Source organism: Plecotus auritus (genome assembly GCF_963455305.1).
Source record: "Plecotus auritus genome assembly, chromosome: 8".
Lineage (NCBI taxonomy): Eukaryota > Metazoa > Chordata > Mammalia > Chiroptera > Vespertilionidae > Plecotus > Plecotus auritus.
Window position 1 is genome coordinate 97,419,915 of NC_137782.1, and position 136,102 is coordinate 97,556,016.

Consider the following 136,102-nt stretch of genomic DNA (forward strand, 5'->3'; position numbering starts at 1 on the left):
TGGGGCTGGATGGTCGCATCCAGGTTACTTGGCTGGTGCAGCTCTGTCCCAGGAGAGGTGCTGCCTTCCCAGGGGGTTGGGGAGGGTCAAGGTCAGGGTGTCACCAGGACCTCGGGCTTCTTACAGGGTGTGGCCTACTCCTGAGAAGGTCTCGGAGAAGCAGGGCTGGTCCCTCACGGGCATCACAGCACTTTGCCACTTGGGGCTGCTTGTCTGTGTTGCTTCTCTGGACATGTGCTCTCAGCAGGGAAGTGCCGTGCGAGACTGAGCCAGCACAGTCCTTCTCTGGAATGGAAAAGGCCCCAGGAGGGCCCCATGGTTGTCCTGGCCCCCGTCTCCCTCTCAGACTGTCCCCAAGGCTCATGCTGTTGTGCTTGAGGAAGGGTCAGCTGGCAGATGGGCCACAAATAATCTGATGCAACCCCGCCGCTCTGGAGATGGGCCAAGTGCAGCCTGATGGGCTTGGAGCTGTCCAGGAGACATGCTGAGGATGCAGAGGACAGGCCGCCTGCATGCTGGGTCCTTATTGGGTCACAAGATCAGGACATGGGACAGGATGAGAGAAACACTGCGGGAGGCTCCCCACAAGCCTGCCACCTCTGGGCAGTCTGGTGAGACCCTTCCTCTCAGGACACCAGCTCTGGGAAAAGTACTCCTAACGGAGGTGGTGGCTCACAAACCTCACGGGTCTCACATGTGCGTGAAGAACAATGAGATAAAGATGTGGTTAAAAATGCTAACAAGATCCAAAATTCAGAAGCACTGGCAGCCTCATCCTTAGAGGGGTGGGGTGGTGAAGAGCTGTGTCCTGCACGGGACAGCTGGACCCCAAGGAGCGTGGAATCAATAGTTCCTACTAGTTCTTGTTGCTCCTGTCCCAACATTTGGACTTATAAGCATCTTTCAAGGGATCTTGCTGTGTCCAGTGGTGCAAAGGTTGGGTCCCTGATGAGAGAGCGTGTAACCTCTGGTTGAGTCTCTCTGGGCACGTCCCCTGGTGGCTTCCCAGTGTGTGTAACCCCTCCGCCTCACTGTCTCCTCCGTCTTCAAGTGAGGAGGGTCCTGCAAAGTGAGTGTCTCTTGGGATGAGTTTACTCGACGGTCAGTCCCTCGCTGGATACATGGCTCCTTCCCCTGTTTGAGAACCAAACTGTCCTGGGTCAAAGGTTTAGGAAGGTGCTGCTTGATCCCTGCAGGGTGACAACACATAGATTGGGTCCTTCCTCCCTCTTGGTGCCTTGTACTGGGCTGGTCTCCACTGCTCCCCTGGTGCTGCAGCACGCCAGCATGCTGGTGACGGGCTCATTTTCTAACTCGTAGCAAACAGAACCAATTGCTCGTAGGGTTTTTGGAGGACTGGTACTGACCTGTGAAGACCCAAGTTAAACCCTGGCTGTGGATAACGGTCCTTTAAGAATGGTTGTTGCTGACATTTTTGCACTGAGCAGTTTTCACCATCTCAGCTCCTCTGGCCCCTTGAAAAGGGCTGCAGACGAGCCCTTGTGCTGGGTGCAGGTTGGGACTATGTGTTCTGTAGGGTGGGCCCAGCGAACGGACTGCTCCAGAAGACTGTTGGTCACAGGAGAAGGGCACCAGGGATGCTGTGGCATCCCTGGGAGGGCGCATGTAGTGGGTGGGGGTTTGGGTCTTTGAGTGTCGGGAGCTCTGGTTGAGTCTCTCCTCTCCAGGCATTGGAGCCTGTGAAGCAACTAAATGCCCAGAGTACTGTTACTTTGACTCGAGGGTCCCCACCGTCTGATCACTGTCCTAGGTGCCCAGCACCTGTGTGCTTCCTGGGAGGTTGAGCTGAGTGGGGACACTCATGCCAACAGCCAAGATGGCTCTGGGCAGAGGGACAGTCATAGGTGTGAGTGCTCTCAGAATGCTCAGGTTCACAGGTCTGGGCCGCTGCCACAAGCACCACATCTGATGATGGGGCCACAGAGCACCCAGCCCCGTGGAGCCCAGGCCTGGTGTCACGGTGCTAACTCCCCACAGGCCAACCCAGGCCACAGGAAAAGGAGGTGCAGGAAGGTGGGCGTGCCCCACCTTTCACAGCAGGTAAGTGGAGGAAGTAGCTTCAAGCCCTACAGACAATGAAACCATGTGTGCAGTTGACAAAGTCACACTGTCTTGTAACCACCACTGTGTCAACATATACACTGAGTGGCCAGATTATTATGATCTTTGAACGCATAATAATCTGCCCACTCAGCGTATATCCTATATAATAAAAGGCTAATATGCAAATTGTCCCCTCGACCAGGAGTTCAACCAGCAGGCAGGCCGGCCAACCGCCCATGTCCCTTCCCCCTGGCCAGGCTGGCCAGATCCCACCCATGCACGAATTCATGCACTGGGTCTCTAAGCCTATATAATAAAGCTGTAATATACAAATTGACCATCACTCCAACACACAAGATGGCCGCCCCCATGTGGACACAAGAGGGCCGGCAGGGGAGGGCAGGTGGGGGGGACCCAGGCCTGCAGGGGAAGGCAATTGGGGGTGACCAGGCCAGCAGGAGAGAGCAGTTAGGGGCAACCAGGTTGGCAGGGGAGGGCAGTTGGGAGCGACCAGGCCTGCAGGAGAGGGCAGTTGGGGGCGACCAGACTGGCAGGGGAAGGCAGTTGGGGGCGACTAGGCCTGCAGAGGAGGGCAGTTAGGGGCAACCGGGCCTGCAGGGGAGGGCAGTTAGGGGTAATCGGGCCAGCAGGGGAGGGAAGTTAGGGGCGACCAGGCTGGCAAGGGAGGAAAGTTAGGGGTGATCAGGCCAGCAGAGGATGGCAGTTGGGGGTGACCAAGCCTGCAGAGGAGGGCAGTTGGGGGTGACCAGGCCGGCAGGGGAGGGCAGTTAGGGGCTACCGGGCTGGCAAGGGAGGGTAGTTAGGAGCGACCAGGCTGGTAGGGGAGGGCAGTTAGCGATGACCAAGCCAGCAGGGGAGGGCAGCTAGGGGCAATCGGGCCAGCAGGGGAACAGTTAGTTATCGATCAGCTGGCAGGGGAGTGGTTAGTGGGTGATCAGGCTGACAGGCAGAAGCAGTTAGGGGCAATCAGGCAGGCAGGCAGGCGAGTGGTTGGGAGCCAGCAGTCCCGGATTGTGAGAGGGATGTCCCAGATTGGAGAGGGTGCAGGCTGGGCTGAGGGACACCCCCCTCCTGTGCACGAATTTTGTGCACTGGGCCTCTAGTCTCCACCAGTGGTCGGCAAACTCATTAGTCAACAGAGCCAAATATCAACAGTACAACCATTGAAATTTCTTTTGAGAGCCGAAAACCGACTTCTGCGCATGGGCCACGAAGTTTCAATCACACTGTACGTGTGGGCCCGCATGTGGTATTTTGTGGAAGAGCCACACTCAAGGGGCCAAAGAGCCACATGTGGCTTGCGAGCCATGGTTTGCCGACCACTGGTCTACACTAATAAAAGAGAAAGATGCAAATTGGCCATACCTTCGCTACGCCCACCAGCCAATCAGGAGCAAGTATGCAAATTAACCCAATAAAGATGGCAGCGGCCATGGAGCTGGAGAGAGCAGGAGGCTTGGGTTGCCCCCAGCGATGGAGGAAGTCAAGCTTCCCGCTGCCCTGGCCTGCCCTGGACTCTGCTCAAGGCTACAAAGTTTCAATTATAGAAGATAAATAAATCCCAGATACCTGCTTCCAGCTGAACCTGGCCTCTGCTCAAGGAGGCGCTGAAAAAAAAAAAAAAAGAAGGGGCTGGGATCCTGGGGGGGTGTGGCCAGCCTGCAAACAGCCATCAGCCCCTCACCCAGGCTGGCCACACTCCCAGGGGTAAGGGTCCCCACTGGGTGGCTTGACCAGCCTGCAAACAGCCATCAGCCCCTCACTCAGGCTGGCCAGGCACCCCAGTGGGGAACCCCACCCTGAAGGGGGTGTGCCAGCCTGAAAATGGCCCTCAGCCTCTCACCCAGGCTGGCCAGGCACCCTGGCAGGACCCCCAACCCTGAAGGGGCTGTGGCCAGCCTACAAACAGCCATTAGCCCCTCACCCAGGCTAGCCAGACACCCCAGCAGGACACCCACCCTGAAGGGAGTGTGGCCAGCCTGCAAACAGCCCTCAGCCCCTCACCGAGGCTGGCCACGTCCCCATGGAGTAAGAGTCCCCGCTGGGGGGGCATGGCCAGCCTGCAAACAGCCCTCAGCCCCTCACCCAGGCTGGCCACGCCCCCCCAGTGGGGACCCTCACCCCATGGGGGCATGGCCATCCTGCAAACTACCATAGGCCCCTTGCCCAGGCTGCCCCATGCCCCAAGGGAACCCCCACCCTGATCTGGGACACCCTTCAGGGCAAACCAGCCAGCTCCCACCCGTGCACCAGGCCTCTATCCTATCTAATAAAAGAGTAATATGCTACTTAGACTGGGAGACCTTCCAGGAGACCTTCCGGACATTCTTCTGGACAAAGCCATGGTGGCGGGGCCGAGGTAGAGGCGGTTAGAGGCCAAGAGGGGAGTGCAGTTGTGGGTGATCAGGCTGGTGGAGGGCGGGGTTGTTGGTGGTAAGCAGACCAGCAGGGGGGCCAGTTGGGGGTGAGCAGGCCATCAGTGGGGGTCAGTTGGAGGTGATCAGGACAGCGGGGCAGGGGCAGTTTGGAGTGAGCAGGCCAGCAGGGGGGCAGTTGGGGGCGAGCAGGCCAGTGGGGAGGGAAGGTAGGGATGAGCAGGCCAGCAGTGGGGGCAGTTGGGGGCGAGCACACTGGCACGGGGGGCAGTTGGGAGTGATCAGGCTGGCGGGGGAGGCATTTGGGGGCAAGCAGGCCGGCAGGCAGAGTGATTAGGGGTAATCAGGCAGGCAGGCAGGTGAGCACTTAGGAGCCAGCAGTCCCGGATTGAGAGAGGGATGTCCGACCGCCGGTTTAGGTCCGATCCCTGTGAACCGGCAGTAGGACATCCTTCAAGGGGTCCCAGATTGGAGAGGGTGCAGGCCGGGCTGAGGGACACCCCTCCCCGCCGTGCACTGGGCCACTTGTGTGTGTGTGTGTGTGTGTGTACACACACACACACACACACACACACACACACACACACACACACTCATACTGAGTGGCCAGGTTATTTTGCGTTCAGAGATCATAATAATCTGGCCACTCAGTGTATAGTCAAATGACAGGTGTTAAGACCATTCAAGGGGAAAGGTGTGGGGAACACACGGTGCTGGGAAAACAGGACATCCCCATGCAAAAGAATGTACCCTTACCTCACACCATATACAGAATGAGCTCAAAATGGATCGAGGCCCTAAATGTAAGAGCTAACCCTGTAAAAGTCTCAGAAGAAGACTAGGGCACAAACTTTATGACACCAGACTGGCAATGACTTGGCTATGTCACCAAAGGCCTGGATGATAAAAGAAAAAATGGACCATTTGGACTTCATGAAAAATTTAAAAATGTTGTGCATCAGATACTATCACTAGAGTATAAAGGCAATCTACAAAATAGGGTGAAATGTTTGCAAATCATACATCTAAATATAGAGAGAACTAAAACTCAACAACAACCCCCCCACACCTGATTCAAAAATGGGCAAAGGACTTGAATAGACAAATGTTCAATAAACCAATGAAAAGATGCTCAGCATCTCTAAACATCAGGGAAATGAAAATCAAAGCTACAATGCCATCTCACACCTATTAGGATGGCTACTGCCAGAAAAACATAACAAGTGTTGGTGAGGACGTGGCAAAACAGGTGCACTGTTGGCAGGAATGTAAAATGAGGCAGCCACTATGGAAAACAGTATGGTGGCCCCTCAAAAAATTAAAATGGAATTGCCATATAGTCCAGCAATATGACTTCTAGATAGACACCTAAAAGAGTTGAAAGCAGGGTCTTGGACCCAGTATATGGGAGAACATATTTGGCAATGATGCATCTGATAAAGGGTTACTATCCAGAATATATAAGGAACTCATACAACTTCACAGAAGGAAGACAAACAATCCAATTTAAAAATGGGCAAAGGACCTAAATAGACACTTCTCCAAAGAGTACATTCAGATGGCCAAGAGACATATGAAAGAATGCTCAAAGTCACTGATCATCAGAGAGATGCAAATTAAAACAACAATGAGGTGCCATCTCACACCTGTCAGAATGCCTACCATCAACAAATCAACAAACAACAAGTGCTGGCAAGGATGTGGAGAAAAGGGAACCCTAGCACACTGCTGGTGGGAATGAAGACTGATACGGCCATTATTGAAAACAGTATGGCGTTTCCTCAAAAAATTAAATATGGAACTGCCATCTGACCCAGTGACCCCACTTATAGGAATATACCCTAAGAAACCCGAAACACAAATCAGAAAGAATGTATGCACTCCTATGTTCATAGCAGCACAATTTACAATAGCTAAGATCTGGAAACAGCCCAAGTGCCCATCAGTAGATGAGTGAATAAAAAGCTGTGGTACATTTATACCATGGAATACTATGCAGCAGTAAAAAAAAAGGATCTCTTACCCTTTGAGACAGCATGGAGGGACCTGAGAGTATCATGCTGAGTGAAATAAGTCAGTCAGAGAAAGACAAGTATCACATGATGTCACTCATATGTGGAATCTAAGTAACAAAATAAACTGATGAACGGAGTGGATCCAGAGCCATGGAAGCAGGGAACAGAGTGCAGAATCTCAGAGGGAAGGTGGGGAGGGTGGGTGGGTGGGAAGTAATCAGCAAAGACCTTGTATGCAGATGCATGGCCCATGGATGCAAACAGTGGGGAGGTGAGGGTCTTGGGCAGGGGTGGGCTAGAGAGGGTTGATGGGGGAAAAGGGGGACATATGTAATACTTTCAACAATAAAGATTAAAAAGAAAAAAAGAAAGCAGGGTCTTGGAGAGATCTGCACACCCATGTCCCCAGCATTATTCACAGTAGCTGAAATGTGGATTCCATTGATGGATGGAAATGGATGAGCAAAGAGTTACTCAGCCATAGAAAGGAAACCCTGACACCTTTTACAACGTGGATTGGCCTGAGGACATTGCTCAGTGACATAAACAAGCCATTAAAGGATAAACACTGCATGTGAGTTTTATCTATCAACTAGAGGCCTGGTGCACAAAATTCATGCATGGGGGGAGGGTCCCCTCAGCCCAGCCTGCACCCTCTCCAATCTGGGACCCCTTGGGAGATGTCTGACTTCTGGTTTAGGCCCAATCCCCGACAGTCGGACATCCCTCTCACAATCCTGGACCGCTGGCTTCTAACCACACACCTGCCAGCCTGATCACCCCTAACTGCCCCCCCCTGCCATCCTGATCATCCCTAAACACCTCTGTCTGCCAGCCTGATCACCCCCAACTGCCCCCCACCCCCCGCCAGCCTGGTTGCCCCCAACTGCTCCCCCTGCTGGCCTGGTCGCTCCTCACTGCCCCTGCTGCTGGCCAGGACACCCCTAACTGCCCCCCTGCCGGCCTGGTCACTCCTTACTGCCCCCCTCGCCGGCCTTATCGCCCCTCACTGCCCCCCCCCGCTGGCTTTGTTGCCCCACGCAGCCTGCTGTTTGGTCATTTGGTCGTCCCTCACGAACCCCCCTGCCAGCCTGGTCACCCCATGCAGCCTGTTCAGTCTGGTTGTTTCAGTTGTGAGGGCCCCTGGCTTTTTATATATATGAATATTTATCATACTAGAAATTTAAATGAAATAAAAATATTAATTAAAAATAACAAGCCCATTACTTATGAACATAAATTATATTTTCAATGGAAAACAGCTATATTTTCTAAAACAATTTGTGACTAGCCCCATGGTAGTGGAACGGAAGTTGTGGTGCTGCAGGAGTCCCGTGAATGGGCATCTTAAAAACAACAGTGAGCCCTGGCGAGTTTGGCTCAGTGGATAGAGTGACAGCCTGGGGACTGAAGGGTCCCAGGTTCCATTCCCGGCAAGGGCAGTGCCTGAGTTGCGGGCTCCAACCCCAGTGGGGAGCGTGCAGGAGGCAGCCGATCAATGATTCCCTCTCCTCAATGATGTTTCTATCTCTCTCTCTCTCTCTCCCTTCATCTCTGAAATCAAATGAAAAAATAATTTAAAAACACACACACACAACAGTGAATGAAAACACCTTCACCTTTATGCTCTTCATAAAAAGGATAAGAACACATTTGATGTACACGCAGACAATATGTCACAGAGTGTGGAGGCCCCATGGCAGGACGGCCTCTCCTCTGGGGCGGGAGCGGTGGCTGGGTGGGAGCACAGGGCTCTGAGCGCTGGAACTGCCCGGGCTCCGAGGGGCACAGGTGCCAATGTGGGGCGGTGAAGGCAGTGGTAGGCGGCCTTCCACTCCTGGGAGGGTCTACCCGCCTTAACGGAGGACGGGTGCTTAATGTCCTTTCTGACCTGCACATCAGCCTCTGAAACTCGCGGCGCAGATGGGAAGGAGGGAGGCCCATTGTCAGTACCGTTACAGGGTGGGGTCTAGGGGCCCCTGGGAGAAAGGGGGAGACAACCTGTAAGCACTGTTATCGGGTGGGGCTGGGGCACCCCGGCCGGGACCACGCGCCCCTTGAGTTCCAGGTCCGACGGGCAATGCGGGAGTCCGGGGCTGTGGTTCAGTTATTCCCCGGAAGACCCGAAGCCAGTACCCGCGTCCTAAGATACCCGCTCCCCTGAGCCCTTGACGGTTTCCCCTCCGTCTCGGGAACTGGCGCCCCGAACCAATAGTGACCCTGAGAGACGCCGCCTCGCCCGGGGCCGTCCCGCAGTCTACCTCCCCCTTCCCGGCCTGCGCCCGCCTCGCCGTTCCCGGCGTTGCCGCCAGGGGCCGCCGCCGCGCCCCTATGACACAGCAACAATAGGGGCCACTCTGGCCCGCGCGCCGCCGGCCCGCGCTTCCGCCGGAAGGGAGCCGCCGGCGTAGGGGCGGGCAGGGGCGGCGTGATGGACCGCCGCCCTCGCCAATCGCTCGCGGGCCAGTGCTGGCCCGGCCTCGGAAAAGGTCCAATCGGCGGCGAGAGCGGCGGGTAGGCGGGGCGAGCGGAAGCTTCCGGCGGGGCCCGGCAGACTCCGAGGAGGAAGAGCGATCACGCACGGTACATCTCTCAGCTGAGTCTCCGCGTTGGCCAAGTTGAGTGGGGCGACCGGGGGCGGAGACGGCTACGCGGAAGGCTGGGGATCGGGCCTGCGCCTCCGGGAGACCCCCCAAGCTGGGCGCCGGGTCCGCGGAGGCCAGAGGGGCCGAGGGTTCGGGGTAGAGGGGCCCTGGGGCTGAGGGAGCCGGGGGCCTGGGAGCCGAGGTCTGTGAGCAGTCCGGCGCTCTCGGGGGTTGGGGGCCCGAGGGCCCCTGCGCGGGGCGAGGACTTCTGGGGTCGGGGACTGCGGCGTGGAGCACCGCCCTGGGGCACCGCCCTGCTGCGAGCCGCCCCGGCCCCTCCGCCCAGCGCGGAGCCGAGGGCGTCGGGCTGCCAGGTGTGCGGGGTAGGGCGGGCCGTGCACCCCCGCAGACTTTCTGTGTTTGAAGGGAGCACACCTGCAGCTTCGCGGGCCCGTGTCCGACAGATCAGGCGTTAGGCCAAAGTCTTGCGTCCCATCTGATGTTAGCGGTGTCCCCGTCCAAGTTTTTAAATTCTTCCCGGGGGGGGGGGGGGCGGTCCCAGACTAAGGAGCAAGTTTGCAAGTACAGAAAGTGGCCGCGGCAGGGAGGCCCTCCGCCTGCCGAGATTAATTTCTTTGAGAAACGTGAGACGCTGGGTGTTGGCTCCATCGCTCAGGTGCCCGCAGGCTCTGAGCCTGCCCGCCTCCCAGTTGGTTTAAGCGGGTTTTGGCAGCTTTCGGGTGCTCCCTGGCGCCCAGCGTAGCAGCAGCCTGGAGGTTTAGCGAGGGGCGCTTTCACTGGGTTCGTGCCAACGCAACGTTTGAGTGGTGACTGCTGGCTCCTCTTTCAGGATGGCGACTTCAGGCGCTCTGTTTCCAAGCCTGGTGCCAGGCTCCCGTGGGTCCTCCAACAAGTATTTGGTGGAGTTTCGTGCAGGAAAAATGTCATTAAAAGGAACAACTGTCACCCCAGACAAAAGAAAAGGGCTGGTGTACATTCAGCAGACGGATGACTCCCTCATTCACTTCTGCTGGAAAGACAGGACGTCTGGGAATGTGGAAGACGTGAGTCTCTGCCCTCTGGGTGGCCAGTGGCAGTGGCACAGTGTGGCGGGCCTTGGAGGTCGTGGGTGGGGTGTGTGGGGTTGTTGCGAGGCTGCTCTCAGAGCTGTTTTGATTTGCTTATCAGTCTTCCCAGTCCCACTGGTTACGTAGGTTTCTCCTTTCACTGTATATGCTTGCTTTATTTATTTATTATATTTTTATTGATTTCAGAGGAAGCGAGAGAGTATCATTGATTGATTGGCTGCCTCCTGCATGCCCTACACTGGGGATCAAGCCCTCAACCCAGGCATGTGCTCTGACCTGGAATCAAACTGTGACCTCCAGGTTCATAGGTCCATGCTCAACCACTGAGCCACGCCAGCTGGGCATCACTCTATATACTTTAAAGTTTGAAGATTAGGTACTAGAATGGGAGAAGCCATGTAAAAATCCTGATCTTTACTCCAGCCCACCAGACAGCTTCCTCCAGTGGTCATATTACTTAGTGTTCTTTGTCCTTCAGACTAAATCGTTCTGTGTTAGGTTCAAGAGCAGGTCAGAGTTGACTTTTTGACTCATCTAGGAATGTTCTCACGATGTTTCTATTAAAAAAATCCTTTAAGAGCCCGCGTTCCCTGTTCAGCACCAGGCCTGTGCCTGGCCTGCAAGCCTTTTCCTTCCTGGGTGCCTCTGACCCTGGCTTATCCGCCCTGCAGAGACCCTGCTGGTGAGGAGGATGGTCTTGGCCCTGTGCCCTCCTCCCCACCCCACATGCTGAGACACAGCGCCCAGCATGTGTTCCTGGGAGGCTCGAGGGCTTGATGATGTGTCACAGGACAATGACTCTTCCCTGCCGTGGCTCTCTGCAGGATTTGATCATCTTCCCTGATGACTGTGAGTTCAAGCGCGTGCCGCAGTGCCCCAGCGGGAGGGTCTATGTCCTCAAGTTCAAGGCAGGGTCCAAACGGCTCTTCTTCTGGATGCAGGTATGTAGGTTTTGTTTGGATTTTTTCTTTCCTCCTTGTCATAGAACTAGGTTAGAAACCTGCTCACCAGATGGTAGAATTGGCTTCCACAACCAGCTGGGGCTGACCAAACATGCTGCCGTGGAGCCTCCAGTCCCCCGTGTGGCCCTGAGTGCCTTTCAAGGTGTGGAATTCCTTGGCAGGCAGATAAGTGACTTCCAGGCTAGGCTCCATCTCAGGGCATTGATGGGCACTTGTCCTGTGGTTTGCTTGTCCCCTGTGCCCCTCAAGGGTCATGAGGACCCCAGGGCAGAAGCCAGGGTGACTGTGTATAGTCTCCAATGCAGTGTTCTCTCCGAGCTCTCTGAGCCCTGCCTCTCCCCCAGTGGAGTGCTCTGGAGTCTTGGGGTCAGCACACATGGGTGCCAGGCAGTCCTCCATCAAGTCAAGCTGCTGCCATGTCTTGGCTCCTTCCGCTCCAAGCAGTGCTGTGAACATCACCTTGTGCCGGTTACTGCGTGTGTGAGGATAATCTGTGTGCTAAATGGAGGAGTGGCTTGTGGGTACAGTGGGTACACGTGCGTGCAGTTTTGACAGGTGTCACCATGTTCCCCCCGAGTCTGGACTTGGAGAGCTGGCAGGAAAGGGTTTCTTTTTGGGGGGCCCAGCTGCTCACCTGTGCTGTAGTAGTGGTGCAGTGGCTGGGCCAGGAAGAGCATGCCTGGGCGCACAGCCCGGCTCCAGTCCAGCTTCATCTGCAGGCTCAGATGGGGCTGAGGTTTGCAGCTGCTGGGGCAGAGCTTGTTTCTCCAGTTTTGCCAAGAAATCTTGTTAGAGGTTCGCTCCACATTAGCTAGTTTACTAGTTTTGCTCATTTGACGTCTCTCCTGTGTGCCTGTGGAGTCCCTGTATCCCCACACAAACGCATGCTCAGTGACTATAGACAGATCAGTCTTGGGGGCTTTGTCTTGCAGTTCTGGGCACTGACAGGGTGGCATGCCCGATGACCCCCACCACACTCAGGAAGGGGCTCATTGTGGTGCCCTGTTCACCCCAAGGGGCCTGGGCCGGGCGTGGTGTGGGCAGTGCCGTGGTAGAGGTCATTTCATTGAGTGCATGAGTTGAAGGGCCTGGGGCTGTCTATGGTCAAAGGAAGCCTCCGGCCTGCAGGACAGGACCTGCTCTGGCACGTCTCGTGCTCTTTAATGCTTTTGTCTATAACAGGCACGTCAGTCGTGTGGGACTGCTGGGTCTTCTCCCTGGTGCCATGGGAACGTGGACAGGTGACTTCATCTGTCTGAACCGAGGTTCCCTCATCTGGAAGTCTGGTCTGTGGTGGGCGGGCTGCTCAGCTGCGGCTGTTGTCCTGTCCTCCCACAGGAGCCTAAGACGGACCAGGACGAGGAGCATTGCCGAAAAGTCAATGAGTACCTGAACAACCCGCCGATGCCTGGAGCACTGGGGGCGAGCGGGAGTGGAGGCCATGAGCTGTCTGCACTGGGCGGTAATGCTGCCCTCCCCTTGGGTGTGCTCAGAGGTCCCAGGAGGTGTCAGATGGCCCTTGATGAAGCAGACCATTTATGGTTTTTTAAAACTGATTTGAGAGAGAGAGGAAGGGGAGAGAAGCATCGCTTGCTGTTGCGCTTATTTGTGAGCTCATGGTGGATTTTCATATGTGCCCTGACCAGGGATCACATTCGCCATCTTGGCCTCGTGGGGTGGTGCTCTAACCACTGAGGTCCCTGGCCGTGGCCCAGGCCAGTTGTTTTAAGTGCAAGTGAGGAGTCCAAGCTGAAGCCCTTCTCAGGTGCCCACTCCCATCCTCACAGGCGAGAACAGTGTCAGAGACCCACCCACCAACTCACTTCATGCAACACGCATGGAGGGGCAGTCCTGGAGGCTGTTTGGTTTAGCTCCTTTTTGCCTGGAGGCGCCAGCAGTATGAACTCTTCCGAGAGCACCTTCCCAAGGCACTTCAGGGTGGGTGCAAGTGGGCCCTGAACCTGAGCACCTTCTGTCTTCTAGGCGAGGGTGGCCTGCAGAGCCTGCTGGGGAACATGAGCCACAGTCAGCTCATGCAGCTCATCGGACCCGCCGGTCTCGGAGGACTGGGTAACACCCTGTGGACCCCGGAGCCTTTGTTTTAATTCGGACAATTTTCAGCTGTGGTTGCTTTTGTGTTTGAGTCTGTTTCCTTTAAGCTCCTAATTGGCTGAGTGGTGTCTATGTGTTCCCTACGCTGCCTTCCCTGGAGGAGGGCCTGTGAGCCTTCTGGTTTGAGCAGGAGCCGAGTGGGCCAGGCCTTCCAGGGCCCCCAGTGAGGGCCCCGCTGTGTGGCTCAGGGGAGCCCAGCCGGCTGAGGAGGGGCCTGCTGCCACCTGTGGGGTTTGGGTGGGTGTGGCTCACAGCTGCACTTGCTTCTCTACTGGATTTGTGCTGCTGTTACCTTGACCCCAAATGTAATGAATGGAACAGAGGCATTGACTTAGGAATTGGCTTCCAGAACACTGATCTGAGCAGGCACCACCGCTCACAGGGGTCCATACCTCCCCCTGCTCGTCCCTTGGCTTTCATGCGGGGCATCTCTGCTGCTTTGGTGGGCGAAGCGGGTGCTCCAGGTAAGTGACATCTGAGTGTGTGTCTCCTTGCTCCTCATAGGTGGGCTGGGGGCCCTGACTGGGCCAGGCCTGGCCAGCTTACTGGGGAGTGGAGGGCCTCCGGCGAGCAGCTCCTCATCCAGGTGAGCCTTGCCCCTGCCCCTGCTGCTCCCTTGAGTGCCACCAGGAGTGAGTGCCCTTCTTCAAGAAGACTGGGCACAAGACGATGCTTTCAGGGGTCACTTCTATAGTTTGTTACTGGAGAAGTTTCTCTGAACGTGTAGAGCACCCGAAACCATGAGGAAGTGCAGTGTTCTCTCCTGAGTGTGAAACCGGCTCTTGGCTTGCTTCTGAAAATGCCATTAGCCACTGATGATCATTCTTCTCTTAATGGAAGTGTAAGAGGGAGAGAATGCCATCTGAGTGGCTTTTGGAAAAAAAAAAAAAAGATTGGGCAGAGGAGCTGCAGGACAAAATGGGCTTCTGGGAGGGTCCTTTCATAGCTCAGGTTCTTCCCGGTGCAGGGCCTTTGGGGCAGGACCAACGTGGTGAGGGTACCTATGTGGGCGCCTGGCGGCTCCACCTGCCCTGCTCTTCCCAGCTCCCGGAGCCAGTCAGCAGCGGTGACCCCGTCCTCTACCGCCTCTTCTGCCCGCGCCACCCCAGCCCCTTCTGCTCCAGCAGCTGCCTCGGTGACCAGCCCGAGCCCCACGCCCAATCCAGGTAATGGAACCAGCACGGCAGCCAGCCCAACCCAGCCCATCCAGCTGAGCGACCTCCAGAACATTCTAGCCACTATGAACGTGCCGGCCGGGCCAGGAGGCAGCCAGCAAGGTAACACACTCCTCAGTTCCAGGGGGTGAAGGTGCCCGCTGCCCCCTGCCCCCTGGCTTTTCAAGGCACGGCCAAGTGTGTCCCTGGGCCGAGCTGCCGTCCTACACATGCGCTGCCGTTGCTCCCTCATCTTCTCTCGCCACACCACACCCAGCAGAGCACAGCCTAGTTTGTCATAGCCCTCCAAATGGGCGCCTGGGCCGGCCTCAAGCTCTAATGGCCGTGTGCTTGCGTCCTAGTTGACCTGGCCAGTGTCTTGACGCCTGAGATCATGGCACCTATCCTCGCCAACGCGGACGTCCAGGAGCGCCTGCTACCCTACCTGCCCTCTGGGGAGTCGCTGCCACAGACCGCAGAGGAGATCCAGAACACACTGACCTCCCCTCAGTTCCAGCAGGTAATGCCGCGGCCCAGCTGCTTGTCTTTAGCTTGGCGCCCCATCACCAAGAGTCCCTGGCCTGCTGCTGGGGCACCCTCGGTGCCTCTGGCCCTGCCCCGGCTTGCTCAGAGACGGCTGGCTCTTCCTTGCAGGCCCTGGGCATGTTCAGTGCGGCCTTGGCCTCAGGGCAGCTGGGCCCCCTCATGTGCCAGTTTGGCCTGCCTGCAGAGGCCGTGGAGGCCGCCAACAAGGGTGGTAAGTATTGCTCCTCCGCTTGCTGCTATGGCAGGACTTGGCGTCCCGTGGTTAAAGGCACAAGCCTCCCTGTTTGCACAACACAGGGCTGGCTGTCCCTAAGGCCCAGGAAGTTGGCCTCAGGCTTTTCCATGCATTGTAGATGTGGAAGCTTTTGCCAAAGCGATGCAAAACAGTGCCAGATCGGAGCAGAAGGAGGGCGATGGGAAGGACAAGAAGGACGAAGAGGAGGACATGAGCTTAGATTAAGTTATTTCCTGTCTTTTATGGGCGGGGCTCTTGGCTGTGTGGACGAGCAGTGTGTTTGTGGGCCGTCGCACACCCTCACACCTCTGTTCTAACTTGCTAATAAAAGTTTTTTCTTTTACCTGCCAACTCTGGTGTTTCTGTGCCCCATCCCCTTGTGGACAAGCTGTCCCTTGGTCTGCAGTGTTTTGGGTATTGTGACTTTGAGGTGAAAGACCTGGGGAGGTGACCCATGAGCGCCCCCACGGCCAGGCTCTCTACGCACCTGTCCTGTGTTTTCCTCTTTCTATGTTTAAAAGTAAGCACTCATAAGGACATGTGCTGGGGGGGTGGGAATGACGCGGGAGAGGTCAAGGGTGGGGGGGAAGGAGACATATGTAATACTTTAAACAATAAAGAATAAGAAAACGTGTTTAAAAAAAAAGTTGACACTCAGTTACATAAGCTCCTTTTTAATTTTCGTTTCAAGAGAAGGGACCAGTGATTTACAGACTTCTCAAACTAGTAAAAATTGGTGGAAGGGAAATCTCACAATTATAAAAGGTATAAAAACCCATTTTATTGTATTTTAAACTTTCATTTAAAGTCAGACATAAACCATTTCCTGTAGACTCGAGTCTAGGGAAGTTCATACAAACTTCATCTATGAGACTGGTGGAGGGTGGCATTGTCAGTGAGCTGTTTGAGCAGCAGGTGCCCTCCTGCATGGCTAGGGTCCCAAGGGGCAGCTGTGCTATGTGGCTGGGCAGCCACTGGCCCCTACTGCGCCCTGGACACGCGCAGAGCGAGGCAAGGTGACAAAGGCCCAGTTCACCATCAGATTCCTCATGCAGCCTTGGTAGAATGGAGGCCAAGGGTGTGTTGGGGTGGGGTGCCCAGCCTGTGTGTCTGAGGATCCTGGGGTGCAGAGGAAGAGGAAGGGAGACAGGTTGGAGCAGAGACTGGCTTCCAGGCTGGTGTCCCACCACAGAGAGCAGCTGACCCCAGTGCCTGGTCCCTGAGGGGCAGCTCCCCCACCTAGGTTGAGATCACACTCACCGGGCAGGCCCCCCAAGTGCAGAGGCACTGGGGTGCTGTCGGAGGGCCACAGCATGGGACCCAGGGTCTGGTTGCTCCGGGAGTCCACCTCCAGCCGGAGGGCGGTCCTGCTTTTGGTCACTGTGGGACACAGGCTCCTTATGGCTGGCCTGGGAGGCCCTCTCACCAGCCGCAGATCGTAAGGGCCCACCCAGTGTTGGGCTTCTGCAGCTTCATCCTCCCGAGTCCCTCCCAGGCTCTCTGCTCTGCAGAAGCAGGGCTGCGGGGTGTCAAGAGTCTCTGGTCGTGGGACAGGGGGCCCAGCTCACCTGCCAGTTGGTGCCACTGCCCATCACACAGCTCCTTGGAGAGTGTCACCAACGTGGAGAACTTGCCTGCACCATCGTCTGCCCACAGCAGGACCTGGGTGGGGGCTGGACATCAGGAGGGCCCTGCCAACCCCAATTCTGCCCTTTGGCCACGACCCCCTCACCCCCGACTTACCTGCTTCTCCAGCACCTGCAGTTCTAGATAGGGGGGCACCTGGAACTGGCCCAGGTGGAAGATGAGGCCTGTGGCTGTCTGGGGCCGCACCTCCAGCTTCAGGCTCACGTCAGGAAGGGTGGTTCCCAGGGTGTCTGCGGGGAGGGACTGTGAGGGGAAGAGGGCCTGGCCCCAGGCCCCTTGCTTCCTGGCATGGCTCCCCTAACCCCACAGCCCAGGGCACATGCAGGGAGTGGGGGGACAGCAGACAGACCTAGAGTGATGGCTCCCCTACTGCCGGCAAAGAACAGACCCATCTCCAGGGGTTCTGACGAGCAGGGTGTGACCCCCACCATTTGGTTGGGGGTACTCAGAGGCTGCCCGTCCACCATCAGTCTCCTCACACAACCGCTGAACCAGAAACTGCTGATAAACATCTGTGGGGGCACAGGTGGGTGGACGTGGGGTCAGGTTCAGGGGGTGCTGAGGAGGGTGGGCTGGGCTGGGGATCAGGTAGGGGATGCTGGGGAGAGGCAGTTCTCACTGGGAGCTTGGGGCCATGGACAGGAAGACCGCCCACAAAGAGAGTGTAGGGCTGTGGGCCTTCTGCCCCCTGATACTGCTGGCCAGGCTCCTGGTTAGGCTGCTCCTGGCTCTGAGTCCAGACCCCATCCATCTGCAGCTGGATCCGAGTCCTCTCCCAGCGCACAGACACCTGAGGGTGGGAAGAGGCACATCAGGCGGGAGCCCCCAGGGCCCCGCCCATAGCCCTTCTCTTCAGTCCCTTACCTTGTGCCACTGGTCAGCTTTTGAACGCTGGTGACTCAGGACGCGGAGCTCAGGCCCTGGGCCTTGTGTCTGAGCCACAAAGTATCTGTGGCTCAGGAAGAGTGCCAGGGAGGGGCTGCCCGCCGCCAGGGGCACAGCGAGGAGCAGGAGTCCTCTTCGGGTGCGAGGGCGGACCACCATGGAGAATTGGGACCTGGAAGCCAGCAGCCAGGTGGGTGTCAGCCTGGGCAGCCCTCACCCCCGCCCCCACCTGGCCTGGTCTTACCAGTTCTTAAAGGGTGCCAGGATGGCTGTGAACTCCAGATAACTGGACAGGGGACCCCCAAACTGGTAGGTGCCATGGATGGTCCCAAGGGGCCGAGGAAGCATGCAGGCAGAGTACTGGGTGGGCTGCCGGGTGTGCCGGGAGACCTGTGGGGTCAGATGGGGATGCAGGGGTGCTTAAGGGCCATCTTTTGCCCACCCCCAGCTCCACCTGTCTCCTGCCCTTTACCCTCACCCCGCTGACCGTGTCTCTCCCCCAACGCCTGTGGTGCCCACCTTCTGAGCCACTGTGGCCTGTAGTCCTCGAGGTGCCTGCACTGGTGTCTGGGTGCCAGGGGCTGCTGGGGCACATCCTGAGCTTACGTTGATACCACCCACATTCTGCTGCAGGTCAAGCACACGCTGGGGCCCCGTGAGCCTGTGAGGACAGTGAGGGCAGTCAGCAGCTGGAGGCACCTGAGCAGGTGGGTTCAGCACAGCCCCCCTGACACCCGCTCAGCTCACCGCTGCACAAACACGTTGGTGATGCAGCCGCTGAAGTTACGGATGGTGTTGGATGCCCCCAAGCCTCCCAGGAGGAGCCGACGGGGCCCCTCAGGCTGTGGCTGTGGCTGTGGCCTGGGGGGCGGCCCCTGGTGGGGCTTCATCTGCTGAAGCTGGTCGTCCACGTAGAGCCAGACCCTGTGAGGAGAGCAGTGTTTCCCCACCCTGTCCACACACCTGCAGCAGGTTGCACCCAAGACCCCGGCTCTGCTGCCGCCCCACCCTGTTGCTGGCTCACCCTGTGGTGTTGCTATAGAAAGCGACGTAATGGGGGGAACCATCAGCAAACCCCCCTGGCGTCTTCACCTCGGTCGTCACAAACCGGAGTGTCACGTGGCCCTGCTGCAGGGACACCTCACATGGCCCAACCTGGGGACAGTGGTCAGGTCAGTGGACCAAGCCAGGGGTCCAGACTTACTCCCTCCAGCCACACGGGCCCCCACACTATGCTGCAGTTAGTTTCAGGGAGGGCTGGGCAGAGGTGAGACTCAGGGAGGGAGGGCTGGATAGTCAGGCTTGGGGAGCAGCAGGCGATCAGACCAAGGCTGGGTGGACACACCGGGGACGCTCTGTGGTACAGCAGACCGCTGTCCTGAGTGCTGCGGAAGCCGAAGCCGGAGTAGATGCTGCTGGTGAAGGGGGCAACATCTGGGAGCTCCAGGGGCAGGAAGCCATGGCCGTGGAACGTCATGGCCCGTCCCACCTACAGGGAGTGGACTGTGAGGACCCCAGCAAGCCTGCTGGAGGGGGCTGCTGACTGGAGCGGGTGGGGGGCTCACCAGCAAGTCTGCGGTGCAGCCGGCACTGATGCCCGTGGTGTTCAGCCGCTTGAGATCCACATACTTGCCCAGAGCTTTGATGCCCTTGATGCAGCCACGCACGGAGCCTCCGGACGGGAAGAGCTGGCGCAGGCTGCCGGGCAAGCAAGTATTGGGGCACTGGCATTAAGGACGGAGGGGGCACTAGGTGTGACTGAGACAGCGTGGGGCCCCTGCCTGCCCTGCATGTGCTCACCTTGGTGGCAGCTGGTCCGGAGGCACGCCCCCCAAGTAGTAGGCATTGGCCAGCTCCAGTACATTCTCCTGCTCCACACTGAACACAGTGGCCCTCTCCACGCGCACCAGCACGCGCTTGCGGCTGCCCCCCAACAGGAACACCTGGATCTGATAGCAGGTAGAGGGATCCTCAGCACCTGCCGTTTCCTGCTGCCAGCCCAACCCCACCTCGCCCTGCCGATTCTTCCAGCTTTAGCCTTACCGCCTTGCTGGCCACAGTCAGGGGCGGAGGGGGCTGCATTGGTTTGGCCTCCTGCAGGCCCTCACCAAAGTCATAGAGCAGCACGAGGCGGCCTTCCAGCACAGCCAGGCACAGGAACTGACCCTGTGGGGCGGGTGGGTCAGCATGGCGCGGGTCCAGCATGGGGGAGGGAGGGGCTGGGCTTGCGTGGTGGGGCGCAGCCAGGGGGCGGGGCGGCGGCGGCAGGCTTGCCTGGTGCTGCAGGTAGAAGATGATCCCCCTGTAGGACACCAGCCGCAGCTCCTGTTCGAAGCGCTTGGTGTTGCTGATCTGACTCTCCACTCTGATGCGGGCAAAGCCAGAGCCCTCCAGGTAGGAGCCGTCTGTGAGCCATGGGTCTCCAGTTGACTTGGTGCTGCAGGTCAGAGGTCACGGGGTCAGTGGAGGGTGGGCTGAGGGAGGGTGAGGGGCGGGCCCAGGCCGCACATACCGTGCACAAGGCTTATCCACGGCTGTGTTGAGCTGGAAGGTCTTCTCGAAGTTGTAGAGACTGACCACCGCCTCGTTGAGTGTGCCCATCTCAATGCAGCCCCGATAGCGGGGGAAGCGGAGGGGCTCCGGGGGCTGTGGGCACAGCACCTGGTCAGGGCGCCTCCCCACCCAAGACAGGCCCCAGAGGAGAAGCTCAGACTGGGGCAGACCCACTGAAGCCAGAAACCCAGCAGGACTTGCTGGAACCAAGAGCGCAGAGGGGATGGCCGAGTGCCAGGTCCTGCTAGGCTCACCGTGAAGTTGCTGGGGTAGCCCCCCACATAGAAGACAAAGTCGTCAGGCTGCAGGCTAAGTAGCCCCTCGGCCCCAGGGGCCACCGTGTCGCCCTTGGTCTCGTGGCTCGTCTGTTTCTCCACAGTGACAGACATGTGGCCAAACTGTAGGGTCCTGAGGGCAGAGCAAAGAGGTTGGAGCAGACATGCAGCCTGCCAGGGGGTCGGGGAGCGTGGGGCAGGCCTCTTACCTGTCAAGGCTGATGGCTGCAAATTCCTCCCCAATGTTCTCATCGATGCTGAGGGTCGTGGGGCCCGCGCCCCCCAGGCGGTAGACCCAGTGCACCTTCTGGTTACGCAGAGCTACGCCCAGGTAGTCGCCAGTGGCCTGTGGTGATGGGAGACTCAGTGGGACAGGGACCCAGTATAACCCACCCAACTCCAACCTGATGCCCATCTCTACCCAGCCTGCCAAGCTGGCCCAGTACCTGGCGGCTGCCCATATAGAGCACAAACTGATCCTCAGAGACCTGGTCGGATGTTGGCTCTGGGCTCTGGAGGTAGAACTTGAGGGCAGTGTAGGCAGCGAGGTCAGTGAGGTCCCGAGGGGCACGCAGCTGCACCCCTGAGCGCCCGTTGAACTTCATGGACACCTTGACCTGTGGGCAGGGTGCATGGCCCATCAGCATCCACCACCCAGTCTCCCAGATGCCCCCTTCTTCTGGCACTTATGCCCACCTTGCTGGCAGCTCCTCGGGCCTGGGCAATGAGCTCCCGCACACGGCCGATGCTGGCGGACAGGGCCAGGCTGGCATTGTGCCCCCCCCGGCTCTCCAGCAGGTTTAGCTTGGCCAGCAGCTGTGGCAGTGTCTTCTCCAGGGTGGACACTGCAGGGGGGAAGGGAAGGGGATGTGGCCTGAGAGCCCTGCTTCCCCCCGGCCCACCTGCTCTCACAGGTGCTGCGTGCAGGGTGGCCCACCTGAGCGGCCGGCGTCCAGCACCACCTGCCCCAGGTCCTGGCTCTGCAGACCCCCGTACTGGCCCTGCCACTGCTCCAGGTTTCTCTGCATGTCTCGGAGCCGGGACTGCACTTGGGTGGCCGTGTCTTGTGCTTTGGTGGCCACAGCCTTGGCGTGAGCAATCTTCTTGCTTGTCTCGTCTGTGGCGGGCAGTGGGCAGGCTTCAGTGGGGTCAAGAGAAGACCACCCTGGCCTCCCCTCCCATCAGGGACATCACCAAGTCCCCTCCACTAGGACTAGCAACAGGGGCGCTGAGGCATGGAAACCCACCCTACCTCCCCCACCAGGTGGCTTCTCCCGTGCCAGCCTCTTGGGTCAGAGCAGGGCCACCCTGATGCCTCTGCTCAGCCCTGTCTCCCTATAGCCACCACTGCCACCCCCGGGCCATGCTCATCTCCCGTGGCCCTGCGAGAACCCCTGCACCCTCATGGCCACGCTTGCGATGATGCTCTGCTCTGGGCAGCCACAGGGCTTCCTCCAAAGCCGGTCAGACATGGCTCCTCTGCTGCAAGCCGTCTGGGCTCTGCCACCCCAAGCCTCCACCTGGCTCTCCCGCCACACCAGTCCCCTTGCACCCCCATCCACCTCTGTGCCTGCCTACAGACTGTACCTTCCCCGCTGCCCCAGCATCCTGACACACACACCCACCCGCCCCCATTTCTCTCTAAAGCACTTCCCGTCCCTTCCCAGTTTTCACTTGCTACTTGGGTCTATTTTGTTTGGTGTTTGTCTCCCAACCAGAGGCGGGTCTCCAGGTCCAGGGTCACCCCCTTCGGGGTCCTCTTCAGCTGTCCTGGTCACCATGGTGCATGGCACAGGTGTGATGTGCCCCACCCCAGAGCCCCATTGGGCAGTGCTGGCTGGAGTGGCTGGGCAGGTGTCTGTTCACCTCTGGGGATAGCAGTGAGGGCAAGGGCAGGAAGGAGGTTCAGCCTACCTGTGTCCATAGCCAGCATGGCCTGCACCTCCTGGACCCGGGCTGCCAGCTGCTCCTTCTTGGCCCGGCTGTCACGAAGCTGGGTCCCAGTGCCCTGGAGGGTGGCCCTCACTGCGGGGGAGGCAGCCATAGCACCAAGGAGCCCCTGCCCCCCCCCATGTATGTGTGCAGCCCACTGTGGCCCTCCTGACCATGGAGACCTAAGGCTGGTGTGCCCACTGATAGATGGAGACATCCTGACAGCAGGGCTCTGCCTCAAGGGGAAGGGTGAGAGCACCCCGAGTCTCAGGGCTGCCTCCCAGTCCCACAGCAAATATGTAATCCTCCCCCATTTTGTAGATGAAAGCACAGAGGCTCAGAAAGGCCAAGCCATTGCCACACAATTCTAGCAAAAGGGGGACCCTTCCCACTCCCCGCCTGCCCTTTCTCATTCAAAAGTCTGCCATGCACACAGCCTCCAGCCAGGGCAGCAGGAGGAACCATATACCGTGCAGAAGCTGGTCCCATGCCCTCTGCCCTCCACAGCCCCAGGGTGGACACACCAAGCCAGGGGGGAGCAGGGTCCCCACCAGGGGCACCTGCCACTGTAACAATGCACAAACCCACACACGTGCCCAGAAGCTGAGGGTCCCTGCAGAGCCTAGCACTCACCGCGGCCCAGCCTCTGCTGCTCCCTGAGAACAGCCTGCTCCAGGGCACTGCTGTTGGCCTGAAGCTCCCGGGCTCGGGGCGCCAGGCCCTGCTGTACCGCCATCTGCAGACATGGGGACAGGACACACTTCACACCATGCAGTGGGAGCAGCGGGGCAGGGGCAGGGGCAGGGGCAAGGCCTCACCGCCCACGTGTGGCCTGCCTGCTGCAGTGCCTGGCCGGCTGCACCCTCGGCGGCCTGCACAGCCCGCAGGATGCTGCTGTAGGCGTTGGCGGCCTCGATGGCCCGCTGGATGAACCGGTCCTGGTTGACACCATGGATGATGCTGTGGAGGGAGGGGCGAGGGTTCAAGGGGGTGTAGTAGGGCCCAGATATCCTTAGGCCAGCACATGGGCCCCCACCATCAGCTGCTAGGCCAGCCTGCCTGAGGGGCCTGGCCTCCTGTGAGGACAGGGACTTCTCCCTCTAGGACCCGCCGGACCAACTGTGCCCCCTTGAGGCCTTGATTCTCCTGGCAGGGACCTGTGTCCTTAGGGCACCCCTCGTTGGGCCCCGCACCTGGAGAGGTTGTGTGCCAGCTGGTCCAGCTGCCACGCGTGGGCCTCAGCAGCCTCCACCAGGTCCACCTTGCCACTTGCAGGGGAGAAGGCGCGTATCTTCTCCAGCAATGGTGTCCAGGCACCGTCGAGGCTGGCAGCCAGGTGCTCATACTCCTGGGGGCAGAGGGGCTTGGTGGGACCCTTGTCCCCACCCCCTACTCGCTACCCTGATCTGAGACCCCAGGGGTCACACTCTGCATGCAAACTCGTCCAACCCCGCCTGGGGTACAGCCTGGGAGGGGCAGTGCTCACCTCCTTGGCCCGGTCCATGCCGTGCAGAAGCTCAGAGACCCGGACCAGGGTATCGCTGGCAGCCTGCAGAGTGTCCCTCAGAGTGGCATTGTCACGGGACAGCTCCTGCTTCCAGTGCTGGAGGGGAGGAGGAGTGAACAGGAGGTAACAGAAACACAGAGGCATGATGGGGTGAGGGGGTGGGTAATGGGTGAGGGGAGAAGGGGGTGAAGGAGGGTGATTGGGAGAGGTGGGGCTTCAGGGTAGGGAGGGTAAAAGGAGGAAGGGGAGAGGAAGGGACGGGGAGAAAAAGGGGTGAAAAGGAGGGAGGTTCTGTACCAAGGCCTCCTCCAGGCGCTCCTGGTTGCGGCTGTTGAGTTCCTTGGCCTCCTGTGTGGTGCCCACTGCCCGGTTCAGGGCTTCTCGCAGATCCATGAGGCCAGCCTCATGCTGGGCAAGCTGGTCACGCGTGCGGGCAGCCAGCGCCTGGTTCCCCTCCCAGTGGCTGGTCAGCTGCTCCTGCACACGGGCCAGCACTGGCAGAGACCCAATATGGGGATGATCACTTGGGCAGTGACCACTCCATACTAACCTCTTGGCTGAGTCCTCGCCCCTCCCCACCTCTGCCCTGCGGGCTGACCACTTACGTCTCTGGGCCTCATCCAGCTCGGCCTCAGCCACTGCCCGCGGGGCCCCCAGGTCACGGGCCCGCATTTCCCCAAGCAGTCGGTCCACCTTGGCCAGTGTCTGTCGCAGCTGCTCCCCGGATGGGGCCGAGGCATTGCCCGGTGACAGGTGGTCTGTCATGAGTTCTGAGGGTTTGAGGAGGAGCCATCAAGCCCGGGGCAGACCTCGGCCCACTGGCTTCCAGGCCGAGGCCCTGCCCCAGCATCACCAGCGCATCCCAGGAAGCTCCCTGCCAGCCTGGCCCTCTGGCCCACACCCCTTACTCCACAGCCCCACAGCCGTGTCCCTCTGCTCAGCCACTCCCTGGGCACTCCCCGCTCTGGCCCAGTGCTCAGCTGGGTCTGCACTTCTCCTGGACGCTTGGGCTGGGCCAGGGCCCTCCAATCTCTTGGTGGCGCATTTCCGTTTGTAGTGACGGTGCTCACCATCGAGTTTCCCGAGAGGTAGGGTGCCTGGGAGGGATGCTTGGGCCCTTCTGCAGTGTCCACCCGCCCTCTTGCTCTGGCCACACCCACCACTGCCCCCACCTTCCGACTGCCCTGCTGTTCCCTGGGTGAGCACCATCTCCCCATTGAAGCATATGAACCCTGCCGGCTCCTCAAGGTTGAGCCGCCTGGAGGCAGCCCCTGCTCTGAGCCTTGAGCATCATTCAGCTCACCCGCTGCCCCGCCCACCTGGGCCAGCCCCTACCGCTCAGGGTTCGGTCCAGGTCCAGGATGGCCTTCAGCAGTGTCTGTGCCCGGCCCAGTGTGGCCTCCGTGCTGTCCAGCAGCTGTCCAGCCCTGACTCGGGCCCCTGTGGCCTGTGGACACAGTACCCCATCAGCCCACAGCCTCTGCTGGCTGGAGGGTGTGGGGAAAGGCCAGGGGCCTGGGGAGTGGCCTTGGTCCTGAGCTGAGGGTTGGGAGTGACAATGGAGGGTTTGGGGCTCACGGAGAGGGCCTATGAGAGGGGTCTACTGAGGAGAGGGCCTCGGGGCTCGGGTCCTGCCTGGCTGTCCATCCGCTGGGTGTCCTGCCCAAGACTCTTGCTCTGTCTCTCCAGTGCCTCCAGCTGTTGTGTGGTCTCATGGCGGGGGCCTGCGGGGCTCCGGAGCTGGCTCTGGGGGGAAGGGATAGTGAGGGCCTGCCACCTGGGATGGGGAGGCCAGGAGCCACAGCTCAGTACCTGCAGGTCCGCGATGGAGGCATTCAGCCTGTGCAGCTGGGCCCAGGCCAGGGAGCTGGTGTTGATGCCTCGCAGCTGCTCCCGGATGGCGGGGAGGAGGGTGCCGGCCCGCTCCAGGTCATCCAGGAGCAGGACCACACAGTGGTCACACACTGTGGGCAGGCGGGCAGGTCAGTGCAGGGTGTGGGGTGGCCATGGGCAGGGAGGTCTCGGGGTCCACATGGTGGGGATGGGTCAGCCAGGGGCCATGGAGTTGGCATGGGAGCACTGAGCTGGGCTAAGGGGACAATGCTGGTGAGGGCCAGAGGTCTCATTGGGAGGGGGTCCGTGGGTCAATGTAAGACAGGTGTGGGGTTCCTCGGAGAACTGAGAGGGAAATTTGGGGCCACAGGACTCCTCTGCAAGTTGAAGTTAGTGCTGGGGTCACCAGGGCAGTGCCAAGCTGGGGTGAGATGGGTGTGGTCAGATGGGTGGAGGTGAGTATGGGGACGCACCTTCGCAGTGCACGCCGCCGCTCCCAGGACCGCCAGGCACCAGCACCTGGTGCTGGTGGCTACAGGTGTCACAGCGCTCCCCGCTGAGCCCAGGGGGACACGTGCAGCGGCCCGTGTGCACGTCACAGTGGCCCTCCTGGCACTGGCAACCTGGGGCGGGGGCAGGGTAGGATAGGGTGTGTGGCTGGCAGAGGGCCCTGGGTACTCGCCACCCTGAGGTGCCCCACCCCATGGTGCCCTGCCCGTTGCACTCACGCCTGCAGCCCTGCTCGGGGAGCCCCCAGTGGCCGGGGGCACACTCTCGGCACTGGAGCCCCCCAGCACCTGGCATGCAGTGACACTGTCCACTCTGGGGGTGGCACTCAGAGCCCTTGGAGGCTGGTCCACAGGCGCACGGGTGGCAACCGCTGCAGCCCTCGAAGCCGAAGTGTCCTTCCTGCAGGCACAGGTGTGGTCACAGCTCTGCCAGCCCTCAAGACCCGGCTTCCTCCACTCCTTCAACCATAAGTTTCTACCCTGGCAGCCCCAGGCCCCCCTCCAGTCCCGAGGCCCCACCCCTCCAGTCCAGAGGCCCCGCCCCTCCAGTCCTGAGGCCCCACCCTTGTACAACAAGGCTCGCCCCTCCCAGGCAGCCCTACCTGACAGTGGTCACAGCGAGATCCTGTCACACCTGCCTTGCACAGGCAGTACCCACTCTGGGGGTCACAGGCCTCTGTCCCACACGGGGAGCAGTCGCACCCTGCAGAAGGTGGGCTGTGAGGTAGCCCTCCCCTCCCCGAGCTTCCTCCTTCCCCCACCAGGCTTAGTGTTAGTGAGCTCCTGCTGCCTCCATCTCCTCTTGCCCCCATGGGAACCCCGGGCCCTCACTTTGTACCACCTCCTCCACCCCTGCTCCAGGCCATTCCACACAGCCAGGTCCTCCAGCTCCCATCACACAGCTGCCCTTTACATCCCACTCTGCCCTCCCACCGCAGTCCAGGCTCAGCCAGGCCTGGCAGGAGCCTCATGGGATGCCTCAGCAGAGGCTGGCCCCAAAGCTGCCCTGGGTCTTATGGGGGAGGACTGGTTGGGTCTGCCCTCTTCCTGCTGGGCCCAGCATGGGACATAGCCTGCTCCCAGGGGATATCCAGCATCCCCCCCCCACCTGCAACACCCCTCCCCTGAGGCCTACGGGTGCAGTTGCCGGGCAGCAGGGCGTTGCCATAGAAGCCAGGGGCGCAGGTCTCGCAGTGGGGCCCCGTGGTGTGGCGCAGGCAGCTGTGGCAGGCGCCCGTCAGGGGGTCACAGTCCTTGAAGATCATGTTGGGGTCCCCATTGCCACTGCAGTTGCAGGGTTGGCATGAGCTGCCCAGCACCAGTGGGTTCCCGAAGAAGCCAGGGGCGCACCTGGGATGAGGGCGGGGTCAGCAGCGGTGTGGCTGTGCTTGAGGCTCGTCCCCCGCCCCCCCCCCCCTGCCCCAGCTTGCCCTCCAGCTGCTCCTGCCAGGCTCACCGCTCACAGGAGGCTCCTATGTAGCCGGGTTTGCAGAGGCACTGGGTGCGGCCACCTGGAAAGACGCAGCCCACCGCGAAGCTACAAAAATGGAGGCGGTTGTCACACACCTGCACACCTGCGCGAGCACCTGTGTATCCAGACTGGGCCAGCCTCCGGGAGTCAGGGGCCCTGCCTCATGGACCCACCACAGCTGCCCGGACCTCCCGGAAGTCAGTGCTGACTCGCCAGCTTACTTGTTGGAAGGCACTGAAACCGGGCAGGGGCAGCTGACGCAGGGGGCTGCGGGGTCCTCTGTCCCAGTGCGCACGAAGCCAGCCTGGCAGCGCTCACAGTGGTCGCCCTCAGTGTTGTGCTGGCAGTCCTGGGGCGTAGGAACAGGTCAGCGCTGACAGTGGAGGCCCCAGTTCCCACCCCAACCCTGCTGGGGGCCCTGCCCAGGGTGCCTCCTCAGACCTGTGTGTCCGTAAGTACTGACCCACAGGTCCCTCGTGGCTCCCTCCACCGAGTCCCACTCACCGTGCAGGTGCCCGAGCCTGGGATGCAGAGGTCTGAGTGGCCGTGGCACTGACAGGGGATGCAGCGACCCAAAAAGAGACCTTTGATGTCCCGGTAGTAGCCAGGGGCACATTCCTGGGGGGAGCATTGGTGGTCAGGGAAGGAGGCAGGGTAGGGCCGCACTCACAGGTCAGATTCAGACCAGCGGTGGACAGGGTAGTGGATGGTCAAGGGCTGATGGTAGATTAGCAGACAGATGAGCAAGCGGCTGGCTCAGCCTGTGGTGGGAAGGTTGGCGTGCTTGGAGGGTGACACCCAGCGGGTGGAGAGAAGGGTGGGTGACACCAATGGGGATGGGAGGCAAGAGTGGACACTGGTGGGGAGGGCCAGATATGCATGGGTGGGGCAGACTGACGGTGCCTGCCCTCTCCCCACCTCACCTGGCATGAGTCCCCAAGGTAATTGGCAGGGCACATGCACAACTCCACATTGCTGGCAAGAGGCCCCCTGCCCATCTTGCTGGCCACCTCCAGTGCCACCCTGCGCAGGGAGACGGCCCTGGAGAACTTGGAGAAGAGGGCGCGGATCTGCAGCTGCTGCAGGCCGGCCAGCACCATCATGAGCTCCTCGCGGGACACGGCGCTGTGGGTCTCCGTGTGCCGAAAGTTACCCTGCAGGGCCACCACAGGTCCTCAGTGGGGCAGACCAGGAGCCCAGAACAGACCCTTCCATGGGGTGGGGCTCTCAGGTCATGTGGGGCAGGAGGGGGTTACACTCGAAGCTGGAACAACCCATCCTGGGGGGAAGCAGTGCCTGGATCCCTACCTCGCCATGCACAAAAGCCAGCTCTGAGTATGTTAGATTTTAAACATACAAAGATAGTTTAAGCTTTTAGGAGAAAACTTATGTGTGTACTTTCTGATCTCAGAGAGACAAATACTTTTTAAGGAAGACACAATACTAACTGCAAATGAGAAATTCATAAATTTGAGCACATAAAATGTAAGAACTGTTCTTCAGAAGACATCTTAGAGAAAGACAGGCGAGCCGGCAACTGTGCGGCAAAAGCCATGTCTCCAAAGTCAGGAATGACACAGAACTCCTCTAAAAAGATAAAGACAACAGGCGGAGAGGGAAATGGGGCAAAGACACACACAGGCAGGGACCAGCAGGGGCCACAGGGCCCAGCTGGGAGCAGGGAGTGGAAGCCAGCATGGGCTGTGAGCGTTGCCCACGGGCAACCACAAAAGCGAGCGTGGGGTGAGCCCTGTCCTGCTCCTGGACCATTTTCTAACGTGAGTGGGCACAGCAGTCCTGGCCCCTTTTGGCCTTTTCTGGGCCATGCTGGGTTCTAGCCAGCCCCACTCACCTCCACTAGCTGCAGCTGCCCCTGGTGCACGTGCCCGGGCTCCGGGTACCCTGGCTCCAGGAACATGATGCTCATTTGGTTGCCCTGGGGAGGCGGGCAAGTGCGTGGTCAGGGCTGCCCACTGTCTTGGCTTGGCTGTGCCCACCTGCCCACCCGCCACACCACCCTGGCAGCCACCTGCAGCAGCACGTCTGGCCGGCTCTCTGTGGGGAGGAACACATCTCCCCGCTGGCTCTCCGAGTGGAGCTCATAGCGGAGGGTCCCCCCGTAGGATGACACCTGGAGATGGGACAGAGGAATGTGACCTGGCCAGACTGTCTCCATAGGCCCAGCGTCTCCGCAAAGGTCTTGAGCAACACTGGGCTGGGCCTGTGGGCTCACGGAGCCCCCACGCCTCCCAGGACATGGCACCCTCCTGAGGCCCAATGTGCCCACTCACCCGGTCCCCCAGATAGGAGGGCGGTGCCTGCCAGTACAGCTCGGGGACGGTCTCGGGGAGGTGCTGCAGGTCCGCGTGGAGCAGCCCTGCCTCCGCCCGCAGCTCGTGGGGCACCACTTGCCGGTCACTGCTCAGCAGCATCCAGCCCTCCATGTCCATGAACTGTGGGCACATGGGCAGGACACTCCGTGAGCACCCCCACGTTATAGGGCTCACCCCACACTGCAGAACCCGCCGGTGGGGGAGCAGTGTGTGCCCTCCCGGAAGCGGGGAGCCTCTTGCGGCCCTGCCCACGCACCTCCTGGCGGGTGTGGATGGAGCTTCCGCAGCGCTCCGTGGCACCGAAGCAGAAGCAGCGGGTGCAACCTTTGGGGTTGGCAGCGTCCAGGGAGAAGGTTCCCAGGCGGCACTGGTCACATCTGGGGCCCTGAACGTTCTCCTGGGGCAGGAGGCCAGGGCAAGGCAGTTGGCCAGCTATGTGCTGGCCCTCAACTGCCTTGGCTCACCGTCAACCCCTTGACAATGGGCCACTCTCCCAAAAGGTTCCAGGGAGCCCTCCCAGCCCCCCGAGGCTGCCCTGAATGGATGAGGCAGGACGAGGGGTGGGCAGGGCGCAGGCCCTGGCCCCCTTGGCCTCCTGTCCCTCACCTTGCAGTGACACTGGCCCGTGAGGGGGTCACACACGCTCGGCGCAGAGCCGGCCTGGTGGCAGTCACAGGGGTGGCAGCTGGGGTAGTCATAGAAGCCAGGAGCACAGGTATCGCAGCGGCGCCCAGCCACATTGGGTCTGCACCTGTCAAAGGAGTGCAGAGGCGGACTGGGCCTCCCCTCTATCAGGACCCTCACGCTGTAGCGAGAGAAGGCAGGCAGTCCCCTGCCCCCCAGAACTGAAGGAGAGGGCACTGCGACCAAGGAGGGAGTGTGGGCTCAGGACCTCTGGACCCAGAAATGCTACCCTGAGCCCCAGGACCACCTTGCAGTTACGGGGCCCCTGCCTGGCTCACTTGCACTGGCCGCTGTCCTTGTCGCAGGTGGGGTCCGCCAGCTCCTGCACTCCGGGCCTCGAGCAGTTGCATTCCTCACAGCCAACCAGCGGGTGGCAGCCGAAGGTCCGGGGCTGGCAGGTGACACAGCTGGGCGGGACGGTGCGCGGTGGGCAGAGGCAGTGGCCTGTGAGCTCGTCACACAGGCGCCCCTCACAGTCGCAGGCTGCGGGGAGCGTGCACAGCTGGTGGCCCCTCTGCCCCTCACAGAGGCCCCAGACTGCAGCCCTCCCCACCTCCTGGCCCTGCTCCACACAGCTCTGGGCCCTGGCCTCAGGCAGCTGCTCTGATGTGGGGTCAGCCACCTGGAATCGCCATCCTAGAACCTTCTGGACAACCCTGCAAAGCCTGGGTTGGATGCTGCCTGAGGTCCCACAAGACAGGAGGTGGCTGGACTGGTCTGCCAGGCTCTAGAACGTTCTCCTGACCAATGTCCACATTTCCTGGTGGGAAGCTCCTCTGAGTTTAGGCACCACCCCCTCACTGGCGAACCCGTGGACTGAAGTACTCACGTCTGCAGTTGGGGAAGCCCCAGTAGCCAGTGGCACAGCGGGAGCAGTCTCGGCCAATGACGTGAGGACGGCAGGAACACTGACCCCCATAGGGCTCACATGTGGGGCTGGTGGCACCTACTTCATGGCAGCCACAAGGCCGAGCCCCATTGTTATAGAAGAGGGAGAGAGAGGTGGCCGCATCTCGGCAGAACTGGGATGAGCTGGTGGGGCTGGGGTGAGGGGCAGGTGGTGAGGCCATCTCCCTGCCAGGAAACCCTGCCCTGCCCCCCCCCCCCCCGCCCCCGCCCTGAGCCCAGCCCACCTGATGTGGTAGCCGTGGGTGGCACACTGGCTGATGAAGTCATAGGACTTGTCCAGGGGCTCCTCCTGGAGGTAGCTGGAGCTGTAGGCGTCCTCGGGGACCACCAGCACGTACTCCTAGGGCACCGGGGTCTGGTCACCTCCCGTGGGCCCAGCAGAGGGCCCGGGTCAGGGGAGTGTGCCAGATCCTGCCCGGTGGAGCTCATCTCCGGGGGCCTCCGCACTGGCCGAGGCCTGGCCAGGCAGCTAAGACAGCGGGGGCATCACACCCAGCCCTGGGCCCCCACCCTGGCTGAATGACTGCGGGTGGTGTGACAAGTGTGAGGCTGGGTGTGAGGAGCGAGGTGTGCGCAGATTCAGGACGTCTACATCAGGGACACCAGCCTTGGACTCACCACCCAGAGCCAGCGGCCCTCGGGCACACGCACGGTCACGGTGAGCTCGTTGTCGGTCACGTCCAAAATGGCCTGGCCCTCACATACCACCAGGCTGCGGCAGCCATAGCCATGTGGGCAGAAGGTGGCATTGGCATGCCCTGCAGAGGCAAGAAAAGGCAGGTCATACCCCAACACTCACAGAATCTCAGGCCCCAGGCCTCCTCTGGGCAGGGCCGTCCTGCAGTCACCAGGGAGGAGTGACTAGGCCTTCACACTACTCAGACCAGCCATGGCCCCTGGGCTTGGCTGAGTGGGAACAAAATAGGCAAACACGTAGAACACGTGTCATCAACAAGTGTCCCATAGCAAACCCTCGATGGCCTGTGGGTGACGGGTGACCCCTAACTCCTAAAACAGACGTGAGGAACAGAGTCAGGAGGGGTTGGGAGGTGGGGCTGCTGGCACTGGACACTGGGTGGGCCCGAGGGCAACTCGTTTGAGAACTGATGACAGGAGGGGTGTGTGGACCTGTCACTCACAGCCAGGTGACAGGCATCGTGCCATGGGCCACGGGAGCCACACGCCATCTGTGCACATCGTGTGATGACCACACGGACTGTGTGGATGAGGGCGCCTGGTCGGGAGTCTGCCCTGCCCCGCCCCACCACCGCTCACCCTGCCAGATGCGCTCACCTTGCCAGATGCGGCCCCCGTTCACGAGGACCTCCACGGCGAAGGTGGGGTGGGCAGGCTGGTAGCCGTGCAGCAGGAAGGCATAGCGGCCCAGGGCGGGCACATGGGTGGTGAAGACCACCGTCCCCTGCAGGGACAGGCTCCATGAGTGGGCAGGTGTGTGGACACTGGGGTTCCCCTGCACATCCCACCTCACCCACACCCGTCCTCACCTGGGGGTGTCGCAGCAAGGTGGGTTCGGCATCAGGGTCCACGGCGGTGGGGGGCCGTGGCTGGGGTCCAGACGGGGGTGCACCTGGCGTGAGCTCCTGTGAGCGCGTCAGTGGGAGGCCGGGCGGCAAGGGCAGCACCAGGCAGTCCTTGAGGATGGTGGGCTGGGGCGGCTTCGGGAAGCGGGAGGGCAGGCAGGAGGCACTGGGAGGGGCATGGGGCTGAGTGCTGGCCTGGCCAGTGTGCCCACAGGCCGCTCAGCCCCTCCCGCCCTTAAGCCCCTCCCACTCCATACCTGCTGGGGCTGAAGGCCCCATGGCTGCTAATGCAGCGGACCCGGGGCTCCACAAACTCCAAACTGAACATCTCCATGGGCACCAGGTTGATACTGTGCTGTGGGCAGAGGGCCAGGCGTGGACATGGGCACGCAGGTGGAGTCTGTCCACACTGGTGTCCAACCTGAGTCCTGCTCTTTTTAAATATATTTTATTGATTTTTTACAGAGAGGAAGAGAGAGGGATAGAGAGTTAGAAACATCGATGAGAGAGAAACATCGATCAGCTTCCTCCTGCACACCCCCTACTGGGGATGTGCCCACAACCAAGGTACATGCCCTTGACCAGAACCGAACCTGGGGCCCTTCAGTCCGCAGGCCGACGCTCTATCCACTGAGCCAAACCGGTCAGGGCCCGAGTCCTGCTCTTGACACCAAGTTCCTGCCTGCTCCGCTAGCTCCTCCTCTGGCTGCACAACCTCAGCCCTTGAGTGCAGTTTCTGGGGCCTGTGGCACCTCCCAGTTGTCCCCAAGGGTGGTCCTCTCCACCAGCCACCCCATTGCCATCTGCAGGTTGACCGCCTGCCTCCTCCCAACTCCCGGGATGGGTTCATGGCGGGCATTTCTGCCTGTGCTGCCCACTGCGATTGGAAGTGCAAGACAAATGTGACCGAGCAGACGCATCGCAGCAGTGGCAGGAACGCTGCATGACCACGGCAACGCACACATCAGTCGCTCACACGGGTCAGCAGAAGGGCGCCCTGTGATTTGTTACAGAAAGTCCCTGAACAGAGGAAGGGTGCTGCCCGTTTTGGGGGTGGCTGCCCTGGGTGCTCTCCCGTGTGCATGGAAAGTTGGACACACCCTAGTCCACGACCACCAGCTGGGAAACAATGGGGTCCCAGCGGACAGCCCAGGAGCCGCCGCAGTTGTCCCCATCGTTAGCAGCACGGGAATACACTGCTCCACGCAGTGGGACCAGCAACCCTGCCCCAGCCACAGGGCTGCCCTCTCCATGGCCAGGCTCTCGCTGGTACTGGATGCTTTTATAAAAACGGTGCATCTATCACTCTGAAAACTTCCTAAAGGCCTAGGGAAGTGGCTGCAACAGACCGTATGATACTTCGCAGAGGGCAAACGTCATCGTTTCTGGTCTTGTGTTGAATAAACCCTGATGCTTGGTTCTGGGCTCCAAATAGTGATGAGATTGCAGTGTTCTTTGATTACGGCCTAATCACAGCGACTTGATCAGCCCTGTGAGGCTGAGGCAGAAGAAATTGCCACCCTGCTGCTGAATGCTAAGCTTCAGGACCCCGTCACAGACTCTTCCCAACCCCAGGGCAGGGCCCTGTTCACACGGGGATCTGCTTTGGTAAATTATACCAAAAAATGGACTTTTATGAAGATCACCATTTCTTTCCTACTCCAATGCATCATACTTCCTTATGTGGTCATGGTGTTACTAGTAAATGAATGGACATGTTATGCCCACAGGAAAAACCCTGCAGGTGAGAGGGTTCTAGAAGAACAGAGACAGGCACGAGCTATCGATGGCACTGGTGATGGGGATCTGGGCTCGTTACCTTCTCTACTTTTTTTGATGTTGTTAATCCTCACCTGAGGGTAATTTTTCCATTGATTTTTAGAGAGAGTGGAATGGAGGGAGGGAGGAGGAAGAGAGAGGGAAAGAGGAAAAGTGAGAGGGAGGAACATGGATGTGAGAGAGACACATTGATTGGTTGCTTCCTGCACGTGCCCAACCGGGGCTAGGGGTTGAACCTGCAACCCAAGTACATGCCCTTGACCAGCAATCAAACCTGAGGCCCTTTGGTGTGCAAGATGACGCTCTAACCACTGCGCACACTGGCCAGGGCTCTTCTCTCTACCCTTTATGTGGGTTTAAGCTCTTCTGAAAGACCTGCCGCCAAGGGGGTCCTGGGCCATGCAGGTGAGGTGTCAGGGCCTTACCAGGAAGAAATGCGCCTGCTGGGCCGTGAGCCGGACGCTGGCCTCTGTGTCCAGGTGGAAGGCCACCAGGTGGTGCTGCTTGTCCAGAGCGGTGCCCCGGCAGAGGGTGCTGGGGGTGGAGCAGGGGCAGTCAGCAGGTGAGCAGCCCTGGGGCCCAAATCCCCCCACCTCCGCCCTGAGTACCTGTACAGGCAGGGGAGCAGAGTGAGCGCCCCCTGCTGCGGGAGATGCTGTGGAGTGTGCACGACCGCGCCCACCTCCTGGTGGGCCTCCTCATTGGCGTACTCCACCACCAGGGCATAGCGGCCTGGCCTCGGTACCGCCACCTGCAGCTGGACGTCCACCTGAGGGGGCAGGGCAATCAGAGGCCTGCCCAGCCCCCACCTGGAGAATAGGACCCCACATGCTTCCTGGGACACATCCTTCTACGCCTGCTGCCTGGGGCCCTCCCCCAAGAACACTGCAGTCACTTGGCTCTCTGCCCTCTGTTCACTCTGGCCTCCCCGGCCCCCTGGCCTCATCTCTGCTGAGCACAGAGCTCAGAGGTCTAGCCTGAGCCTTGAGACTGAACAAACCAACTGCCACGCCCTCACAATGAGCAAAAGGGCTGGGGCTCAATACAGATGAGGCCCTGAGGGTGTCCTGCACCCGTGTCCTCTCACTGCAACATGGACCCCGTCTCCCAGGCCAAGGGTACCCTTCCTCGCAGGTCTTGGCCCCGCCTGCCACACCCTGGGGTCCCAGGGACACGCACGTCATTGCCCTGGCAGACGACCAGCATTGGGTGCGAGGGGCTGAGCTGCTTCCGGGGGCAGGGCCGGGGGAGGCTGTTGTCACGCAGACACAAGGCCTCGAGCCCAGGAGCCGAGGGGAAGCCATCCAGGGGCAGGTGGGTGTAGAGTAGGCAGCTGTGTGGGGGACACAGTCTTCGGTCAGCATGGGGCCAGAGTCCTGAGTGCAGTGATGGTCAGGCCCCCACCCCTTGCCAGGCCAGCCCTCACTTCTCCCCAGAACGCTGGGCGTCTGGCCAGAACGTGCAGGCCTCGGTCACCCACAGCTGCAGCAGGGCCGCTTCGTAGTAGGCGCTGGGCAGCAGCACCACGTAGTCCTGCAGGTGGGAGGGGGGAGTCAGTGCTGCGGCCCACCCACTCAGCCCCCGCTGCCCTTCTCAGACCCGCCTCACCAGGAGCACCCCTTCAGCCTCCACGAGCAGAGCCCAGGTGCCAGGGTTCAACACGAAGGGCTCCCCAAAGCCTCTCTGGGGCACGGTGACGAAGGTGGGCTCAGTGCTGGGCGGGAAGGCCACAAGCTGGCTCTGCTCCGTGCCTGGGGTGGGGACGGGCAGGAAGAATGGACACAACCCACGACAGACCACCCCAGGCCACATGCCCCAGGGCCAGCAGGGCAGGCAGCTTTCCCTCCTGTGCATGGGCCCGTTGGGGCTGGGGCTGCGGGGGTGGAGGTGTGAGTGGATGCAGGGGTTTGGGATAAGGTGGGGAGGGGAGAGGGCGTGGGAGTGGCCCCCGATGCACTCACAGTTGGCACAGGTGGCAAACTTGCCCTCCTCCTGCACAGAGACCCGGCCGCTCACACTCAAGGGCCCACGGTTGACATATCGGAATACGAGCCAGAAGAGGTCAGGGGAGGTCACGTTCAGCCTGGCCACAATCCTGGGCTGGGGGGACATGGTAAATCGGGGTCACCCTTTCCTGGCCATTCACAGCTGGGTCCTGTGGCCTCAGAGGCCTGCCCACCCCACTGGACACTTTAAGCTGCACCCTGGGAAAGGGCAGCCCACACCCACCTGGATGGGTGCCATTTGCGCGTAGCCCCTCCAACTAAAGTTCTCAAACTCAAGGGGGTTGAAGCCAAAGCGCACAGCGTGGCCCTCGGGCGTGGCTGCCTCCTCCAGCTCCAGGCGCAGGTGGTGCAGGTCAGGGAGGTAGTGGTCCGGCGCTGGCCTGGCCACAACACGGGTGTCAGAGCAGCCTGCAGGCTGTTTGGGTGGGGCAGGCTCTGGTCGGTACAGCCCCCCAGGGTCCCCAGGGACAAACCCAGAGGACCAGCTACCTCCCATAGGCTTCTTCCCCCCAACCAATTGGAATGGGGTACCCACTCGCTGCAGGTGGGGCCATGCGTGTTGGGGCGGCACCGGCAGGCACCCGTTCTTGGTTCACAGCCCTGGCCCAGCGCACCGCCAACATCACACCGGCAGCCTGTACAGGAGGGAGGGGGTGAGGTCAGTGCTGCCTGGCCCTCACCTGCCTTAGTGCTCCTCCCACAGCCTGGCTCAGGAGATAGGCCCTGGGGCTCCATCCACCTTGTCAGGAGAAACAGGGGCTGAGAAGCCAACCGGGACTCGGCACAAGGGAGGTTCTGAGTCCAGGCCCAGGAGTAAGGGGGCTAGGAATGATTGGTGATGTCTGTTGGGGGTGCAGGATTGGAGGGAAGGGGCCTGAGGGCAGAGCCCTCTCCCATGCCCAGCTTGGACCTGGCCAGGCATCAGGAACAGCTCAGTGAGTCCCAGTCCAACATCAGGGCCTCCCCATGCCCAGACCCCACCTGGCTCTTGACTCATCTGTCTCCCCAGGCCTCAGCCCTCCCAGACGTGGTCTGAGGGCCCAATAGGAGGGCACTCACTGTGGCAGCCGAAGTAGCCGGCCTGGCCCAGCCCAAAGAAGCCGTCCTTGCACACTGCGCAGGTCTGGCCGCACACATGGGGCTTGCAGAAGCACTGGCCATTGCCCTGCGGGGCAAGGGCGAAGGTGGGACTAGGCAGGGAAGGGTGTCCCAACGTACCTGCCTCTAGATCCCCCAGCACCTTGGCCCTCAGACTCACCAGCTGGCACTCGGCAGCTCCACCCAGTGTGCCCCTGGGGTCGCAGCTGCAGCCTGGGGGAGGGAAAGAGCAGGCCTGACAGTGGGGGAGGGAGCAGGAGGGCCTGGACTCTGTGAGGCCAACCTTCACCTCCCTGTCCCTCCAGGGTTCTTCCCCAACCCCAGCATCCACTCTGGGCAGACTCACGGGTGCAGCCCTCAGGGTTGCTGGAACTCAGCCCCCAGAACCCAGGTTTACAGCGATCACAGCTTGGCCCCTCCACATGTGCCCGGCATGTACATAGGGCCTGTGCCTGGGAGAGGTTGAGACTGAGGGTCAGAGTGGGCCCCTCCCCTCCTATCTACAAAATTTCAGCCCTGAAGCCCTGGCCCTGCACCATCTCTGGCATCCCCCAGAGTGGGGACGGAGGACCCGCCAGGGGAACAAATGAGCCATGAGATTTCCCAAGTGACCAATTCGCAAGGGAAGCATTGGCCTCAGCCCCATCAAGGGCTGACTGGGCTCACCTCAGGAAGGACACGATCGGCTGGGGCCAGGCCAGCAGGGTGGCAGGAGCCAGCTGTGGAGACACCCGCACGGTCAGTCCTTAGTCACTGACTCTAATGGCAAAGAATTCCCCAGGCCTGGCCAGGCCCCACAGCTCCCACATGTGTAAACAGGCATGAAGATGTGCACTTCCATGTTCTGGGCCCCACACCACAAGGGCATGTGCCCTTTCCCCGCCCCAGCACATGAACACACATGTGAACACACATGTGAACACACATGTGAACACATATGCACACATGCACAGCATATGGACACAACCACAACACATGAACACACATCCAGGAACAAACACACGGAGATGTGCATGGACACTAATGAGGATCATGGATACACACCCACAGCATATGAACCTCACATGGACGCATGCGAGAATAACCACATGGACACATGCATGGGCACAGAGCACACAGACAGTGGCAGGAATGCCCAGCACATGATGTGTGCAGTGTGTGAGCCTGACTCGCACATGGCACCAGCCTCACCTTCACAGTAGGGGAAGTTGTAGGTGCCGGGCACACACGTGTCACACCGCAGCCCTGTCACTTGGGGCCGGCAGCTGCACTGCCCGCTGCGGGGGTCACAGGCTGCATCCAGGGAGCCGTGGGCAGAGCAGTAGCAGGCTGGGGAAGGACGGAGGGTGTGGGCTTGGGCATGCAGTGGGATGCGCATCCCTCCCAGCCTCCTGCAAGGACACTCACGGGCACAGGCGGGGAAGCCGTGGAAACCAGGGCTGCACTCCCGGCAAGTGGTGCCTGCGTAGCCAGGGCGGCAGCGACACACCCCGCCTACACTGCAGAGCTGATCCAGGGCCCCCTGGGGGTCGCAGTCGCAAGCTGCAAGAGACACAGGGGCAGGCCATGGGCACCGGCAGTGGCCCTCCTATACCCCACCTCCAGGCTTCTGCCCAGCCCCGGCCCTCTGCTCACCTCGGCAGTCAGGGTAGCCATGGTGGCTGGGGCGACAGCGGTCACAGTGAGGGCCACTGAACTTGGGCCGGCACAGGCAGTGGCCAGCCTCGTCGCAGCCCTCGGGCAGGGTCCCCGTGGTGCTGCAGCCACACACTGCGGGGCGGAGAGGGGCACAGGGTGCTGAGCAGGGCAGACAAGACCCCAGGCCCACCATGCCCACTGGGGAGGCCTTGCTCACACTGGCAGAGGGGGAAGTGGAAGTAGCCAGGGGCACAGCGGTCACACGTGGCCCCCTGGAAGCCTTCCCGGCACATGCACTGGCCCGAGTCACGGTCACAGTCACCGTCCACCACTCCGGGGCTGGAACACTGGCACGCTGCAGGAGGGGTGGCCACACTTGGTCCAGGGTCTATGTGGGGATGGGGTGGGGACGGGAATGGGGCTGGACTCACGGTGGCAGTCCTGGCCGAAGAACCCTGGGGCACAGAACTCGCAGTAGATGCCCTGGAAGTTGGGTTTGCATAGGCAGCGTCCCAACTGCGGGTCCTTCTGGCAGGCATTGTCATGCGTCCCACCAGCATTGCAGTCGCAGCCTGGGTAGGGGCAGGAGGGAAGCCTCAGAATGCCCTGCCGACCAGCTCTCTCCGCAGGAAACCTCCCTTCTCCACAAACCCATATCCGTACATTCTTTTATTTTTTTATCTTTATTGATTTCAGAGAGGAAGAGAGAGACAGAAACATCAATGATGAGAGTGAATCGACTGGCTGCCTCCTGCACGTTGGACTGAGCCCGCAACCCTGACCGGAATTGAACCTGGGACCCTTCGGTCCGCAGACCAACGCTCCATCCACTGAGCCAAACCAACCAGGGCATATCCATACATTCTTACGCTGCACACATATAAACGAAAAGACAAAGGCAGGTGGGCACTGGGCTTACGGGAGATCACTTCGTAAGATGTATAAACAACTAACTACTATGTTGGACATCCAACACTAACATAATATTGTATGAAAATTGTAATTGAAAAAAATATATTTTTAAATTTTAAATCACACAAATAAATGACAATAAAAATCCCCAAAAGGGGAAGTTGACATTCCAGGGAAAACAGTGGTGAGTGATGAAATGAGGGCGACTACACATACGTGGACTCGTAGTCATTTGTGATGTAGATACCAAGTCAACCATGGGCGTTCACACAACCACAAAAAATTTAAACTCAGAATCATAACACGGCAAGAGAAAATTCTAGTCGTTTTTGTTGTTATTAATCCTCACCAGAGGATATTTTTTCCATTGATTTTTAGAGAGTGGAAGGGAGAGAGAGAGAAACACTGCTGTAGACACATAGATTGGTTGCCTCCTGATTGGAGCTGGGGATCAAACCTGCAACCCAGGTATGTGCCCTTGGCCAGGAATCAAACCCGTGACCCTTTGGTGTAGGCTGATCACTGAGCAACACTGGGGGCAGGAAGAAAGGAGAAAAAAATGTGTTCAAGTCTTAACTTGTGCATAAAAAGAGGGCCATAACTACAATTTAGATTTTGTTACTGAGAGAGAAAAACAGCTCGATATTTGTCCAAACTATAAGGGTGACCATGGGCCAGAATTTATAAACCCTCAGAGAAGAAAATACAAACCAACCAACCAAAACCAAAACATGTTTGGTTGCTCAACCAGCAAAAGGCAAGAGAGGGAAAATTAAGCCAAAAGGGAGAAATGCCACCATCCCTGTACCAGGCCAACTCCCAACTGAGACAAAACCCAAAGGCCTCAGTTTGACTCTAAAAGGACAATTCGGTCATGTCCTCCTGAAAGGACGCACCTCGAACTACTCAACAGGAAACAAAGCTGATGATGCAGAGCATTCAGTGCAGGTATAGAGAAGGTGAGCGTGGAGATAGGGACGCAAATCCAAGGCCACGAGCATTAATGGGGACAAAAGGAATGTGTGCTGAGAAAATGGACTTGTGTCCCCCCACCACAAGAGAGGCAGCAAACCCAAGCCTCTAAGAGCAGAATAAACATGGTCTTAAGGTGCAGAAAGCTAAATAAACTACCAACATTTCGAGAGTTTGGCAAAACCAGACTCCTATAGAGACAGACTGAATAGGCTGTTCCCAGAATGTGGCAAAAACCACGCTCAGACAGAGTGGATTTAATAGCATAATTAACACGCCTGCTGGAACAGGTGCACACACAGAGATCTGTATCCAACAGAGAACACATGCTCCTGCCACGTGTTCATGGAACAACCCAAAAGGGTGGAAAACAAAATACCAAATTCAAAACACAAAAAGCAGAAATCGTCCGGCTGCTGAATCTGACTATGATGTAGCAAAACGAGAACTGAACTGACAAAGAAAGGGCAGCGCCTGGCCAGTGTGGCTCAGTGACTGAGTGTCGATCTATAAACCAGGAGGTCGTGGTTTGGTTGGTTGGGGCACATGACGGGGTTGCAGGCTTGATCCCCAGTGTGGGGGTGTGCAGGAGGCAGCTGATCGATGATTCTCTTTCATCATTGATGTTTCTATCTCCCTCTCCCTTTCCCTTCCTCTCTGAAATCAATAAAGAGATTTTTTTTTTTAAAAGAGCAGAAAGAAAATCAAACCACCAAGAGTGACAAACATGCTTCTAAAAAACTCTGGTCAAAAGCAAATAAAAACAAATGACCGACTATGTAGAAAAAAGCAATAGTGAGAACACAACAATCAACTTTATGCGATACACCTAGCCAAAGTTATACTCTGAGGCAAACTGATAGCTTTTGCCCAGGTTTATCAACCTCAGTACCACTGACATTCTGTGCTGGACAACTATCATAGGGGTGGGGCCGTACTGTGCACTGTATGTTGTTTTTTGTAAAGATGTACTCTTCTTATTTTCTTTTAAATATCAGAGAGGAAGGGAGAAGGAGAGAGCGCTAGAAACATTAATGATGAGAGAGAATCATTGATTGGCTGCCTCCTGCACACCCCACTCTGGGGATCGAACCTGCAACCGAGGCATGTGCCCTGATCAGGAATCAAACCGTGAACTCCTGGTTCATAGGTTGACGCTCAACCACTGAACCACACTGGCTGGTATGATATGTTGTACACCCTAGCCTCCCTCCACCCACTGGATGCCAACAGCACCCCCAGTTACAACAACCAAAAAGACATTTTAGATGTTTTCCTATGGATCAAAATCACCCCTGCATAAGAACTGCTGCTTTAAACCTTTGAATTGACAACTAAGAAAAATTGAAAAGAAATAATTCAAGAAGCTATCAAAAACAATAATAAACCACAAGAAAGGATAGAGAAGGCATTAAAGACTTTAGTTCCAAAATTTCTATATAAGGAAACAAAATCTCTGCCCCACATGAGTCAGAGAAACCCAAGCAATCTTGTCCTATAACCTTGGGCTATCCTTAGAAAACACCAATAAATTCAGTGCATTTCTGTTAGGTCAAATGAAGGAAGAGACAAAAAGAAAGAATAAAAATAGACAATCAAAAGTCACAGGTTCGATTCTCAGTCAAGGGTACATACCTGTGAACCCCTTTCCAAGTATTTTACAAGGTGACTTACAAACCAAAGCAAGATGGCACAAACTAACAAGAAACCTTTGAACCAGTCTCACTAATGAAAGCATCTATGTTCAATGGCGAGACCATGTTAATAAAATTCATTATATAATCCACAGATTAAAAGTGCAATACAGCTTGGGTGGGAACCTACTGAATTGAAGATATTTGCAAACGATACATTTGATAAGGGGCTAATATCCAAAATATATTGAAAACTCATAGCCCTGGCCGTTTTGGCTCAGTGGATAGAGCATCGGCCTGAGGACTGAAGGGTCCCAGGTTTGATTCCGGTCAAGGGCACATGCTCGGGTTGTGGACTCGATCCCAGTAGGGGGCGTGCAGGAGGCAGCCAATCGATGATTCTCTCTCATCATTGATGTTTCAATCCCTCCCTCTCCCTTTCTCTCTGAAATCAATAAAAATATGTATTTAAAAAAAAAACCCAAAACTCATACAATCCTATCTAATAAAAGAGTAATATACAAATTGACCATCACTCCAACACACAAGATGCCGCCCCCATGTGGACACAAGATGGCTGCCACAAGATGGCCAGCAGGGGAGGGCAGTTGGGAGGGACCAGGCCTGAAGGAAGGGCAGTTGTGGGTAATCAGGCCAGCAGGGGAGGGCAGTTGGTGGCAATCAAGCCTGCTGGGGAGGGAAGTTAGGGGTGATCAGACCAGCAGAGGAGGGAAGTTGGGGGCAACCGTGCCTGCAGGGGAGAGCAGTTGGGGGGGGTCCAGGCCTGCAGGGGAGGGCAGTTGGGGGGGGGTCCAGGCCTGCAGGGGAGGGCAGTTAGGGGTGACCAGGCCTGCAGGGGAGGGCTGTTAGGGGTGACCAGGCCTGCAGGGGAGGGCAGTTAGGGGCAAACAGGCTGGCAGGGGAGCAGTTAGGCATCAATCAGGCTGGCAGGGGAGTGGTTAGGGGGTGATCAGGCTGGCAGGCAGAAGCGGTTAGGGGCAATCAGGAAGGCAGGCAGGCGAGCAGTTGGGAGCCAGCAGTCCTGGATTGTGAGAGGGTTGTCCGACTGCCCGTTTATGCCCAATCCTACCGGGATCAGGCCTAAACAGGCAGTCAGACATCCCTCGAGGGGTCCCAGATTGGAGAGGGTGCAGGCTGGGCTGAGGGACATCCATCCCCCCGCCCCTGTGCATGAATTTCGTGCACCGGGCATCTAGTTCAATATAAAAATAAAAAACCCAAACAGCCCTGGCCAGGTGGCTCGGTTGATTGGAGCATCATCCTGTACACCAAAAGGCTGTAGGTTCAATCCTGGGTGGGGCACGTACAGGACGTACAGGAGGCAACTGATCAATGTTTCTCTCTCACATTGATATTTCTCCCTCCCCCCTCTAACAAAAATTATATATATATATATATATATATATATATGAAAAATATCCTCAGATGAAGATTTAAAAACACACACCCAAATAATCCAATGGGCAAAGGACCTAAATAGACACTACTCCAAAGAGGACATACAGAAGGCCAAGAGACATATGAAAACATGCTCAACATCACTAATCATCTGAGAGATGCACATCAAAACCATAATGAGGTATCACCTCACACCGGCCAGAATGGCTACCGTCAACAAATCAACAAACAACCAGTGCCTGCGAGGACATGGAGGAAAGGGAACCCTGGGCACTGCTGGAGGGAATGCAGACTGGCGCAGCCACTGTGGAGGACAGTGTGGAGGTTCCTCAGAATATTAAAAATGGAACTCCCATTTGACCCAGTGATCCCACGTCGGGTTATTTATCCAAAGAAAATGAAAACACTAACTGGAAAAGCTGCCTGTGCCCCAGCGATCCTGCAGCCTTACTCACAACAGCCGCAGCTACAAAAGGAAGGTGCCAGCAGATTAGACTGTGGCGTGCGTCAACTGAAAGATGGGTCCCAATTCCAGAGATGCTCACGAGGAGAAGGGTCGCCCGTGGGCGAGGACCAGGCTGTCGGTAACAAACCTTGCTGTGTCCCAAAGCAGTGACTTGATTTAATGCGTGTGCCAACGCCTGGCGCCTGACGCTGGCAGATGTTTCACCCGGAGAACAAGCTGGCGCCCAGCCCGAGTGCCCCCGGCTGCCTGCTGAGCCGGGCAGAACCCTCTTTGGGAACCCTTCCTACAGAAGAACTGAGGAGTTATGGGAAGCTTGAGCTGCAAGGATGTTTATCGGAACATTATTTAAAAAAAGACAACTGGAAAGAGCCTAAATCCCAGCACCTGGGAGTTGGTTGAATAAATGCTACATTGTTCTGTGTGACCCAGGACGAGGAGTGACATGCTTGCAGGGTGGCGGTGGGTGGGAAATGCAATTCTGAAACAGTCGGCAGAGCACACATTGTGTGTGTGGATGCCAGTGTGCATGTCCACAGAGGTTCTGGCGGCGCGAAGCGGGGTGGGGGTGTTGGCGGGGCTGCAACGCGGGAGTGTCTCCTTTGACAGTAAGCTTACTTAAGATTTTTGACCATTTTCTAGCATGAATATGTATTGTTCGCAAAAAATGAAAAGAACCCAAACGAATGTGACTAAAGTGAATATCCCACCTCTCTGCGGGGCCTCCATCGGGCCCTCCTGCCCCCTGCTCCAGGGGAACCCAGGCAGAGCAGGACCTCAGGGACACTTACTCACGATCTGTCCAGCCTGCTGCACCTGTGCCACGGAGGAGTTGCGGGAAGAGGACACGGCTGGGGAGGAAACACGCATGTCAGCCAGGCTGGCTCAGCACATGGAAGGGAGGAGGCAGGACCAGAGGGTTCCCCCAGGGCCCGACCCCCTGGCCAGCACCCTCACGGTAGCAGTGTGGGAAGCCCGTGAGGCCCGCAGCACACGCCTCGCACCGCTCCCCCGTGAAGTTGGGCCGGCAGTAGCAGCGGCCGGTCAGGTCCTCACACGTCCCGTCTGTGAAATTTGACTCGCAGTTGCAACCTGGGTGGGGGCCGCGAGTCGTGAGACCCAAGCCCAGGACTCTCAGGCCCAGGACGGGCAGTCTCCTCAATCTGGACAGTGGGAGGAGAGCTGTGGCCAGCCTCCTGGAGCGGTGGGAGGGACCCGGGGAGGCAGGGGGCCAGGGACCCTGGGATACCGGTCTGGGCAGACCCTGCTCCCAGCCACCCGTCCCCAGGACACCCCAGCCAGGTTGACCCCACTCACGACGGCAGGTGTGGGGCGAGTCCAGGGGCTGGTCGGGGTCACGATAAAAGCCAGGCAGGCAGTGTTCACAGTTGATGCCGGTGGTGTGATGCTGGGGGTGGCGCGGGGGGGGAGGGGGTGGAGGGCCACTGAGTCCAGGGTGTCCCATCCAGCAGCACCTTGGCCCCACCCACCCCGCAAGTGCCGCTGTCTCCTTGGAGCCCCGCCCACCTGGCAGGCGATGCACACACCCCCTCCTAGGTAGACGCTGTCCTGGTTCTGGCTGGCATTGTTCCTGTCCACCTCAGGGTCGTAGTAGCAGTCGTCCGCGTGGCCATGGCAGTTGCAGGCTGGAGGGAAGGGCAGACACCCAGATGTCTGCAGGCCCCCAGGACCCCACCTGGGGGGACCCCCAGGCTACATCCCACAAACCAGACAACCTCAGATGTGGCCAAACACACACATGTGCATATGCACTGTCAGTGTGCAAGCTTAGCTGTGAACTGAACGTGCATGTGAGTGTGGTGTGTCTGCACGAGCACCTGTGTCCATGTGTGTACTGTACACAAGCGTGAACATGTATGTGCTCATGCATGTATCATGTGTGGGCATGTGTGCGTGAGAGTGTATCCATGGGCACTGTGTGTGCATGTGTGCAGGAGTGAGCACTGCCAGTGTGTAAGTGTGCATGAGACCTGTGCATGTATGAGCTTGTGCAAAAGCATGTGTGCACGTGGGGGCACTCACACTGACACTCGTTGGCACTCTCAGGTGTGGCCGGCTTCCACTGCTGCTGATTGAAGCCAGGGCAGCAGCGCTCACAGGAGCCCCCACACGTGTTGTGCTGGCAGGCGCACTTCAGCCTGTGGGACACATAGCACAGCAGGCTCAGACCCCGCAGAAGAAGAGGGCAGGAGGAAGCCGAGGCACAGGGGCTGTGCGGGTGGGTGAGCTATGCGCAGAATATTAAGTGGTCACCCTGGAGCACTGGGCCCTGGAGCTATACCATCCCCACCAGGCCAGGACCTGAAGCTCAGGTCTTGCTCAGCAGGCAGCCCTGAGCTCAGTCAGGAGCACATGAGTCCAGGGCACTCCCCAGAGGCAGGTGGCCAAGCACTGCTCCCTCTTCCAGCCGGGGGTGGACACCCGTGGGAGGGCTGGAACCCTGTCTGCTGTCCTAGAGAGCCGCTCCTGTTGGCTCAGTGGCAGGGGACAGCTGGCCGCAGCTGGGAACTGAGGTTTTGGCCACCTCCTGCACAGACACTCATGCCAGAGCCCCACCCGGCCCAGGCCATCTGTCCACCAAGATGGGGCCAGAGTGGGCCCCATCTGAGCTGTGTGTTTCTGGGTCCTGGGCCAGTTCTGTGCACGACCCAGAGCTCCAATCCCACCACCCTAGCCCTGTCCCCATGAGGGTCCGCAGGGCCTTGGGAGTCAGCACTGCTGTCCCTCGGAGTCCAGGGACGCCTGGAGGGCCTGCGTGGGAGAGGAGGGCAGGACAACCTGCGGCAGGTAGGCAACCACAGGCTGCAGCTGCTGTCAGACTTTCCAATGATCGACATGGGCAGGGCACCCCGAAGCTAGGGAATTCACGTAGCTGTGCCAGGTTGGTGATACCCAGCATGTTTGGCAAAAGCCCTCACAAAGCCACTCTGGAGGCTTCTTCCCGATCCAGGGCAGCAGGAGTAGCAGAGGAGCAGGCCGCCACCGCACAGACACAGGGCCTGACCCAGGGACCTCACGGAGCCATTGGCAGACACCGTGAAACAAGGACGCTTAAAGACTGTGATCTAAGGAAGCTAAATTCATGAAAGATAGGTGGAAAAATTAAAGTAAAAAGAAAAGAAAAATAGGTGGATGTGACAAAAGAACCAGTCAGAATTCCTATAAACAAAAAACAAAATCACTACATTTAGGACTTAATGGGTGGGCTGCGCAGCAGGTCAGACGCAGCCGAGGAGACTGAGCAGAAGCAGCATCCGGAAGGCAGCTTGGAGACAGGTGGGGGAGCCAGACGTCCCGAGACGGAAGGAAACCAGGACCCGAATTCCAGAAGGAGAAAGGGGCAGGTGAGGAGCCCAGCAGGCAGAGTGACAGCCAAGAATGGCCTTGGTTAATGAAGAGTCTTATTCTCAGATTCAAAAGGCCCGAGTCCTGTCCTGGCCCCGTGGCTCGATTGGTGGGAACATCATCCTGTGCACCAAAGGGTGGCAGATTTGATTCCTGGTCAAGGCACATGCCAGGTTGTAGGTTTGATCCCCGGTTGGGGCATGTGCAGGAGGCAGCCGATCGATGTTTCTCTCTCTCTCCCTTCCTCGCTCTAAAAAAAAAAAAAAAAAAAAATCAATAAAAACTACTACAACACATTTAAAAAAAAAAAAAAGCATGAGTCCCGAGGCAGAGAAAACATGTCCACCCCTTAACACCACAGAGTGGACCAGCAGAGCACCAAGAAGATCACAGAAACTTCTGGAAGATGCCCAGGCAACAGTGCGCAGGATGGGGGACTCTCCCAAGCATCCAGAGATGCCAAGAGACCAAGTGTTGAGAGACATGACCTTCAGCCAGAATTTTATAGTCAGCTCAAGTCTCACCCACGAGTGAGGGCAAAACAGCCATTGAGGCAACGACAAACAGAACTGGGAAAGACTCACCAGCCGCCACAGACCGACTGTGTCCCCCACAACTCACATGTGAAACCGACTCCCAGTGACGGCTTGGGGGTCTATGGGGGTGATTAGGTCATGGGGTGGAGCCTTCATTAAAGGGACTAGTGTCCTTATAAAAGCACCCTGGAGAGTCCCCTGTCCCTTCTGCCCACCATGTGCAGATGTAGTGAGAGGACACCGCTGGGACCCAGGAAGTGGCCCCCAGCAGCCCCCAAAACTGTGAGAAGTGAAGCATGATCTGTGGTGTTTCGTAATAGCAGCCAGACACTGACAGCAACCACCACGACCTTCCCACCTAGGGAGGGGGAGTGGAGACACTGGGGTGTGCTGGGTGCCGGTGCCTGGGCCTGGGGACGCTGTGCAGCCCTGTGCCCTGCTGGGCGCTGAGCTCGTCCATGCCCACGTGCCATGTGGGTGAGTCAGGGCGGGTGCTGGTGCCGCTCAGTGGGCAAGGGCAGACCTGCCTCTCTCCCGAGAACAATTTGGCTGCCTGGCGTGCTCCCCGCCCAGCCCGCACAAGTCCCTACTTAGCACTAAGTTTCTCAGAGCCATTGCTGTGCCTGAGCATGGCTGGCAGGCAGGAACCTGAGCCCAGGGCGGCACGGAGTGTGGACAGCAGGTGGGTCCCAAGGGCCTGCCTGTGCCCTCCCTCTTTCAGACCCATTGGTGGCAAAGGACTGGTTTGGGGTTCGCCTCTATGCTGTCTGGGCTTCACCTGTCTCCCTATAAACTGGAGTATAGACAAAGCAATAAAACCCCAGCAGAAGGCACAGAGAAGACCCCAAATACAAGAGCATGTGTGTGGGCTGCATGATTTTGAGGCAAGGAAGGTACAGGGCACACACCTACTGGCTGCTTGTTAAAGACGCAGATGCCTGGGCCCTGCCTTACTGGCTGACTCAGGTCCAGGGCTGCTGCCTGCACTGTGCGCGCGCCTGTGAGGGCTCGGTGCCCTCAGCTCCCCATCCAGTGCCTTGGGCACTGCCTGTGGTGGGAGGTGAAGGTGAGGGTGAGGGGCGGCAGGGAGTGTATTTGTGGGGTAGGCAGAAGACAGGAAATGTGCAGCCGCAGGCTGACGCCTCCCTTGGTGACTCCTGTCCGTCAGGTCCTAGGCTCAGGGTCTGGACAAGAACTTCACCTTCACTGGCAGCAAGGCCCAGGGCACTGCCCCTCCGCCTCGCTGTGCACATGGGAAAGACGCCACAGTGTGGCGGCCAGTGCACCTCATAGGGGCCAGGGACATGGCGGGCAGTGGAACCAGGCCTCCTCCCCCAGGTTGGCAGGGGATGAAGGGGATGGGCAGGGAGCCAAAGATCTCACCTGAAGGGGTCTGCGGGGTCTGTGGGGTCACACACATCCGCGTGGCCGTGGCAGACGCAGCGCCCGCCAATGCTGATGTCCTTGATGCTGTAATAATACTGCACACTTGGCTGTGAGTGTCGTGGCCCCCACACCAGCCCGGCCCATCCACCAGGACCCCCCCATATGGCTCAGACCTGCCCATGTGACCCAGGCCCCCCCACGTGACCTGGACCCCCTATGTGGCCCGCCTGGTTGGCGTGCTCACCCGGCGGGTGACGGTGGGGTCCCGCAGTGCCTTGCCCATGAGGTGGCCCAGCAGTGTGTTCGTGCGCAGGAAGCGCAGGCGGATGTTGGTGGCTTTGGTGAAGTCACGCAGCAATGGCGAGTAGGAGAAGTTCATGGCCCCCGGACGCCCGTTCACCAGGGACACTACAACCTGCAGACAGGATGGAGTCAGGCCAGCACCTGACTGCCACCACCACACCGCGGGGCCCCGCTGCAGCCACCTGGCCCACCTCGCCATTCTCCAGGGGCACGATCCGGGAGTACTCTGTGCTGCAGATGACATCATCATCCTGTGTGATGCGCTCCAGCCTCGGCACCCCGAATCGCTCCAGGCAGTCCCTCCTGGAGGCTGCGGAATTGGGAGGGAGGTGAGGGTACAGGGCCAGGAAAGTGGCCTCGCTCTGTGTGCCTGAACTTCCCAGCGCTTTGTGGCCTGGTCTCACGTCAGGGAAGGGAGCCACTCAGCCCCACCTGCCTTTGGGGTGTGCCCCCAACAGTCTTGACCCACACAGAAGCTGGGTGTGACAGAGCAGGGCAAGAACAGCCGCCCGGGACATGCCTGCCAGCCCCGGGCTCCAGGAGACTCACAGGCGAAGAACTGCCAAGGCTGGTAGGTGTGGCCGAAGTCCACAGAGCGCTCCAGCACCCAGAGGTCCGGTCGCGGGGAGTTGGCAAACTTGACGAGCACGTAGGCCACGTGGAACACCTGCGGGGGGAGGGGGTGATGCCCGAGGCACTCCTCTCGCCTGGGGGGCTGGTGGGGAGGGATGGTGTGGGCTCCCTTCTCCCACAGTGGACATCTGTGCGTTTTCCTATGAGGGCCAGACACACCCAGGGGAGAGGGCCAGCCACTCAGAGGAGCCCCTGGGCTCGATGACCACCTGTGGCCGCTGAGGCCTACACCGGGGACACTGCCATTCCTAAGGTCTCCCCACCTGGATCTGGGGGTACGGTGGCTCAGGGCCCAGACCTGCCTGCCTCCCCATCCCTGCCCCGGGAGCCCAACAGCCACACTGGTCCTAGGGCTCTGAGGCTAAGACTTGGGGGGCAGCCTATCCACAGACCCTACCAAGGGGCTGGGCACGGAGAAGACAGGAGCTCACCCTCCCCTCGACCCGTCACACAGCTCCAACGGGCAGTGGCCAGGCACGCTGCCTGCCCCTTCAAGCCTGGCCTCATCGCGCAGCTAGCAGGTGACACCCCCTCTGGAGACAGGGCGCCTGTCCTAGTCTTGCCTGGTCACATCCCATCACTCTCAGAACCAACCTGAACCCGCCCCTTCACTCTCTGACAGCCCCCAGGCACTGAAACCCCATCCCCCCCAGGCAGGGGCAGACTCAGCTGGACCCAGCGCCTCTGTTGTGACAGGTCCCAGGGGGGAAGACTGGAACATGGGGAGCTGGTTCTCACTGCCAAAGACACCCCTCATCCAGTTCCCCAGAATGACGCACAGGGTGGAGGCCCACATCACATCGGCACCTGGAACCCTCGACCCCAGTCCCCAGCCCCCAGGAAAGGTCCCTGGCACCCCTGGGAGCATCAAGGGCTCAAAAGCACCTGCTCAGCCTGAGGCTTCAATGGCGAGGCGGGGCCACCCAGACCCCGAGGTGGGTGCGTGAGCAGGCTCCACCCTCACACCTCTGTCCCCACAGCCCCCTGGGAGCGCCCACCCCAGGCTCGGTCTCCCACAGGGAAGGACGGTGGTTCCCAGGCAGCTCTGAGGACAAGCGAGCCCCTCTCCTCGGCCCCAATGCTAAGGGAACATCAAAACCGATAGACATTGTACATGCTGAACTTGGTGGTGTGTGGGTTCCAAGGGCTCCATACAGGGTAGTGGGGGGACACAAGTACCCCCAGTCTGCGCTCAGGAGTGGGAGGCCCAGAAATAGGGCTTGGACACGCTGGTCAACATGCCACATGTGATGAGTGCCTCCCCCCGCACCCCACACCAGGGCTGCTCACAGGGGCACCGCCTGTGGGCTCTGAGCTGTCCACAGACCCCTAGGGTGATGTCATGCTCCCTCCGAGGGCCCTGCCCAGCCCAGAGGAGCAGGTCCCCTTTGGGCGTCCACTGGTCTGGATCCACCCGGAACCAGTTGAGGCAGAGCAGGGGTCCCCTCCAGGGCTGCCCAAGGCTGCCATGGTGACCCATGGAGGGACGGTGACCCCTCAAGGCCCAGCACTTAGGAGGCACAGGCTGCTAAGAATGCCAGCGGGGGCAGGGTCCCAGGCCCGGAGCCACGCCTGTGCTGAGGCGGCCCTCCCGGAAGGCCTGGTCTCAGGGACGGCCCCCCGTCAAGACAGGGGCCTTTCTGGGCAGGGGAGGGGGGAGCCTATTCACCCATGTTCAGGCTCTGAGGTCATCTTCCCTCCCCACTGGGTGGGGGAGGATGCACCCCAGCAGACAGACCCTGCACCCAGCCAGCACCTTGGCCAACCCTCAGGCATTCCAGGGAGCCCCAGGGGACCTGGATGTGTGTGAGTCACCCAAGGCCCCCCAGGAGATTGAAGGCTCCCACCCAGCCATGGGGCCCACCCCCGCCTTTCCCTGAGTGAGGCCACCAGGCTGCAGCCGTCACTGGCCAGCTCTGCCCCTCCCCGTTGGTGGCAGCTGCATTTTTCCCAGCTGAGGGCACTTGCACAAATATTGATTTGAAGACACTGATGGGGCAGGACCGGGCGTCATGGGAACGCCCCCCCACACTTGTCATGCTGGGCCATGCTTAGAGAAAGACCCCGCCCCTGCCGGCTGTCCACCTGGTCATCTGTCTGTCACACAGGGGCCCTGGCCCAGGCTGGAGGGGAGGAAAGGCATGAGTCCAGTGCTCTCTCTCCACCTGTCCCCAGCCTGGTGCCGCTCCCAAGCCCACACTGGGCATGACCCCGGAGAGCCCCGGCCGCCTCGTCGACCGCCTCGTCCACCGCCCTGCCTCCCCCGCCCCCCGCCCACAGGCTCTGCTGCCAGCGCAGGCTGACCTTTCCCGCTGCAGAGTTCTTTGCAGAAGGAAAGAACGTCTTTTAAGCAAAAGCCAAACAAAAGCCTCCTGAGTTATTTTTAACAATCTGGCTATTTTGGGGCAGGCACGTTTCCAGGACAGCAGCCGGACGGACTCTCGGTCACTACACCCTGGCCCCCATTCCCGGCCTGACCACAGAGGGCCCCCCAGGAGGGCATCTGCCCCCACTCCACCCGTGACCAATGCCTGACGGGGGCCAGGTCAGAGCAGGAGGCCCAGGGTGGGCTCCAGGCGCTAATGGCCATGTGGCCCTGGGTAGCCACATCCCCTCCTGGGCACAGGAGCAGTGGAAAGAAACACAGGGTCAGGAGTCTGGTGTGATGGCTGCCAGAGGCCTGCACAGACGATGCCACCTGTCCCTGAGGCAGACAAGCAAAAGCAGTAGCCACCTGCCCGGGATGCCGCACCTGATGCCACCCTCCGCTCTGGAGGGCAGAGGCCCCGGTGTGGGAGGGGGATGCTAGCTGGGGGCCAGGCTGAGATTTGGACACTAGAGAGGAATGAAACCCTGGAGGGTGCAGAGGGTGACCAGCAGCCTCCTGGGCTCAGGCACCTATGTCACCAAGGGCAGGGTGGTGGCTGGAACCCCCGATTGCAAGGTGGTCAGGCTAGCACACCCCATCTCTGCTTTGGCCCATCTCAGAGCTAGGGAGAGCCAGGCCAGGAGGAGCGGGCCCAGCCCCCACCCACCAGGAAGGCTGTGTGAATCACTGGGCAGTCCTGACTCAGCCCTGGCCCTGCCGGAAGCAGGGCTGATTCCTGGGGCTAGGCCAGGGTCCCAGGCTGTGGCCGGGTGGAGGCAGGAAGCCCCTCCTAGACTGAGCGTCCGGGCTAGCTCCCAGGCCATTCCCCTCAGAGTGAACAGTGGGGCACCCAGACCTCCTGGATTCCCTGCCCAGGTGCTGGGCCAGCCTTCTGTGCCCCTACCCTGTCTGCTGAAAGCACCTGGCCTAGCCCCTCAGGTCTGCCCTCTCCCCAGTGTGCCCACCCTCTCCGCAGAGACCCCTCTGGAAACCTTGATAAAGATTAACGCTACAGCAGGGACTGGCCCGGCCTGCAGGGGCCAGGGCAGGGCAGGTGAGTCCATGCAGGCCCCCACCTGGGTAAAGAACAGCCGTCCACACTAGGGTCAGGGAGGACCAGCTCCAGGAGAGACGGGAATGGAAAAGTAAAACATGGAAATGCAGAGGGGACAGGCAGAGACCCAGGGCCCGACTCTGCGGCACAGGTGCCCAACAGATGAAACAGGTGCGCAGAGCAGGTGGGGAATTTCAGGGAATGGTGGGGTGGAAGGGCCCTTGGTGGGTGTTCAGGAGCTCACCAGCTAGAGTGCATCAATTCCCAGTGTGGGCCAGAACCTCAGTGTGCTCCCTGCTCCCATCCCTCCTCCCTGCAGGAGCCCAGGCCAGGCCAGGTGGTCAGCCCAGCCACAGGAAGTGTTTATCCCAAGAGGACCTCAAACACAAACAGTTTAGTCTCTGGTGAGCAGTGCTGCTGGAGGTCAGCGTTGTGGGGTTTGTTTGAAAACAGATGGGCCCTAGCCGGATAGAGCATTGGCCTGGGGACCAAAGGGTCCCAGATTCAATTCTGGTCAGGGGCATGTACCTTGATTGCAGGCTACTCCCAGGCCCTGGCCCTGGCCCTGGCCCTGGCCCTGGTCGGGGCTCTTGCAGGAGGCAACCGATCGGTGTGTTTGTCTCACATCGATGTTTCTCTCTGTCTTTCCCTCTCTTCCACTCTCTCTAAAAATCAGTGGGAAAATATCCTCAGGTGAGGATTAACAATAAAACCAACCAGCCCTAACCGGTTTGGCTCAGTGGATAGAGCATCGGCCTGCGGACTCAAGGGTCCCAGGTTCGATTCTGGTCAAGGGCATGTACCTTCGTTGCGGGCACATCCCCAGTAGGGGGTGTGCAGGAGGCAGCTGATCAATGTTTCTCTCTCATCGATGTTTCTAACTCTCTATCCCTCTCCCTTCCTCTCTGTAAAAAAATCAATAAAATGTATTTTAAAAAAACAAATAATAAAACCAAACAAACAAAAAAACAGAGATGGGAGCCCAGCTGGTGTGGCTCAGCAGTTGAGTGTTGACCGAGGAATCAAGAGGTCCCTGGTTCAATTCTGGGTCAGAGCACATGCCTAGGTTGTAGGCTCAATCAACAGTGGGGCTGTGCAGGAGGCAGCCGATCAGTGATGTTTCTCTCATTGCTGTTTCTATCTCTCTATCCCTCTCCCTTCCTCTCTCTCTCTAAAATTCAATAATAATTAAAAAACACACACACACACAAAAAAAAAACAGATGGAAAACAGGAGCCTTTGGGGAGGTCCAGTGTGAGGTGGCAGGGGACATCTGTGTGCACCCAAGTGAGCAGAGGTGAGCAGCCCAGGCTGGCTGTGTGTGGTTGCTGAGGGGGGTGCTGCAGAGGCAGGAAGCACCAGGCCAGGGATGAAGGGCTGTGTCAGCAAAAGGCCAAGCAGAGGCAGGGTTTCATCGATTCTCACAAGAAGAGATGCCTGTGCTGGAACAGGAGGTGCCTCTGCTGGCCATCCAGGACCTCCTCATGGCCCTCCCCAGGGAGCCCAGCTCAAGGGGCTGTGTCCAGTCTAGGCCCCACACCTGTCCTGGCTGCTGGGCTCAGTAATCAGAGCCTGGCCAGCCTCGGCCGAACTTCCTGCCACGAATAACCCTGGAATAACCCTGCTGGCCCTTCTGGGAAGCCAGGCCAGCGGGCATGTGGGGACCAGGCGGCCCGCACAGGGAGCCCTGAGCCAGCCAGCCTGTGGGCGTGGCGCCTGGAAATGGGGTCCAGCCAAAGGAGCTGTGTGCAGGGGCCCTTGCTCAGGTACAAAGGCCCTAAAGCAGGTGCCCAGGTGCCCTTACCTCCGCCATGTACAGAGGAGGAAACTGAGGCACGGAGACCAGATGAGGTCTTGGTCTCTCCACACGGGTGCTCAGTATCCCCAGGTGCCCAGGGCAGCCTCACCGGAGCTCTGCTCCTCAGCAAACCCATCTGATGTCCTGTCCCCTAGGGAGGGCATAGACCCCTCACCTGGCATTTTTAGTCCCCAACCCACGCTTCTGGCCTCACAGCCAACCACCCCGCCTAGTCTTCAAGGCTGGTGCCATCCCCTCTGTACCTTCACCCTGCTGGACCCCTCCACCTGGCCCTTCAGCATAGGGCTCCAGCATTCCTCACCTGGATCTGGGGAATGTGGCTGCAGCCACAGGTAAGGGCCACCAGGGAGATGTCTGGACAGGGAGGAGGACACTCCATGGGCCTCAACTCACCTGCCCAGGTGACTGGGCAGAGGGCTTGAGACCCCATGGCAGAATCCCTGGTAGGGGCAGAGCACTTGGGTCAGGACCTGCCTCGCCGTGTGGCCTGAGCCCAGGAGGTCAGAAACAGCACCCGCCCTGCACTGGGTTCAGGGAAGGGAGAGCCCAAGGCAACAGGAAGTCCCATAGGAGAGACAGGAGACAAGCAGGAACCTATGGCCCCTGGGAGGACCCTAAGTAGGTCACACCACTGTGCTGGAACACAACACCTCTGGCACCAGCCTCGGAGCCTTCCTGGCCCCACCTGGAGGCTGGCACTGATGGCTGTCTCAGACCTGAGGGTCCCTGGCAGAGATCCATGCAGGGAGTAGGGCAGCCTTGGGCAAACTACGGCCTGCGGGCTGGATCCGGCTGTTCTATCCGGTTCTCTTGCTCTCCCCTCCGCTCCTTTACTTTGAATTTATATTAGTTCACACAAACACTCCATCCATGCTTTTGTTCCGGCCCTCCGGTCCAGTTTAAGAACCCATTGTGGCCCTCGAGTCAAAAAGTTTGCCCACCCCTGGAGTAGGGCAAGGTCCCGAGGCCTGCGACCCTCCATACCCTCCCAGCCAGAACCTGGCTCCTGGAACCTGTTGCTCCATCGGCAATGGGAAAGAAGAGGGCCCACATCCCGCACCATGGGAAAGGTCAGAACGGGATGCAACATAGACATTGAAGGAGGGAAGGCTCGCTGCCCCCGCCAGCTCCAGGCGACCCACCAGGCAGAGGAGGAGCTGTGATACAGCCACGGCCCTTTCTCAGTCTCCCAGAGGCAGGAAGGCCTCCTGATGCCCAGCGCTGGCCACCCCACCCCCTTTCCAGGGCATCCGCTTCAGATCCCAGAACAAAGGCAGCTGGCAGCCTGCCACCGGGAGTGCCCAGCCCCGCTGCCCACTCAGCCCCACTCCCTGAAGGAAGCCCCAGCCTCACCCGGACCCTTGCCTCCAAGGATTACCCAAAGTAGGAGAACCCCATTTGGGGGTTGGGACCCCTGGACTTGGTTAGCTTAGCCAGGCCCCTCCCGCCCAGCCTGTCTCTCATCTGCGCCAGGGAATGTGCTTGGGGGGTTCTGCCCTGGGGACCTCCTCAATCTGATGGTGGGCACCAGGTGCTCCCGACACCAGATCTGGGTAGACTTGGAGGCACAGAGCCCAGGGTCACTGTGAGGGCCCAGAAGGGCCCGCCTGCACCTCCAGATGCCTCCCCAGTGCTTCGGCCCCAGAGCCCTCACTTCCCGCCCTACGTGGGCTCCTCTGCCCCAGACTGGGTGCTGAGGGCAGAACCTAGTCTCCGTCCCCAACCCCAGCAAGTGGCATCACAAAGAGCCCGTCACTGCTTGTGGCTCAGGGAGGAGGGCAATGAGCCCCGTTTCCCGTTCCCCCCAGAATCCCACCTCTCGCCCATGGAGGGAGCCTGGGTCCATCGTCCCACCCAACTCCAAAGCACACTGGTGAGCAGTCCCTGGCCCCTGCCCATCCCGACCAAGGCTGGCAGCCCTCGGCCAGACCGAGACAGGGCTTTGGTGGGCTCATGGGCAGGCAGGGACTGGGGTGTGGGGGGAAGATGGCTAGGTAGATGAAGAGAGGAAGGAGAGGGAGAGAAGGAACCATGGCAGGTAGACGGGTGGGTCCACCTCCCCAAATAGACCGAGAAATGGCCCCTTTCTCCTTCGGGTCATTTTATAGTTAGGGAAACTGAGGCTTGGAGAGGCAGGAGGTGCACACGGTGACCCTATCCCTGGCCCAGGACCAGTCTACAGAGCAGATGAGGTGCCTGCCACCACACCTCTGGCCAGGTTCACAGCAGCTCAGGCGGCACAGAGCCAAGAGGGCAGGGACCCCGCGAGCTCCTCCTCAGCCCCACACGGCACCTCGGCTGCAGGCACTGTGCCCACCTGCTCTGAGGCCACTCTGGGGTTGCCATGGAGACTGGGCCATTGCACCCCCAGCTAGGGCCCTCGCCCCTCCCCCAGCCTGGCCAGGCCTGTCCCACAGGGAGGGGAAGAGGAGCAGGAGGAGCATCGAGAACCTACCAGCTCAGTACAAGTTCCCTCTGACTGACCTGCAGTACCAGAGAAGGGGACCCAGGTCACACAGGGTTCAGAGGTCCCTCCCAGGCTCCCAGGGACAGGAGAGCACAGACGTGCTGGAAACCCCGTGAACGCCCCAGCCAGCCCTGGGCCAGGCACCAGCACCAGCCCTGGGGCCTGATGAGGGGCAGCTTCTCCCTAGTTCCCACCCAACCTCTCCCCGCTCCCAGGACATCACAGCCAATCCAGAGCCCCCCAAATTTCAGGCCACCTGTTAGAACTGAAACCCTCTCCCCTCACTGCCTATCCAACCACTGAGCCAGGCCTGTAGACCTCCAGGGAGGTGCCCAACACTGTACCCCGAACCTGCCCGTGGGGTCTGCCCTTCCAGTGAGCTCAGGTGAGACACTTCGCCACCTTCCTCAGACCCTCAGGGTCTTATGCAGCAGCAGGAGGCTTGGCAACAGGCAGGCACACTGGGTCATGTGGCCTGGATTCTAGCTTCTAGACCTGACTCCTTCCCTGCCTGCCAGGGTGCCGTCTGGCAAGATCAACCTTGTCACCCCAACTCCAGGCAGGCCTGTCCTCATCTACTCGCCCCCACCCCATCCCAGGAGGCGACGGGATTGCTAGCCCACTTCACAGGCCAGAATGTTAAGGCCAGTCATCTGGGCAAAGTCACACAGTACCAGGACACACCCTGGACCTGAGTCTGACCCAGCAGGGCCCACCAAGGGGGACTCTCGTCTCTGGAAAATGCCGGGCCCCACCCTCCTGACTGCACAGGGCCCAGAGCAGGCACACCTGACCTCGGGCGCCTTTGCAGCACAGGTATCCCAGGAATGTCCACTTCCACCAGCCTCCTCCACATTCCTGGGGCCCCTCCCACACTAGCAAGCCAGAGCCTGGCTCCCTGCAAAATTCCTCAGAATACACACCAGGGCTCAGCATTTGCCGCCTCCATGCTGGACCCTTAGCACACCCACCCTAACCCCCCATGGATGCCTTTTCACCACAGGGATGTGGAAAGATGAGGTGCCTGCGGTTACACCTGTGTCTGTGCTGGGCCTGCCCCAGTAGATCTGGCCAAACTCCTGGCTGGCCCGAGGGTACACTCAGGTAGGGACCCTGGGGTCAGAAATGCAGAGGTGGGGGCTGTGACAGACAAAGAAGGAAACCTACCTGGCCCAGGTCCAGGGTGACGTTGACTTCATTGTACTCCAGGCCGCGGGACAGTGGTGGGCTCTGCCACCAGCGCTCCGTGCCGTCGACGGCATTGCTCACGGGGTGTGCCTTGTTGCTGTTGGCGGCTGTGCAGATGTCACAGTACTGGCCCTGGGGGGACGGAGCAGTCAGATGGTGGAAAAGGGCTGGGACTGCTTGTCCCCTCCACTCACTCTTCCACCCATCACATCATACATCCCAACCTGGGGACCCTCCTTCACCATTCACTCATTTCCTGTGTCTACTGCATTCTTGACTCAGGAGACATAGCTCATGTGAGAAGTGGTCACATCCATTATGGAGAGACCAAGAGTGGGGAAGGAGAGGGACACCCTGTTCATTTATTTATTTATTTGTTTGTTTGTTTATTTAAATATCTTTATTGATTTCAGAGAGGAAGGGAGAGTAAGAGAGAGTTAGAAATATCAATGATGAAAGAGAATCATTGATTGGCTGTCTCCTGCACACCCACACTGGGGATCAAGCCTGCAACCAGGCATGTGCCCTGACCGGGAATCGACATGACCTCCTGGTTCATAAATCGATGCTCAAGCACTGAGCCACGCGTGCTTGATTTTGTTAGAGAGGATGGGAGAGAGAGAGAGAGAGAGAAAGGTATCAGTCAGTTGCCTCCCATATACACCCTGACAGGAAACCACACCAGCAACCTTTTGGTGCATGGGATAACGCTCAAACAACTGAGCCACACTGGTCAGGGCAGTGACACCCACTTTAGATGGGAAAATCAAGGTAGGCTTCTCTGAGGAGGTGGTATACACTATAAGGAGCTATGTACTCCGGGCAGAGGAACTGCCCGCAAAAAGACCCTGGGGCAGGAAGAACCACTGAGTAAAGAGGGAGAAGGCGAATGTCGCTAGAGCTGGAGGGAAGGAGCCAGTCAAGGGGCAACTCACTTGCTCCCTACAAACAGAAAGCTGGAGTCACCTGGAGGCCATGGGTCCAGGGGGCCAGGAACATTAAGACAGCCAGACCCCCTCCCTGCCTCCCAATGGCGTGTCTCCCACATACCCCTGCCGGGCTTTCACCGAGAGCCATCTGGATTTAGGGTCTCCAGAGAGACAGAACCAAGCCATTCCAGTGGTCTGTGCGGACAGGGCCCAGAGTGGAGGCATGTGGGCAGCCAGCAGGCAAGGCCTGGACCTCCTGGCTCTGCTGCTTCTGAGCGCTGGGACCTGGCCAAGTCATGATAGCTGCTAAGCCTCAATGTCCCCATCTGAAGAGTGGGGGTAATGCTGGCACCTGCCTCAGCTGTTCCAGGATTAATGATCCCACCCCATGCCTGGCAGCTGCTTCCATCACAGTCCAGACACCTGCCAGAGGCCTGTCCCCTGGGGGGACAGAGGGCTCCCAGCATCCTGGCCTGCCGTCCCTATCATGGAGGAGCAGGTGCCCAGAACCTGGAGTGGGGTGGGGTGGGGGCAGGGCTGGGCCCTGGCCACTGGCCCAGTGGAGCCCAACCCTCCCTCTCCCTCTCCCTGCCCCAGAGGAAACCAGACCTGCCATCCCTCTGCACACACAAAGGCAGCCCTCTGGGACCTGGCAGTGATTGAGGCCAGAGTCTGGGAAAGGCAGACACTACCCCTCTCAGCCTCCCAGGGGGCCAGGCCTCATTGGAGGAGTTGGAGGTGGGCATGTGGGATGCCCCACCCCCACTCCCAAGCCCCACATGTGCACTGCACCCGCCTCCCCTGGATGGGTCTGCCCTGGCTCCTTCCAGGCACCTGGGAGGGCGAGACCAACGGGCAGCAGAGTGGGCTCCTGGGTCCTGGTGCTGGTGCTTTAAGTACCCCCATCTCAGACCTTGCTCCTGCCTGGGGCCTTTGCACTCTGACCGCCTGTCCTCCATCTCAGCACTCCTTAAGAGTTCCCCACCCGATCTAGTAGACCACCCAGGATGCTGACCTCCCCCCGCCCACCCCCTACTCCCCCAGACATCACCTTGCTTTTTTTATTCTCCCTCCAGGCCTGGAACTGTCTGGCTATTAGTGATTTTGTGTTTACTGCCTCTCCTGGGGCTGCAAGCTGGGGGTGCGGGACACCCATCTTATTTTTAACTGTGTTCCTGAGCTCACCACCAGAGCTGCCACACCTTGGGGATAGAACCATGGAGGACACCAGAGAAGCGGCGTGAGCCAGGTGGACCGTACTGCCGGGCTCGAACGGTGAACCTAGGCTGGAACCTGGAGCTCTGGCTTCTGGGCCTCTGGGAGCTCTTGGGCGAACAGAGGAGGGGTTCAAGGTTGTCGCCAGAAATGCCGTGCACATGGGTACAGGCTGTCAGGGACCTGGCTGGCGGGGAGGTTTCACGGAGGAGGTGGGCAAGGCATGTGGCTGGGGTGGCGGCATTCCAGAGAAGGCTGCCTGTGGTCAAGACCCTCCCAGCCCGTGAGCCCGTGTGGCTGGGTGAGGGAGGCTCCGGCCAGGCCCCTACAGACAATCGGGAGGCAACCCTAGTAGTTCTCACTGTGCCTGGCCGGCTCGCAGTGGGCAGGGGACGCAGTTCCCTCCACACCTTGGCTGCAGAGGGTCCTGCTGGGAGCAGAGTGCGGAAACAGGGAATGGCGATAAGAACTTCCCCTCCCAGTGAGTCACCATACCAGTAGCCTAGCCCCCGACTTGCCTACTTGCCTACGGGGCCTAGGGCCAGTCCTGAATTCCTCCCATGCCCACCTGATGCTGAAAGGGCTGCCTGCACAGGACCACCTCGCCAGCAGGGCTCCAGGTGGGACACCCTGCCTTGGCCCCGCCAGCTTCTGTCCTGTCTCCTCCAGGGGGTCCCCTGGGAGCTGCAAGCCTGCAGCCTTGGGCCCCATGTCCTCCGTGACCTTCCCCATGTGGTACAAGACCGGGCTCTCTGGATGGAGAGAAGGTGGGCTTTATCTCCCTGGCACCTCTCCAACCCAATCAGAGACCAGGGCACTGAGCAGACCCACTGCCCCCAGAGGAGAGGGTGGAGGTGCTGGGCAGTCCAGGGACTTGTCTAAGGTCCCATGGCTGTTCAGCTCATGTCCGTCTGGCCGCCAGTCTTCCTACCGTGCCTCACCCCAGCAGCCTCGGAGCAGGTTCTAACCCGAGTGCCACAGGCTTTTGGGGCAAGCTTTGGCCTCTCTTGCTAGACCGTGGACTAGGCAAGCAGGCTGACACTTCTCATTCAGGGCCAGCTCTGTCCCCTAACACCAGGGCTGCCACTGGTTGCCAAGTATTCACTTTGTGACAAATGGCTTCCCAGTCTCCAAATCGAGGTAAATGGGGCCCTCATACTGTGCCCATTTTACAGACAAGGAGACTAAGGTTCTGGGAGGAAAACCACACAACTATGGAGAGGCAGAGGAGAGGGGCTTTGAGCTCTGCTCCAGGCTGCTCCTTTCCGCACTATGAGGGGGTAGGGCCCCTCCCTGCAGGGATCCATGCAGCTGGCCCTCCTCAAGGGTCTGCCATCTGGGGCCAGGCAGCATGGGTGGGGAGGAGTGGTCTGGGGTTCAGAGGAAGCCAGGAGCTTCCACTACTTGAGTGGCAGAATCTCAGCTGAGCAGTGAGGAGGCGGTGGGGGCTGGCCAGCCCCCCTGGGGCAGCTTTGGAAACCCCCTACAAGCTCCTTCCCGGGATCCAGCCCCTTTGGCGTCAACCAGATGTGCCAGGGCCCACAGTGGTCTTGGTTTTCACTGCTCACCCCAGCCAGGTCAGAGCTGTGAGGCTTCCACAGGTGTCTGCACCTTTTCAGGCCTGTTTCCTCATTGGAAATGTGAGCGTGAGACCTCCTATCTCTGCTGTGCAGGGCTTAAAGGAGAGCATGCAGATAATGGGGGCATCTGAGGGAGGCAACACTCTGCCAAGAATGGCTCTGCCACACTAGGGTCCCCCCAGCTCCTCCCTGCACTGAGGGCCCAGGGCGGGCAGAAGGGGAGGGCAGGAAGGCAGAAGGCGGGCAGTGAAGTCTCCTTCATCACCCACCCCAGCTACTCAACCATCCAACTACCTTCCTCCCCTCCCCCAGCCTCTCCCATCAGGGAGGTGGTGGCCTGGACCTCATCTGGAGGAGACACTCAGTTTACATCAGCCCTGGGGACCCCAAACTCTCCTTAAGGTTCCACAGGAATGGAAAGATGGGCCTAGCATAGGGTGTCAGGGACCCCCTAGAGCAGACCCTACCTGCTCCCCCAAGGCAACCCCAGGAGCCTCACAGGACCCCAGCCCTCAACCTCCCCTGGGGGCCTTGGCAGCCCTGCTTCCCTGGGGGAGAGGGTGTTACCATGTGGGGGCACCTAACCCATTCCCCACCTATAGGCTCCTGGCTTGGGAGGGCACACCCTGCCCAGGGTCTTCAACGGAGGACTTCACCACCTGTGGGGCAGAGATGCCGCCCTGGCTGAGCTCCCTGTGCCCATCCCCAGTCAGAAATCCAGCTGTTTGCCACCCTCCTCCACCCCCAGGTCCCCACCAAGCCCCCAGACACCCCAGTAGGGATGGCTTTTCCCTTTGCAGCTAGCAGGGAGAACCTCCGGGCTCTGGCCCCTCCCGCCCCGTCCCAGTCCCATCCGGACGCCAGCAGCAAGTTCCAGCTAGTCCTGGGGTAAGGCGGAACGGGTCCGCCCCTCCGCACAGGCTGCGCCTGCTGCTGCCAAGTCCCACCTCGCCCGCATCCCCGGACTCCGGGCCGCCAAGGTCTGGGCACCAGCCCGCCCCCTTCGCCCCGCAGTCCGCGCCCGGACGCTACGTCCCGCCTTCCCGGGGGACGGGGACGATGGGAACACGCAGTTCTCTGGCAAGCCTAAATGGCCGAGTTGGGGTCCCTTCTGTTCTCTGAAATGTGGAACCGGAGAGTCGGGGCGGGACGCGGGGGCTTCCGTCCGTGCCTGGGCTCTCCCTGGCCCGGGGCGCTCCCCGCCAAGTCAGCCTGGAGTTGCAGAGTCCGAACCCGGTCGCACCCCGCCCGCGGCGACCCTGCCCGGCCCGCGCTCACCTGGATGGTCTGGTTGGGGTCCCCGCCGGCCACGGGGCCCCCCACCAGCTTGCAGTAGAGGTCCTCGGTGGGGCGCGGGGAGCCGCGCGCCGGGGCCTCCTCGCCGCAGGTGGCCGAGGCGGTGATGCGGGCTCCCTCGGCCAGATTGAAGTAGGGTGGGTGCAGGCTGAGGTCGCCGTCTGCCCGCGCCGCGCCCAGCAGGGCCAGCCCGACCAGCAGCAGCGGCGGTGGCGCAGGGCGCGACCTCCCCATCTCGTAGGTCCGGGCCGAGCTCGTTCGGGGACTGCGCGCCGCGGAAGCCCCGTGGGGTATGAGCGCGGGGCCAGCCGGCTCGCTCCGCCCGGGGACGTCAGGCCCCGCCCCAGCCCGCCCGGGCGCCGGAGCCCCGCGCCCCGGGGACAGGGAGGGGGAGGGGCGGCCGGCGGCCTTAACCCTTCCGAACCCGGCCGGTCGGCCTCCGGAAGGGGCACCTGCTGGCCCCGGGCCAGGCCGTGGGAACACAGAGCGGCCCAGGCCCCCCAGGGCGTGACTTGGGTCCCAGGCGACATCCCCGCGCCCAGCGGCGCCCCCGGTCCCGACGCGCCCGCCCGGCTTGTCCCAGCCTAGAAACTCCACTCTTTGTTTCCATAACTTCGGGCACCTCTCGGTGGCCGAGCGCCCCCGGCGGCTCGGGCTCAGGCAGGGCGGCGGGAGTCCGCACGATCTGGTATCGCCGCATCTGTCTTTCAACGACTCAGCGCGTCCCCACCCGCACCCCCAGAACCACGCAGCGTCCCCAGCGACGGCCGCACGGTATCCTAGATGTTTGGCTACACTCCCCCCAGGAGCCTCCCCCTCTCCCCAAGGCCGATTTTCGGCCTTATTTTCCTCATATCATCCCATGTCTTCTTCATCCTGCAGGTGTGCGAGAAGGTGCAATCTGCTCCATGTGTGTGGCCCTGTTCCGGGCCCTGGAGGGAATCCCATTGCAGACCCCATGCTTCCCTGGGGTGCCAGGTCAGGTTCATACATCCCCCCCACCCCCCCCGCCGCCCCTGCGATTTGGGAAAAGTATATAAAACAGGGAAATGGATCAGGAGGGACTGGACCTGGCGCCCACACAAACAGTGAAGGAAGCGTGTTCAGGGCCTGGTGGGTGCCAGGAAGCCTGGAGCACATGCATTGAGCACCTGCTGTGCGGGTGAGGGGCCTATGAACCTGCCCTTGTGCCAGGCGGTGCCTGTGCTTGGGGGCAATGTGGACCCAAACTTTGTGGACCAGGCTGAACCCTCTTGCTCAGGGCCCCTGTACAGGGAGGGCACTGGAGGACGCCCAGGAAATGGGACAAAACCTAGAGGCCAAGCTGGGATTTTGTCCCAGCTGTTTCTGCGTTGGGGAGGCTCCTGACCAAATCAGCCTCAAGGGAAACCTGAGGGGGCGGGGATGGGCCACAGCTGCGGGCTGACAGCTTCCCCCATTCTCTGAGCCAGGCCAGCGGGTGTCTGTCCCACGTGAGACCTTCTGGACAGTCCTGGGGGCCAGGTGAGTTCGTGGGGCCGCATCCTGCTCGCCCTGGTGGGGTTCTGTCCCCCTCCCCACAGCTGCTCCCGGAAGCTTGCACCACCTTTGGCATCTTCCTGGCTGCCCACTCCCTCCCCCCCCTCCCCCCCGCCCCCAGGCCCCTGCAAATCCTGAATCTGTAGGGGCTGGGCAGCCCCTTCTCTCTCTTAGGAGTTGAGAAACAGGCAGTGGGAATGACCCTCCCTCCCCTCTCCCTCTCCAACTTCTTAATTCTGTAACTTCACTTTTAGTTCTTCCACCGGGGGTGGGGCAAGGAGAAGAGGCAGTTAGTTCCCTTTGCAGAAGGTCAGGGTGGGGGAGGGCCGGCTCAGAGGGTGGGCAGGAGACCTGGAGGAATCTGGCATCACCGGACAGGCCTGCTCAGGGGGTAATTTATGATCCCTTGCAAAGCTGCCTCCAGGCGTAGTGGTCCTGGATGGGGGATTTGACCTGCCTCACCCTCCCTCCCTCCCCGAACCTCCCCCATCACAAACACCACAGCAGTACACTCCTGCCCCCAACACCCCCATGATAGCTGGGGACCCTGGCAGTCTGGGGCTAGAGGCTGGGAAACCTTCCCCTGATCTAGGTAAGCTTCCCAATATCCCTGGAGGGACCAGAGGGCAGAGGTGGTGGGTGGGCTCCCTCTGAACCCCCTAGGGGCCAGGTCTCCAACCACTGCCCAAGAGCAGGAGGGGCAGGCGGCTGCCTGAGAATGTGCTGAGTCAGGAGGGTTCATCACAGCTTCCAGGGAGCAACTGATGGCTGGTGGGAGGTGGGGCAGCGAGAATGTGGTGCCCACTCTCTGCCCCCACTGTGTGCCTATGTGCCCAGCCAGGGAGGGGACAGCATGGAGAATGGGGGCATTGAGGGGAGGTGAGCTGGGCAGGGGAGGGGAGGCCCATTTCTGCCGACTATCACCCCTGCTGCCCAAGTCATCCCCAAGGGGCCCAGCGAGTGTGTCTCCTGCCTCCCTCAGACTCCCAGGCCACAGTCACCTTTCCTATTTAAAAACTGGAAAACTGAGGCCAAAAGGTCCAGGGGTGAGTCAAAAGCACAGTCAGCCACTCACTGCCTTCCCCAGATTCCTGGGCACTCCTCCCAAATCAGGTAGCCCAGTGTGTTCTGTCCTGAATGTCCAGCAGAGGCACACCCAGTCCTGGGGCGGGGGTGCCCCAATTCCTGTCTTCCTCCCCCTACCCACTGCAATAGCATCTCCAGGAGCCCTGCTGCCCATCTGCAGGGCAGGTGTGGGACCTGCAGGCCAAGCCCAGCATCTGGCTCAGCCAGAGGCTCTCCTGGAAGTAGCTGCATGGGGCGCCCACTTGCTCCGCACACAGCATCCTTGTGCTCACAATGACTAACAGGTGGCTGTGCTGGGCCTCCAGGCCCCAGGCCCCAGCTGTCCCTGGGCCCTGCACCCTTGAGAGGAGCGCACTTCGAAGCAGGGCCATGCAGTGTGGCATGAGGAGGGAGCTGAGGCTTCCTGGCCTGTGTTTGTCTCCGAGGAAGGGGGCGAGGGAGCTAGTGCTGTGGTTTGAAGTAGTGTGGCCGCCCCTTCCTGGTGCCCTTCCAGGGAAGCCAGCAGGCAAGCGCGTCTATGCGCATGGAACAGGAAGCAGGTGCTCCCAGGCTGATTGGGTGGCTGGCAACTGGAAGTCCTAGGCGTGGAGGACCACATTAGCGGGGCCCCTGAGGACTCACAGCTGGAAGCAGCCTCATCAGGAGGTTGTACACCAAGCATGTCAGACTCAAAGGCTAAGGTGGGCCAAATAAACAAGGTTTAAGTTTATGTGGCCACAAAAAAACAAAAGCTTCAATTTTCTTTTCTTTTTAAAAAAAAATATATTTTATTGATTTTTTACAGAGAGGAAGGGAGAGGGATAGAGAGTTAGAAACATCAATGAGAGAGAAACATCGATCAGCTGCCTCCTGCACATCCCCTACTGGGGACGTGCCCACAACCAAGGTACATGCCCTTGACCGGAATCGAACCTGGGACCCTTCAGTCTGCAGGCTGACGTAAAAGCTTCAATTTTCATAGAAACGTAGGTATATTTCGATAGAGACATGCTGAATACAAAAGGCTAAAATAAATGAGTCATCTATATATATAAAACCCTAATATGCAAATAGACAGAATGGCAGAACAATCGAACAACCAAACAGCCAGTCGCTATGACATGCGCTGACCACCAGGGCTCGCGCGCAGAACATGGCAGGCGTTGGCAGCAGGCGGCAGAGCACGGAACATGGCGGGCATTGGCCGCAGCAGAATGGTGGAGCAGGTGAGTGGGGGCACCAGACCAAGGCAGGGTGCCGGTCGCTGTCATTGGGGCGAGCCTCTGGTGGTTACTGAAATTTTTGCTCCCGCACACTGCGGTCCCGCCCAGCACTTGTACCTGTTGCTGGCACTGGCCCCGCTCGCACCCGTTGTCAGTGCCGGAGCTGCTGCTCGCACCTGCTGCCAGTGCCCAACGTTGGTCCCAATTGCTTGGCACCGTCAGTGGGTGCAAGCAAAGGCTGCTGGCCCTGATCGCCCCTCAGGGCTTCTCCACCTCCCCCTGCTCCTGAAGGGCGATGAGGGCCGGCAGCTGCCTCTCACACAGGCTGCCGGTGGCAATGGCCCCGCTTGCACCCCCTGCTGGTGCTTGAGCCACAGCTCATACCAGCTGCCAGCGCCCTGCACAGTCCCAATCACTTGGTGCCGTCAGTGGGTATGAGTGGGGGGCTGCTGGCCCCAATCATCCCTGAGGCTTTCTCCACCTCCCCCTGCTTCTGAGGGGCGATTGGGGCAGCAGCTGCCACTCACACCCGCTGCTACACCAGCCCCTATCACTCTGCACTGTCAGAGGGTGCAAGTGGGGCCGGTGCTGTCAGTGCTTGGGAGCGGTGGTGGGAGCGGGGCTGCCAGCAGACAGGAGACCAGGCCATGGTGGGAGGGGCAGGGCGGGGGTATGTAGCATGGGCGGAGACCTGCCCCTGTGCCCACTGGAGCCTCATGGCCCACAGTTCCTTTCAAGGTGCACGAATTCATGCACTGGGCCCTTAATCGTTAACATAAAATAATAGAACAGCCATAACCGGTTTGGCTCAGTGGATAGCGCATCAGTCTGCGGACTCAAGAGTCCCAGGTTAGATTCTGGTCAAGGGCATGTACCTTGGTTGTGGGCACATCCCCGGTAGAGGGCGTGCGGGAGGCGGCTGATTGATGTTTCTCTCTCATCGATGTTTCTAACTCTATCCCTCTCCCTTCCTCTCTGTAAAAAATCAATAAAATATATATTAAAAAAATAATAATAGAACAGGGACTCTTTCCCCCTCCCCACGTGGGAGTCTGTACTTGTTATTCAATAAATTTCCACCTTTGCTATAAAAAATAATAGAACATTTTAATAAAAATTAATATTTTTTCTTGAATGTTAGCTTATCAGACACTGAATAACTGCACAAATTAATAAGTGTAACACAAATAAACCTATTTTTCTTGTTCTCTGAAAGTAAAATATTTCCTGTTACGCACACCAAACAAGTCAGTCCAAGACTAATGATGTGGCAATCGGCTGCTAAAATATTCACTGTTAGTATCAGTGGAGAGAAATGGTGTGCCTGCGCGTAAGGGAAATGAATGCAACATGATTATAGTAATCAGTCATTAGTGAACACTGTAGTTCGTTATTAATAATTATGTATAACAGGATATTGTAAAAATTATGTTACAAAATTTTTATTAAAACGTTTCTTACATACCGTTATATTGGCTGGGCCGCAAAAATACTTGTGGGCCGCATGCAGCCTGCGGGCCACAAGTCTGACCCAGAAGGATGGGAGCACTCCCGCCTCTGTTGGCCGCTGCTGAGCTGGAGCCTCCCACGGCCCTCGGCTGGGACTCGAGGCTGGGACCAGTGGGCAGAGGACAGGCCTTGAGAAATGGGGGCCTAGACCTGAGGACCAGCAGGAGGCCCAGAGCAGCAGCTGGACCCCTCCCCAGGCCAGGTACCCCTACCCTTGTGGTCTGCCACCCATCTCCCTACCCGAGGGCTGCTGCCTCAGATGAAGGGGGTCAAGGGAGATTCCTGCGTTCTTAGTGTGAGGACAGTTGGGGACAGGCCCCTGGTTGCTCTGGGAGGAGTCCCGCCTTCCCCTCCCTGCTGCTGTCTGGACTAGGCCACCTTTGGGCTATACTCAGCTTCCAGGGCACGAGGTCCTGGGAAACCTTAGAGGCCACCAGGTCACCAAGGAACAGACAGTTTTGACTCATACACTGCCCGGCCACAGCCCCTCCTCTGGGAGCCTTGTGACCTCTGTGTCCCTGATCTTCAGGCATCCTGGTTGGGGGGAGGGGCACAGACAGGCTTAGGTGTGCTCCGGTGCCAGAGGCCTGAGCTGGCCATCCCTGTCCCAGGTCCTGGACTCTCCGCACAGGTTCCCCAAAGCTGCCTTCCCCGACTTGGCTCACCTTCCCAACAGGCATCCTGCCGGGCAGGCCGGACCCTATAAGAAGCACGAGCTCCTGGGATGCTCAGGAACATGGGGCTGTGACTCTTGATGGGGTGATCAGGAGTCCAGAGGCCGGGTTCCAGCTTGGATGCCCCCCTCCCATGGCTCAGTGTCTCCCTCCCAGGGCTGAGTGTTGGAGAGCCCCCTCCCCCAGCTGACACTGGGACCCTGGATCTGTGAAGACTGGAGGAATCAGAAGTCGCCATTGTCAGGCTGTCCCTAGTGGACTGGAACCCTTTTGATAACAGCTCCAGGGGCTGAGTGCCTGCTGGGCTGGCCGCGTGCCTCCCCCCAGGCAACTGGGCTCCTGTTTGGCTTCAGATGAAAGCCAGGCCTCTGGCTGCCGCCCAGCTCTGCCCCCGCTTCTGGTCAGCCCTTGCCTGAGGATCCTTCAGTCCTGGGCCTGGTTACCTCGACCCTGAACACAATGGAGCCCCTGCCCCCCCACCCCTTGACGTAAGAAATGTCCAAACCTGTAGAGAATTTTTATGAGATTTATTTGAGCCAAACGTGACATTGCCAGGAGGCAAGATCTCAAATGCTTCCCAGAAACGACAGTTTTCCAGCTTCTTTTATGCATTTGAATTAAGGAAGAAACGTAAGGAACTTGAGTGGAGGCGGGAGAAGTCCTGCGTGTGGGAGTACAGGATAGTTCAGAGCATGTGCTGTGTGTTAGGAGGGTCAAAGGCACATTTCAAAGGTGTGTGAACCCAGATGCACAGAGACAATGGACAGGGCTGGCTTCAGGCAAAGAGATGCTTTTTATGCCTTGGGCATGAGGACCCAACCCGCCACACCTGCCCATTTAGGGATTTATGATCAGCTCACCTTGTAACTTCCTTTCTGTAGACCCCCTTTTTTGGTCCACACCCCTTTGTCTGGCCACCTCCCTCTCTCCCTGCCCCCGTTCTGGGCCCTCCAGGCATCTCCCCAGAGAGCCCATCTCAAGTCCTCCTCTGCAAGTGCAAAGGGCTGGTCCAGCAACAGGCCCCTCTTAGGACCCAGCCCCATGCACCTCCCTGGAGGGGGGCGCATCAGGGCACCTCCCAGCACCTTACTGGGTTGTGAAGTTGGGAGTCCAGGCTTCCTGATTCCAGATCCCCCATATGTCGCTGTGTGTCCACACCAGTACCTCACCCCATCCTTGCCACCTTCCTGATCCATACCCCAGCCCTGGAGGGAACAGGCATGGGTGGGGACTCTCCAAAGTCCCAGCCCCAGGCCTGGCCTGCCCACCCTCCTCCCTCACAGGACCTGAAGGTCCCTTCCCACGCCTGGTCCTTGGGGGCCTGGCCAAGCTCTGGTTCCCGTGGGGGGCAGGGCGAGGGCTCTGCAGCCTTCCCACGAGGTGCCCACAGACGGCCTTATATGGCCAGGAGGGCTCCTAGCCCAGCAAGAATCTGATCTCAGGAAGGGCAGGGATAGGACGGGATGGGCTGTGGGTGAGCGATGCCTGGATTGCCGCAATCGGCCCCCAACCCCAGCCTCCGGTCCTCAGTGCCTTCAAGGGGCCAGATTAGCTCTGACCCCTTGCCAACTTTGGATCTGCAGCTCCCCAGACCTGACCCTGCTGGGGCTGCCATGGTCATAGCTGCAATTTGAGGTCAGCCTGCCCCTCCTGGCACCACACAAACCACACAAATGCCCAGCAGGTGTGGCTTCCTGCCCACCACTGGCCTGGGTTCAGCAGCGGCTGGGCAGTGCCTTGACCAGCCAGGCCACTTGTTCTCAGCAAGTTGCCTCCCGCCTGGGCCTGCCTGGCCTTGGCTGCTTCCTCAGAGCAGCATCAGACAGCTGGCCCAGGGCTCTGCTGGGACTCAGCTCCCCACAGCACACTGCCCGGCCCCCCTCCCCCTCCCAAAACCTCCTCCTTCCCTCCATCTCTTCACTGCTCTGTCTCTGCCTCACCCTCTCTTATCTCTCATTCTCTCCCTGTCTCTCTGTCTCTGTCTGTGTCTCTCTGTCTCTCCCCGAAGCTGCCCTAGATTAGCCAAGCTCAGCCACTCCCACCCCCAAGTCTGGCCTCTGAGTACCTGTGTCTCCTGGGCATTTGGAGAAGGGAATTGTTTCTGATGAGGGGCAGCGGCCTGGTCACAGAGCCACTTCCTGCCAGGCTTGCCGACCCGCCCTCTTGGGGAGCTCTGGCTGCAGGGCCCCAGCTCCTGGGTACGTGCCCAGAAGAGGCATGAATGAGTGTCTAAAACTTGTATGTGACTGTTCATGGCAGCGCTGCTTCTAACCATGGCCGCAGGAGTGGGGAGGCCGGCTCCTGGAGGAGGCTGCCAGGGACCAGGCGACTGGTGCACCTCGGTCACTGCCTCTCCCAGGTGTCAAGAGGGAGGCTCAGCCAGGCCGAGTCCCACCTCAGACAGGATTGTGCATGCTGAGTGGGAGCTGTGGGGGCCAGGCTGAGATGGGAGCAGGTGCCCAACAAGCCTTCAGGTGGAGATGGTGGAAGCACTTATCCCAGGGTGCCCGTGGACCACCCACACAGCCCGGTGCATCGTGCTTCCTGTGACCAACAGGGAGGCATGGGCCTGAGTTTAGGGCCACGGTGAACCCAAGACAACCAAACCTAAACAGGGAACTGACTCAGTCTGCTAGGGGTCTGTGTGGTCGGCAGAGGTGGCTACCACGGCCCCTCCAGCCCTTGGGGAATGCCTGCTGGGCCCAGTCGCTGTGTGGGCCAGCCTGCTGGTTCCTCCCTGGAGGCCTGACAGTGAATCCACCCATCCCCCAAGAGGCCTGACTGGGGTTCCTAAGGGGTCCCCAGTGAGTCAAGTACAGTCCCAACCACTCCCATCTACTGTCACCCCAATTTCATAAAAGGAGGGCCCAGGACACCGGAAAGAGAGGGTGTGGGGGGAGGCATAGAGGTCCATCTGGGCCGGGCTGGCCTGGGAGCCCCCATCCTGCCTGCCCACCTGGAAGCCTCCAGCTCAACTGGGCTGGCAGGAGGAGAGGGGTGGGCCAGGTGGCCTCCCTCCAGGATCCCCCCCCTCCTGCCCTTGAGACGGCGAGGGGTGGGGGTGGTGGTCGCGGGGACTCAGCTCCAGGCCTCTGTTTGCCTCAAGTTTCAACATTTACAAAACATTGGCCTGGGCTCTTCTGGAGACACTCCCGGGGGAGTATAAACATGTGGGCTCAGAGGCTTGTTATCGTAAAAAACCATTGAAACCTGGAAAGAATTTTTGTGAGTTTATTTGAGCCAAACTGTCGACATATGCCGGGAAGCAGAACCTCAATGGATAGAGATAATGCTCCTGAGAATGGTGGGTTACATCTGTATTTATACATTGCCATCAAAGGAAGGGACGTAGGTGGGTTACATGAAATCCATTGGGGATAGACTAGAGAGGTGGGAGAAAGCAAAGCTGGGAAAACCCCTGGGATTGGATAAAAAGTGAAATGATGGACACATACTTAGGTGGGTGCAGGAACAATTAACATGATAATGAAGGAATTTGTGTTCTCTGTCCTGGCGCCCACCACATTTGGTTGTGCCCCAAGGGGTCCAGAAAAAGGGAGGTTACAATTTACCCAGACATTTCAAGGATATGTTATCATAGATGCAAAAAGACACATAGGCTCCGTTAAGGTAAAGGTTGACCTTGTCAGTGAAGATACTGGCCTAGGAGGTGATTACCCACCATAACTGCGTTTAGTTAAAGTTTAATTTCAGACCATCCTTTGTGGTGACTTTAGGTCTCTGAGTTTGCAAGACCGCCATGCAGGCCTCCCCTGAACTTGTCAGGTCAGCATGTGGCCCTTTTTGTCCACAGGTTCCTCCAGGCCCCTCCTGGACACCAGTTGGGGGGCTCTGGGGTCTAAAGCTGAGAGTTCCCAGCTCCCTGGGCTTGGGCTTGCCATGTGATGTTGCCTCCCTGGGCCCCAAGCAAATGAGCTATTTTCCTGCCTCGCCTCCACCATCTGACTTTGGCCCTTTGGCCACATGCCACCTTGTGCCAAACAGCCAGGAGCTCTGCTGATGACCATACAGGCCTTATCTGCAAGGTGCTCAGCTCTCATCCCAGGAGCTCTGTGGTGGCTGGGCCTGCACCCACACGCTCTCTAGCAGAGGCTGACCCTGAGTGTCCTCAGCCAAGCCTGAGGCCCCTGTTCCAGGAACTGCAGGAGCTGACACAGACTGCCTTCCCGTCCCTTCTCTGCCAGGAATGTACGAGCCCCCCACCGCCTGCCCACCCAGGGAGGAAAGCAGCAGAGGCTGCTGGGAGCTGGGCCCTGAGGGAGAGGGCCAGCACTAGACCCCACCGGCCCCCTGCCCTCACCCCAGTGTGTCTGGCACCCCCAGTCTTCCTCTCAGGGCTGGTCACTGCATGACAATGTCTCCTCCTCAGAGAGGCCTTCAGCTGGGTCATGGCCCTTCAAAGCCCCAGGCCAGGCACCGTGGGCATTCTGGGCTGAGGCCTCCCTGCTGGCTGTCCTGGGCCCTGTAGGGTACTGAGCAGCATTCCTGGCTTCCACCCCTTAGTGGCCAGTAGCACCATCCCCTCCCCCAGGTGACAGCTGGGCACTGCCATGTGTCCTGGGGGAACCGCCGCGTGAGACCCGCTGCCCTAGACCCTCCTGAGATGAGCTGTGTATTGTCCTCTTCCCTAGACCGTGAGCACCCTGGGGACAGGACAGCCTCTGGCCACACACAGCCTCCTGCCCACAGCCACCTGCACGACCACAGCAGGTGGAGGGGTGATGACTGCCTGGCTGGGCCCTCCTGACACCCAGGGCCTCAGAGTCCCCACACTTGCAGAGCTGGTGGGGAGGGGAGAAGCTGCCTGGAGCCAGAGGAGCTGGGCGGGGTGGGGCCAGCCAGACAAGCCCGGCCAGATCCACTCACCTGGGGCAGGAATTTGGGTGCAAACCTTTGCCTCTGGGCGTGTTCCAGCAGCTACTGACACCTGGCTGGCTTGGAGTTTGGATGGGGCCCAGAGAACAGGCCCTGTCACTGCCCAGGGGCCTGAGGAGTAGGGCCACCTTCCCCTCTAGTCCCCACTTGGATGGATCACCAGGGATGGGAGGGGAGATGGGACCTCTAACCACTGCTCCTGAGGCACCTGAAGTCCCCTCACTCCCCTCCTCACAGCTCAGCCCTGGGCAGCGGGATCCTCTCCTGCATCTTACCCTTCGCCCCCTGGAGCCCGAGGCTAGGTTCAATCCCTCCCTGTACCCTAGCACTGTGACTTTGAGGAACCACTTCCTCTCCCTCAGCCTCAGTTTCTGCTCTGTAACATGGGTTCATTAGCTACCTCCTCACGGGTTTGCCATGGTCCTTCTTGATGGGGCATCAACCAGGTGCCAGGCCAGTGGTCAGGACCTCCCCAGGGCGTCGGTGGCCCCAGCATACTGCCGTGTGGCCACTGGGCACACCCGTTCCTGTGAGCCCTGCTTCTTCAGGCTCTAACATGTGGTGCCAGGGCTGCTTGCTGACTGGCAACGCTGCGTATTCCTCCAAGGGCAGGAAGAACCAGTCCTGAGATGTATCCCAGGTCACCTCCCAGACAGGCCGGCAGACCAACTGGCAGACCGACTGGCAGACGGACTGGCAGACCGGAGCAGCCTCAAAGGGCTGGGTGTGAGTCTCTCCCCTGTGTACACCTGTCCCCAGGCACAGACAGGATGCAGCCTTTCAGAGCCACCTCCCCTGACAAGGCCCCTAGCTGCCCCTTTCCTGCTCAACCCTCAGCTGCACCCATGGGGGTGGGGAGAACAGCTTCAGCCTCCTGATGGGGAAACTGAGGCTCAGGGCCCTTTCTGCCCAGGGTCAGAGGTTAGCCTGGAGCCAGGACATGGGCTCAGTCTGTGGTGTCAGCTAGTGGCGCCTGACTGTCCTGGCCTTGGGGTGGAGGCGGGCCTTGCTGCTGGTGTCTGCAGCCTGTCCCTTAGACCTGCAACTCCACTGGGTTTGGCTGGAATGTCTTGGCCTCTGGCCAGCAAGGCCAACCCTTGGTGTATCTGCTGGGACAAGCCGGCTGGACACACTGTGTGCTTCTGGGATGGAAGTGCCTCCTGTCCTGTCACTAGGCTCAGTCCTCTGGCCAGTGACCATGGAGAAGTCAGAAGATGGGGTGTCTTGGGTGTTTCCCACCTCACAGTGTCTCTCTGCTAGGGGTGACCCAGGCAGGGATCTCTTTTGGCTGGCCTTCCAGGTGGACTCCGTGCACAGGCCAGGCCCTGGGCACCCAGTCCCAAGCACCTTCATCTGTAACCTGGGAAGGGTCCATGGGCGTCTCCTGGGAGCTGAGTGGGAAAGGGGACTGGCCCATCCAGACCCTGACCCAATGCCAGCGAAGTCAGTAGTGGGCCCCACCTGCCTGGTGGACACGGATATGAAAATCCAGGGGGTGGGACACCTGAGGTTTGTACTCTTTATCACGTGTGGGTCATAGCTCAATGAAAAAATCTAACAAGTACAATAAACGAGGTAGTAAAATAGAGCAGAACAAGATGCTGGTCCAGCTCTTTCCCTGGCTCCCTGGGGCTCTGACAGCCAGTGAATAAGGCTGCTGATGGCCCCGGCTCCCCTCAGGGCTGACCCACTTGTGTCCTTGAGCCTCACCCACACAGTGATGCCTGCATCCCTCACACCAGAGGATAATCCCAAATAACCCCTGGGAGGCAATGGTCCAGGACCTGCTGGAGGGCGGCTGGCTGAAGCCTGTGCACTCCCACCCTCCACAGTGAGCTCTGGGTGAGACTCTGTCAAGAGGAGAGCAGGCCAGGAGCCACTTCCTCTTCCTCAGCCTCAGCTCCTGTTGAGGTTTGCGTGGATGGAAGTCTGTCCCTAGGCTCTGACCCACCAATCACCCTGGGCCCCCGCCCAGGCCTGGAAGGAAGTTTTCTCACTTGGAGCTGTTCCCTTGCACACACAATGCACTTTAGGCTGGCCTGGCCCTGCCTGGCCCAGAGACAGCTGATCTGGGAGCAGGAGGGAGCCTCCCCTATAAGTATGCACAGGCACCTCCTACCTGTCTGTGAGGTGAGCCCAAAGATGGTGCTGAGAAAGTGCAGGGGGCCACACACTCCAACCAGATCTTACTGGCCACTGTCACCTGCCTAGGCAGTCTGAATGGGGACCTGTATGAGATTGGGGTAGTTACAGTGCAGCTCCTTTAGTCAACAGCCCAGGATTCAAATATACCCATGTGACCTGGGGCCACAGCATAATAGCAATACTGACTGTGATGGTGTGATGATGGTGATGCTGATGGTGATGTTGATGATGATAATGGTGGTGGTGATGATGGTGATGATGATGGGATCATGGTGATGATGGTGTGATGTTGATGATGGTGGTGATAATGGTGATGCTGATGGTGATGGTGGTGATGATGGTGGTGATGGTGGTGATGATGGTGATGTTGATGATGGTAGTGATAATGGTGATGCTGATGGTGATGATGGTGGTGATGATGGTGATGTTGATGATGGTGGTGATGCTGTTGATGCTGATGGTGATGATAATGATAGTGATGATGCTGATGGTGATGATGATGAGAATGATGATGCTCATGGTGATGATGATGAGAGCGATGATGCTCATGGTGATGCTGATGATAGTGATGATGATGCTGCTGATGGTGATGATGGCAATGATGATGGTGGTTGTTAGAAATAAGGTGATCCCCCCAAATCAGGGGTCCTGTCAAAACACAAAGGATACTTGGGAGCCAGACAGCAAGGCAATACCTTTACTCCTGCAGGAGTTGCACATGCACAGGGTCTGGCAACAGCACATTAAGCAGGCAGTCCACTTGGGCTTTTATTTCTGATGCATGTGATCTGTTTCTCACTCTTGATTGGAAGAGCTTAGGCTCCCAGTCTTGCGCGATTGTCTAATTTAAAGGCAAGGGTTGACCTTGGCCATTTCAAATGGTGGCTCACAGGGGAGCTGCAAGTCACGTGAACCAAAATGGCGGCTGCTAAGTCATGCAGGCCAAAATGGTGGTTGCCTAAACTCCCTTCTTTGACAGAAAAGATGATGGTGGTGGTGCTTGTGATGAAGGTGGTGGTGATGATGGTGAAGGTGATAGTGATGGTGGTGATGATGGTGATGAAGGTGGTGGTGATGTTGGTGAAGGCGATAACGATGGTGGTGGTGGTGATGGTATGAAGGTGGTGGTGAGTGCTACCACACTGAGGACCTACTGAGTGCCACACCAATTCTGAGCCCTGCCTGTGTTAACTCATTGAATGCAGATGGCCCAGCCCTGTGGGATGGCTCTATTACCATTGTCCCAACTTCACAGCTGGAAAGAGGAGGCAGTCAAATAATTTGTCCAAGGTCACACAGCCAAAAGGCAGAGGGAGCGTGGGAACTTCACCTATAATCCAATGTGATATTGGCAGTCAAGGTTATGCAAAGCGCTTTGGGGGTGGAGGGTGGGCAGGAAGAGATGTATGTTCTGGAGTGGATGAAGGGGCATTCAGGGACCACGAGTGGGACTACCCGGCTGAACAGCTGCTACTCTGAGCCTCTGGGGCTGCCCTGGGATCTGCAAAAAGGGCTCAGCTCAACAGTGTCTTCCAGTGCCAGGTCCTCCTGCCCACCATGCCCTTTGTATAGCCTGGCCTCTGGTCCTTTCTCAACCTACCAGCAAGGGGCTAGGGACCTAGAGCCGGAGGGAGGTGGCTCAGCCCCCTTCAGCTAACAGGGAAATAGGCAGGAAGCAGGTCTGTGTGCAGGGCCAGGTGTGCTCTTGGATGGGTGGTAGTGGCTGCTGGGGACAGTGTGGGCAGGATGTGGGGACTTTATCCCCTAGCTACCAATATCTGGCAGTCTGTCACTCATCCATCCCCTACAGTTGCCAGGAGGCCCTGCTGCTGAGACCCTCCCCTGCTCCCTTCAAGGGACCACTTGTTCCCGTTTGTGGGATCTGGACTTTGGACAACAGGGTTTCTCAAAGAGGGGCTCCTCTAGACTTCACGACCCAAGGGTGGGGAGCAGTTTCCCTTCAAAGAACTTGGCCTTGGGACCCTGCTACAGGGAGAGAATATCATGATGCCTGTGTGTGTGTCCTATAGTTTTAATTTTTTTTTAATGTGGTAAAATATCTCTCTATATAAGACCCTAATATGCAAATAGACCGAATGGTGGAACAACCGGTCACTATGACATGCGCTGACCACCAGGGGGCACGTGTGGAACATGGTGGGCGTCAGCAGCAGGCGGCAGAGCGCAGAACATGGTGGGCATCAGCCGCGGCGGGATGGTGAAGCAGGTGAGCGGGGACGCCAGATCAAGGCAGGATGCTGGTTGCTGTCATCAGGGTGAGCCTCTGGTGGTTACTGAAAGTTCCTTACTCCCCTGCCACGGTCCTGCCAGGAGCTTGCACCTGCTGCTGGCGCTGGCCCCACTCACACCCGCTGCCAGCACCCAGCGCCGATCACTCAGCGCCGTCAGAGGGTGTGAGTGGTGACTGCCGGCCCGAGTCACCCCTGAGGGCTTCTCCACCTCCCCCTGCTCCTGAGGGGCTACTATCGGGGCAGCAGCTGCCACTCGCACCCGCTGACAGCGCCAGCCCCAATTGTTTTGAGCTATCAGGGCGTGAGAGCAGCAGTGGGGGCGCGTGGGGCTGCTGGCAGACAGGGGACTGGGGACATTGTGGGAGGGGCCGGGCGGGGGCGTGGAGGATGGGCCAAGACACAGTGCTGTGCTCACCGCAGCCTCATGGCCCACAGTTCCTTTCAAGGTGCACAAATTCGTGCACTGGGCCCCTAGTATATAATAAAATTTACCATTTTAACCATGTGTAAGTGCACAGTTCAATGGTGTTAAATACACCAATAATGTACTACCACCACCATCATCTCCAGAACTTTTTCATCCTGTAAAACTGAAACTCTCCCCATTAAACACTCACTCTCCCTCCCTAGACACTGGCAATCAACCTTCTACTCTCTGATTTTGATGACTCTAAGCACCTCGTATCATTGGAATCATGCAGCATTTGTCTTTTTTGTGACTGACTTATTTCATTCAGCATGTCAAGGTCAATCCATATGCATGTGTCAAAATTTTCTTCCTTTTTTATGCTGAATAATATTCAATTTTATGTACTTATCACATTTTGTTTATCCATTCAACTGTTGATGGGCACTTGGTTGGCTTCCATGTTTTAGCTACTGTGAATAATGCTTCTGTGAACATGGGTGTGCAAATCTGTTCATGTCCTTGCTTTCAATTCTTTTAGGTGCATACTCAAGACGCAGAACAGCCAGATTATATGGTAATTGTCTTTTTTAAGGAACCTCCATGTTGTTTTTTAGCTGCACCATTTTATTCCAACCAATGCACCAGGGTTCTGATTTCTCCACATCCTCACCAACACTTCCTGTGTGTTTTTTAAAAAAATATATTTTTATTGATTTCAGGGAGGAAGAGGGAGATAGAAACATCAATGATGAGAATCATTGATTAGCCTGGAACCCAGGCATATGCCCTGACCAGGAATCGAATTGTGGCCTCCTGGTTCATAGAGCCATGCCAGCTGGGCTACTTCCGGTTTATTTTGTTAATCACACTTGAGGATATATGTTCCACTGATTTTCAGTGTGTGGAAGGAAAGGAGGGATGGAGGGAGGAAGGGGAGAGAAACATCAATGTGAGAAAGATGCATCAATTGAGTGCCTCCCGCATGCACCCTGACCGGGCCAGGATTGAACCTGCAACTGAGGTACATGCCTTTGACCAGGAATCGAACCTGTGACCCTCTGTACCGGGCTGATGCTCTGACCACTGAGCAACACCAGCCAGGGCTTATATTATTTATAGTATCCATTCTTTTTTTAAAAATAGATTTTGATTTCAGAGAGGAAGGCAGAGGGAGATAGAAACATCCATGATGAGAGAGAATCATGGATCGGCTGCCTCCTGCAAGTCCCCACTGGGGATAGAGCCCACAACCCGGGCATATGCCCTTGACTGGAATCAAACCTGGGAACCTTTCAGTTTGTAGGCCGATGCTCTTTCTACTGAGCCAAACGACTATAGTATCCATTCTAACAAGTGTGAGGTGGTATCTCATAGCTGTGACTTGATTAGTGGTATTGAGCATCTTTAAGTGTACTCATTGGTCAATTTATCTCTCGTGAAATGCCTATTCAAGCCCTTTGCCCATTTTTGAATCAAGTTGTTGTTGTTTTTTGTTTAGTTTTAGGACTTCTCTATATATTCTGCATACTAATCCCTTATCAGATGTGTGATTTTCCAATATTTTATCTCATTCTGTGGGTTGCCTTTCTACTCTGTTGATAGTTTTGATGCACAAATTAAAAAAATTTCATCAAGTCCGACTTTTTCTTGTTGCTACTTGGGCCTTTGGTGACCTACCTAATAAGTCATTGCCAAGTCCAGTGTCATGAAGTTTGTGCCTTAGTTTTCTTGTAAGAGATTAAGGTCTTACATTTAGGTCCTTGATCCATTTTGAGTTCACTTTATATATGGTGTGAGGTAAGGGTCAGTTTCCTCCTGCATGTGGATATCCAGTTTTCCCAACACCATGTGTTGACACCCTTGTCAAAAATTATTTGACCGTATATGTGAGGGCTTTCTGGGCTCTCTATTCTGCTGAATACTAAAGGGAGACCTTCTGCAGACCTCTCTGCCACTCTGGTACTCAAGCTGCCTGTCTCCTGCCTTCCAGCTACAGAGAATCCCTCTATCACTAGGCCCAGCGGGGCTCACCCACGCACAGTCACAGGCAGTCAGGCCAGATGTGCAAATCCCCAACCACACACATAAATCATGTGTACGCACATTAAGTCTGTGCACATGCCCAGGTGCATAGCACCCACCTCTCAGGGCCTACATGAGACCTGCTTAGAAGACACCGGGCTCAGTGACCTCACTCCTGTTGCCCAGTGGAAGCAACAGCAGAAACACTGGTTTCCAGGTGTAAGGGGACTTACAGCCCCACATGCTAAATCCCCCCCGAGCCAGAAAGCTGGCAGTCACTCAAACAGGGCACTGTGAGGCCAGGCTGACCAGGATCATTTACACATTACCCCATAGGCGCAAGCAGCCCAGGGTGAGAGAGCCCTAAACGGCCACTAGAGACCCGGGTGGAGCGGTGATATGGGGGCTGACCTGGCGGATGAGGGGTATTTTCTGGCTCAGCCTAAGGCAGCCCGTGTGTGTGTGGGGGGGGGGGGGGTGGGGGGGGGAGGAGGGCCTCTCAAGCCCGTCCTAAGGGGTCTTGTTTCACCCAAGCCCATGTTTTAGCTGGCTGCCCTACACACGTGTCACAGGTGCTCGAGCTGTGCAGTTTTGGATTTTTCTATTTTCTCTATTAGTAGGTCTTGGCACCAGGACTCTGGAGGACCGGAGCACGGGTGGTGGGAGGGGGGAGGCGGTCCGGGGAACGGTCGGATGGTGCAGCGCAAGGGCTGTGGGTTTCACCTGGTTCTGCCACCAGGCGTGGCCCAGCGCCTGCCGCTCGGGCCTCATTCTCCGAGGAGTTGGCCTCTAGGTCCCGGGACGGCGTCCCGCCCGCGGAGAACCCCGGCCCAAGCCGCGCTGCTCCGTCCCCGTTCACCGTCTGTCTCGTCACTCATGACACCTCAGGAGTATTCTCACTCGGCTGTTTCCGCGGGGTCCGTTCCCAGGACGGGGTCTGCGTTCTGGCAGCCGATGGACGCCCCCGGGCCGCCCGTTAGCACCGCGCGCCGCCTCGCCGACGCAGGGGTCTCCTGCCCGCCAGGGGTGGCGACACCTCGGCCCGCCGGCATCTCATGGCCCCGCCAGCCCCGGCCACCCACTCGCCGCCCGAGGCACCAGGATCCGCCCCCGCCCACCGGAAACGGAAGTGCGCCCGCGGGGGGCCCCGGCCAGGCTCTGCGCGGACTCGCGGGCGCGCCGGGACCCGGAAGCACTCGCCGAGGCCCCGCCCTGTCCCGCCCATCGTGCTGCCGGGGTACGTAGCGCGCCCTTTCTGCCGACGCGCTCGTGGTGGTGGCAGCAGGTAGGCCGCGTGGCCTAGTGCCGGCTCTGCGGGATTCCGGGCGGGGTCGGCGTGAGGTCATGGCGCGGAGGTTGGGGGCCGGGTGCGCGGGGTTTGAGGTGAGGCCACGGCGCGGGGAGTGGGGTGAGACCACGGCGCGGGGTCCGGGCGCACCGACCCAGCTTATTCTCACGGCGCCGCGCGGGGTCTCGTAGGCGCAATCTCAACATGCAGAACGACGCCGGCGAGTTCGTGGACCTGTACGTGCCGCGGAAATGGTGAGTGCCACAGCATTTAATTTTACTTTAGAGCACAAATACAAACACTTGTGACTTCCTACCCTTCCCATTCACTGCGCTCTCCTCACAGCTCCGCCAGCAACCGCATCATCGGCGCCAAGGACCACGCGTCCATCCAGATGAACGTGGCCGAGGTGAGCCTGGGGCGCTAGGGCTTGGACGAGGTCCATCCCAGACTAGGGCGAGGTCTGAGCTGGCCCCGGGGTTGATGATCCCCAGACCCCAAGTTTAGAGTTAAAGGAGCTCGAGTGCCCGTCTGATGATCTTCATTCTCCATCAACAGGTTGACAAGGTGACAGGCAGGTTCAACGGCCAGTTTAAAACCTATGCTATCTGCGGGGCTATCCGCAGGATGGTGAGTGTCCTGGACGTGGTTCATCTGTGGGCTTTTGGGGGATAATGGAGAATGGTGTCTTATACTATTTCTCAGGTCTGACTGAGTCTATTTGTTGCAGAACAGGTTTGAGCCTATGGGACTCCATTGCACTGGTTGCCTGCCTGTCCCTGGGGGTGGTGGGGTGAAGGGTGGAAAGGATGCTCAAAGGCCCAAAGCAGGATCACCCTTTTACCTTGGAACTTCCCAGTTATCACAATCTATGTCCAAGGCCTTTTTCTGTCCAGTGAGGTCTGAGTGGCGAGACAGGGAGAGAGGCACCGCTAGGGCTGGGTGGTCCCTGGTGGACCTCCTGCCAGCAGGGAACATAGTTGATAGTTCCAATGTGCTTTTTCTCAGGGTGAGTCAGATGACTCCATTCTCCGACTGGCCAAGGCCGATGGCATCGTCTCAAAGTAAGCTGTCTCAAAGTCGAGTTTGGGGACAGGCTGGGACTTTTCCGGAGACGAGGCTTTAATGTTGTTCTTCCTTTTGTTTAGGAACTTCTGACTGAAGAGCATCACAGATGTGAAATTTGTCATAAATAAATAGTGGAAACATCCTCCATGTTGGTTCATTCTGTGCTGGGCTCTGGGGGGGTCATCCTGCTGTGAATGGGCGAGGAGGGGTCAGCTCACTGAAAGGAGGCAACTTATACGCTACAAAACCAAACTTTAAAGCACAAATACAAACACATGTGACACAACTTGGCATTGAGGTCAGATAGTTGCTTAATGCACATTTAAAATCCACAACTGCTACTGGGTTCTGAGGGAGTGGCACGGCCCTGGACACCCTCAGAGGTTGGGGCTTGTTCTAGAGGATGGGGATTCAGTCTGAGGTTTGGCTTAAATACTGGCTTTTCTGCAGGGATTCTTGAGTACCACACAGTGGCAGCTCCAGCATTACTAAAAAGGACACACAGCTGGGAAGGTTACAGATGAGCTTGGCAAATGACTCTTACTACATAAATGTGCAAATTTAAATTACCATATTTTTCTGTTGGTCTAACGTCTGTATAGAAATTCCCAAAGAGACAGGTCCTTCGAGGCTAAGCTGTAAACAGGGACATATATTTTGAGAAAGTCCCTTACAGTGCTTGTAATACAGAAGTGTCCTTGAGATATATGGTGCCAGGACAATATGCTTTCCAGAAGTTGCCGGGCCTAGCACCTTACACCCTCCGATCTACCTTGGATGCAGGTTGGGTTTAGGAAGCCATCTTGGAGAGGGAGGTTTACTGCAGTCTTTGAATGAGTGGAAGGAACAGGCCTGCAGGCAACAAGTGGATGAAGGGTTGGCCTGCACCTCTTCTGGGGTCTAGGCTGAGTTGCTGGTGGTTGGGTGCTGTGATGAGCAGAACTGGCTGTTCTGCAAAATCACCAGCCCATGTGGAGAGAGTACAAGATGGGGGCTGACCCAGGGCCCCTCCAGTAACAGATCTGTAGCACAAAAAACAGCTTAATGATCCATGGCCATCTTTCAGGCCAGCTGACTCAACAGTCCTTAAAGTGTTTTTGGTGGGGCAGTGAGCTGGAGAACTGGACAACAGAATTCGTGCAAAGGACAACAAACCTGGAAAAGCAGAGCCTGGGCCTTTACAGGTGTGAGGATCACCGGCAGCTGGGGTCTGAGTGTGACAATGCACTGGCCAGTTGGCCCAGACAGCCTTGGGAGAAGAGGGCATTGAGCCGACCTCTTGGGGAGGCTGTGCTGTGGGCTATGAAGTAGTCCGTCTCCTCCCAGCTTGAGCAAGTGTGGTTTCAACTCACAGCTTCACATATTTAACTAGTTTGTGTTCCCTTATGAGAAACCTGCAGAACAGAATCCCAAATGACAATAGGCTGTTCTGTCATAATATTGCTTAAGAAGATCAAGAGCCACACTCCAGCAATGCAATCATCTGAATCTCTAGAGTGTCACAGGCCAGTGGGGTTTTCTGGGTGAGGTGAAGGGGCAACTTGTGTTTGCAGAGGCCTGCTGGTGTGACACTCAGGTACGAGGACTTCACAGTGACATGATGCTTGGGAGATCAGAGGTCCAAGAATAAGACTGATCAAAGCCAGGAGTCTGCTCTTTGCTCTGCTTGTGGACGTGGGGAGGGGAATGGACAGCGGGCTGGGCAAGGTGTGTTCCACATCCAAAAATTGGAAAGTCAAGATTAATGCTTCACTACATTAACTCCAGGGACTTGAATGCGCTCAGCAGCATCTGGAAATAGTCACCACTGCGATGCATCAGTGGCTACGATGGTATGTGGAAGGCAAGACAACGCAAAGGAGGAGGATGCCATTACGTCAGGATCCAAGGCATAAATCAAGGGTCCTGGTGCCAGGCCAGTCTCAGGCACGTGAGAAAAGGAAAATGACAAATCCCACATTCTATGCACATGAGAATGCCAGAATATTCTCAGAAATACCATGGTGATGTGCTGTGCTTTGGGATGAAAGCACGGCCCCCCCAAGGAAGAAAGTGTGTGAAGGCAGGGCCTACATGTCCCAGCTGGGAGGGTGAGGCCACAGGGACCAGGGGTGCACTTCACTGCCTGGGAACAGCTCCTGGGGCCCACAAATGGTGTGCTGAGTAGCGTGGGCTGTCTGGGCAGCAGACTAGAACTGCTGTGTGAGGCGTCTGTAATGAGGTAACACCTGGTTCTCCGGAAGATAAAGAGCAAGTTCCAAGGCCACAAGCACTGTGAACTCAAACCCAATTAGATCCCGTCTGTTGAATCGGAACCTTTCTTCTAACTTCTGCATGGAAGAAGAGAGAAGGGTTAAGCCGGGGTCCCTTGCTCTGGTTCCTAAGTCAGCAGGTTTGGGAGTGGCGGCTGGCCCCACTCCAGGTTAGTGGGCAATGACCCTCTCTAGGGGTAGTGCCCAGCCTTACAAGTGCTGCCTGGGGTGAGGCCTGGGTGGGACAGCACTGGCTTGGGATGGAGTGGGGGCTGGGGCGGGGCTGGGAGGGGGCAGTGGGGCCAGGGAAGGGTTGAGCGCACTCACGTCTATGAGCTGTTTTACTTCGTTCTTGCGGAGGTCGCTGCTGATCTTGGCAGCAAGCAGCACACAGGCGCCTGCGCACAGCTTGCGGTTCTGCTTGTTGAGCTTGCCTTGCAGGACAAGCTTCTCGAAGTACACGTAGGCCATGGACACAGTCACAGGCTCCAGGTTGCACTCCTCAGATAGGTTCCGCATCTCGCGTTTTAAACTGCAGGGTTATAGGGAAATCAGGTGCTCTTGGGGTGGAGGAACACCCCCTGCCCCTCCATGACACAGGGCCGTTAGAACAGCTCTGTTCCTTCCAGGTGGGCACAGCCCAGCACCAGGGCCCACAGCTTGGTGGGTACGCAGCATGCTGGTCTTAGGCCTCACTTGCCCCTTGGCTGAGCGTGCCTCCCCGCCCCCGCCACTGTACCAGGTGTCCCACAATATCTTCTAGGGGCTGCCACAGAGGACAAAGTCCCTGCTCTCCTGTGGTAGCAAGAGGATCCTAGGAGCCCTGGAGCTGCTGGGGTGGGGTGTTAGGATTTGGCAGCACAGGACCCCAGAAGGGGCAGTGACCAGGAGCCCTGCCTCAGCCAGCAGCTCCAGCACTTGCACACTGTGAGGCTATAGGCAAGCTGCCTTGACCTGCGAGTTCCTCCTCTACTGAATAGGGCCAATGGCAGTGCCCGCCTCATGGGGTGTCATGGGCACCAGTGAGGAGGGCTCAGAGGGTGGGGGCAGCTGCAAGAAGCAAACAGGCAGCCTGACCAGCAGAGGCGTGCATGTGCTTGTGTGTGTTATTGGCCTGGTCAGAGGGTGGGAGGGGGCTCAGGAATCAACGGGAAATGGGAAGATAGGCCTACAGGACCTCATACGATGACACACATTAGAAGTGGGTTTTGGGCCACTTGGTTGGTGTGGCTCAGTGGTTGAGTGTTCACCCAGGAACCAAGAGGTCACTGGTTCGATGTCCAGTCAGGGCACATGCCAGAGTTGCAGGCTTGATATCCAGTGTGAGGTGTGCAGGAGGCAACAATCGATGTTTCTCTCTCATTGATGTTTCTCTCTCTCTCCCTCTTTAAAAAATTCAATAAAAACATTAACAAAAAATGAAGTAGGTTTTGAGGATGTCCTTGGCCCTCCCTACCTCCTAATTTTGCTCAGTGTTAGTCTGACGTGTGGAAACTTCTCTCGGAATGTCTCATTCATGTCCTTCTTGAGGTCGGAGGGCTTCACATATTCGATCACCGTGGTCTGCAACACAGAGGGCAGCAGGGTGGGGCAGGGCCACTGAGGCAATTTCCCGCAGCCAGGCCTGCAGATGTGAATGCGCTGAGCCTTCAGAGCGGCACCAGGTCTGTGAGAATGACACGCCTGGACAGAGGGCAGTGGAGCTGAGTGCACAGTGGGGAATCCAGGCTGTGGAGCACGTGGGCTGAACCCCAGGGTGGTGGGGCCAGCACTGCTCTCTGGCCTGCTGCACATCCCCTCCGCACGGTGCTGCTGGGGTCCTGGGGGTGAGGGCAGGTCAGCCTTGCCCTGGTGGTGCTGGGCTCCCCGGTGCTGGGGCCGCTTGCTCACAGCCCCCCTGCCCCCCAGCACCTGAGGGGCAGTGCTGCTTGGTGTTCGCCATACCATGTATGATGCAAAGATGAGGACTCGCTTGTGCTTGCCACAGGGCCATTGTGGGTCATCCAGCAGGTTGGGGTTGTACTCCAGGGGATCCCCTGCATCACTCCCTGCAGGCAGAAGGCAGCCCTAACCCACCACGAGCCCCGAGCTCTGGTGCCCAGTTCCCATCAACCCAAGCCTCAGCAGAACCTGTGTAGCTCCTGGGAGCAGCTGGGGCTGCAGGTGTTCTCCAGGAACAGGGAGCAATGCTCCTGGGGTCTGGGTGGGGTCCAGGCATGGGTGGGAGGGAAGGATGTCCTGATGAGGATGGACCCCCCCACCCTCTGCCCCAGAGCCATCTGTGGACAAAACTTCTCACCACTGCCTGGCTGGGTCTGCTCCACCGCGAGTCCCTTCCATTCTGAAAGGCTATACCCCAACCCCACACCCCAAGCCCGCCTCTGTCTAGACTGAGGGCTGTGGGCTCAAATGTGACTCACTGCTTTGTTGCCCCTCAGGGTCACTGGCCTGGCTGGTATGGCTGCCTGTCCTGCCCCCGTGCGCATGGTTAGGGTACCTAGCTCCGTGCTGATCGGCGCTGACTTGGCAGCAGCAGGTTTGTATCTTGATGCTGGCATAGCCCGGGGGACGCTGGTCCGGGGCTGGGGCAGCGGGCCGTGGTTGTCTGTCTTTTGTGCGACCAGGGCGTTGGTAGGGTACAGGAACTTGGCGTAAGATACGACCTGGAAAAGGAAGCACGTCCAGGTCAGTCCTGCTCCTCCTTGCTGTTGCAGGAAGCCCCCTCCACACACTCCCCTCTGTGGCCCAGCTTAGGCCTGATGTTAGTGTTCTCAGTAACAAGAACATTCCAGAATGTCACCCTCGCCAGCTCTTATCTGGATCTGTAGCTCAGGAACCTTCTCCCTGCCTCTGATGCCCTTGACCTCCGACCACCAGTGCTGAGGGCGAGGCCCATTCTTACAGGGCTGTGGCTTGCTCCCACTGCCCATTGCATTTTAGAAGATCAAAGGAAAGCACAACTTCATGTGCTCATTTCCTCCATAAACGTGAGATCTACACCCGCCGGCCTGTGTGCATGGCATCAGCTCTTGCCTTTCCATCTGCTCCCAGCTCCACACCTTCCAGCTCAAAGACCATCTCGGAAGAAACAGACACGCCACCGGACGGATGCCTCTGCTTCTGGCTGTCCACCCTCAGGTCACTGCAATACAGGGCACCAGAGAGAGGCTGGGTCCCTCTGCCCGAGCGGGTGGGGCATCAGAACCTCACCTCGCAGACACGCGGGCATGTGTTCTCATTGGAAGAACAGCAGCACTAGCATCACTCGGTACACAGTGAAGGACACCTGTCCTAAGAACTGTCTAGTTTCTCCTTCCCTAGAACCAGCCACTTCCTGTTAAAACACCGGTTGGCAACAATATGGCCCTGCATCCTGTGCCGCACCTTAGGCCACGCCCGATCTTCAGGGGTGTGCCCCCAACCCTGCAGTCACACTGGGCAGGAGGCTTCCCCACCCTGACGGCCATCTCCTTCTTCCTGGGTTACACACAGGACACAGCTGCCTGGACTGGTCACAAGAATGCACGCAGAGGAGGCATGTCCCAGCACTGACATTTAGGCAACTCAAACTGAAGTAAGGTGCAGACACACCCCTCCCAGAGAACCAGGAGATGGGCAGAGCTTCTGAGAAGATTCAGTCGGAGCTGATCTGCTGACCACCTGTGAGGCTGCCAAGAGCCTGGTCCAGCCCAGCCTGTGCCTCCGGGGCCACTCACCTGACCCGCAGGCCTTCTCCATAGGGCAGGACCGAGAAGGCTGCACACAGGGACCGCTTGGCGCAGATCAGCACGATCCTGTGGGGAGAGCTGGGTCAGAACAGGTGGCAGGTGTTTCCTGAGGAGGGGAGAATTCCTTCCCGCCTAGACTCTGGTGACAGGAACCAGGTGTCCAGGGGACTCTCAGGCCACGAGGCCCAGCAGCCAGGGTCAGTGGGTTTGGCCATGTCAGCTCTCACTGGTCCCCCACATGTAACACGCTACACAGGAAGGGTCTCACTTGGCCCCACGTGGCAGGGTGGAGGCCGGAAGTCAGGACCCTAGTTCGGGAGGTCAGGCTTTGGAGGAAACACGGGACAGAAGTGTGTGCCCAGAGGGCTGTTTGGTTCAGGGAGCCCCTCCTCAGCCACCCTGGAAAGGTGGGGGACTTATAGTATCAAAAAGCATCTGTTCAAGTGACCCTTGAGGTGCCCCTGCATGGAGCACACAGCAGGAAGGACAGCCTTTCCCCCTCTGGGATGGCTCTGCCCGGCCAAGCCCCAGTCTAGCAGGAGAACAACAGTGAGACTCCCTGCTTTTCTGGCTGGATAACTAGGCACTCAGTACCCACTGAGGCCCACCTGGCTCTCAGGCCTGCTTAGTGCCTGCTCCTCAGGACTAGGCCCAGCTCCTCATGCTGAGGGATCCAGGTCTGTCCAATCTACGGCCACTACTGGGAAGGGTGGGTGCCTGCAGAGTGACCTCCCATGGGAATGGTGTGGGGACCCTTTGGGTCAGGGTGATGAGCTCAGATGCCTCAGGGCCGGCAGGGTGGTGCATGAGGGATAGGCGACAGGAGTGGCCCTTACCCAGCATCTGCAGGCACTAGGCCTCCGAAGATGCACCTGCTGCCACAGTAGTGATTTAGGGCAGCCGTGTTTAGGTTTCCACTGCCCTCCTGACCCCCCATGCTTCTCGGATGAAACCAAGCCCTCTATCCTGGATGTGTCCCACCATGTCAGCTGCTCCAATGTCCCTTCATTCAGCACCTCCACTAAGTCCGGTGTCCCCAGGGTTCTGGGGAGGGAGAGGGAGTGGGCTGGCCATGGACTTGGAGCTCAGTTAATTTGGAGGGAGGCCAGTATACTTGGAAAGGGACATGTATGGGCTGTGGCTCCAGGGCAGGAGCCAAGCCCCCAAGGTTTGATGGAGGACACAATAGGCAGCCCCACAATGGCCGGTACCTGCTATTCTTGGTGTCATACTGTCGCATGTTCTTGATGAAGTGAGTCTTCTTCAGGCCCTTGTGTCTGGGGGACCCGGGTATGTGCTTGGTTCTGCAGGTGAGAAACAGGTCACTCATCCCTCCAGGATCCTCTCTGGCCCCCAGGGCCTTAGGGCTCTCAGACAGCAGGTGGGATCTTTACCTTTGAACTGAGGGACATCCCACGGTGTCTTCCAGGAACTCAAGGGAGCAGCGCTGGGAGGCAACTCGCCTTCTGTAAAGAAAACGCCACACGGCTCAGAATACAGACCAGGACCATGCAGGATGGATCCAGCCAGGATGGCGGGCAGGGGGAGGCGGTGCTGAGGGAAGGAGTGCAGCGGGGCCTCTGCAGCCACGCGGGACTTTCTCAGGCTCATTTCTTCAGGTAGTTTCCCAGGTGGTGCACAATGGCTCCCGCACACCTGGGACCTCATGTGCAGAGCCCGGCCAGCGGCAGTCCCTGTGAGGCGCTGGGCAGACGCCTTGGAGCACGAGCAGCACCCACACTCCCCAGCCTGCCTGGCGTCTGGCCCAGCTCGCTCCTCTGCTCCTCCTGTTGACTCCGGTTACTGCAGGGATGGTGCCATCCATGTCACCACACTGAAAATCTGTTCCCAGTTGGTGTCACTGACCTTTGTCGGCGACTTTCTTCTACCTTCCCTTATGTTTCAAGGGAGGGAATAATAGTCTCAGGTGGGCGGTATTATTACCCTCTGTTTACAGGTGGGGAGACTGAGGGACAGAGCTGGGAAGGTGCAGCTTTCCCCCCTCCCGCACATGGATCTTGCCCCCAGGGCTCCTTCTCTAAACAGTGAGCAGTGCGCTCACGGCCAGGAGAGAAATCACTGCTCATTAGCGTTTGCAGTGCCCATGAACTTCCTGTACTTTGTAAATGAAGAAAGCCCAGCTGAGGAAGGGCTCTTGTCTGAGGTCTGAAGACCACCAAGGCCGAGTGAGGGGTTCTGGGAAGGGGCTACTGTATGTGCGATCAGACCATCTGAGAACAGTGACCTCCCCCCCCCCCCCCCCCGCCCCACAGTGAAGTGACGGCCCTTCTATATCGGGCACCTGACAGGTGCCAGTGCCAATGATTCGGAATCCTCCCCTGGGGCCCCTGGAGGGATCAAGGCCCTGCCCTCACTCTGCTGACTTGTGATCTCTTAGAGGGCAGAGGAAACCCTGGGATACTGCAAGCTGTCCAGTGGGGGGCTGCCCCACTCCCGCGGGAAAGGAGGGGAGGGAAGGGGAGGGGAGGGGAGGAGAGGAGAGGGGAGGAGCACCATGCTGTGACGGGGCGGGGAGCCTATGCTGACCTGGCTTGCATGTGCATATGTATTACCTGCTGAAATGAAAACAAACGCTGTGTTAGAGGTCCTAGGACTAAAAACTAGGATCCTGATGACTCACTCACTGACTGAGCAGAAAAAGCTGCTCCGGACTGAGCCCCGAGTGTGCGACACAACCCCCGCTGAGGACTGAGCCGGAGCACTCTGTGCAGCCTGGCTGTAACCAGGGTCTCTGCTCACCTGGCCCCCACCATGGCCACCCTCACTGAGCCCTTGGATGCTGAGCCCTGGACACTCATCCAACCTCACAATAGCCTCTCAGGCAGGTAGTGCTTAACACAAGTCCATTTCATAGAGGAGCAAACTGAGGCCCAGAGAAGCCGTGCCACCTGCTCAAGGTCACAAAGCCACTGTATGGTGGGGCTAGGATTCCACCAGGTCTGCTCCTAGAGCCTGGGTCAAACCACCACAGTCACAACACAGATTTTGGGAAGAGAACCTCACAATTCTCTCCATTCCTAGAAAACAACAGTCTAAGCCAGTAGCTGGAAGCCATCTTTGCTAGGCTGGCCACCCTCCCATACTCAGCAGCAACTCTGCTGAGGCCTGGGAAGCACAGAGAGAACCCTGATCCTGGGGGCCTGCCATCTGTCAGGGAGGGAGGTGACCCCCAGACACAAGGGCAGGGCCCTGAGCTTGGCAGCAGAGCCTGAGGAGGGACAACTTCTACTGGGGCAGGAGCAGCCCTGGGGGCAGGAAGGACATCTGAATGGGACTTGAAGACCAAGTAGGAGGGAGAGGCAAGGGGTGGAGGGACCCAGGACTGTGGTGAGTGCAGCAGGAAGGCCCAGGGACACCCGATTCAAAGTACCTCCCACCCTGCCCCAGTCTTCCCAACCTTGGGCCTTCCATATGCTCTCTTCAGAAACGGCAGTGGTGCCCCTCCGCCAGCTCGGGTCCAGGGCAGGCTGCTGACTGCTCACAGGGTCTGGCCCACAACACAGGTGCCCCAACTGTTTGCTGAACTGACGCCTAAAACCACACACGGGCTGCCCAGTACTCACACCCAGAGAGAAGAGCAAAACCGCACTTACAAAGTACTCTGGGAGCAGCCCTCCCAACCAAAAGAACCCGATCGCCCGGACCTGCCTGAGGGCCAGGGGCTGGAGGTGACCACACCAGTGCAGCCATGATGACCTCAGGTAAGAAGGGTCATCTCTGAACTACCGGGGACGGCGGGGACCCTGGGGGGGCTCTGCACTCAGCCCCTCCTGCACACCTTCAGGGCCAGCCTGAGGGTGCCACCTGCCTGGCAGCAGAAGGGCTGTGATGAGCAGGCAGTCCAGGTGCCCAGCCCAGGAGCCCATCACTCCTCAGGGTGAGGGCTGTGAGTGGAGGTCACCTCAGGGTCGGAGGTAGGGGCCAAGGAGGCAGGGTCTGGATTCCTGGAGGTGGAATCAGGGCGGAGGAGTAACTGCCACCTGGGCCGTTGACAGGGCCGGCCACAGAGCTCAGCGAGGACTGTGGGGGCAGGGGCAGGGTGGCCCGGGGTGGCGCCGGGCCTGGTGCAGCAGACTGAGGCTGGATGGCGCAGTGCAGGGAAGCCCCTGGCTCACAGGGTCGGTTGCAGGGGACAACGCGGGGCGTCTGGGAGTCTCTGTCCAGGGGATATACTAGTGGGCTGGGAGGGGACGTGTCAAGAGCTGACAGGCCCGCGTCTGGGGGCGGATGAGGGCGGAGGGAACCCCGAAACTCATGTTCAGGGCACTGACAAGGCTGAGAGCACCATGACCCCATATTTAGGGGCTGGCAGGTTGATGGGGACCATGCCGCCTATGTCTGGGGACTGACAGGGCCGGAGGAAACCCCAACATCATGGTAGTTGACAGGCACCGATGACCCGGCCCTGACATCTTAGGCCATGGGGCCCAGGACATGCCAACCTTGCATCTGGGCTCACAGGGGGCCAGGGTCACCTCCTGCTCCCCACCTCCTGGACTGACTGACCACCCCACCCTGTGTCACCGCCCGTCGGAGACCCACGTCCTGTGCAGACGGGTCCGCCCCACCCGGCTCACGGCCCGGGCACCGCCGCGCACCGCCCCGCTCCGCTCACCTCGACCCCACTCACCTCGGGCGCTGCGCGTCCAGGCCGAGGCCGACAGGCGCGGGCGCGGGGCTGAGCAGGCCCTGGGGCGCCGAGGCCCTGACCGCGCTGCCGGGAGGGCCGGGCGGCGCGGGCTCGGGCCCGGGAGGCGGCGGCGGCGGCGCTGGCGGCTCGCGGACCTCGGCGGGCGGCAGCGGCGGTGGGAGATTCTCACCGACCGAGCCCAGGCTCGGGGGCCGCCCGTCCAGGGAGATGTTGTTGAGGAAGAAGAGCGCGGCCTGGCGGCGCCGCAAGTCCCCGCGCCTCCGCAGCGCCTGCGGCGGGGCCCTGGCGGCGGGACCCGGGCCGGGGGCCGGGCCGGGGGCTCCTCCGGCCGCGGCCGCTGCCATCCTCTGACTGAGCCCGCGGGCCGCCCACCACCGCCGCCGCCCGCACGCACGCGCCCGCGCTCGCCGCCCATTGGCCACGACGCGCCCTCATGCAAATGATCGCTGTCGCACCCGCCCATTGGTCAGCGCGGAGCCCCAAGGGCGGCTCCCGTGGGTCTTAGAAGGGGTCCTAATAGTCCTGAGGGCCCGCCGCTCGCCTGCGCTCTCGCGGGGTCTGACCCGGGGTGGAGCGGTTCCGGCGGCCGCGGCGACGGGGCCGGGGTTCCAGTCCCCGCCTCGGAAGCTGGGCTCTTGCTGGGTTGCGGCGTTTGTGGTCAGTCTCCATCGAGCCTGCGTCTTTAGGCTCCAGTGCACTTCCTCTTGGGTGTGCTGGTGCAGGGGCTGAAGCTGTGCCACCTGCCGTGTGGGAGGCCCTTCAGTTTGCAAACTGACATCTCTGTTACTTCTAGGAGCTCCAAGGCTCACCGGAATGGCCAGAATGGCCGGTGGTGCCAGCTGGCCTCCCATATTGGCTGAAGAAGAGACAAAGGGTCTGAGTGGAGAAGGGTCTGGGATGACAGGCAGGTTGGGACAGTCCTGCACTTCCCTCAGCAGCAAAGTGACCTAGGCTTCAGTTTTCTGTACCCTGGTTTCCCTGACTTCAGAGCCGATGGCTTCCTGCTCAGGTGCTGCCTTCTGAGCCCCAGCTTTCCCCCTGTGGGCTTACTTATCCATAGAGTGGAGACAGTGATTTCAACTCCAGGTATTGTCAGGATAAAGCTGGCCCCCGGATGTCACCAGCGCTGGGCTGCCATATGCTGGAAGCTGGGCATTTGCTGTTTGGTTATACAGCCCAGTGAATGATTTGGGTGTGCTGCCCATTGCCTCACACGACCCTGGCCTCTGCAGCTCCTGTCTCAGTAGGAGGCGGGCATCGACCTGCACCAAGGAAACAGGTCAGCAAGTTTCTGGTTTTGAGGGACATGAAGAGTCATCACCATCATCAATCAGGGCCCCACTGCATGGCCCGCTCCCCTTTAGGCCCCTTACCCACCTTTCATCTTGGCGTATCCCTCCTAGTGACCTCATTTGCCAGCACAGGCAGGCTCACCCACTGCCCAGCCTGTCCTCTTTCCTTTCCCTCTGCCCTTCCAAATTCCGCTGAGGCTTCACCACCCAGGCCTGCAAGTTGGATGTGAATGGAGTACACAGGCTCTGCATTTTTTTTGTTGTTGTTGTTGGTTTGTATTTTTTTGTTTTTGTTAATCCTCACCAGAGGATATTTTTTCCATTGATTTTTAGAGAGTGGAAGGGAGGAGGAGAGACAGAGAGAAACATCGATGTTATGTGAGAGAGACACATTGATTGGTTGCCTCCCTCACCCAGCACTGGGGATTTAGCCTGCAACAGGTATGTGACCTTGATGGGAATTGAACCCGAGACCCTTCGGTGCCAGGCTAACACTTGAACCACTTAGCCACACTGGTCAGGGCCACAGGTTCTGTTTTATTTGATTTTGGGAAAATCAAAACCATCTTTAACAGCTGGGAGATTTCACGTGCACCTGCACACATACATCCCTAGATGTCTCTCTTGGGAATTTATTCTCTCTGGCCTCTCAGAGCAAGGTGGGGAGCAGTGCCCTTGTTAGTCAGGTTTGTGCCCTCAGGCCTCATCAAGCCCAGCCATTGCCCCATGTCCTGCTTTTGTCTTGGAAGGAGCAATCCTCAAATTTCATGTGCAAGGAAATTGCCCCTTGGAGCTTCTTCTTCTTTTTATTGAATATTTTTATTGATTTCAGAGAGGGAAAGGAAGAGATAGAAACATCAATGATGATGGAGAATCATCAATCGGCCACCTCCCGCAAGCCCCACACTGGGGACTGTGCCTGCAACCCAGGCATGTGCCCTTGACCGGAATTGAACCTAGAACCCTTCAGTCTGCAGGCCAACGCTCTAGTTACTGAGCCAAACCAGCCAGAAGCCCCTTGGAGCTTCTTAAATCCTGATCCAGTGGGCCTGGGTGGGCCCAAGAACCTGTTTAAGCTCCTTTCCTGGAGGACTCTGAGACACACCCTCTTGGAAGAGACAATGGCCTGGCAGGGGCAGACCAGTCAGTGGCAGATGTGGGGCCAGGGACTCAGGTGTCAGTGAGGAGGGCTGTGCACATTCTCTGTTCTGTTCCCTGGCCATCCCCAGAGAGTGCCTGTAATGCTTTGCTGGTTTTGATTCTGCCCTCCTGTAAGGGAGTGACGTCCTTGGCCCTGAATGCATTCAAGAGCCTCTTGAGTCACTTGCCCAGGCACGTGTTGGCCTGGCTGACCCTGACCCTGCTAGCCACATAGGCCATCCTTGTTTGCACCTGTGTTCTCTCAGCACCCTGAGGACCCTATCTGCGAAGGCGTCTTGCCACTGCCTTTCAGCCTCCCTGAGCCCTTGGACTGAGGCCCTCAATGCCCAGCGCTGTATGCAGGATTCCACGAGGGGGCGCCGGAGACTGATGTGTGCAGCTCTGTTGCCCCTCAGGGAGGGGTGGCCAAGAGTGCAGGGCCCTTTGAGTCTGGGATGCCAGTGGAGTCTGGGAAGGGGCGGGGCGTTGCGGTGTGTGTGTGTGTGTGTGTGTGTGTGTGTGTGTGTGTGTGTGCTGGTGGGCGCTGCCCTGTAAGGGCTGTCTGTGTGCTGCAGGGGTGGGGCTGGGCTAGGGCCTGAGGATCCCTGCCTCCTGTGCTTCTGAACTCCTGTTCCCCTCAAGGGAGAAGGTGCTGGGGGGAAGGTGGGATGGTAGGTGCAGCCAGTCATCAAGATGGATAGAGAAGAAGGGTTCCAAAAACCAGCTATAGACCCCTCTTGGCCTTCCCAGCCCCTCTGGCCGTGGCCAGGATTCAATCTCCTTCCCCCTGAGTTGGGCTGGGCTGGTGGTGTGGGCTGTCCTGGCCTCAGTGGGCAGAGCGCAATAGGGTTCCTCCCAGCTGCTGATGCTGGGTGCGGGGCCGTCGTCCTTGGGGTCTTGGGCTCCTGGGCCCTTCAGCTGCTGTCAGGGGCGTCCTTGGGGTTCCTTCTCCCTCAGGACAGCTTCTTGGAGGCTGTGGGAAGTGGACTAAGGTTAGGCTGGGACGCACGGCCGTGGCCTCGTGGGTCCTCCCTTGAGATGACACTGGGCTCTCCCCAGGGCCTCGAGGGCAGTCTCTGGGCATGGGAACTCGAGAGCCCACCTGGCAGAGGTGACATGTTCTGACAGCAGCAGACCCAGAGCCGCAGCGGCTCCATCGGAATTTGGTGGAAGCGTGGACCCTCTCCCCAGGCGTGCAACCCTAAGGCCGGCCCAGTCCTGGCACCCCCTACTGCTTTGCAGAGAGAGGGCCCGGCACATTTTGGATAACCTGCACTGATGGGGAAAGGCTCTCAGAATCCTGAGACACTGGCTGGGTGTCTACATGGGCCTGCCTTCGGCCAGGGCCACAGGGGAGGGTGTCAGGTCCCTGGGACCCTGGCAGGGGGGACCTGCCAGTATGCCCCAGGCTCGTCTTTGATGCAGAACAAGTGGGCCTGGGTGGACCCAAGAACCTGTTTCAGCTCATTTCCTGACCCCGTGTACCAGTTTTGTGACCTTGGGTGAATTCCCTCACCTCTTTGTGCCTCAGTTTCCCTACCTGTGAGGCAGTGAGGTCCATCACTGGGCAGGGTTGTGAGGCCCAGAGGCAGTGATGACTGGACACTGCTGACACCCTTCCATGGGCATAAGCTACAAGGGCGCTGCCGCTGGTGCTGAGCCGTGTGGCACCCTGTCTGGCACATAGTGGTGAGGGCCACAAGCTGGGCAAAGGCTCTGTTCTCATTGACTACCAGTGTGGGCATCATGAGGTGTCAGTGCGTGCTGGGGAGCCCCTGCATTGGCCCAAGTGGGAGGACCAGGGTTGGGCAGCTCAGCTCCAAGAGCAGGGTGGGGCGGACACCTGCGTGCCCTATGGACTGTGCCCACCGGGATTGGGCCAAATAACACCGAGCAGGAAGTGCCTGGAAATCAGACGTGTGCTGGCCTCCTCCATGGCTCGCCCAAGCAAACACGGCTCTCAGTCACCTTCCCAGCAACAACGGTGCCTTGTGGCAGCCTAGGCTGGCCTGCCTAGTGGCAGACTTGTTTGGACAAACACCTGGGCGGCATCCATTATTAGCTTATGTATTCAAAGTCTCTCTCTGGCACCTGGCCAACGCTGCCTTTGTGGCCAGAACAGGAAGTGGAGGTGTCCTGGGACCCTCGGGCTGGGGCCTCTGCTCCTGCTGCCCTGTTAGGAGGAACCAGGCCCACAGGCACCACTCTCAGCAAACATTTGAACAGCCCCACTTCCCCAGTGGAACTAACACACCCCACGCATCAAGGTGGCCAAAAGGGTCCAGGAGTCCCCATCCCTCCAGGTTGGAGGGACTGGCTGGGGCTGCTGTGAGGAGGAAGTGGACCAGGAATCACCCAGGCCTGACCCCTAGCCCCTCCTCTTAAGGGTCCTGCTCTGGGAGAGCTTCAAGGACTGGTTTCAGGGTCTGGGTTCCAGTCAGTTTGAGGATGCCATTCCCTAAGGGGTGGGGGTGTTGGGGCTGTGGCGACTCCCCACCCTCCACTGCTCCTGGCCACATACCTTTGTCCCACAGGTCAGAGGATTGGGCCCACTTCCTCTTCTGTGCCGGGCCCTGCCCAGGCTCCTTGGTGCAGAAGCACCTGGGCCCCTCCCCCGGGGTGCTGGATGTGGCCCCCGCCTCCGGGCTCAGGCCCACCTGCGGGGTATGGGAGTGTGGTCAGGGCCAGGACCCTCTCCCGGGCCTGGGGAAGCCCTAGCTTGGGGCCCCACCTGAGCCTGGGACCCACCTCACTGTCCGAGGCATCTGGCTCATCCAGCTTGTCCGACAGCGGCCGCTGTGCCTGGGCCTTGCTGAGCTCTGCAGGGTGCAGGGCATGGGTCAGGCCAGGCTGGTGGCCCGGGATTCTGGTGGAAGCAGGGCTCGTTCTAGCCTGCCAGACCAGGATGAGTGGCAACAACTCTGCAGATGAGGAAACTGAGGCACAGAGGGGTGTAGTAACCTGCCCTAGGGTCCAGCACATGCACAATGACCCCACCAGCTAGGTTGTCCCCTGGCTTGGTCACTGTGTAATGGAGAACCCACGTTCTGCCCCCAGACCCTAATTGCTAGGACCCTTCCCTTCACTGCCTGTGGTCAGAGACACACCTGCCCTGACCCCCAACTCCTTTCTAGGTCTGCCTGTGGGACCCTAGGGTTTGGCCTGTCACGCCCTGGGAGCGTTGCTGGGACAAGTACATTCAGCTGGTGCTGACCACTGCACATCTCTCCCCTCCTGGGGCCACATTTGCTGGGTTCTCATGACACCAGCACTCACCCTTACCTGGGTGGCTACTGGCATCAGGCCTCTGTGGGTGGGGGGACAGTTTTGGCCTCTCTCTGGACCCATCTCCTGTCCTGCCTGGAGATGGCAGGCTGGGCTGGGGCTCTGGGAGAGGATGTGGGGAGTCCTGAGGGAAGCAAGTAGGTGGCTTGAATTCATTTGGGGAGACTATCTTGCCCCCCAATCCAGCCTTGGACACAGCCTTCAGGACCCTGGCTGGGCACAGCTGGAGGGGAAGCCTGGCCTGTGCGTGAGTCAGGAGCAGGCTTTCTCACTGGGCCCAGCTGCTGGCCTGGGTGTGGCACATGAGGCAAGACCAGGGCTGGGCCTCACCTCGGGCATGGAGACCTCTTCTGGCCCGGGTGCTCTGGCCCCCTTGGTGCCATTGCTTCGCCCCCAAGGTCCAGACTGGGCAAGTGGCTTCGCTCCCTGGGGTGGCTCAGGGCTGGGAGTGTAGGCAGTTTTGGGGCTGAACCTCCCTGGCCGGCCCACGGGCTTGGGGGCATCCTGGCCCCGCCCCCACTCAGAGAGGTCCAGGGGCTTGTCTGGAACAAGGTCCTCTGTGGCTGTGGCCTCCTTTCCCCTGGGGCTGCCTGGGCCTGTGGGCCACTGATGCTGCCTCCTGGGCAGGGCTGCCCTGGTTACCTCGCCCTCTGACCCATCAGAGTCGGAACCAATTGGAGGGGAGGGCAGCGTCACCCCTGGCCTGGGGGGCCCCCTCATCCTGGCACCACCAGCCTGTCCCCGTGCCTGCAGCTGCTGGGCCAGAAGCAGGCTCAGTGCTCCCTCTAGCCGAGGATCCTGCATGTCCACCAGGGTGCCTGGCAGGCCCAGCAGGCCCAGCAGGCCCGAGGGCGCCTCCCAGGGCTTTGCCTCTCCGGCCTTCAGGGTCTGGGGCTGGAGACCGTCAGGTGCTGCGGCAGGGGGCCGGGGGCTGCTTTGGGGGCTCCGAAGGTGCAGGGACAGAGGGCGATTCAGGAGGCAGAGGCGGTCAGCCTGGAGGACGTGCTTCAGGGACTCATAGGGCCTGGCGGAGGCCCGAGAGGCCCGCAGGAAGCTGGCGGGGGGTGGGAAAAAGCCCAATGACAGGGGCTCACAGTCAACCCCACATCACAGGGGAGGACCCAGAGAGGTGAGAACTGGCCAGGTCAGAGGGAAGGTAGGGGAGAGGGTGGGTTCCTGGGCCCCCTCTTCCCCTCCCCACTCTGGAGGCCAAGCCATGTGACCTGGAGCCTGGGGCTCTGTGGCCTCTCCCTTCCGGGCATCAGCTACCTGCCCTCACCTGAAGCACTGGCTCCACATCTTCCCTCCAGCCCCCTACCCCGTCCTGGTTGTTCAGGAGGTATCCCCATGGGGACTTTGTGATGGGCAGAGTCACCAGGAAAGCAAAGCCTTGGAAGAGCATGAGCTCCTGCCGTGCCATGGAGGGGCTCCTGGCCACTGACCCCCTCTCCAAAGGTGGAACTAGATTGGGACAGGTGCTCAGCTGAGGCCACTCCTGGTGATGGCTGTGGGCAGACCCTCACCTGTCCAGGGAGAGGCTGTGCTCATAAAGCTGGCTGGGTGGGCTGCTCTGGGCAGAGGGCGTCCCATTGGCGGAGCCTCGGTCAGTGGAGCAGGCCCAGGCCCCCGGCCGTACCACAGCAATGGTCCCATGCAGCTGGTTGGAGATATGCTGGGGACTCTGCACAGAGTGGGGATGGTCAGCCTGGGGGGGCCAGCTGTTGCCCTCTGCCCTTGCTCTTTGTGGGACCTTGGACAGGTCACACACCAGCTCTGAGCCTTGCCTCCACCCATGTTGAATGGAGCTCAGGGGTCCCTGTCTGTCCCAGAGGACAGGGCGTGGCATGTGGCTGGGGCTGGGAGAGGTGGTTTGGGGTCCCTCGTCCTCACCATGTCTGAGGCCCGTGGCTCGGGCAGGTTGGCACCCGGGGAGATTTTGGCCACTGGAGACATCCTGTGCCCTAGCTTTTCTGTGGGAGGAAATGTAATGGACAGGCCAGGTTGGGAGATGGCTCAGCCCCTGCCCAGAGGCCCCCTGGTCTGGGATGCCCGCCCCCCACAGCCTCACAGCACCTTCTCCCCGTGGATCCACATCTGGGGGGTGGTCCTCGGCCTCCTCGTGGCCTCCTGGCAGCTTCTCGGTGCTGGCCTTCCAGGGGTCCGGGGAGATGAGCAGTGGGGGTGAGGAGGGGTCCGAGGAGCCCTCCCTGCACTGGGGCTTGGGTCTGAGACAATTGTCCAGAGACAATCAGGAAGGCCAGGGTGTCCTCCTGGGGGCCAAGCCACCACTGCAGGAGGACCCAGGTGACCCAGAAAGAGGGCCCTTGACACCACCTGAGATGCGCCCTCAGGTGCAGAGCCCTGAGTGGCAGAGCTGCTGGGGTGCTGGGGACCAGTCCTGTTTCTAAGGGTCCACTGGGCTCCTGTCCATTTACAAGGCACCTGTGCTTGTTGCTCTGAGGTCGGGAGTTGGCTCTGTGGTGAGTGGCCATGGGATGCCCACCCCAGTACTGGGCTGGTCCCCCACAGGGTCCTGTGCCCCCATGCTCTGCCCCCGGTGCCCGTGGATGCGTGGCAGGTGCCTGCTGTGAGTTGGGTATGAGGGATCAGGGTGCTCAGGCCCCTGGCGCCTTCCCCACTCACCCCAGGCGCCGAAGCTGGGCCACCTCTTCCTTCAAGGTCTCATTTTCCTCCTGCAGTCGGGTCACCTCATTGGCTGCAAAGACATTGGTTAGTGAAGGACTGGGGTCCTCACAGCCCCAGGGAAGCCTCCCTCCCTGTCCTGTCCCAACAGGGCCTGGCGTGCAGCAGGTGCCCCATGCATGCTTGCTGCCTGGGGGATGGTTGAATGTGGCTGAGTCAACTGTGCCAGCCTTAAGGCCGAGGAAAGCGATGGGGACCTTGTCCCCGAATGTCCCCCAAGGTGAAGGGGGCCTGCCCTCCTCACGTGGGGCCTCAGGGGCCTCTCATCAGCACAGGGAGGGGTAGTTGAGGCCAAGAGGGCAGGGGACTGATGAATGAGAGACGTGTCGGGGCCAGCTGGGGCTTCGTATCATTTGTCTGTAAATTGGGGTGTGAGGTGACCATCAGACAGAAGGATCACCTTCCCTCTTTCCCTGTGACCCCATGTCAGACTGAGCAGGCCCTGGGGTCATGGCCCACAGGAGGGGGCAGCAGGCAGCTCACTGAGGATGAAGAGGTGCTGCAGGTTCTGAAGGAGGGAGCTCTCGAACTCCTGCTGCTTCTTCCTGGCCAGCTCCTGGGTGACAGTGCAGCGGTCGCACAGGCCGGCCCGCAGCCTGTGGCGTGGGGGAGGCAGGAGGCCACTCTGAGGAGGCAGACTGAGGCCCATCGAAGGGCTGGGACCCTCCAGGGATGTGTCCTTGCCTTTCCCAAACTGTGGAAGCCCACCCACCCTCTAAGTTTGGGAAGGAACCTTGAAAATGCAGTTTACTTAAGGCTCTGAGAGGTCCTGCAGGGAAGGTCGGAGAAAGCTGTCTGGTTGAGTTTAACCCTAGAGCTTCCCAAACGCATTCCACACAGACTCTTGTCTTCCCCCCGCCCCCCAATCAGCAGGTGGCCGAGTTCTGGCTCACCTGCTGCCCAGCACCTGGCTCACCTGCTCTCTAGCACCTGGCTCACCTGCTCTCTAGCACCTGGCTCACCTGTTCCCCAGCACCTGGCTCACCTGTTCCCCAGCACCTGGCTCACCTGTTCTCCAGCACCTGGCTCACCTGTTCCCCAGCACCTGGCTCACCTGTTCCCCAGCACCTGGCTCACTTGTTCCCCAGCACCTGGGTCACCTGTTCCCCAGCACCTGGCTCACCTGTTTCCCAGCACCTGGCTCACCTGTTCCCCAGCACCTGGCTCACCTGTTCTCCAGCACCTGGCTCACCTGTTCCCCAGCACCTGGCTCACCTGTTCCCCAGCACCTGGCTCACCTGTTCTCCAGGACCCACACGTTGTCTTTCAGAGCCTTCTGCTGCTCCCTGAGCTGGTGGTTCTTGGCACAGAGCTCCTCTACCCTTTGGGCATCCCTGTGCGGGGGGGAACCAACGAGGTGGGGTTTCTCTCTTGCCACCTGCAGTGCTACAGAACTGAACCCTGTCTGGATGTGGAAAGCCCCTCCCCTCAGTTCTCCATGTCTCATGACGTGTGTTCCCATTGATAATCATTGATACTTCAGGTGCCTTGAGTGGATGTGGCTTGCCCAGCCCCGTGGAGAGTCCCCGTTCACATGGTGGCTTTGGAGTTTCCAATCATGGCTCACCAGCTATTGGATGTATGACATGGGCCAGTGGCTCCCTCCCTCCCGCCCACGCTGAGCCTGTTTCCCTTTGTACATCGGGGGTGGGGGGACACCCTGGAATTTGGGAGGATGAAGTGAGTGACTGGTGAGCTGCTGTCCTTCGCATCTGTTCCCACTGGGCCAGCCCATCCCGACTCACCGGCAACGCTCTGAGTTCAGTTCTAGAAGCTTGTTCTGCAGGCCTGGAGGGTCGAGGAAGGGGTGGGGGGTCAGGCCCAGCTGTGCGGCCATCCCCTGCAGCAGAGCCCAGGGCACCTCCTGTCCCTCTGCACCCCTGATGGGTAGCCTCTCAGGACTGCTGCCCTGGTCCAGTGTCTCCCTTCACCTGGGGGCTCTGACTCTGGTGTCAGCCTGGAGGTTGATTGGGATCTCAAAGCTGGGAGTAAGAAACCACCTAACCAGGTCCTGGGAGGGGCGTTAATTTTGGGTGCAGCTAGTATTGAAATAAAATGGGCTCTTGGGGGGGACCCCGGCAGACTCCTCCATGCCACCTCATGTGGTCCAGCCTGGGCTCGTTAGCCCAAGCAGAACCTGCCTCTCTAAATCTCTGGGGAGGCGACCCATGCCCTTTGGGCCCTTGGAGGGGGGTGTTGCTTGTGGAATGGTTGGTCTCAGGAGGGTCTGGCCAGGGTCCGGGAGCCCAGGGAATGAAGGGACAGGTGTGTGGGCAGGGCAGAGCTCAGCCTGGGTGTCCAGGAGAAACGGAGGATTTCAGATCAATGCCCTGGATGGGCCTCTGGATCTGTGAGCTCCCGTTCTTAGAGGTGGGCGGCCTTGCTTCGGGGGACGCGGAGACCTCTGCCCTGAGCGAAGGAGGTTCTTGGCTCTCTGCAGCAGGCCTGGCTTTTTCCACTCGGACTGGGCTGACCTTTGGGAGAAACCCTGCAGGGCACACTTGGGGTGCTGATCTGAGGCTGGGCACCTGGCCACGATGATGCTCTGGGCTTTGAGGCATTACTGCCTCTGGGCCTGGAAGGCGAGGTCCTAGGTTTGGAGGCGATGTGTGGGAGCACCCTGGCCTGGCCTCTGCCCTTCGACCATTCGTCCAGGGGAGAGTCACCTATGGAGACCAGCCTCACCCCCACCTGCCTTGCCCCATGGCACTCACCCAGGACCTCCTTCTCATGGATGTCCTTCAGCCTGTTCAGGGATTCCATGAAGTTCTCCATGGTCCCACGGCCCTGGCCCAGGCCCCTCTGTGCTCAGGTGCAGGATGCCCTCGGCCCTACTGTCCCTCTCTTTCCAGCCTGTGGGGCAGGAAGTGGGAGAGGAGCTCTTTGGCTGGGGAAGGGCCTGTGGGCTATAGGGTCCAGTCATGGGCCACTGCCTGGAGAGGGGCTAGGTGCTGGCCCCGTGGGTGTGGTGGGTGTCCTGTCTGTGGCCCCCCCTCCCCGGGTCATGCCCACACTGAGGACCCAGTGGGCTCCCCTACACTGTCCTGCTCTTAGCATTCATACTTCGGGGAGCTAGGAGGGACAGGAGGGATGAGGCCTGTCCGTTCAATGTCCACCACCCAATCCTGGCCTCCTGCAGGCATAGCCCCTAGTCTCCCCATCCCCCGCCCGCTGTGGCTGCAGATTGGCCCCAGGCCTGGGAGGGTGGACCCCACAGTCAGGAGCCTTGGCTGGGCCTGGCCTGCGTGGCTCAGAGCACCCATTTCACGCTCCATGAGCCCACTAGCCGGTCGTGACATGCAGCCCCTCTGGGGAACTCTCTCCTGCAGCTCCTTCCGTGAGGGGGGGCACTGCCAGCTACGGGGTGCCCAGGGCCTCCAAGGCTCAGACCTCAGCACGGGGCCCCCTCACTCAGTCTGGTGTGCTCTGTCCTGGCCTGGAAGTGTGTGCGCTGTGCTGTGTGTGCACATGTGTGTGTGTGTGTGTGTGTGTATGTGTGTACATGTGTGTGCGTGTCAGGGTGCTGAGGCCCAGTGCTCTCTGTGTCCACCTCAAGTCTGAGTAGTTGTGGATGCTAATTTTGATCCCAGGTCTACATTGACTGAGGCTGAGCCAAGCCCGCTGCATGCCCGCTGCAGGGGTGGGGTCTGTGGCCAGCTCCCTGGGGCCCTGAGTCTCACAAAGAGCAGAAGGATCCTGTCCTGCCTGCCCAAAGCCAGAGACCTCTTCCCTCTGGGTCTCGCTTCCGGGCCACGGTGAGGTGGCCCCTCCTGGTCCTCAGTGTGAGGAGCCCTGGGGGCCACTGGACCCTGAGAACAGACAGCCAGGCTCCTGTAACTCCAGAACCCTCTCCTTCTGGCCTCCCGCACTGACCCCTCAGTAGCAACTGTTGGCAGGACTTCTACTTACGCCCAGAATCTCACCTTTCCCTCCTTGCCACACCCCACTGGGCCCAAGCCACCATGGGACTGCCACCATGCAACTGAGCTGCATCCCCCGGGCCACTGCACCTGGCTCCCTGCCTCTTCCCGGCCCCAGCACGCACTCTGCACAGCGCAGTGCAGCAGTGTGGGCCCTTGAAACCTCTGCTCAGAATCCCCCCTCCGCTGTGCCTGAGTCCTGGCCAAGGTCACAAAGGGGGCGTGATCTCATTTGCATTTCAAAGGTTGCCCTGAGGATGCCTGAGTTCGCAGCAGCACCCTACAAAACAGCCCCAAACTGGAAAACCCCAAATGCCAACTGCCAGATGGTCATGGCCAGAGGAATGCCCCAGCCCCCACTGCCATCACTGACTGACATGGGAGGAGAGCGAAAAGCCAGCCTGCTGCTCTGGGCTCTCGGAAGTAGCGGTGGCAGGTGCCATGGGGTCACAAGGCCAGAATGGAGCAGGTCTTGTGACCCCAAGAGAAGCCAGGGGCAGCAAGCACAGGACTAGGCCTGCTGCCGGGAAACAGACCATGAGTCTGGCTCTCAGCCGCGCCCTTGAGCCCGAGTCAAAGAATAGTGGGAAGCCTGTACTTCTGGACGGGAGATGGCCGGCTGGAGGACAGGTGAGATCCTGTGCCCTGCAGTGTCCAAGGAGCCGGCTGCGCAGGGCCGGGGGGGCGGGGGGTGGAGGGTGGAGCGGCCTGAAGGCCAGGCTCCCCAAACTCGTTTACCAGACCTGCCTGGGCTGTGGGGAAGTAGGGGTGCCCGCATGGTGGCTCTGTGTCAGATGATGAAGGAAAGATGCTGAATTCCGGAGGCTGGGGAGGCCAGGGCTAGAGCAGAAGGGGTATAAATGGTAACTCGGCCGTTTCCTGAGCGCCGTACACACCGTCACTTTCATGACAGTCTAAACCTGACCACATCATAAAAAGTCCACTCTCCAGATGGGGAAACTGAGGCCCCAAAAGATCATGTCCCCCTCCCTGGCTGCCCAGTGGATGTGGGAGCCAGGTTTGAACTTTCTCTGAAGGCTGTGGATGCTGTGCCCTCACCCCATGGGGACAAGGGGCATGTCCTAGTAGTTCCGCTGTGCTCACTTTGCTGACCTTGACCTCATGGTGGGGCCCCTGGAAGGTAAGACTTTGAATTGGGGCCTCCATGGGCTCAGGTCTCTAGCAAGGGGGCGAGGAGGGCCAGGGAGGGGCTGAGCCACAGTGCCTGAAATTCCACCATGACCTGCCTGACAGGCGCCTCTTCCCTCCAGCACCTGTGGTGGCCGTGGGCTGTGGGCCATGGGCTGGGCCAACACCCATGAAGGAGGTGCCCAAGGGAGCCCATGGTGTCATGGCCGGGGGCATCCTGTGTGGGCTCTGGATGCAAGCGAGAGGCAAACATGGCTTCTGAAGACGTCACGGTGGTGCCCTCTGTTGGGTGCCACCCCTGCCTCGCCAGGCTCCTCTTTGTGCCCCAAACCGCCCTGCCAACCCTCCCAGCTGCTCCTCTCAGAGTCCCCAAAGGACGGCAGGAGACACCCCTCCATGCTGGGCAGGGGAACAGCACAGACGAGGGTCCTGGGGCAGGCCTGTGTGGGCGGCTGACAGCAAAGTTGGAGTCTCCTGTCTATACACATAGCCCAGGGCCACACGGCCCATGGCAGCAGTGCCATGGGGACAGTGTGACTTTCCCGGGAGGGCAGGTGACAGAAGTGCATTGTCTGAGGCCAAGTGGACAGTCGGTCTCCAGGGGCACTATGGGTAGAATGCCCTGTGTTGAAGCCTCCTGCTGGGAGATCAGTGGGCCTCCCTATCAGGCCGGCTCTGTGTTTGCCAGGAGTGCCCAGGCAGTTGGGGGCAGGGGGTTCAGAGAAGTCTGGAGGCCTGTGCACAGGAGAGGTTGACCTGAGCTGTTCTCGGGGGTGGAGCTTGGAAGCAAAGACCTGAGTTGTGCTCCTTAGGGCCCCAGACAGTCCAGGGCTCCCCAGCCCTCCACTTCTGGACGCCCAGGCTGCAAGGTTTCCGTTGGGGCTGAGCCCCTGGAAGGGTGGGTGGGAGGGAAGGTCAGGTGGGCCGGCCATGCTGAGTCAGCCAGGCCAGAGCGATAAAGACATGGGGGTCCAAGCCATAAGCCTACAGCCCTGGTAGCGGCCCTGTCCTACCTTTACCTTCTGTGCAAACTTGGGCTAGTGGTTTTACCTCTCAGAGCCTCAATTTCCTCATCTGGGTGTCACACTATCCTCCATATCAGGTACTCTGTGAGGTTCCTTCCCACTAACACATGCCCAGGGGACGCCCGTCCAGGTTATATATGTCCAGGGGACGCCCGCCCAGGTTATATATGTCCAGGGGACGCCCGCCCAGGTTATATATGTCCAGGGGACGCCCGCCCAGGTTATATATGTCCAGGGGACGCCCGTCCAGGTTATATATGTCCAGGGGACGCCCGCCCAGGTTATATATGTCCAGGGGACGCCCGCCCAGGTTATGTATGTCCAGGGGACGCCCGCCCAGGTTATATATGTCCAGGGGACGCCCGCCCAGGTTATGTATGTCCAGGGGACGCCCGCCCAGGTTATATATGTCCAGGGGACGCCCGCCCAGGTTATGTATGTCCAGGGGACGCCCGTCCAGGTTATATATGTCCAGGGGACGCCCGCCCAGGTTATGTATGTCCAGGGGACGCCCGTCCAGGTTATATATGTCCAGGGGACGCCCGCCCAGGTTATATATGTCCAGGGGACGCCCGCCCAGGTTATGTATGTCCAGGGGACGCCCGTCCAGGTTATATATGTCCAGGGGACGCCCGTCCAGGTTATATATGTCCAGGGGACGCCCGCCCAGGTTATATATGTCCAGGGGACGCCCGCCCAGGTTATATATGTCCAGGGGACGCCCGCCCAGGTTATGTATGTCCAGGGGACGCCCGTCCAGGTTATATATGTCCAGGGGACGCCCGCCCAGGTTATATATGTCCAGGGGACGCCCGTCCAGGTTATATATGTCCAGGGGACGCCCGCCCAGGTTATGTATGTCCAGGGGACGCCCGTCCAGGTTATATATGTCCAGGGGACGCCCGCCCAGGTTATATATGTCCAGGGGACGCCCGCCCAGGTTATGTATGTCCAGGGGACGCCCGTCCAGGTTATATATGTCCAGGGGACGCCCGTCCAGGTTATATATGTCCAGGGGACGCCCGTCCAGGTTATATATGTCCAGGGGACGCCCGCCCAGGTTATATATGTCCAGGGGACGCCCGCCCAGGTTATGTATGTCCAGGGGACGCCCGTCCAGGTTATATATGTCCAGGGGACGCCCGCCCAGGTTATATATGTCCAGGGGACGCCCGTCCAGGTGAAACATGCTCAGCTCAGTTTACTGCAGATGAAGATCCTGCGTTCCCCGCCTGCAGTGTCCCGATAGCTGCTCCCTCACATGTGACCCCAGGGACTGTCATTTCTGTTTACAGGACCCCCTCCTCTCTTGGGCCAGTTTTCCCATTGCTACGAAGACCCTTTGCAGGAGGACACCCCCCGCACCACCCAATTCAGAAATCTGTAGTGATGGTGCGCACTGTATAGATACTTCAGGCCCAGGGCAGGTGCCATCTGGCCCCCCATGCAGGGAGGGCACTGAGGCCCCAGCTGTAGCCCCCAGCCCGGATTGGGCACTGTCAGGTTGAGCGGCAAAGCCTCAGGGGTGTGGTTTCTGGCCCTGCTCCTGGGCCAGCTGGGGCCCCTGGTTCCTTGCCCCCTCTGCGGCCTCCCTGGTTGGGGCAGGCTGCTTTAGCAGCCCTCGGTGCTGGAGCACCGTGCTCGGTCCACGTGCTGTTCCTTCTCGCCATCGGTCTGTCTGTCTGTCCACCTACTCACAGAGCAACCATGACGATGCTGCTTCCTCATGCCCACTGTGCCAAGCATGGTGCCAGGGCTCTACATGCTTGCAGGGGCACTAAAATGACCCCAAATCTTCTCTGAAGGAGTGTGGAGAGGTCACCGGATATACTGTCCCCAAGTGACGGACCCTAACCTCCTGCTGGGCCTGCAAGGGACCAGGCATGCCATCGGAGTCCACTGAACGCTTGCGGCATGGGGATTTATTTATGCACCAACTGCGTGCCCGGGCTCGGTGCGTGCGGCCATTTGAGGATGTGCTCATTGGCCCGCTCCACAGTCTCAGGCCCTGAGTCCTTGTCCACCCTCTGTGGGGGCCTCTGCGCTGCTGGGCAGTCATTCACCTGGCTGAGCTTCAGTGTCCCTCTCCACACAGAGGTGAGCCCCGTCCCTTGCTCCTGGAGGAAGGGGGGGTCTCTGCCACCTCAGGCTGTTGGGACTCCTCAAACACAGTGGTCAGGGGCCAGTCTGGGAGCCCCCATGTGCCAGCACCCAATAGGCACTCCTTGCTGTGGCTCACTGGGTCTCATGCTTGCCCACGGAGTGGCCATACCAACCCTGTTAATAGAGGAGCAAGAGAGGTTCACAGGGGCACAGCCAGGGCAGAAATGGGGCCTCCTAATGACCCCTGGGCCAGCTCAGGGGGGCAGGTCATGTCCAGAGATGTGTCACTGCCAGAGAGGTTTCTAACGTCTCCAGACACATAGACCCGTGACACACATGCACACATGATGCCCACACCCATACACATGGGCGAACAGGATCATAATAACATCCTAACACATGTTAAAGCACATCCCAACACACGAGTGCCACACACACATGTGCTCCCCTCAGCCACCTCCCCTGCCACGCACACAGCACTGCCCTGGCCCAGGGAGAGCTGCACATGAGTGTGCATGCATGCGTGTGTGCATACATAGTTGTGCATCCCAAAAGCACGTGCACACGTGCACAGAGGAGCAGGGCAGGGTGCTCCCGGGTGGGCTGAGACTGCTCCGTGGCTCAGGTAACCGTGGGCCTTGCAACCTGGCTTCCAGGGCATGGGCTACCTGCTGCATCCCTGAGGCTTGGCTGGGGGCGGCTGAGCAGGACCCATGGTCGCAGGAGCCCTTTGCCACTGCCTCTCCAGAGACACCAAGGTTAGGGCAGCCGTGTCCCACAGCCCCGTGCACCTCCTCACCCCCAGGGCTTCACCCTCTGTCCATGAGGACTCAGCTGTGGGGCAGATCCAGGAGGAGGTGCCTGGCCAGCAGCCCATTCCTGGTGCCCCAGACCCTCACCCCCAGTCTTGCCTCTGCACCCTGCCCCTGACCAGGAAGCTCACTGGGCCCCTTCCCCCACTTGGCTCCCTGGACGAGGCACCTCAGAGCAGGTGGCTGCACCCTTCTTACCAGCCTGGCCAGCCCACCTCCTGCTTAGCAAACAGGGGCTGGGGTGCCTTGGGTGACCCCCACAGTGACCCCAGCCCCTCCCCTGCCTCCAGCTGCTGGAGCTGTGGGGTCCCGGGACCCCGGGGTACTCACATGGCCCCTTGCCCGTGTTGACCTCCGCGGACCTTCCTGCCCGAGATAGAGGCAGCAATGTGTGACCTGCACAGGCAGCAAGGCGCAATTTTGGCCAAACCTGCTGGGCAGGTTCTGGGCTCTCCTTGCCGGGAGCAGAAAGGAGGCAGGGCGGCCCAAAGCCGCCCAACGGGTTCTGCCATTGCGCAGAAAGTGGCAGAACAGGTCGGGTCAGAACCCACATAGAGCTGGAATTGTTTCTCTGTAATACGCATGGCCCGCACCTCTGGCCAGTTAACAAGGAGAATCTGGGGCCTCCAACATGGGTGGGAGGGGGGGGGAGGGCTCTGGGGGTGGGGTGGGCAGGAGGGAGCTGGCTCCTCTCTTGTTGCCTTGTTGCAGGTGGGCAGCAGGGCCCTTCCTCCTCACATCCTGGCTTGCAGAGGGCTCATCTTTCTGGCCTCGGTGTCCCTGTCTGCAAACTGGGGACAAGGAGACAGGGCCTGTTCCCATAGGAGCTCAGGGGATGGAAATCGGGAGCTGCCATTGGAAGTGGCCCCACTGGGTCTGGGGGCTGCCCTGCCCAGTGCTGCCCCTTCTGGCTCTCACTGAGGACAGCAGGCAGGCCTAGGAGTGGACATCTCCGGGTCTTGGGGCAAGTGGGGGGGGCCCAGTGGGGCTGGGCCCAGGGGTTCTGCTGGGGTTTGGGAGGGGCTGGCACTGTGGTTTACATGATTGTTCTCTGCACAGGCACCTTGTGGCCCCACTCACACAGCAAGGAGCTGGCCCCTGAGGGCTGCGGGCTCCCCACGCTACTGCCCCTGCACCCCCTGCCCCAGGCCCCATGCCTCCCTCCACCTGGCTCCCTGCACATACCCCCACACTGTCCTCCCTGCCCCAAGTGCCCACACCTCCTTCATCCCCACCCCAAGCTCCTCCCTTCACACGCCTCCAACTCCCCCCACCCTCACTCAGCACGGAGCTCTCAGAGCTCAGAGGAGGACTTGGCTCCAGGCCCAGGTGAGGTCCCAGAGGGTGTAGAGTCAGCCTTAGAGCTTTTCGGGTGCTCCTGAGTAATGTCCCCCGCTGGCCGGCCCTCTGTGAGCGGTATTTGTGTGCTGGCTGGAAACGTTTTTATGTGCTTGCCTGTGCTTGCATGTGCACTGCATAAGGGAGTGGATGTGGCAAGTGTGGGTACAGCCTGATGTATGGGAGCCTCCCCCTGGCTTCTGCCCCAGACATGTGCAGACACTGAATATCCGATGCTCATTCATGCACTCATACATGCAACAGGCGCTCACTGAGTGCTGCACAGTCAGGCAGGTGTGTGACCCGCCACTGAGGTCCCACTGCACCTCTGTTGTGGGACCAGCTAGGGCACAGGTGAGACGGCCAAGGCAGCAACCTTAGATTTCACCTGGCACGCTCATGGGGCAGCTGTTTACAGAGTACCCACTGGGCGCAGGCCCTGGTGATACAGAACAGAGGTTCCTGTTTATAGAGCACCCACTGTGCACAGGCCCTGGTGATAGTGACCATTCTGGCCCAGTAAGCTGGTGCCAGTGCTATTGGGAGAGGATGAGGGTGCCCTGAGATGGAGCACAGGACAGGAGGGAGGAGAGAGTGGGGACACAGTGGGGGAACGAAGAGGGTGAAGCCACCTGGCTGGAGAGTACCTGTGGGGATGGGAGGGAACAGGGGTCCACAATCACGCCTGTGCTGGCCAGGGGACAGGTGACACTACTGGGCCAGCCAGTGGCTGGAGGGACACCAGGCCAGCATTGTCAGCCTCTGAGAGGCCTGAGCAGAGGGAGGGGAAAGCACTAGAGAGGGGAGGAGGGCCGCTGCCTAGGGAAGGGGGTGTTTGTGGGTGTTGCAGCTTCCCACAGTTCGTGCCTGGCTGCGCCAGGGGTCACTCACCTATTTGCTCACGCAGCCATCCAAGAACTACTTTTTTGTTGTATCCTTGGCTCTGAGCAGAGTCATGGTCATGACCGTGCCTATTTTTTGACCTCCTGCTTGGTAGCCTGGCTGTCAGAATCAGACATACAGCGGGCACTCTCTGAGCCTCAGTTTACTCACCTGTAACCCAAAGACAGAGTTTCCTACTTTGCAGAGTTGATGTGAGGATTAAATGAGATTATATCATGCATGTCTTCATGCATTCATTCACTCATTCTGTTTGTTGAAGTCCAGGATGCTGGGTGCTGGGGAGTGCGACGCACTAACCAGGCAGCATCCCCGCTCAGACATCACCCGGCCAGCCTCAGGGTGACAGCCTGCATGACACCACAGACCGTGGCTTCACCACCAGCCCAGGGGCAGAGTCTGCTCCACGCCCGACCTTCAGCTGGAGACCAAGGCCCGAGTGGGCTAGGGGGCACCTGCCAGGGCTGTAGGGGACAAGGAGCAGCTCCCCAAACCCAACCCAGAACTCCTCCGGACCAGGCAGTTCTCCCGCATGTGAGGGGCTAGGGCTTGGAGCCTGGGGAGGGTCTGTGCCCCAGTGCGTCTCCTGGAACAGCTGGAGGCAGAGGTGCCCAGGGGTCCACAGTCTGGTTTTTACCCAGGGCCTGGTGGGGCGGGAGATAAGGCTTCAAAGGCATCTGCTAAGGCACCTTTAGGAGCCAGGCCTGTCTCCTGCTTTGCAACTGTTTGTTACTAGATTGATAGATGGGGTTGTGGGCAGTGGCAAGGCCAGGCCCGCCCTGAGCCCTGGCTCCCAGATAAATGGGTCACCTATTAATATGGCCTTGCAGAGGAGCATGAGGGGTGAGGCTGCCTCCCTCCACATCTGAGGCCTCTGTCCCCACCCTCTGTGCAGACAGGCTCCTGATGGCCCGGGACTGGGCCAGACTGCAGCTTGGGGTTGGCCCAGTCTGGCAGTGGGAGGTGCAGGGGGCCTTGGGATGTCCTTGGGGGGTTGAGGCACCCCCACGTGGCCTCAACACAAGGCACCCTTTTCTTAAAAGTACACTTTGAAAGCACAGCAGTGCAAGGATGGCGGCCTTCAGAGCACTAAACCGTCACAGGTGAGGCCAAAGGCCCCTTTTGTGGTCGCCTTCCATACCTCCCGGTCACCGCGCTGCGCGGCCTCTGTCTCCTCCCAGGTCCTTCTTCACTGCATGACCATCTCCCTGTGCCTTCCAACCCTGTCAAGTGGACAGTCCGGGGCACTCGGCACACTCACGAGTGTGTGCAGCGTCTCCACTGTCAGACCCAGGACACTGTCACCCCAAGGAGACTGCGTGCTCGTCAGCCGTGGCTTCCTCTGCCATCCCGTGGCAGCAACTACGCTGCTCTGTCTCCGTGGACTTGCCTCTTGTGGGCATTGCATAGGAGTAGACTCACAGGTGTGGCCTTCCATGTCTGGCTTTGTTCACTGAGCACCATGTTTTCGAAGTTTGTCCCCTTTGTGGCGTGAGCCAGTCCTTCCTTCCTTTTGAAGGCTGAGTAATATTCCGTCACATGGAGGGGCCACATGTGCTCACCATCCTCTATCGGTGGACACTCGGGTTGTTTCCACCTTTCCTGTGAACATGTGTGGACAAGCCCTGTGGCCACCTGCTTTCAGCTCTCTTGGGCATACACCGGGGTGGACGGGCTGGGCCCCATGACAATTCTCTGTTTAACTGCCTGAGGAACTGCCAGCAGCTTTGGTGATTTAATTGCTCAGCCTATGAGAACCACTGCCGATCTTTAGGACGGTGAGTCCTGCACACGCTGCTGGTGGAATCATCAGGGTTCTTGCTAGAACCTGGGCTGTGGGGGAGCCGGTGGCAAAGGCCCTCGGGGGTCTCGAGGGAGAGGGCAAGGAACCGGATCAGAAGGAGAGGAGGGGTCAGGAGCAAGTCTCCCGGGCTGGGAGCAGGGTGAGGACAGTGGGTGCAGAATTGAAGGCAGCACTAAAAACTCAGTAATCAAGAGAAAGAACATATTTTGGGGGTTTGCTTTCATTAAAATTTTAACGGAGAAAACTGTGGAGTCACATGCAGCTGCAAGAAATATATAGGGGGCCCTGTGTGATCTTTTTATAAAAGGTGTCACCGCAGTGATGGCATGTTACCCAAATTCGTGTGTGAGAGAGTGTGTGCATGTGCTAAATTCTACATGGTTTTATTTCCTCCCCACAGAGTCAATTCAGAGCACGTTCCCAGCACCCTCCTGGGACCTTTGCCTTGCCCTTTTACAGCCACACCACCTCCTCCCTGCTTCCCTGTCCCTACACCTGGCAGCCACTGCTCTGTTCTCCATTTCTGAACTTCTCATTGCAAAAATATCACCCGCATGGACTGCACTGTATGTAGCCACCTGGGACTTGCTTTTCTGCTCAGCATTGTGCGGAGGTCCTTCCCGGTCCTTATGTGTCTGTTTCCTTGTTTCTTCTTTGTGGTTGCTGAGCAGAGCTCCATGGTGGGACGGACCCCCACTGAAGAGGCATCCACGTAAAATGTGGTGAACACTGATGGACAGGTTTTTGTGTGCATGAAGTTTCATCTCTGTGGATACATGCTGGGTGCAGTCACTGGGGCCTATGGCAGTTGCATGTTTAGTATGTAAACAATTGCCAATATTTTAATGCAATATTTTAAAAGAGCAAAATCTTCCCTGGCCGGGTGCTCAGTTGGTTGGAGCATCATCCCCATACACCAAAAGGTTGTGGTTTTGATTCCTGGTAAGGGCACACACCTAGGTTACAGGTTTGATTCCTGGTTGGGGCATGTATGAGAGGCAACCGATTGATATTTATCTCACATCAATGTTTCTCTCTCTCTTGCTCTCTCTCTCAAATTATAAAAACACTAGAGGCCTGGTGCACGAAATTTGTGCACGGTGGGGGGGGGGGGGCGGTGTCCCTCAGCCCAGCCTGCACCCTCTCCAATCTGGGACCCCTTGAGGGATGTCCAACCGCCTGTTTAGGCCCGATCCCACCTAAATGGGTGGTTGGACATCCCTCTCACAATCCAGGACTGCTGGCTCCCAACTGCTCGCCTGCCTCTGCCTGCCCCTAACCACTCCCCTGCCAGCCTGATCGACACCTAACTGCTTCCCAGCTGGCCCGATTGCCCCTAACTGCTCTCCCCTGTCTGCCTGATCGCCTCCAACTGCCCTCCCCACAGGCCTGGGTCCCCCCCAACTGTCCTCAACTGCAGGCCTGGTCCCCCCACAACTGCCCTCCCCTGCAAGCCTGGGAACTGCCCTCCCTTCCTGGCCTGGTCTCCCCCATCTGCCCTCCTGTGCTGGCCTGGTCATCCCTAACTGCCCACAACTGCCCTCCCCTGAAGGCCATCTTGTGGCGGCCATCTTGTGTCCACATGGGGGCAGCCATCTTTGACCACATGGGGGCGGCCATCTTGTGTCTTAGAGTGATGGTCAATTTGCATATCACTCTTTTATTAGATAGGATATCCTCAGGTGAGGATAAAAAAGATCAAAATCAATAGAAAAACCTGCAATGAACAAAATATCAAAGTTTTAAATAAAGACAAGACTAGGATGAGGGGAGCAAAGAGCTCACACTCAGGGTTGTGCAAGCACAGGGTGGAATCTTTTCGGTGCTGAATAATATCCCCCTGGCTGGGTGGACCACGGTGATTCATCCACCCACCTGCGGAAGGACGTCTGGGCTGCTTCCCGTTCTGTCAATTAAGAACAAAGCTGCTGTAAACGTCTGTGTGCAGGTTTTGTGTGGACACCAGCTTTCAACTCCTTTGGGTAAACACCAGGGAGCGTGACCTCCAAACCCAAGGTCCTCGAGGTGTTCTCCTGTGTTGCCTTCTAGGAGTGTTACACTTTTGCGTGTTATGTTTAGGTCTGTGCTCCATTTTGGGTTAATGCTGCGTGCAGATTCATTGTCTTGCATGTGGATGCCTGGCGGTTCCAACACCATTTATTGAGGAGACTGTCCTTTCTCCCTTGAGCTGCCTTTGCTCCTTTGTCGAGATCAGTTGACCCTATCTATAGGGGTCTATTTCTGGGCTCTCTGTCCTGCTCTGTTGGTCTATGTGTCTGTTCTTTAACCAGTAACCACGCTGTCTTGATCGCTGTAGCTTTACAGTCAGTCTTGAAGTCGGTGGTGTCAGTTCTCCAACTCTGTTCTTCACCTTCATTGCTTATTTATTTAAAAATATATTTTTATTGATTTCAGAGAGGAAGGGAGAGGGAGATAGAGAGAGATAGAAACATCAATGATGAAGGAATCATTGATTGGCTGCCTCCTGCACACCCCCTATTGGGAATCGAGCCCACAATCTGAGCATGTGCCCTTGACTGGAATTGAACCCGGGACCCTTCAGTCCGCAGGCTGACACTCTATCCACTGAGCCAAACCAGCTAGGGCTCCTTCATTGTTTCTTTGGCTGCTCTGGGTCTTTCGCCTCCATATAAACTTTAGAATCAGTTGGTCCATATCCACAAAATAGCAGGCTGGGTTCTGAGGGGGATTGCGTTGACTCTCTTACACCCTCCCGAAAAGCCTGTGCTAGCGTGGGGTGGAGGCTCTGGGGAAAACCAGCAGGTGCCCTGGGCATTTCCCAACTCAGCTTTCTTTTGGGGACAGTGGGGGCCACTGGGGTGCCTGTCCCTGGCAGGTGTGGGAATTAGATGCGAGAACTACCCATGGATGCCGGGCAGTGTCTGGCCTACTGAGTACTCCCAAGTGACCACTCGTACACTGTTTTTTATTTTGGCATTTTTTGGGGTCAGCAGCTGGGGAGGGCCCAGAGCCTCAGCCTGTCGCTGGGCAGCGTGGTCTTGGGGCGGAGGGCTGTCCTGGAAGGTGTCTTGGTCACTGAGCAGCGATGCTTGCCCAAGCCCCCGCCAGAGCCTGCCTGGAGCTCCGGGCCTCCTCGCCGACTCCGGGAAGTTGAAAACTTGTTTTTCTGCTTCCTGTCCCCAAATAGAAACAGCCTGACAGACGGTGGCTGTGCTCCGGACCTTGTGTGTCTGCATAGAACAGCCTCCGGCTTCCTCGAGTGGCTGAACTTACATGAGCAGTAATGGGGTTGTAATCGCTGCCAGGGTCGGGATACTCAGTCCATGGTTGTGGCGGGACAAGGAGGTGTCCGTGATGGGAGTGACCCAGCCCGAGCGGGGCTGTCTGCCGGCACCTCACAGATAATAAAACCGCGTCTTCCTGCACGCACGGGAGGCAGTGTCAAACCCAGATGTAACCGATGCTTCCTGGCTAGGAGTGTGATGTCAGAAAGCCACGGTGCGCCGAAACCGGTTTGGCTCAGTGGATAGAGCGTCGGCCTGTGGACTGAAGGGTCCCGGGTTTGATTCTGGTCAAGGGCATGTACCTTGGTTGTGGGCACATCCCCAGTAGGAGGTGTGCAGGAGGCAGCTGATCGATGTTTCTCTCTCATCGATGTTTCTAGCTCTCTATCCCTCTCCCTTCCTCTCTGTAAATATCAATAAAATATATTAAAAAAAAAAAAAAAGAAAGCCACGGTGCATGCACCATGGATCCCACACACATCATAAAGATACAGTAATGGCCCACGTGTCTCTACAGAAATACTAATATTGTTGTTTTATGAGAAACAAGAGTTGAAAATATTAAGAGTCAGAATTTTATGGCCAAAAAAAAAAAAAAAGAAGGCTACATAATGAGGACATGGGAAGGGAGATCAGAATATCTGTCACTGCTGGTCTCAGTGTCCTAGAGAGGCAAGGCAGGCGGTGGCTGTCCCTTTGATGGACTTGGCGGGCACTGTGACCCTCTGTGACCCCGAGGGCCAGCTGTGAGCTCTCTCCTCATGGAGGGCTGGGAAGGCCCAGTTTCAGGAGAGGGGGTGTTGTGTGTTCAGGCAGCTCAGGCTGGGGGTTGGGTCTCACGGTGCATCCTGGGCTGGGGCCACAGCAGGCAGCGACTGGCCTCCACCAACCCCGGTGCAGGCCAGGTGCTCCAATGACCTGTTGTCACCCAGCTCTGTCCAGAAGGAAGTTCTCCTGGCTACGAGTGCTCATGATCAGATGGCAACGCACTGCGGGGCAGAATTTAAGTCTTTGTTTCATGGCTCAGCTACAAAGGAACAAAGTTAGGGGCCCCAGGGGACACTGTGGATGGCCAGGGGGTCTGGGCGGCTCTCCTTGGGTCCCCAGTCCTCAGATGGGGCCTGTTCTCGAGAGCTGCCCACCCTGGTGCTCATGAGCACTGGAGAGCCCAGGAGGGGGCTCGTCTGGTTGTGGCTGGCCCTGGTGGCTGTGCTCCACACTGGGGTCTGTGGTAGGTGGAGGGCGTGGCTTCTGTTCTTAGATCCCTGGGCCTGGGGCAAGACCGCCCTGGGTGTGCCCAGGGCCACCGCACATCCAGGGTTAGGATCTTCCAAAACTTTGCTCGGGTGTTTTTGTGTTTTAAAGTGAAAGTCCTACAATCTAAAAGTAACCATTTTTAAGTGAACAACCCAGTAGCATTTGTCACATTTGCAGTGGTGTGTAACCACCCCTCTGTCTAGTTCCAGAACATTATATTTCTTTAAAAATTTTTTCTTTTTTATTTATTTTAAAATATGATTTTATTGATTTTGAGAGAGAAGAGGAGGAGAGAGATAGAATCATTGATATGAGAGAGAGAGAGAGAGAGATCTATCGGCTGCCTCCTGTACAACCCCTGCTGGGGATTGAGCCTGCAACCCTGACTGGGAATGGAACTGGTACATGGGATGATGCCCAAGCAACTGAACCACACTGGCCAGGCCCCGACATTCCCATCACCCAAAAGGAGACCCATAGGCATGAAGCACCTCCCCCCCCTCCTCCCCCCTGCTCCTGGCTGTCCCATCAGCTTCCATCTGGATGCATTTGCCTGTTCTGGAACTTTCCTAAACAGAATCCTGCAGCATGTGGTTGTTTGTGTCTGGTTTCTCTCATTCAGCATTTCTTTCTTTTTAAAATATATTTTTATTGATTTCAGAGAGAGGAAGGGAGAGGGAGAGAAATAGAAATATCAATGATGAGAGAGAATCATTGATCGGTTGCCTCCTGCACGCCCCAACTGGGGATTGATCCTGCAACCTGGGCATGTGCCCTGACTGGGAATCGAACCAAGACCTCATGAGTCATGGGTTGAAGCTCAACGACTGAGCCATACTGGCCAGACTCATTCGGCATTTCTGAGGCTCATGCATGCTGCAGCCTGGATCAGTGCTTCCCTCTTTCTAATGGCTGACTCATGTTCCATTGAAGGGCGGAGCACCTGTGTTTACTGATTCCTCTGCAATGGACCCGGGCTCCTCCCACCCTGTGGCTGCTGTGTGTGGTGCAGCTGTGACACTTGGGTACGCAGGTCTGAGTTCCTATTTTCAATTATTTGGGGTATTTTGCATCAATTGGAGACCCTTTTCCTTCCCAGCTGTTGGAGCTCTTATTAAATATCTTTAATTGAGTATCTACCTAGTGGCAGGCATTTTGCTCAGCACACCTTTTCTGAGGCGTTCAGTTTGATGGGTTTTGATGAGCTCCAAGTTCTGCCGTAGCGGCGACCATGTCTCTCCTGGAACTCCGTGTGCGTGGAGCCTCTCTGGCTGGGGGTCACCACCCTGGCGCCTTCCCAGCAGTCCTTCCTTCTCGCCAAGCAGCAGCCCCTCAGATGGATGGGCGCACCAGCTGTACCCTCTTTGTCTTGGCCCTGTGCCCCCTTGATATCAGTACCATGAATAATGCATCTGAAATGGCAGCATGTGGCTGTTGCCACTTTTCTGATATGCTGGACAGGACAACCTGGGAGGGCAGAAACCACGCTGTCTTGTCCCCGAGGCCCTGCCTGGGCTGCTCAGGCACCTGCACGGTCAGCCTGGCATTAGCAGGGAGCTGGAGTGAACCAAAGGGCCTTCTGGCACCACCAGCTGGACCCTGTGCCCTCCAGGTCTGAGCTCACACTTCCGAGGGCCTCCCCGTGTGGCCTCAGCGCCCGGCCAGAGCACATGGAGGAGGCCAAGTATCACCTCCACAGAAAGGCTTTCAGTGGGCTAAGTGAGCACTTTAAAATCCAGGGGATGAGCAGGACTTCGTCCCCACCCAACGCCGGGGCTGGGCCCCCCAGCTGGGAGAGCTGTCTGAAGCTTCAGTAATGTCCCCATGGGGGAAGGGGCCTCCTGGGCCCTTGTTTTAGAGGCACAGGTGGGTGGATGCCTCCCTCCCTAACCCAACGCTGGCAAGTTGCTAGGTGGCCTGGGGGACATTTCCCTGACCCTGGGAACAGGGCACTGGGGATGGGGTCTGAGATCTGGGACCCTCCCAACCCCGAGAGGCACTGCCTGGAGCCCAGGCCGAGGCTGTGTGGTCCGCTACAGCCTCTGTTGCTCTCCCAAACACGCAGTTACATAAACGGCGATAGCACTTCATAAACATTTTTCTAACATGAGAATGTTTGACGTGAATTTCAGCTATTTCAGAACTAATAAACAATTGTCAATGTCATGGCCGACCGGGAGCAGAGCCCGCAGAGCTTTAGGGAGGATCAAAGGCAGAGCAAGGGGCCTCTCCCGGGGAAGGGACCCTCCTGGTCCTTGGAAGGCAGGCGCTGCGTGTTGCGAGATAGGGGTGGGGGTGGGGGTAGGTTGGGGGGGTGGCGGCAGGGGCCCTGGGGGTCCAGAGGTGCTGGGTGTTTCCCACGCAGACTTCCTCAGGGCTCGGCAGACAGGCCTGGAGATGCTTGCGGGGGCTCACAGTGCTGACATCTGGGCTTATCCCCGCCAGGGTCTGGGGCAGGGTCTGTGCCCGTCAGTGAGCTGCTAGGTGCCTCGCCCATGGATGACCTCAGAGCCCGAGGGGCCACACTGCCATGTGCCTCAGAAGATGTGTCCCGTGTCCATGTCTGTGGGAGGCCCTGGGTAGTCAGGACACCTGAGAGCATGTCCCAGGCGGCCACCAGCCCAGCAGGCCCAGGCTGCCTGCTCTGGTTTCCTAAGTGCCACCTGTCACTGGCTGCGCACTGGGGCTGGGAGCGGGCAGGGGCATCAGGGATGCCCGGGGAGCCCACAAGGGCAGCATGCCCCTGGAGCTCAGAGCCCAGCAGTCTGAAGGGAACTGTGGAGCATGCAGAAGCAGGAGCCCACGCTGATGGGGCCACATGACTGGTGGAGTATTGCCTGCGTTCATGCGCGCCCGGTGAAATGGCAGGCTCCTCTCCCCTCTGTTTCCTCGAAGCCCAGGGCTGGGCTGAATTAAGTGAAAGAAGGAGGGAAGAGAAGGAGGCCTTTGGCTGCCCGCCTGGCTGCTGGTGCTCGGTGGTCAGCGGAGAGATGCATGGCTGTCTCTGGGCACCTCCAGTGTCTCCCCATGCTCTGTTCCCAACACCCTGCAGAGGCTCCTGTTAGCGGGAGACAGCGCTCTGGTATCCTCACACCCTCTGCAGCCCCTACTTGACGAGTCTGCCAGAGGCTGGCCTGGCTCCTTGCTCCCGGCCAGTGTCCCCTCAGAGTCTGTGCACTGGCCCATCTGTGCTCTCCACATTTCCTGCCTTCTCCCTCAAACACTGCTCCAGGGGGCGGGGCTCCACCTCCTCCATGGGGTCTCTGCAGAACCCAGCAGGAACGTCGACCCAAGACAAGGAGGTAGGATGAAGGCTTCATCTGGCAGTTGGTTTTGGCATGAAGTGGACGACTCAGGGGACTCCCCACATGGCACAGCCCCTGCCTTTGCCCTTGCCTGGCTAGCTCCCCATGGACAGCCTTATGGGCTTCTAGTCTCTGCAGTAGCAAGCAGGGCTGTGAGAATCCAAGGTCCACAGAGGCTGAGTGACTTGCCCAAGGCCACCAGTTGGTTGTGCAGAGCTGGGTTTGAACCTGTGTGAAGTCCCAGGTCCCTGCTCCCAACCAGCTTGCACCTGGCCCTCCTGATGACCTGGTTCGTGTAGGTGTGGGTTTGTCCATCCAGGTCTTGCCCTAGTTGTCTGGGGGCCCCGTGAGCAAGGTATAGGCTGGGGCCTGGACTGCAGGTCTTGTTGACGAAATGTGGGGCCAGAGTAGGTGCTTCTCAGGAGGGCCCCGGACTGAGTACCTCCATTTCTTCATTTCCTCATACATTCCTTCACTCCTTCAAGCATCTCCCACCATGCTGTGTGCCCTTTTGTTGAGCCCAGTGTGGGTGGTGACTACAGGGTCAGGAGCCATGGCCCACTTTCTGGAGCCTAGAGCCGGCCAGGGCCCTGGGGAAGCCGCTGTCTCCTCAGAGGGAGTGGGGCACACATTCAAGTGGCTCCGGTGGGGCCTCTCCTGGCACCTCCTCCTCCTCCCCTCCCGTCATGGTCCGAGGAAGACCAGCAGGGGATTAAGAGGCCCCCTGCCCTTACCAGCCGGGCCCCCAGCAGCCCAGTGTAGTCTCATCGGAAAATGTGAGTTGGCTCTCTCCAGGCTGCTGGCTCCCCACCAGGCCCCCTCCCCGCCCCCGGGTGCATCAGCAGACACCTCTGCCTGGCAGCAGAGGCTGGCACGACCTCACCCTGGCTGGGTGGCCAGCCGGGCTGGGGTGTCCGCTGGGTGGCTGCATGGAACACACACTCCATCTGCCACTGAGAGGGCTGTGCCTACAGCCTGGGGACTCTGTCTGTGGAGCCTCATCTCCAAATACTGATTCAACTTCCTCTTTGGGCCAAAAACCAACCACAGGGCCCAGCTGGCTGGGGGTTGGGATTGGGACCAGCAAAGGCACCATCAGACCTGGCTGGGTGGCCAGTTGGTTGGCATACCCTCCCCTCCACCAAAAGGTTGCAGGTTCAATTCCCAGTCAGGGCACATACCTAGGTTGTGGGTTTTGATCCCTGCCTGTTGGGATGCATGCAGGAGGCAGCCAATCGATGTCTCTCTCTCTCTCTCTCTCTCTCTCTCTCTCTCTCATCAATAAAAACATATCCTCGGTCAGTGAGGATTTTTTTTAAAAAGGATCCAGGCACGAATGGTCCTACAGGCTATGGTTCCTGCTGCTATGAGCAGGGCAAGGCCCCGCTCCGGGGTGAACACCCCAGAGGCCTAGCAGAGGGTGGTGGGCAGGCTGGTGTGAGAGTGTCCTGGCCACTGGTCAAAGCAACAGAGCCCCACAAACTAGGGGCTTCAAGAACAGAGACTCCTCCCCATGCAGGAGGCCGGAAGTGTTAGCCCAGGAGTCCACAGGGCCGGCCCCTCCTGGGGAATCTGCTCCAGGCCGCTCCCAGCCCCTGGCCTGTGGACGCATCACCCTGTCTCCCTGTGTGCCCATCTGTCCCTGTGTCCCCTTCTTATAAGGACACCAGTCGAGTCTGACTAGGGCCACCTGCTCCAGTGTGACCTCATATTCACTAATGACATCTGCAACCCCCTATTGCCAAATAAGGTCACATTCTGAGGTCCTAGGGATTGGGACTTCAACAGGAGTTGTGGGGGAGGAATCAGCAGTCCAGGCTCTAGATCCTGGCTGCAGGAACCCCAAATCTGACTCAGGCTTGAATGTGGTAAAGAATGGGGCCGGGAGCATTGCCCTGAGCACCTAAGGGTCTCAGGTTTGATCCCTGGTGGGAGGCAACCAATGGGTTTGTCTCTCTCACATCAATGTCTCTCTCTCTTTCTCTCCCGCCCCTCCCCCTCACCTTCACTCTCTTTAGAGATCAATGGGGAAAATCTCCAGTGAGGATTAACAAAACAAAAAAAAAAGAAAGAAAAAAAAAAAGGAAAAAGAAAAAAGAATGGGGCTGGAGCCCCAAGATCAGGAGCAGTCTGTGCTAGGGACTGATCATTTTTATTTATTTACTAGAGGCCCGATGCATAAAGATTTTTGCAAGAATGGACCTTCCTTCCCCTGGCTTCTGGCACTGCCTTAGCTCTGGCTGGAGCCACCTTTCTGCCTTCCCACACTTCCCAGAGGCCCGGAGTGGCTGGGGCAGTGCAGAACGACTGCATCATCGCCATGGCAATGACACAAGCATCCTGCCCCCAGCCGCTCAGCGCCTGCATATGCAAATTAATCTGCCATCTTTGTTGGGTTAATTTGCAAATCCACTACTGACTGGCTGGTGGTTGTCGTGAAGGTACGGTCAATTTGCATCTTTTTCTTTTATTAGTGTATTTTTTAAAAATCCTCACCTGAGGATATGTTCATTGATTGGAGAGAAAGGAAGGGAGGGAGGGAGGGAGGAAGGGAGAGAGAGAGAGAGAGAGAGAGAACAATCAGTTGCCTCTGTATGCACCCTGACCAGGGACTGAACCCACACCTAGGCATGTGTCCTGACTGGGAACTGGGAATTGAACCCACAGCCTCCTTGGTGTATGGGACGATGCTCCAACTGACTGAGCCACTGGTCTTTTGTGTCCCTTGTTCCACAGGCTCCATTCCAACTTCCTGAGCCTTTCGGTCTGGCTCTCTGGAGGCAGAGCTGAGTGGCCGGCTGCGAGGGAGACCAGTCTCTGGATGAGGATGGGGCGGGGTCTAAGAGGGGAGCCCCGGCTGGAGCCCAGAGTCAGCCCCGCTCCTAGGGTGTCCTGCCGGCCTCGGGCACCTGGGCGGCAATCTTGGCTCCTGCTGACCCTGTCTGTTCTGGGAGAGATGCTCGCTGCCAGCTGAAGGTGGGAGGAGCCTTTGGGATCACCTGTGGCTGAGGGGCGTCATGTGCAGGAATTGGAACCCCATTTGGGAAGCAGACCCAGGACTGACCGGGTTGCTAGGAAAGGGTGGCTCAGCTGGCAGGCCAGTTCACTCCCAAAGCTCCTCCAGCCCCCATGCCCTGGGCCACGGGAGTGTCCAGTACCAACATCTCCCGCCACTGGTGCTGCCTGTCCCGAGCCCGCCTTTCAGAAAACATTGCCCTTTGGTTTATGGCTGCTTTTCTTTTTTTCTGAGACCTTTGCACTGGGATCCCCATGCACCCCACATGGAGCAGATGTCCTCAAAGCCATTAACCCCTGGCTGCCCCACCCAGGGTGCTAGGACGTGGGCCACCCCTTCCTGACCACCCAGCTGCTCTTAATGGTCCCACCCTGAGGCTTGGCCTGCAAGGGCTGGGGCCTGGGTCTTAAGGGCTGAGGCCATGCTGTGGATAGTGTGGACAGCTCTAGGTGGGAGCGAGCTGTCAGTGGGAATGGAGGGACCAGCCTATGAGCGGCCACTGCCTGGTAGGGCACCCTGGAGGCCAGCGAGTATGGCTCTGGGGATTCAGAGCCCTATGGGGAGGCAGGGGGGCAGCTGGCAGGGTGGGTCAGGGAGGTGGGAGGAGCCTTTGGAGCCACCTGTGGCTGGAGGGGCATCATGTGCAGGAATTGGAACCTCACTTGGGAAGCAGACCCAGGACCGACCAGGTTGTTTGGAGACATCAAGGATGGCCCTGAGGTCCCCGGGGACACGTAGGTCCCGCAGCCCGAGTTGGGCTGCTGAGGGTCAGGATGGAGGGTGGAGGTGGGACCCTGCCCTTCCCGGGCTGCTCGCCATGGCTCCACGGGAGTCCCTGCTTTGTTCATTTTCCCTTTTGCCTGTAGCTGGATTTAACTGTAAAGAGCAATAAATTACAGATCTGGAAAAACATCCCTTGTCCCCACAAAGGACATGGGTGTCTCTGATGACTGATGGCTCTGAATTAACATTATTCAGTATTTATAACTTCCTGCAGAGTTACAGATGCTCCTGGGAAATCTTGCCTGCTCCAGGGTATTTTTAGCACCCATTGTCTGGGGTTTTCTGGACATCTCTCTGAGGAGGGAACATGAGTTTGTCTGGGTCTCCAGGGAGCTGGGAGCCTGGAGGCTGGGAGCCCGGAGGCTGCCCCCCTCCCCCCGCCCCCGCTTTTCTCTGCAGGACTGGAGCAGGCTGGGCCCTGGGAGGTGGCACTTAGACCCTCAAAGTCCTTCACTGATTCTACCAGGACCAGGCTTTATTGAATTCTCAGCTGGGAGCTGGCGGGGAGGGGGTGCAGGAGTGGGGGAGATGCGGAGAGCTCCCATCTCATTAGGGAAACAGGCACCTGTGTGAAGGCTGGGTGGGGCAGAGCAGTAGCTGAGTCCCCAGCAGAGTGGGGGCCCCATGGTCTGCGTAGGGTGGAAGCCGTGAGAGGGCCATGGAGGGACGATGGGGGTGAGCTAGCGGGTCTCAAGGATCTGTACACAGCCTCTTTCCTCCTGGCTCCTCAGGCTGCACCTCCCTCCGGGGGTCCACAGAGAGGGCCAGGAAGGGGGACCTTCTCTGTCCCAGAGCCAGGCTGGAGCCGAGCTGTTCTGCCTGAGGATCGGGGCTGCTGCTCGTGGTGAGCTGCAGAGACGAGGCTGTGGCGTTTGGTCTGTGTTCTCTGGTGGCTGTGGTCCTTGGGGAACTCTCCAAGGACACAGACAGGATAGAGGACAGGCGGCAGGAGCTGCCTCCAGGCCAGGTGGGCGGCATCAGCGGCCCGCACAGCCGGCACTCAGCTCCCTGCCAACGGAAATCGGGCAAGCATGGCCTTGCGCTTACCCTCCGCTCGCCACTGTCAGAGGCAGCTGGGACTCAGGCCTGGACCAGTCAGGTCACCGAACCCTAAAAGTGCCTGCTGTCTGGCCAGTGTGGCTCAGTGGTTGAGCATGGACCCATGAACCAGAAGGTCACAGGTCGATTTCCGGTCTGGGCACATGCCTGCGTTGCGGGCTCGATCCCCAGTGTGGGGCGTGCAGGAGACAGCCAATCAATGATTCTCTCTCATCATTGATGTTTCTATCGCTCTCTCCCTCTCTGAAATCAATTTTTTAAAAAAGTGCCTGTTAATACCCGTGGAGTTCGCCTCCCGATGCCCATGTTCTCTCTCCAAGAGCTGAAGCCCTTGTGTGGCCCTGAGGTGCAGGTTTGGGGGCACTGTCTGCTGCCCAGAGACCCTCTAGCGGCTGCACCCAGGCCTGGCTATGAATTCCACAAGGCCACAGAGGGGCTGGCTTGCTCTAAGTGTCTCTAGGGCTGGAAGTGTGCTAGATGGACTCTATTTGAGTATTTAATGTCCCCTCTCATTCATAAAATAAACAAGGGAGATTTATGTGCGAGTGGCTGTGAGCTCTTGCTGGCGCTATGCAGAGTCCCGGGACCTGGCGCAGGAAACACTCAGAACTTGAAGCAGGGAGGAGGGGCACTTTACTTTCCAGTGATGTGCTGAAGGAAGAGAATGGACCTAGTATTTTAGTTCGGAGGTTAACGGGGCTGGGCTGTGGCGTCCTAAATCTTTCACTAGAAAATCCTGGCGGAGAAGTTGCCGTCTGTCAGCTCAGGGTGCTGGTGAATGAAGGAGGCTCTGTTTTAAGTGTTTTCTGTGTTTGGTGTAGACAGAGGTCCTCAAACTTTTTAAACAGGGGGCCAGTTCACTGTCCCTCAGACCGTTGGAGGGCCGGACTATAGTTTTTTTAAAAAAAACTATGAACAAATTCCTATGCGCACTGCAGGCCTGGGACGAGTCGGCTGCTAAGCAGGACAGGCAGCGGCACCCGGTGGGCCGGATAAATGTCCTCGGCGGGCCGCATGTGGCCCGCGGGCCGTAGTTTGAGGACCCCTGGTGTAGAAGCTTCAGGACAAGTCATTGCACTCTCCCAGGTGCCTGTGGCAATTTCAGGCTCCGGCTTTTGCACTGAGACTCAGAGGGGCTCATGGTGGGGCTGACTGCCCCCTACTGGGCCCTTGTGGAATGGATGCAAGTGGTCCCTGAGGGAAGACCCCAAAGCCATTCATCAGGTTCCTAGCTCAGCTGAGGAAATCACTCCACCCACTGTACCTAGACCCCATCTGTCTCCCTTCCCCCAGCCCTTGACCCTGAGGGTGGCAGATGGGCCAGTGGTATCAAGTTCAAGATGGAAACCAGCGCCTGTTCTTCTCAGGGCCACCACTCTCCAATTCAAGCCCAGCCCCACAGTTTATTAGGCAGGTCAAGGCTGTGCTCAGTCCCAGGGGCAGACCATGTTGGTGGCCTCAAGCTGGCCAGTGTCCTTGGGTGACCTCTGAGCTCTCAGTGGGGATGTGGGGGGGCTCCTGGCTGCGTTGACTCCTCCCAATGCCCCCTTCCCATTTTGAAACTGTTAGGAGGCTCCAGTGCAAAGGAGAGGGCAGGTCCTGGCCCGGGGCCAGCAGTCCTACTCAACTTGGCATGAAGGGTTTTCGATATTTCCTTCAGAATCTTTAGAAAAACTCTCACCTGGTTTTTGTCATCTGGGGCAGTCTGCTGCTCCCCACCCTGCCTGCCTCCCCGGCACCTGTTCTTTTTCCATGGGAAGCCCTGCCACACCACCCACGTGGCCGGCCAAGTGCTCCTTGGCCCCCACTGGCCCCAATATCACCCCCCACCTGGGGGCCTTGTCTAGCAGCATCACAGAGTGGGAAGGGACACAAACCCTAGGACAGGCCACCAGGAAAGGGGGGCTGTGGCCATCAGACCGAAGGTGGTGGGGGCTCAGGGGTTCAAAGTCCGAAGTCAGGGGTTTGTCTCTCTGAGTCTGTGTCTCTCAGTGTCTCTGTATATCTCAGTGTCTCTCTGTATCTGCTTTCATCCATCTGGGTCTCTCCATTCCCGGCCTGCCCCTCTCGATCTCATCCCTCCCTCCCTGTCCAGACACATGGCCTACTGTGGGTCCACCTTGACCTGCTCATTCCTGGCCACCAGAGCCTGGGGGGTGTCGAGAGTAAGGGCCCCTGCCCATGCTGAATTCTGAGTTCTTTGCATGTTAGAAAACAAAGACAAGTCAGAACAGGGCGTGGCCATTGTGTAATCTCCAAAATGTTTATATTGAGCAACTTGGCCCATTTTACACACAAAAGACCCACTCGGGAATAATGAGTTCAGAGGTCAGACATGAAGCCCTCAGACCCTGCTAGGGCCTTCTGTCCCTCCATCCTGAGTCAGTTCCAAATTTCTGGGAATCAGAATCCAGCAGACTCAGCCTGGCCAGTGTCCATGGGCTTCTGGGCGAGGCTGGTCCCGCTGCGTGCTGTCCACCTCTGGCCACCCTGAGTATGCCCTGCTCTGAAGGCCCCTCCAGTGGCTTCTGTCCTTTCCCAGTCCCTGCAGGCCATTGTCCAGGTGTGGGAACGTCCAGCCCTGCTACACCCTGAACCCAGGACAGGCCCCGGCTTCCCCGTCTGAACTGGCCTCAGCCCTGGAGCCTCAGGGGCCTGGGGCCTGGGGCCTGTTCAGAGGGGAGGTGGGTGGTCTGGGACAAGGGAGGCAAGAGCTGAACATCCCCTTCCCAGGGCCCACTCGAGGGAGCCCCTTCCTGCTCGCATGCACAGGGCGGCACTGGCGTGGAGGCAAGAGCCCACCTCCGTTCGTTCCTGGAGCAGGACAGCCTCAGGGCCGCCTGCACGCTCCATTCCTGCAGGAGCAGCTGGGCAGGGGTGCCGCTGCAAACGGCCTGGACGGGTCTCCTCTCCCTCTCTCTCCCATGAATCACCCCCACACAAATACTTCTCGAAGACCTCACCTCACCCGTGTTGTCCCCACCCCCATGGCAAATGAACAGGGTTGGGGGGCTGGCTGGTCCTTGGAGGGGCTAGTCAGCACCCCCAGGTTAGCCGGGAACAGATTCATTGCCCATGCATGTATTCCCCACCGAGTTGGTTGGTGCTGGCTCTCACAGGGACACGGGCTGCAGTGAGACGGAGGGAGTGTGGGAGCGTTTAATCCGCTGTTACAGGTGGACAAGGGCCAGGAAGGCCAAGGTACAGGAGGGACCGGGGTGAGGGTCTGCTTGGACCAGTGTGGACAAGCAGGGCCTGTCTGAAGAGGTGGCCACAGACGGGAAGTGACCAGCCAGGGGAAGTGCCACTGCTCCAAGCTGGGGCCTGCCCGCCTCCCAGGCTTCTCAAAGGCCAAGCAGAAGGGACAGTGACCATCACCTGCCTCTGCTGAGCCTCCCATGGGAAGGGACCTATTCGGGTTGTGGCCAGGTCACCTGTCCTGAACCCCCACCTGTCCCTCCCACGCAGGCCCGCCCCTCACGAGGCTGGTCGGCAGGGCTGGCTGTGGAGACCCGTGGAGGCCGCCTTCGTCGTCACTTGGTTGTGAAAGCTGACTCGGAGGGTTAGGCAGAAGCACTTTAGAATAAGCTGGAAATGTTCGTTGCTCTTGCAACGCGGTCTTGAAAGGCTCACGGGACACATTCCCCTGCTCAAACAGGGCATCTAGGTTGTTTCCACTGTGCAAGGGCGGCCCCAGGAAGGGGACCCTGGAGCCACCTCGTGCAGCCTGACAAAGGCGCGTGGAAGAGGTGCATCAGGGTCTCAAGCCCTGAGTAACATGTGGTCAGTTAGACACAGACGAGGAGGGCGTCACAGGCCGAGGGAGCAGCACATGCAAAGGCCCAGAGCCCCGATGTGCTTGAAGGCTGACAATTGTCTCCAGTACCAAAGAGTGGACGCAGGTGCTGTGAAAGGGGGCCCTGAGGCCATGGAGCCACCATGGCTGGAGCCGGCTGAGCAGTTGCTGGGGCGGCACCTGGGCCTGAGCATTTGGAAGCAAAGGAGAGATGCCTAGATTTGCATCATGGAAAGTCCAAGCTCCAGGCCAAGGGGGTGGGAGGGGTAGAGGAGGGCCCCAGCCAGGGGTTTCCTGGGACTGGTGAGAGCAGGGCCTAGCATCAGGCACAGGTCTCAGGGTGTGACACCTAGGCTGGGAGGCCCCAGGGACAGCTCCAGGCGGAGCTGGGCGTCTCCTCCGCTGCTGGCTCAATGGGCAGTGGAGAAGAAAGGCTGTGGCTGGGGAGGGAGAGCCCAGATTCCTTTGTGTGTCCTGCCCTGAAGTCCAATGTAGAGGCTTGGTTTGGCCTCCGGTCCCCCCCACTGCCCTCCTTCCTCCCCCAGGCCCCAGTGCAGCCAGACACTGTCCGCCAGCGGTGCCGCGAGCCCTTTATCAGATAATAAATAAGTCGGCTGGAGCCGTCCATGTCAACATCTTGGCAGGCCTCGCAGGGCATTGTAGGGGGGCTGCCCGCGAGGGCCTCCACGTGGCCGTTGAGGGCTAGCCACCCCCACCCAGGCTCCGATGGGCCTGCCAGGCTTTGCCGAGATGGGTGTGGGTGACAGACAGGCACCACAGCCTCCCAACTTCAGGGGGCCCCACCCCTCTGGCCTCTCGTCTACCAAAAAGGGTCCATGTGGGGGGCCGGGGCCCAGGGGAGCCTCATCAGCCTCTTTTTGGGCCCCTGTCCATACAGCCTGTCCACACCACAGCCCCTGAGTCGCCACACACTTCCCCTGGGCTTGTGGCAAAGGAAAGAGCAGTGAACGGGGAGGACACCATCCCTTCCCTGAGGCAACTGGTCTTCTCCCGATCTAGTGCCAGCGCTTCCCCCAGGACTGCGCTCCTTGGTCACTCCTGCCTGGCCCCAGGAGCACCCGGGAAGCTTTGAGCCCCTTCTGCAATGAGCGCCTTTGCCCTAGTCCCGGCCCCACAGAGGCTCTGGGGTCTGGGCACGGCTGGGCTGGAGGGGGGCCTCTCATCAGGTGTTCGTCTGAGGGCCCAGGGGGCAAATATGTACCATGCACGCAGTGAACATGCTGCTGACACCTGCAGCAAGGCGGGCTGAAGGCAGGGTGAACATCACACCCCGACCCCATCATTAAGGACGTGTGTGTGTGTGTGTGTGTGTGTGTGTGTGTGTGTGTGTGTGTGATGGGGGTGGGGTAAGTGGGGGGTGGGGGAGGATGCTTCTGCCTCGAGGACCAAGCCTGCAGGAGTGTCCCTGGGACACGTTTGGCTGCTGCCCTGCAACTGGAGTGAAGGCACCAAGGGCTGGAAGGTTGGGAGAAGGGCACCTTAAAATTGTTCTGATTTAAGAAACTCTGATGAGGTGCCCTGGTGTCGCCCCTTTCTATGCCCTGTGCTCACTGGCAGGGTCTTCCCCGTCCCCAGGCACCAGGGCAGAGCCCGGTGGGGGCTCGGTGGACTCCAGGATGTGGATGGGCGGGGACAGTTGCAGGTGGGCACCCCTCCTCGGGCTCCCTGGCAGAGAGGCTGGAGATGAAGTGGATGCAGTCAGGCAGTGCCCATGAGGTGGCCTTTCCATCATGTCACTATGATAAGTGGCCCAGGCTGCAGGCCTGCCAGCCCAGTGTCCGGTTGTTTGTGACCCGTGGCAGAGCCTTGGGGGCTGTAGCCGGAAGAAGGGCTGCAGGAAGTGGGTGCCCAGCAGCTATATTAAGGCTGTAGGCCCTGACAGCTCTGGCCCCGAGAGGCACTCAGGGAGAAAGGCTTAAATTTAGCAGCAACGCCATGCCCAGAGGTGGAGCTCAGCCTCCCTCATCCTGGGCATGTCCTTAAAAATGACAAAAAGAGGTGGGAGAGATTGCTTCTTCCTCCCCTCTGCCAAATCCACCCCTGCATCTGTGGAGACCCCGCCCCCTTGCCTGCCCCACTGCCACCTCCAGGAAGCCTCTGGTTGGTGAGT

The 136,102-nt window shown here is 58.8% G+C and overlaps 5 protein-coding genes across 24 annotated transcripts; 2 read left to right on the plus strand and 3 right to left on the minus strand.

Annotated features, from left to right (window-relative positions):
• The first annotated feature begins 8,993 nt into the window (after positions 1 to 8,993).
• ADRM1 (ADRM1 26S proteasome ubiquitin receptor) lies at positions 8,994 to 15,500 on the plus strand. Of its 11 annotated transcripts, none has more exons than XM_080684363.1 (10): positions 8,994 to 9,058; positions 9,911 to 10,124; positions 10,973 to 11,089; positions 12,449 to 12,572; positions 13,094 to 13,180; positions 13,727 to 13,808; positions 14,267 to 14,388; positions 14,739 to 14,896; positions 15,031 to 15,133; positions 15,276 to 15,500. In XM_080684363.1, exons 2-10 carry the CDS (start codon positions 9,912 to 9,914, stop codon positions 15,380 to 15,382), a joined length of 1,113 nt encoding a protein of 370 aa, XP_080540489.1. In that variant the 5' UTR covers positions 8,994 to 9,058; position 9,911; the 3' UTR covers positions 15,383 to 15,500. The 11 variants fall into 11 exon arrangements, with proteins under 11 accessions (XP_080540489.1, XP_080540482.1, XP_080540488.1 ...); XM_080684356.1 differs by having other exon boundaries at positions 8,996 to 9,092; positions 14,267 to 14,499; XM_080684362.1 differs by having other exon boundaries at positions 8,996 to 9,092.
• A 313-nt stretch (positions 15,501 to 15,813) lies between these two features.
• On the minus strand, positions 15,814 to 65,576 carry LAMA5 (laminin subunit alpha 5). Of its 5 annotated transcripts, none has more exons than XM_080684368.1 (80): positions 65,280 to 65,576; positions 60,257 to 60,409; positions 51,298 to 51,415; positions 50,940 to 51,058; positions 50,690 to 50,860; positions 50,443 to 50,540; positions 47,201 to 47,316; positions 46,685 to 46,803; positions 46,475 to 46,565; positions 46,115 to 46,249; positions 45,949 to 46,008; positions 40,189 to 40,329; positions 39,975 to 40,112; positions 39,755 to 39,889; positions 39,527 to 39,661; positions 39,311 to 39,448; positions 38,786 to 38,838; positions 38,466 to 38,571; positions 38,280 to 38,332; positions 38,081 to 38,186; positions 37,557 to 37,656; positions 37,245 to 37,401; positions 36,977 to 37,115; positions 36,624 to 36,766; positions 36,442 to 36,548; positions 36,195 to 36,348; positions 35,624 to 35,784; positions 35,441 to 35,549; positions 33,494 to 33,591; positions 33,201 to 33,402; positions 32,989 to 33,115; positions 32,314 to 32,453; positions 31,920 to 32,035; positions 31,616 to 31,827; positions 31,065 to 31,269; positions 30,709 to 30,853; positions 30,359 to 30,499; positions 30,061 to 30,222; positions 29,799 to 29,900; positions 29,622 to 29,705; positions 28,693 to 28,923; positions 28,274 to 28,387; positions 27,991 to 28,118; positions 27,755 to 27,835; positions 27,434 to 27,648; positions 26,901 to 27,001; positions 26,518 to 26,698; positions 26,263 to 26,412; positions 25,769 to 25,920; positions 25,592 to 25,702; positions 25,292 to 25,403; positions 24,562 to 24,726; positions 24,254 to 24,450; positions 23,936 to 24,052; positions 23,643 to 23,797; positions 23,268 to 23,409; positions 23,083 to 23,185; positions 22,432 to 22,542; positions 21,455 to 21,634; positions 21,214 to 21,362; positions 21,006 to 21,134; positions 20,727 to 20,863; positions 20,497 to 20,650; positions 20,202 to 20,335; positions 19,964 to 20,126; positions 19,733 to 19,855; positions 19,490 to 19,638; positions 19,255 to 19,387; positions 19,035 to 19,178; positions 18,714 to 18,844; positions 18,437 to 18,613; positions 18,209 to 18,350; positions 17,934 to 18,079; positions 17,669 to 17,861; positions 17,424 to 17,594; positions 17,154 to 17,316; positions 16,901 to 17,034; positions 16,726 to 16,819; positions 16,418 to 16,537; positions 15,814 to 16,276 (listed from the first exon to the last, which is right to left on the minus strand). In XM_080684368.1, exons 1-80 carry the CDS (start codon positions 65,529 to 65,531, stop codon positions 16,113 to 16,115), a joined length of 11,037 nt encoding a protein of 3,678 aa, XP_080540494.1. In that variant the 5' UTR covers positions 65,532 to 65,576; the 3' UTR covers positions 15,814 to 16,112. The 5 variants fall into 5 exon arrangements, 4 of the variants coding, with proteins under 4 accessions (XP_080540494.1, XP_080540493.1, XP_080540495.1 ...); XM_080684367.1 differs by having other exon boundaries at positions 20,964 to 21,134; XR_013961426.1 differs by having other exon boundaries at positions 15,818 to 16,276; positions 16,901 to 17,047; positions 20,964 to 21,134.
• A 16,111-nt stretch (positions 65,577 to 81,687) lies between these two features.
• RPS21 (ribosomal protein S21) lies at positions 81,688 to 85,513 on the plus strand. Of its 4 annotated transcripts, none has more exons than XM_080683691.1 (6): positions 81,688 to 84,295; positions 84,490 to 84,552; positions 84,644 to 84,707; positions 84,857 to 84,928; positions 85,307 to 85,362; positions 85,447 to 85,513. In XM_080683691.1, exons 1-6 carry the CDS (start codon positions 84,066 to 84,068, stop codon positions 85,454 to 85,456), a joined length of 495 nt encoding a protein of 164 aa, XP_080539817.1. In that variant the 5' UTR covers positions 81,688 to 84,065; the 3' UTR covers positions 85,457 to 85,513. The 4 variants fall into 4 exon arrangements, with proteins under 4 accessions (XP_080539817.1, XP_080539820.1, XP_080539819.1 ...); XM_080683693.1 differs by having other exon boundaries at positions 84,254 to 84,393; XM_080683694.1 differs by having other exon boundaries at positions 84,196 to 84,295; positions 85,307 to 85,513.
• CABLES2 (Cdk5 and Abl enzyme substrate 2) lies at positions 84,552 to 96,396 on the minus strand. 3 transcript variants are annotated; one of them, XR_013961389.1, is made up of 10 exons: positions 95,998 to 96,396; positions 92,741 to 92,812; positions 92,558 to 92,650; positions 91,335 to 91,412; positions 90,652 to 90,760; positions 90,116 to 90,281; positions 89,075 to 89,666; positions 87,946 to 88,150; positions 86,522 to 87,696; positions 84,552 to 85,554 (listed from the first exon to the last, which is right to left on the minus strand). XR_013961389.1 is itself a non-coding variant. In XM_080683689.1 (10 exons), the coding sequence occupies exons 1-10, from the start codon at positions 96,360 to 96,362 to the stop codon at positions 87,556 to 87,558; spliced, it is 1,440 nt and encodes a 479-aa protein (XP_080539815.1). In that variant the 5' UTR covers positions 96,363 to 96,396; the 3' UTR covers positions 85,506 to 87,555. The 3 variants fall into 3 exon arrangements, 2 of the variants coding, with proteins under 2 accessions (XP_080539815.1, XP_080539814.1); XM_080683689.1 differs by having other exon boundaries at positions 85,506 to 87,696; positions 89,075 to 89,181; positions 89,563 to 89,666; XM_080683688.1 differs by having other exon boundaries at positions 85,506 to 87,696.
• Positions 96,397 to 99,276: 2,880 nt separating this feature from the next.
• Positions 99,277 to 107,229, minus strand: RBBP8NL (RBBP8 N-terminal like; the record flags this gene model as incomplete). Its single annotated transcript, XM_080687014.1, has 12 exons — positions 107,153 to 107,229; positions 106,184 to 106,226; positions 105,677 to 105,772; positions 104,922 to 105,034; positions 104,379 to 104,451; positions 103,809 to 103,960; positions 103,626 to 103,705; positions 103,259 to 103,416; positions 102,066 to 102,789; positions 101,727 to 101,859; positions 101,199 to 101,386; positions 99,277 to 99,423 (listed from the first exon to the last, which is right to left on the minus strand). Exons 1-12 carry the CDS (start codon positions 107,211 to 107,213, stop codon positions 99,277 to 99,279), a joined length of 1,968 nt encoding a protein of 655 aa, XP_080543140.1. The 5' UTR covers positions 107,214 to 107,229.
• Positions 107,230 to 136,102: the final 28,873 nt, after the last annotated feature.

Bases quoted from the DNA above. Each gene is read 5' to 3' on its own strand.
- ADRM1 (XM_080684356.1), top strand. From the start codon at position 9,912: ATGGCGACTTCAGGCGCTCTGTTTCCAAGCCTGGTGCCAGGCTCCCGT. The intron at 10,125-10,972 runs GTGAGTCTCTGC...GGCTCTCTGCAG, and splicing joins CGTCTGGGAATGTGGAAGAC to GATTTGATCATCTTCCCTGA. The intron at 14,897-15,030 runs GTAATGCCGCGG...TCTTCCTTGCAG, and splicing joins CCTCCCCTCAGTTCCAGCAG to GCCCTGGGCATGTTCAGTGC.
- LAMA5 (XM_080684367.1), bottom strand. From the start codon at position 65,531: ATGGGGAGGTCGCGCCCTGCGCCACCGCCGCTGCTGCTGGTCGGGCTG. The intron at 26,413-26,517 runs GTGAGTGCAACG...CCCCCGCCCCAG, and splicing joins CCCCGAGCAGGGCTGCAGGC to GTTGCCAGTGCCAGGAGGGC. The intron at 24,451-24,561 runs GTAAGTGGTCAG...GGTCTCTGCCAG, and splicing joins GCTGGATGAGGCCCAGAGAC to TGCTGGCCCGTGTGCAGGAG.
- RPS21 (XM_080683691.1), top strand. From the start codon at position 84,066: ATGGCCCCGCCAGCCCCGGCCACCCACTCGCCGCCCGAGGCACCAGGA. The intron at 84,296-84,489 runs GTAGGCCGCGTG...GGGGTCTCGTAG, and splicing joins GCTCGTGGTGGTGGCAGCAG to GCGCAATCTCAACATGCAGA. The intron at 84,708-84,856 runs GTGAGCCTGGGG...CTCCATCAACAG, and splicing joins TCCAGATGAACGTGGCCGAG to GTTGACAAGGTGACAGGCAG.
- CABLES2 (XM_080683688.1), bottom strand. From the start codon at position 96,362: ATGGCAGCGGCCGCGGCCGGAGGAGCCCCCGGCCCGGCCCCCGGCCCG. The intron at 92,813-95,997 runs GTGAGTGGGGTC...TTTTCTTTACAG, and splicing joins CTGGACGCGCAGCGCCCGAG to AAGGCGAGTTGCCTCCCAGC. The intron at 91,413-92,557 runs GTACCGGCCATT...CTCTCCCCACAG, and splicing joins TATGACACCAAGAATAGCAG to GATCGTGCTGATCTGCGCCA.